Consider the following 144179-nt stretch of genomic DNA (forward strand, 5'->3'; position numbering starts at 1 on the left):
AACACCCGGACGCGGAGCAGCCCGGCGGCGTGGAGCCGGGTCTCCCCAGCTGCCAACCGGCTCATCCTCACGCTGCTCCAGCACCGCGGGCACGGCTCGTTTATACACTTTTTAAAAAAAATCTTTTTTTAATCACTCCATTAGCAAGGCGCCCCCACCCCCTTGAAGCCCCTCAGGGCAGCCTCACCCCTCCCGCCGCCTCAGCGGGCCGGGGTCAGCGCGGCTCCCCACCGCCTCAGCCCCGCCGGACCCCGCCGCCCCCTCCACGGCTCCCCCAGCCCTTCTCCCCGGTCAGAGATGGCCCCAGTTACCTCATCCCGCCCGGCAGCCGCTGCTCCCCGCTTGTCTGAGGCGAAGGGAGGTGGCAGGGAAAGGCAGCTCCGTCCCGCCGCCGTCGGGGCCAATGGCGGCGCCGCCTCCCTCAGAGCGGGGCGGCTCCCCGCGCCCCGGGCCCGCCCGCCGCCCCCGCCCCGCTCCGGTTTGTGTCACCTGTGGCACCGGGAGGGCGTCCCGGAGGAGCGGGGGGACCGGCCGGAGCCTTCGGGAGCGGCTTAGAGGGGACACTCCTGAGGCAGAAGCTCCCGGAGGCGGGACGGCTCCGCAGCGGAAAACGGCTCTTTCACATAAAAGTCCAGGCAGGGGATATCAGCTTGGCTTGACCAGCCACCTTGAGGTAAAAGAATCAGTATTTCACTTCAGCTGGTGATAGGCAGCCGCCTTGAGGTAAAATGGTCAGTATTTCACTTTATCTGCTGACAGGTAACCCAAGAGGTGTGACCACACGCCCCTGTTTGCAGTAAAGATACAGGCAGCCATAGCGGAGGTTTCAGTCATCTATTTGTCCAGGAAACCACTGTAAGTGCTTTTCTGTTGAATTAGTGGCACAAAACACACATTCCAGCATTTCATAGGATGTTTTAGCAGGACCTTCCCCTTGAAACACTGAGGTGATCTCTGAAGCTGGAGTCCCTCCAGGAGTGGGGTGACAGCACCGCCCCCCTGTCAGGGAGAGCTGGAGTGGTGGTATTTTCCCGTTATGCCTGTTCTTCTCACAGCACTTGCTTTATATTTTAATTCTGTTTTGGGGCAGCTGGAGGATTTCAGTCCCTGGGGTGCCCGGGAGTGGGGCCTGCCCATGAGGTGATTGCTCCGGTCCCATTTGCAGGAGCAAGCCTGGTTTTAAATGACTCCCCCATTGCCTTCCCAGCCTGACTCCATTCGCTCCCCAAATCCTCGATCCTCAGCATTGGCTTCCTGCCAATCGTAAATCCTTATGTTTCACCTCCTACTCAAACTTGGATACGGTGAAACAATTTAATGCTTTTTAGAAAAAAAAATAGTATACATGGCGTTGGTATAAAGCTTTGGTAAATTATGTGTCGTTTCAATTTCATGTATTTTATCTGTGGCTCTTCTTTCCCGCTGACAAAATAAGGGATTAAAGCATGCTTTTATGCACTATCCAGTAAAATTCTGGCTTAATAAGCTTTTAATAAGGCTTCCATTCAGTTTACAAGGATCAAAGTGAATTAGAGACCTTGTAAAAGCTTAAAACTCGCTTTCTCCCTGCAATAATTTTCATTCAAGCATCTCTCATCTGCATATCCTGTTTATTCATCCTAATACAGCATACTAAAATGCACCTGTTCAAACCCACACTGAACTCCAGTGCAGATCAAGAAACAAAGAAGTAAAATTACTAAACATAAAGTTGGTTCTGTTCTACCCCAAACCACGACAGGTATGTTACTTAGAAGTGGGGGCCCCTTTGACACTCTTGGTACATGGAATGTATTTTTCTGTTGTGTTACATATCTCTTTTTTCCCCCCTCTCACAGAAGTCCCAAAAAGAAAGAAGGGTAAAACTGAGCCTTTTTTAGACCAGACAGGCTGTATCTGCTGGCAGCTGTAGGTACGCCTGGCCTCTGCCGGATGGAGCTGGAACTGATGGGTCTGGTGCACTCATTGCCCAAACCAATTACCCCTTTAATCAAGGACTTTGGACCCAAGCTTAGGGAAAAGCGGCTCCTTGCTGCAAGGAAGCTCCAGGTGGCAGAGGCCTCGTGACAAGCGACAGCTGTGAAACTGTGTATGGGGTGTGTGCTGTGTCTGTTAAAATATATATATATCTTCTCTCCTACTCACATTTAGTTTAATGTTTTGTTCTTGAAATGGATTCAGGTGAAATCTGTGGGATTATGTGTGCAGGGGCTCAGTGTCCCAGCTCAGACCAGTTGCCAGTTCATAGCTTGAGTGTTTACAATACTGAAAATAACTGAACAACATGCGTGACAAAGACCCTCAGACTGATTCTTCAGGAACTTCAGGTGGAAAGAGTCTGAAACTAGTACACAGCCTGTCCCCACAGTTGCTCTACACTGGTGTAGTAGATCTGAAGAATCTGGGGTTTTGTGTAAGAAAGCGGCGTCTGTTTTTCATGTGGATTAAGCCTGAGCACTCTCAAGGTGGCACCAAGAGGGCCAAAGCTACTGATGGAAGGAAGGGCCCTACCAACCCTCCTCTTAGTGTTCCCCATACGTAGTCACAGAGTTGTTAAGCTCTCGGAGCAATCAAAAGATATAAGCATGTTTTTGATTGCAGGACAGCACAAAGTGTTATGACACCTTTAAGATAAAAACCTGCAAGTATCTTTCGTAGTGATATTCCTATCAGTTTCAGAATGTGGATCGCCTTTTGTCTTTCACCGCCTCATTCAACATGTCTTTCTAGCCATTATGCAAAGCAGAAAGGAAGTCATCCCGTCTTCTCCCTGCCTGGCTGCTCTCAAGCCCACCGAAGGAGCTATCACTCATCAAAGGTCCGTCTTCACACACAAGAAGGAGCACAAGGGCAGGTGAGGGAGCCCCAGTAACCCCTTCAGAGACATGGTCCCTCCCAGGGCTGTGCCAGGGGAGCCTCAGCACCTTACAGACTGGGGGATCACTGCCTGTGGGGGTGGGACACGTTGTGGGATGCAAGGGAAGAGGATTGTCAGATTGACAAGAGCTACTAAGCAATATGCAGGGGACGGGCATACCCCCACAGGTGGGGAGAAAGGAGGGATAAAGGTGGTTTGGAGAGGAACAAGCACGGGGAAACAGGGATAAGGGGATAAGAAAAGCCAGTCATATGTAAATGGTGCTGGTCAGTGTGCTTGTCTGCCCATAGAATCACAGAATCACAGAATGATATGGGGTTGGAAGGGACTTCTGGAGATCACCTAGTCCAACCCCCCTGCCAAAGCAGGTCCACCTAGAGCAGGTTGCACAGGAACATGTCCAGGTGGGTTTTGAATGTCCCCAGAGAAGGAGACTCCACCACCTCTCTGGGCAGCCTGTTCCAGTGCTCTGCCTCCCTCAAAGTAAAGAGGTTCCTCCTCATGTTTAGATGGAACTTCTTATGTTCAAGTTTGTGCCCATTTCCTCTTGTCCTATCACTGGGCACCACTGGAAAAAGACTGGCCCCTTCCTCTTGACACCCTCCCTTGAAGTATTTATAAGCACTGATCAGATCCCCCCTCAGTCTTCTCTTCTCCAGACTAAAAAGACCCAAGTCCCTCAGCCTTTCCTCATAAGACAGATGTTCTAGGCCCCATGCCCTTAGCCTGCTGAGCATCCTCTGTCCTGTCTTCTATTAAACCCCATTTCTACTTTTCTTTTTTTTTTTTTTTTGGGGGGGGTGTGTGTGTGTTAAAAACTAAGCCCTCAAAAATCTTTTAAAAAGAATTTTAAAAATTATTTTAAAACCTAACAAGAAAATGTATACTGAAGGTGTAAACTGTGAAAGGAAACAGTGTGAACAGTGTGGGTAATTTAGCTGTGTGTGGTGCTCTCTGTGGTAAGAAAGAGATTGGCTTGATAATAATGATCGTGAAAGAGATGGCTTTAAAGAGCAAATGTGCACGAATAGGGCCTTACAAATATAAGTCCTGCTACCACCAACCAGGGCATCTTTAAATTTGAGCTATTATTCAGCATTGCTAGAGATTGCTCTCAAATGCCCAGTTGAGGAAAAGACCTGACGCCCTAATTTGCTGTTTGATGATTTCTAGGAGGGGAGAAGGAGTCTATGAATAACTGCAGTTTTCCTTCAGGACTGATCAAGATAGTTTTTGCTTTGCAGTTGATGAGAAATGCTGTCTCATGTTTAATTAGATAGTCTTTTGTCATTAAACCAAGTGCTTTCTGATCCTTTCCATATGCAGTTTTAGTCTGTCACAGTTGTCCTGTATGTGCACATATCTGTAAAAAGGTGAATTTGCCATTTTAAGCTTGATTGAAACAAGGAGCCAAAAAAAGCTCCATGTACTAGTGATATATAAAAAATGGTTCTGGCACTTTGCATGGAAATTTCTAATCTCACCATGGCTTTACCCTCTCTTATCAGATTTCCAAAGTTAAAAAAAAAAAAAATAAGGGAGAAAAACGAAAGTTTAAAGAAACATGAGAACTTTTCTTCCAGTTGTCAAGTCAGTGGGACAGTTCAGTGGGAAACTCAGCATTAGGGATGGGGTCAGAATAGGAACCAGCCCTCTGGAGTGAACTTTGCTGTAAGACTTTTCTTTCAGCAGCACCTTCCGCAGCCCACCTTTGAAGGTCACTGAGAAGGAAATCATGTTCTCTGCATTGCCTCTTTTTGGCACAATCTGTGTTTTCTGGCTTGCTTTCTTGCAGGGTGCAAGGCTGAAAATTCTGGAAGGAAATACCCCAAAACAGTGAAGGCTTCTTCTGCAGTCCTAGAGAGTGTTTGTAAAAGGTTTAATTTAATTTCTCTAGTTACTTAAATATGCAATCGCTCAAATGTCCCATACTGCCCCTGCCTTTTTATCAGTATTGATATTTATTGAATACAGCAAGACTTGCCAGTTCAAAACCAGAGCTAGCAATACTCTGCTGCCTTGCATCCTTTCTTGTGGTGGACATTTTGTTGGTGGAATACAGGACCTCTAGACATATATCTTCTGTTTCTGCCTTGCTCCCAAGTCCCATATCTTTCAGAGCCTTTCCCAGCTCATACATCTGCCTCCTCAGACTCTCACTGGGCTTTCTGCATGGCTCAGGAGAAGGTCTTTCTGGTCCGTCCTTTCTTCAGTATAGCCAGAGCTGTTTGTTTCTTCACCAGGAACAGCCCATCACCTTCACCCCATCTCAGGCTTCACAGAGGAGCAGGACTCCCAATGTTTATGCAGTATTCGGACACCTCTTTGGTATTTTGCAATAGAAGGAACAGGGATTCTCATTCTTTCCTCAGATCTTCCCCAGGATTTTCCTGGGCAAGCCCCCACTGACGGTTAGGCAACATAAAAACCAGAGTTGAAACTCTCAGAAGTGGCCCTTGGCTGCACCTCCAGACAAGGTCTTGCCAAGAGACCCTGGGTCCCAGAGAAGGACCCCTGGGTTCTGTTCAATGTGCAATACTTCATCCTTCTCTGCTGGTTGCACTGGCTCCCTGGTAACACAGCCAACTCTCTGTGGCCTGGCTGCTATTTCCTTGCCTGTGTTGTCTTCCTAGTCCTCACTTTTCTGTGGGAGGTGCTCTTTGATGACTTCTTCCTTGCTCTGAAGGTTTTGCAGGTCTGCCCAGTTGTCCCTCAGGACCTGAGCTGCTTCCTGCTGCACAGCAGGATGCTCGTATTCCTGCGGTCCGTGGAGGGCTGAAATGACAAAGGAAGATGCATTGATGACTGTGAAATCCCAGGTCAGAATGGTCACGCCTTCCCTGGCTTCCCAAGCAGAGCAACACTTGAGAAAGCTTGAAAGCCTTCCCTGTCTCATAACCAGGCTGAGGTTTGGGGCAGGGCATCAGAGAGAAGAGGCAGCACAGGACAGCAGAAGGTGGTGACATCTTTCCCCAGCCACGGAGACAATGTAAAGGAGGTGGGGCAATTTTAACCTACATGTCCTCAGAAGAGTCATACTCTGTTCTGTTAGCCAGGACATCTGGCCATATACATGCCCTCAATACTCTTCTTTAGAATCATAGAATCATAGAATGGTTTGGGTTGGAAGGGACCTTAATGATCATCGAGTTCCAACACCTCCCACTAGACCAGGTTGGTCAAAGCCCCATCCAGCCTGGCTTTTGTGAAGAAGGATGCCCATCAAAGCCACCACAGCCCTGATGATGGCCTGGTTGAGCTGAAGTTTGCTCCAACTGAACTTTGCTGAACTCAGCATCCCCCCCAGACACGAACTGCCACTTCCCTAAGAGAAGGATTTCCCTTCTTCCACTGGAGAAAAAGAGCTTGCTTGAGAGGAGAGGGAATAATTATCTTCTTTTCTACCCACAACCCTTCTGACCGAAAGACTACTGGGATTCAGCTGGTTCTCAGCAGGAGTTCTCTATGCCCAGCTCATGGGAGAGGTGGGAAGCTGGAATTCACACACAGCATTTCCATCCTCTTTAGCAGCACCAACCTTCCAGCTCCAGACATTTTCATAGACGAGCTGCTTCTTCCCAAAGCGCTTCTGACATGCCATCCTCACACAGAAAGGCAGGTGAGCTCCAGCACCGCTGCTACTGCTGAAGGGCCAACAGAAGCAGCACCACTCACTGCTTCTTCCAGTCCCGCCAGTTTCTGACCACGTTTCTGACCACGTAGCAGAAGAAAGGGCAAATCTTGTCACAAAACTCGGCTTCCCCCATTTGAGGGAAGGAGCATTTTTGCCCAGTCTTGGGAGTCAAGATTTATACCTTTTGACTACCTTTCCAGAACCGCATCAAAAGAAGGGGGGGAAAGGTCCCAATGCAAAGTGCGTACCAGTGAGAATATATTGTATTGTCACCCATTTTATGGAGCAGATCTTCCTGGCACCTGCGTTCAAGCTTTTTAACAGAGGGTCAAGGAAGAGCTGAAAGCACTGCCTGATCCTGGCAAAATACTTGTTAAACCGGCAAAATAGGGACTCAAACTTATTGTCGTATTTTCTTTTTTCTGGATGTAAGGCAAGACTTTCTAAAAGATACAATATTGTCTGCCCATGCAAATAAAAAAAGGCAAAGGCAAGTTTAAGCACTGTTACTTTTTGGCTTAGTGGGATTTAAATATGTCCAAGTTAAAGATCTTGAGCTACAAAGTACGAAGGTCAAGACTGTGTTTATCTTTGCCAGCTGGCTTAAGATGCTGGTCTTTCTTTTTCCCTGCCTTCTGTTCAATGCCTGGCTTATGTGTCAGCTGGCTGCTGTGTCCTGAGAGCATCAGTCAATCCTTAATATAGGAGAAGGAAATTAAAAGTCACTAGGTTTTTTTTTTTTTATGATTTTGGGTTTTTTTTTGTTTTGTTTCTTTTTTTTGCTTTCTCAACTGAACAGTTACGTGGGGCCACTGATGAACATAAACAGCGTCTCTCTGCTGTCTTCAACATAGGTGCATTGCAAATAATGATCTCTGCCTATAGGACAAGAAGTGTCTTGTCCTTGCTTTAATGAATATGCCTTAATTACAGAGACTGCAGTACTATGTCAAACAGGACTTGTTATGGAATAACATAAGCTCCCACAGGACTGGCCAAAAACCTCTGAACAAAGTAGGTAAATGTGAATTTCACCCAAGAATGAAGAAAGGCATTTATTATAGTGATGCCCTATTTATTTCTGTGGTAGACTATGGCTTCCAGGCTTACATGGCTCAGGTGCTGATGTCCTATGAAGGAGGACAACATACAGAGCCCAACCAAATGAATGGCCAGCAAGAGAGAAGCAGGAGTAGTTCGTGATCAGCCTCCAGACCTCCTTTCCATCTTCTTATGCCCTGTCCCACCGGCTTTTTTGCACAACACCCATATATGGGGCAGAGGGGGCTACAGGCACTAGTGTATGGCTGCCTCTTGCTAGGGTGGGGGACCTTGCTCCATCTCAGTGCCTTGACGGCTTAAGGTGCTTGTTCCTGAGAAAGTTTGGTTGACCCAGCTCACATTCAATGTGGAAATGCAGCTACCACTAAGGGGCCTGGCAGTGCTCTTTTTCTTGAAGATAGCTGCCATTTTACTGCAAGCTCTTAAGCTTGCTGCTGTAGGTGTCAATAAGGTTAAACTCTGGCCAGCCCATGGCTTTGCCACACAGAAATTCCTCTCAGGACTTAAATTACCCTTATGCTGCTGTTAACATTTGCTTTTCTCATTTCATAGGATCATAGAATGGTGTGGGTTGGAAGGGATCTTTAAAGGTCATCTAGTCCAACCCCCCTGCCATGAGCAGGGACATCTTCAACCAGATCAGGTTGCTCAGAGCCCCGTCCAGCCTGACCTGGAATGTTTCCAGGGATGGGGCATCTACCACCTCTCTGGGCAACCTGGGCCAGTGTCTCACCACCCTCATTGTGAAAAATTTATTCCTTATATCTAGTCTGAACATAGCCTCCTTTAGTTTGAAGCCATTACCCCTTGTCCTATCGCTACAGGCCTTACTAAAAAGTCTGTCCCCGTCTTTCTTATAAGCTCCCTTTAAGTACTAGAAGGCTGCAATAAGGTCTCCCCGGAGCCTTCTCCTCTCCAGGCTGGACACCCCCAACTCTCTCAGCCTGTCCTCACAGCAGAGGGGCTCCAGCCCTCGTAGCATCCCCGTGGCCTCCTCTAGTCCTGCTCCAAGAGGTCCATGTCTCTCCTGTGCTGAGGGCCCCAGAGCTGGACGCAGAACTGCAGGGGGGTCTCCCGGAGCGGAGGGGCAGAATCCCTCCCCCCCGCCCCGCTGGCCACGCTACTGGGGATGCAGCCCAGGGTGCGGGGCGTTTTTCGCGGGCTTTTCCCCCGGCGGTAGGTCCCGCCCGCCGCCGCCAGGGGGCGCCGCCGCCCCGCGGAACGCGCCGAGGGGCGGTGGCTCCCGTTGCCTTGGCGACCGGCGGCCTTCGGCGCGGTGCGGCGGGCGGTAGGCCCTGACTGACCGCCGGCCGCAGCCGGGGTCGGGAGCTGTGGGGCCTGCGGAAGGGCCGGGGAGGCTGTCCGGAGCAGGAACAGTGCGTGGGTGCAGCAAGAACCCGGGTGGTGACTGGGTGCCGGGGCGTTGTGGTGACCGTTTAGGCCTTGGGGGCACAGGTGGCAAGGGCCATGAGGGGGACTTGGGTGTGGATGGTGGCAGAGTGAGGGGAGATACCTCAAAGCTTGGCTGTATAGGGAACTTTTTGGTGCTCAGAGGTGGTGGGGGGCAGTACGGATGGGGGCTTAGGCACAGAGTGACAGTACCAGTGGGGTCTGGTGGCTGTGGACACTCTGTGAGGAGTGGCCCAGCTTCGTCCACTGAGATGCCTGGTGATGAAGGGGGTAGCAGGGAATACGTGCAAGGGATATGTGGGAAGGGTTAGGCAGGAGGGCGGGGGGAATTGTTAGCCTGCCTTGGAGATCGGGAAGGGGTTATGGTGAGGCTGCAGAGTGCTAAGGTAATTACTGATGGGGTCTGAAGGAGCAGAGGCTACTGGTAATGCAGTGTTTGAGATACAGGGGTAATATTGTGGGTGCAAATGCTGGTGTGGATGGCAGTGATGGTAGTGACTGAGCTCACGTGAATGGTGAGCTGCCATAGAGGCAGGCCCTGCGATGAGTGTCTGGAAAGTCACAGTACTTGGGTCACAGTGTATGGGATCTGCTTGCTTCTTCTAAGGATATAGTGGCAGTATATTTATTGATTGAGAAAGTTCTGTTAGGGATAATGGGGGTCCGTCAAGAGTTATGCCTTGTGATTTATTTGTTTGGGAGAAGAAATCAATCTTGCCCTCTGTAAATGTTTTCCTGTTGGTTTAAAATATGCAGTCAATTCTCAGTCCCCCTAAATATGTTTCCGTCTCTCTCACGTGAGCATATCTTCTATGGTTTGCAAAATCCAGCAAATCTGTTATAGTATATTTTTTTACCTTGTTGTATACCTTGGAGGCTTTCTTGTTGCTCTCTGCACAGGAAGGATTTCATAAATATATCACTGGAGCTCACCTGGGGCTGTAGTTCGCAAAAAAAACCCCAAAACCTTTTCAAAGTTCTGCTGCTCAGAGTGTTTCAGTCTGTATCCGGTTTTAACCAGGGGATTTGATTTTCCATTTAGTGCAAGGGACAGAGATCATTAAAAAAAAAAAAAAGTTAGGGATCTCTGCAATGATCTTCCATTTCTGAAGAAAATCAGTAAAATAAATGCTCAAATGAAAGTGGAATCAATGCCACCACAGTTCATTCTGCACTGAAGAAGGATGACAGATTCTTTTGTATACCTAAAAAATGTATCCTGCACTTGTTCATTTGGGCTGGAAATGTCAAAGGGGTCTAGGGGAGCTAAGTACCTGACTTCCTCTCAGTGAGATTTTTTCTTAATTCACTTGGTCTTTTTTTTAAAATCTTAATCTTAGAACAGTCATGTGGTTTGGACTTTTAAAAGTTTGATGAAAAATATTGTATTCGGTAAACTGAAGCTTAACTGGAATTGGTATCTGCAAAGGTTGTTTGTGAATATTAAGGACTTAATATGGCTTCAGACTCAAGTGGGTGCTTAGGTACAAAGGGGTATTTTCTTGGATGGTAAATGTCAGTAAGGGTTACTGAAGTCATGTGGTGATACTGTGCCACAGGCATGAACTGTGAAGTTCCACAGAAAAAATATTTAACTAATGCGTAGCAACCCTTAAAACTTGGATCTGGGACACTTCAGAAGTTCAAGACATTGCTGGTAGGAGTCCGAATTTTGCAGATTTCTGTGAATGAAATTAGCTTTTTCTGCAACATAAATAATCAGGTGGTGCAAAGACAGTGATTGACAGCTCTAGATGATTGACCTTATGAGTGTGAACTTTTCTTCAGCAGCAGAACAGACAAAATCTGCACAAGCAGGTTTCCAGCAGAGTGGGAGTAAAATTCTTCTGGATAAAACATTATGAAAAAGATGTTCCAAGGTGTAAGGAGCTGCAAGGGGACATAGACTCCAAGGTACGTTTACCCTTTCTTTCACTTACCTTGTAGAGCTGCCCTACAGTGAGCATTCCTTTTTCATGCCTTTCTGCAGTATACAGCACACTGCCTGCCCTCAGCACCCTCAGCTGTTTCATCAGCAGGCATCAACTACTCATTTAGGGTAGAAAGTTATTTTGTATATAGAAAGCTGTCATTGTCTTGCTTCGGGGTATGGTGAGTGCAGAGAGAGGGCATGCACCAGCATATGGATTAGAGTGCATCTGTCGATAGGTTTAACTTCATTCCCTTGATTTTACATAGATTTGGCAGGCCTGCTATGTAGCTTTCCACTGTTTTTTTTTCTGTTTCCTTGTGCTCGTTTTAACAGGAAAAGTGTCCAGCCTGCTGTATTTAGTCACAGAACAGGTTGGTACCGATTATAGCTATTAGAGTGATAATTGTGAGAATTCAGAAAAGCAATTTATTGTGAAAACAAGTTATGAACAATGTTTCTACTCATTCAGTAATAAAACCTCCTATGTTACATGAACTAATCTGGTTTTGGCATTTGATTACGTGACCGCTGAAAGTGAGGAATCTTCGTAAGTGCCCTTTTCTTGTGACTTTTTTATTTTCTATAATATATGCTGCCAGTGCCATTACAAAACTATTCATTGTCCGTTGAATTCTGAGGTTGGTAGTTGTGACAACACACCCAGGGAATACTGCTGACATGCATATCCCTTCAGAGAGTGGTTTTGTTCCAGCTCTGACAATGAAAACTGATATCAGAGTTGCAGTGAAAGGCAAATATTCATAGCACTAGAAGAACAGAAGGAGAGGGATAGGGATGCATATTAACAAGTGGACTCGATAAAACAAGCCTGATAAACAGAGACAAAGGACTGGAAAAGGAACAACTGCTTGTTTCATTTGCAAGAATGTAAAACACAGCCCACAACAAGGGATGCAATAAATAACTAGTGATAGAGGCCACTGTTCACGAACGTATCTTTACTCAGGACAACACTTCAGGTTGTCCCAAAATCATGGGCCTGAGTGCTACCCTGGGCAGGATTATTGTTGTCAACAAAGCACATTGTTTTGTTTATTTCAGAACTGTTAAGAACTTGTCACGAGTGACAAAGTCTGGTGAACATATGAGATTTTGTAAGTCATTCATAGAATCATAGAATCATAGGATGGTTAGAGTTGGAAGGGACCTTAAAGATCATGAAGTTCCAACCCCCCTGCCATGGGCAGGGACACCTCCCACTAGAGCTGGTTGCTCAAAGCCCCATCCAGCCTGGCCTTGAACACTTCCAGGGATGGGGCATCCACAACTTCCCTGGGCAACCTGTTCCAGTGCTTCACCACCCTCACAGGAATTTCCTCCTAATATCTAATCTAAATCTCCCCTCTTCCAATTTAAAACCATTACCCTTTGTCCTGTCACTACATTTCCTGACAAAGAGTCCCTCGCCATTCATTTCTCAGGTTTTTTTTTCTTTTCTGCTTGCCCTTTCCTCCCTTCAGGTCTAACTTCTAGCTCAAGTATAACAAAAAGCATGGAAGAGAAGAAGAAAGAAGAGAAACCAGAAGAGCAACTTACTGAACCTGAATCAACTTTCCCAGAACCCTTACTAGAATTTCAGTAGGTTTAGTATATTTAACTTTTCAATCATAGAATATGTGAATTGGTAAAGCAGATGACAAGTTATCCAACTCAGAGGCTGAGCTGATTGACTGTGGCAGTTGTGTACTGTTCTTTTGTGTTCTTGTTTTAGGTTTTCAAGGCTATTTCAGAAATACACACTTTTTAAACTACACCTATAAGAAAGCATGGAAGTGGGTCAGAAATAATTTTGTGCTATTAAGTTATAACTTGGGGAAAAAAGTTTTATTAAAAACAGAAAAAAAACCCATATTTTTGTCTGTTAGTGGCAAATTTTTAATCAGCACAATATGAAGTTCCAAGATCCCATTTGGCTGTGTTTTAGGATTCCTTGGTGTTCACAGATGTATGTAGTCACTAGCCAGAACTTCAAGACTTACTTTGGTGCAGCTGAGAGTGGAGCACAAAGGAAAGTGTTTTATTTTGAAAATAATGGAGGGATAACTTAAAGGTCTCTTAAAACCAAGCAGACAAAAATAAGAGCTAAGAGGGGAATGTCAGAAGTAGTTACAAAATAGTCCAATTTACTTGATCTCTAGTCCCTTGAGTAGATGATTGAAAGGATTAAAATTAAGCTCTGTGACTTTTATCAAAGAGATGGAATTCGAAAGGGAAAAACCTCAACAGCATCCAATATTCAACAATTTCTAGCATTTAGGGAGCAAGATGCCTTGATGCAGAAATGAAAAGCAGGGTAAGCAAACCAAAGAGTGCCACGTATAGTTCTAGTGACATCTATAGGATGTTTACAGGGCTTATGTGGGATTTTCTATTTTATTTTACAGAGCACAAGTTTCCATAGGGAAAAAGACCAGATTTAGCCGAATCATATCACAAATAAATACCATCCAAAAAGTCAACAAATCAACCCATCTATTTTGCTAAGAAACAAGAAAACTGTATTACTAGGCTGAGAAAAAAAAAAAACCACACTACTTTCTGTTAGAGTTACTGTTATCGATACTCAAATATCCAAGCGAACAACTCATTTGTCTGAAGTCTTCCACTGAAATGTGTGCTGTACTGACAGAAGATATTTAGTTTCTCCAGCAACAGTAGGGGAAAAAGGAAAGAAAAGTATTTTTGCTCCCTCTTGCTCTCTCTTTCCCTCTGTCTTTTCGCCTCTGTAATCTGTAACTTCTCTGTACCACATCATTGAACAAAACAAGCGCATATCTTTCACATTCCTCTTCAGGATTTATCAAACGTGTAGTATTTATTTAACTTCCATTCCTGCTTTTTCTTCTGTACTTTGAAAAACGGTTGCTGTTCATAGTAAGGTTTTTTTGCATTTCAGAACAGTTTTCTTTTTCTGGGTTGGTTCGTTGGTAACAACAACCCCATGAATGACTCGCCCGAGTAACATCCTGTAGATGACAACAAAACTGTCATGGTACTGGAGGGGAGTGTTTTTTCTAGATGATAGAATCATCTAGATGAAACCTATTATACAGAGTTGAGAAAAATAGTATTGAAGGAATCATCAATTTAGCTGTTTTGTAGCTCTTTGAATCTGACAAATACCGTAGAAAAATAATCTAAATGGGAAATTTCCAATACGTAGCAGACAAAACAGCAAATTCTATTCATAAATTTTTGACATCAACAAAGAGATGGATATGGATGACCACTTCATGGAAAATCTTAAAGTAGCAGAAATGAAGATCAGCATCAGTATTCAAAATACCAAAATAGTTTAAAATGGCAGGTAATTTTGGAGTGCACAGTATGTGGCCAAGCTGTCACCTCTGTCTAATAATTGAAATATTTTTGCTGTAGCCATCACCACCCGTACCACTGTATCTCTGTTCTAGACTCTCTGACTAATATCCTTGAACTTTATGGAAAATCTGAGGAATACGTTGGAGCACACTGACACCAGAGAATGCAAGTCTAGTAACCTGCAATTTGCATGACTGAGTGATCTAAACTTAACCCAGAAAAAATGTTCTTTCTTTTAAAACCACAATACAATAGGGATGGGCAAAAAAACACCAAAACAAAAAACCCAAGGAACAATAGCTGTTGAAACAGTAAAAGATACTGTGATAATTGTAGTACTTGCCTCTATTGTGCTGTATGGTGAATGAATTCCAGGAAGAGAGAGAAAGATTACAGAGAATTTTGCAAATAGACACCATTTGCAACCCGGCGTTTCACATTCTAGAAGAGAGAACACCAGAAAAAAATGCCTATTTTACAGCTGTGGCGAAGAGGATGATGAGTAGTCTATGAAAATTCTGAAAGTGGTGAGCTAGTTTTTTTGACAAAAATGTCTAAACATACTTAAAGGAAACTACTCAGGCTGCAGTCCCTTTTCCCTTAGTGCTTCTTAAAAGCTAACAAGTTCTCAGTGTACAAATGCAGTTTATGAAGCTCATCAAACCAAATTTTCAGAACAAGTGAATTCCATTTAATTCTCCAATTTGGGATTCCTCTGCCCTATGTCTGAGAGAGTTGCCTAGGCTTCCTCTGCAGTGAGTGGTGAGTAATAAATATTTTTGGAGCACAAATAATCTTGTTCTAAAAAAGACCTGTGCAGTAGATCAGCTAAACCACATCCAGAAAGAATAAATCAACTTAATCCTCTCTACTGGTTAAAAAGCAACAGTATAATCAGGGAGTCTGTTTCTCAGCAGGAGCACGAGATACAAACTAACATGAAGGTCCAGATGTATATAGGAAATTTCTTTATGTGTACTAAGACAATGGTATCTACCCAAATGAGTCAAGGAATATGATACAAAAATAAATGTTTCAATAGTATTTACATCTAATCTAGATGTTAAATAACATACATCTAATGTTAAATAACATACATCTAATGTTAAATAACATTCCTCTCTCTTCTATTATTATAAGAACTTCCCTTTCTTTACTCTTTCTCCACAGAATTGAGACAAAAGAAGCAGTAATTGATCGGGTTTTGCTTGGTCTGAAACAAGTGGAAAAAAAGAACAAAGAATATCACAAGAGAGTAAGTGACCATGCGTCCTTCTCCCAACACATTTTATATGTGATATTTTAACTCGCAGATTCAATTTTATTCTTTTAATCCTAATACTACATTTACTATAATTAGTGTTTACAGTGAATGTCTTACAGTCAATGAAACTAGAGTTAGTGAGTCACTTTTTGTGCTTGAAAGTTAAAGTGTTATATGAATTAAGTGTGACATAAAGCATAAATGTCTGAATATAACCATGCAAAAAAGGAGCTGCAGGAGTAGAATATTGCAGAATTGGACACAGCAGTGAGTAAAAGTGACTTCACTGAAAGTGTTTTTCAAGGCACATGAGATCCTCAGTAACTACCGAAGTATTTCATCTTACTCTGCAGCAAACATAGGACAGCGAGCCCACCTTTCAGGAGGTAACTTTACTGCGGTACATTCAGATGTGTCTTTTTAAACAATCCTGCAAATACTCCTTAAGGAATTCAAGAATACGCTTTCAGCGCACAGAAAACAGTATTAACTTCAGTTTTGTCAGTAGTATTGGCAGATCCAACCGAGTATTGAGGTTTGCTGACTTTCTTTGATTCACTGCTGAGGTAACGGAATTGCAGAGGCATCTATGAGATTTTAGTTATTCTTAGAAACTTAGTTACAAGAATCAAGCAGAAAGAGCATCACATGATTGTCTAGGTGCAATTTTTAGCACTGGTTGATGAAGAGTCGCTTTCTTGAGGATTAAGAGTTGTGTTGAGTGATAAAAGAAACAAGGTTATGTAGCTACTGATCACACCTGAGTGACACTTTAAAGAACTGTATATAAAGAACCATATATAAAGAACCGTAATATGGCATCTGATGACTGAGAGCAGTGAACTCTGAAAGTGGGTATATAAACAGTTACCTAATGAAATTAATCCAAAATGCTCAAAAATCCTTAAACTGAATTAAACAAGTTGCAGTCTGCTCTTCCGATAGCAGTGAAACATGGAAACAATGTCTCTCTGTCCTTCCCATGCCCGATAATTGCCCTGCTTTTGTAAGTATCCATCTGTTTAGCTTTCGTTGGTGTTCCTTTTGGTCTTGAAGCCTGGATTGTGATTGATTTGTGGCCTTAACTATCAGTGGAAGTGGCATTTGGCTCTTCTCTCTGCAGACATCTGAAGTCTCTTATGGTTATTCCCCCAATTTGCTGCTAGTTCATATCTCACAAGGACTCCTTCATATTTTAGACTGTGCAAGGTACTTCAGGGCATGCTTTAAGTGCTATTTGTTCGATTTAACCATGTTTTGACAGTTCTTTGGGCTCCCTTCTTTGTTTCCTGCTTAATATTTCTGAGTGGTTTAGACATAATCCTTTTAGAAGTGGGGAATGTTTGAGAGTCTGGACTGCATAGTTACTGTTAGTTTGGCTGGTATGGTTATTTGTTCCTTTATGGTGTCCTTTGGGAGCAAACGTACATGATCAGTAATTTCAAATAATTTGAGTGTCACTTGAGAGGGTCAGGGCAAGGGGATATAATCACGGTTGTGGAATCAGTAGGTGTAACTAATTCCAACTCTGACAAGACTCTCTACTATGGTTCCATGGAAATGACCTGATTGTCTGATATTTCTACGTGAAGGTGGTAAATTGTCATGAGGAATGTTGAAGCGAAGTAAATAACTCCTACAAATAAATATTGTTATTAAATCGACCAACAAGGAAATTCCCAGGCAACAGAGGACTGTTCATGTGCTGCACCAAGTACAGCAGTCGTTTGTCTCTCATTTTCTTGTAATGGTCTTGGAGTTACTGAGAAAGTTCTGAGACTTGCAAATTCTCTCTTCCGCTCCATCCCTTTCAAATATGAAGAATAGCTGTTTAGCCGAGTGTTTTTGCAGTGCATCCTTTTACTTTTCTTCATTACCTAAGTTTGTAACTTCGAAAACTAATTTGAAAACATTTTAATACGTGCTTTTTCTTCTGTTGTTCTTTCGCAGAATGACCTTATGAAGAAAGAGCAGCAGGCACGCCTCAGGCGTACTTTAAGACAAATAGAAGAACAGGAGGAAAAACGAGATGAAAAGGAGGTTGTAACTAGGGATGATGTGGAAGAGTCACTGAAAGAAGTATGGCAGTACGTTAAGGATGAAGAACAACTTCTGAAAGGTATGTTGTGATTCATGGAAGTGTGGTTTGCAGTTTACACAGTTGGGATTGAGTACTTTTTTTTTTTTTTGCATTTTAAATAGAAATTAAACTTCCTTTGTTCCATAAAAAGCATAAAGCTTTTTTTCCCCAAAATTAAGCTCCCTAAGCTTAGTACGAGATTGCAGAAGGCTTATAAGTAAATCTGTTAATTAAGTTGAGTTAAAATTCAATGGAAGTGGGTCTTTTCTAGGCACTGACTTCATAAATTAGACTCTGTTTTGTTCCTTTCAAGTGATGTATATTACTGTGCAAGTACAGAGGCTTTGTATTTTCCATTAAGCTGAACTTTATGAAAGCCCCGTACACTGGCTCCACGGGAAGATTAAAAAAAAAATAATAATTATTGATAGCAGCAAAAATGACCAGTTTTGATTGTTGAAAGTCTTGGCTGCCATTCTTGAGATTCTCCATGGGAGACAAATGTATCTTTGGTTCCAACATTTCAGTGAGAAATGTTGTCTCTCGATGATCTCAGAGGTCCCTTCCAACCATGAAGATTCTGTGATTCTGTGAATAAGATCAAGCTGTTTTCAGCAGTGGCGGTGGCCCTTGGCACTATGTGAGGTCATCATGGTATGATGTATGGTAGAGTGGAAGAATCGCCCTTCTTTCTCCAATCCCAATGAAAGAACCTTTATTAAATAATTTGATGAAGTCATAAGAATTATGAACTATCAGTTCAAGATATTGGTAAGGACTTTGTCTTTTGATGTTCTTACTTTAATAGATCTGCACTCCCAGATTGAAGAAGCTGACCAAAGATTTTTGGTAAAGCAGGCTGAGAGGGATTATTGGTTGGAATACAAAAATGTAGGAAGTAAAATAGATGCCGAAAAGATTATGAATCTGGAAAAAGACATCAAGCAAGTAAAAGATGACCATCACAGGACTGCAGGTCAGTTTACAGCTAGTGTAATGCAAGTGTTACAAGGTCTTTATGTATTACTTCTGGGAATTAATGAAATTATAAATTTAGTTTGATTTCAAGTTATAGTAATTTATATCAGCTTTTCCAAGACAGTGCACCTAAACTAGGCTGCATAATCCTATAAAATGGAAGAACTCACTCTTTCTGTGAAAGTCCCTTTATTAAAGAAGTTGAGAAAGTTACAGAAATTATGAACACTTAAAGAAAGTTATATGCTTGTCTTCTGACTATTTTCTTGTAAAATACAGGCAACCCATTTTTAAAAAATATTATTATGAAGGACAGCAGTTTTCTAAAAAATCTTTATAAGTCTACATGTATTTAGGTCGCCTACATACAGGACTCCCTTAGCGGTCACACTCAAGAATGTTGACAATGCTCTTGTTGCTTCTCGTCATGCTACAAGCACTTCACATGTTGAAAACTCCTTTGACAGGAAAGTAGTATGAGCTCATTCTTGGAACAGAGTCTTTTGAATTTGAGCAGCCTGGTTTAAATGAAGAACTAGAGGGAGCTGTTTAGCCAGTGGTCTGAACTTTGCCTCCTCATTGCATAGTCTTGTATGAGACCCTTCGAAACTGCCAGTACAGACATATATACAAATACTGGGAACCATTTCAATACTGACACAACAGTGGAATTAATTTGAGAGCTTATGTATTCTGATGCCGAGTGCTTTACAACGATTTCTTTACTACTGCATTATTTTAAAATCATTTAAATATTTTACTGTTACATAACCCATGCTTCTAATGGGAGAAGGATGTCCTGGTTTTCTTCCTTTATGTCCCTCTCAGTATGCATGTCCACAGCCAAGCAGCTGGTAGTAACAGGCAGTGACACTGCTCTAAGGGTCTCTGTATATTCTGTGCCAACCATTACCAGGCATCAACTACTGTGGATAAGAGCCAGCTAGCTATCTTTTTGTCTCTTGAAACATATTTTATCACAATTAAGATCTGCACTGTGTTTTCTACATTGCCAGATTGCTGGTCAGATATCTGTCCCTTTATTCAGGAGCGGTTGATATTTTTCATTATGCTTTTTCCATGTTCTTAATCAATTTAGAACTTTGCTATACAGCTGCTGAAATATGAAATGAAAAAGAGAATGGGCTTTTATATAGAATGCCAGAATGAGCCAGTGGGAACATTCAGTCTGACCTCCTGCATGTCACAGGGTACAGAGCCAAAAATTTGTGGTTGAACGGAAGTGTATTTATAGAAAGACTATTACAGAGGTACATATATATACATATACTATACAGAGGTACAGTTGCCTAATTAATATACTGCAAAATGGTGCTGCCAGTACTGGATGTTAGCATACTATTTTACTTAACTTCCCAAAATCGAACTTATAATGTAGCTGGGAAGTACAGTCTTCTAGCCTACAAAACTAAAAAACCACAAAAAAAACCCCCAACCAGCCAAATCTAACAAAGCTTCTGGAGTGATGTGGCAGCAAACAGGGCTTGACCACTCCTCAAATATGTATCAGGCTTAGGGAATAAATGTAGTTGAAGAGGTTTCTGTCTCTGTAGGTACCACTAAAGGGCTTGATGTCCACACAGGTCACTGGTCTGAAATGACATTTTAAACAAAATTGCTGGAGGGGAGAGGAAGCAAAAGAGAGCCATAAACTAACATGAGGTCTGAGGAAAACAGTGTTGCAGTGAGAGAGTTAGGGAAAATAGCCTCCTTAGAAACAGTAAGTATGTCTTGAACAGTTTCTCCTTTTTTTCATTCTCCCAGTACAACTCAGGTTGTTTAGCTGTCTGAAAGAATGAAAAGATGAATTAATTATAGCATGTAAGTACTTCCATTTCATTCTGCCCAGTCTATAGATGGTGGATTGACTAAGGCAGGCCAGCTTGCACAGTGTTAAATTAAGAACTAATGCACAATTAATGTACCTTTCATATCTGACTGCCTTTGACTCCACAGTGGGTCCACGACCAGATACTTGTTTACAACCAGATCAGCAATAGGCTGTCTGCAGCACAAGTGCAGAGCTAGGCTGAATTTCAGGCCTCTGGAACAAATATGAAGTGCTTTCCTTAAAAGAAAATTACTACAATATCTCATTCATTCCTTCAAAAGGAGAAAATACCAGGCAGCAGGTGGGCTATTTAGAATAACACAAAACCAGTTGAAGGGAAGGATAGAATAATTGAATAGCAAGTGACTAGAACCTGAAGCCAAACAAATTGAGTTAGGCGAAGATATACTTTCTAAACAATGACCACAAAAATGATGAAAGCAAATCATTGAGGTAATTGTCACATTTTCCATTTCATCCTGTTGTCAAATTAGAACCCCCTGGAAGGCTTAGATAAGTCAGAAAATTTATTAGGCTCTGTATAATAACTGTCTAAAAAATGCCATGTGCATAAGATGATCCAATATGCTTCTATACCTAAAAAATAAATTTTCTAAGCAAATCTCTTGCATGACTCCAGGAGCTCTGCTATTGAGAGAGACAATATTTAGTGTTAAGATGCCAATATTTTAGCAGAGAATTGCTCAGTTTTTTAGCCGTTGTAGTTGCCAACAGAAATGTGTAAGCCACTTCAGATTTCTAATTTTGTAGTTAATACTACTGTCTTTTGGGTTTAGGAACACAATTTCTATGGACAAGGATGTCTGAATCCTTTTCTGTGGAGCATCTATGCATGTGATGCTGGCTGATAAGTTGCAGTTTAGGAACAACATGCCAATCATCTGTTTGTTGTCAGGAGAAATGGATGTCAGATAATGATTTCTGATTTTCTTTTTTGTTTTGAAGAATATTATAGAAATGCTTTGAAAGCAATAAAAGAAGAAAAGGACAGACTGGTCGAGAGGCATATGAAGTTATGCAAGGAACAAGCCCCAGAGGTATTAATTTCTTCTGCCTTTTTTAAGAGTGCTAACGGCATCATAATTAGGATTCATGTACTCTGCATTAATAATTATTTTAATTTGATTTAAGACTTGGAACGTTTCTGATAAATTGAGAGTAAAATAAACTGCATCTTCTTACTAAACATGGCAATGGTTATTGTTATACACGCATGTACTTTTTTTTTACATCAGACTAACAATGAATAGATGCGAGGACATTTTACGAACAAAGTGTGGGAAACTGGGGCACTTGTCTTATTCAAGAGCACGTAACTTGCTGAGACCTTGATTTTGATGTTTGCGTAGACTTCAAAAAACAAGAACACACTAAGAGATTGTCTGCATGGGAATATACATCAATTTGAAAAAAAAAAAAGTTGTTTTGTACTTGTAAAGTACAACATTTTAAACATGCCAAAAAAAGTGCAGTCTACAGTAAAATTTAGCCTTATTGATATACAGATTCTTCTCACATCTCTGCCAGCTCTGATTTGCAAACATGATTTAGAAAGTGTTTATGGCGATGACTTTTTACGCTCACAAAATGCAAAGCGTGCTTCGGTACAAAACTCTGGTTGGGCCCATTAGGTATTTAAATTCCCTGACTTCAATGCTGGAATTTTCAATCACATGAGAACATAATCCAAAGGACTGCATTTATGGTGATCTACAGGGGCATCTTCCCTCCCAGTTGTTCCTTTTCCTCTTACTGACATCAATAATTAAATTATAGTCTTGGCTCATTAGCATGGACCACTACATGTTTAAGCCACTTGTCAGTATTTGATGAGTACTGCCTCATTTGTGATTTTGCTTGGGTTTTTTAATAGCTAAAGGTTTACTTTCCTGAAAACAGGAAGATTTGAGCAGTAGTGGGAACATAGCAGAACTTGTTAGGCAAAAAGAAAATGTCCTATTTTAATATGGGAAGTTATAAAATATTGGGGAATTGCTTGACATATAAACCACACTGGGCAGGATGATAGAGTAGAAACAGCTGGCCTTGTGGACTAAATCCCCTTGTAATCCTTCAGGGGCTGCTACAGTCTGTTGTGTGGATTTTTCTTAATTATTTCCTGCTAAACAGCAGAAGGTTCTTCTTTAAAGTGTGCAGCACTGTCAAATTCCTGCTTTCAGATGAGATGATCTGAAATTGTGTTTTCTCAGAAAGCTGTAAGATACTTGGACAAAACCAGTCGCAGAGAAATCAAAGAGAATGAATGGCTAAAAGAAGAGGTAAGAGGATCACTTGCGTACAGATTATCATGGTGGTTCGGGTTTGAAATGCAGTGCCCCACAGTCAGAACTGTTTCCGGTGATGGGCCTCTGAAGACTTTCCTAGAAAAAGGAGGGCAATTGTCCTGTAATTAATCTGTAATCCTGAGCAGCAAACAGTGTATATGGTGAATAAAGGTAAAAGGTGAACAGCCTCTTTCACCAATGAAGGACCCATTTTCCTGCCCAAGCAGTCATAGGAAGGACCACAACATTCCATACAATTAAATATTTACATCTGTGGAGATTGGGAAACTAAATAGTGTAAAGGCTCAACCATGTAAGTAACTGAAGAGTGTAGTTTTGAATTGCATTAAAGTTCTAGTGCTGCTGTATTGAAAGAAAATGTATATGGATGTTGGAAACGTTTTTGGAGAAAGGGTTTGAGACAGCTTTAAATGGGAAATAATAAAGAAAGATTAGTACACTGAAGAGAGGAAAATCAAAATCATATATAGTTGTAATTGATTACTTGGTAGCTCTTGTACTGTCCGTTAATTGCAATTTAGAGCTATATATTAGATAGTTTTTTGTGAGCCAAATTTAGAAAACTGATTTTTTCATGATGAAAGTCTGATTGTGCTTGTTCCAATCAACACAGATTCTTTGTTGCAATCCAACCTAAGCAAGAGATTGGAGGGAGGAAATACCTTTCCCCACCTTTACAACCTCACAGTTTAGAACTGAGCAAAACTTTTTGGGAAATTAAAAAATGAACTTATTTTTCAGTATCACATCAACAAACCTGGCAGAGTTTTCTCCTTTACCTACTAGTTTAAGATACTTGCCAGTACGCAGGGATACGGCTTTCCTTCTTCCCCTTAATTAGCTGTGAGCCTGCATTTTTAACTTTCCAGGGAAGGTGTCCAAACCACAAATTCTGAGGCAATGAGGTAGGGGTCAACAGGAGAGAATTAATGTTTTAATATGTATAAACAAACAGGACCTTGAATCTACATATCCTACCAATGAATGAGTATGAATTCCCTTCCCATCTCCCTGTCTCACTGAACACTTACAAATCTTACACGTATTAGGCAGTGTCAACGTACCCTTATGTCCTGACAGGCCCTCTCCTGAGAGTTGAGGGATGTGGGTTTCTTTCCTCTCTATGTTATGAATTAGTGCTTTGAATTATTGTGGAAAACAAAACTATTATCACTAATTTCTCCAGTTGTCTGAATTCACCCATTCATTTTCTGTGCTTTTCTTATACAGATGAAATATTTTCTTTCAGGCTAATGTTTATATGTAGCTGACAGACTCTTCCAGTGTTTTCTTCTGGGGAGATAAACCAAACATTTCAGTTTTGTCCCAGTTCAAAATTTATCATTTTTTTCAGTTTGGCCACTGAACTGAAACCAAAACAGCCCTAAACTAGTTACCTCCAAATTTGAACAGATTTGGAGACTTCGGTCACATTTTTCCATGGTTAGTGCGTCACTGTTACGGGTTAATGGCCTGTCATTTTCACCTTTTTTAATCCCTGGGAGAAATGGGAACTAGTTTTTAACTGCAAAGTTGGATGATTATAGCTGGGTTAATTGGCCTTTGGTGAGAACAGATGTATTCAGATCACTAGGTATTATTTTAAAACGTGCATATGGCTAAGATTTCTTCCCATCGTACATTCCACTTCCCAGTGAAGGGGTAAGAACTTGCTTGTACTTCAGGAAAAGTAAGAGGAATTGTGGAGAGGTTGTGGAGTCTCTGTCTCTGGAGACATTCAAAACCCGCCTGGACACGTTCCTGTGCAACCTGCTCTAGGTGGACCTGCTCTGGCATGGGGGTTGGACTAGGTGATCTCCAGAGGTCCCTTCCAACCCCATATCGCATATTGTTCTGTGATTCTGTGGGAACTGGATAACTGGTATCCTTTGGTTGACGTAACTTCATGGCAATATGGGGTGATTATCAATCCAAAAGAAAGTAGAACCTGGTGTTTAGCCAACATCGTGGCTAACTTGGACTGAAAGCTTCGCTAATTCTGGGGAAGAAGGTTTTGTGTGTAGGCAGGAATTAGAATCACACAGAATCACAGAATCGCCTAGGTTGGAAGGGACCTTTAAGATCATCTAGTCCAACCTTAAAACAAACAAACAAAAACCACCACCAACACTAAACCATATTCCTGAGCACCATGTCAACTCGTCTTTTGAATATCTCCAGGGCAACACTTGCTGAGCAAGAGCCTGAAGAACTCTACAAAGAAGGGTTTTCTCTCTCAAAGCTCTGATGTGAAAGCAAAAAAGAAAAATCCAGAGCTTCTGTCTCCCAAACCTGTATGGCTACATGAAAAGGTTCTGCTCTCAGGGTTGCATAGCCCAAAGGTCTGGCTGTGATTGACAGAGTTGTGCCAGTAAAGGGTTCTAAAAAAGGTGTGGAAAAAGCAGGGAGGCCTTTCTCTTCACCTGAAAATGTGTCACTACTATGTTTCTCCACCAAATGCACAGTCTTGCTGATACAGCTGCATTCTTCTTAGGTATGTGTTATTAAGGCAGTTACTATGAAAGCTTTCCAAAATGGGTATAATCTTTCTGACATGATCCTCTTTTTTTTTTTTTTTTAAATTGTCAAAAGGTTAAGGTCTACCAAAAGGAAGTAAGTGATTTGAAAGCTTCTATACAGCTCCTGGAAGAAGAAAATATCAGTTTAGTGACAAAACTGATTGACAGCAGACTTCAGAATCTGAGAGTACCCAGGTAAAATGATGCCTTTGCAGACTCAAAAGTGATTAATTTGTTCTTAAAAGGTAATTCCTCCTTCTGCCTCTAAAGCTATTTGGGCTTTACCACAAGAAAGCCAAGGTAGATTCCTACTTGAGGAGGGGCAGGATTTGACTGAGTATGTGTGGAACTTGTGTGTCTGAAGGATGACAGTGACATTGTAGCCTCTTAAATACGAAAATTCAGGGAAGAAAATGGTTCTTTAACAATCTATTATGAACTAGTAACACTCGCTTTTTTTTAGTGGGGATACCATTGGGGCTTGGAAATAGTTTCTTTCTGTTGTAATTGCCTCAGACCCAGCTTCTCAGATCAAGTGCTGACTAACAGATTTTTGTCTTTACTGTTGGATACGTGTTTAAGGATGTGAAGATTAATATGCAAATATATGGGGTTTTGCAATCTCAAGTGAAACAGACGACCTGGTACTGAGTAAGGAGGAGGCCTTGGGATAGGTCTGTCTGTAGACGTATCTTTGTATTGAGTCTCTTTTATATTGAAATTATTTAACTTGCTCCCTAGAGAAAGAGAAATTTAGCTGCAAAATGTCAACACTAATGGTATCAAAAGCACAATGTAACAATGGGAATGATCCATCTTCATTTTCCAGTCCCAGATCAGTGATTTCAGCCATGTTGCATAAAAACCTTCCAAGTCTTAAGAAGTGACCATTCTTCTCTCCTCTTCAAACTTTGGACTGCTTTTAAGTGAGAACTGCCAGCTGTGGTTTGAATCTTGGACTGACTGGAGACTATAACATTTGTTTTCTTTTAGTCTCATGGACATAGTTGAACTTAGGCACTAAAAATAAAAAAAAGAGCAACATATTAGCCACTAAGCTACCTGGCTGCCTCCATTGCATTTTTAAACCATTGCGCTATTCTGCATTTGTGGTTAAGCAGCAAATGGCTTTCAGAAAGGGTATCCACCCCCACACACTCCAAGAGATTGCACGGGACAATTCAGAGAGAAAATTCAGACCCCTAATATGAATTTAACTTTATTTTTTTAATTTTGTAGGCATTTGTTTCTTACCCAGGCAGCTGGCTTGAAAGATGAATGTCGTAAGGATGAAATGCAAGAAGTAGAGTATAGAGGGTATGCAGGTAATACACATGCTTATAAGAGCTGATAAGTTATGAAACATTTACAAACTTTTCATTTCTTGAGTTTTTTACCAAACTGCCTGTTTTACATGGTGAACACTTAATTTCCCACTTAATTGCAGCCACCACAGCAATGCTAGACTGTAGTTTCCGTTAAGAAGACAAAATCACAATCTACCTGTAGTACAGTGTTAAAAATTAAATTGGTGTTTAGAATATTGGATGTAATTACTCATATAAAGCTGGCCTGGAATGTGGTTCATAGGATCGGCCATCATTTATGAAGATATGTTTCACATACTTAATCAGTTGTTTACTCATCTGTATCAAAAAGACTTCATTGTTATCTTGTCACTGAGAGGACAACTCTTAAACTCTACATTGCCTTTCACTTGAAGTATAGGTGCGCTTTACAGTCATTCTGCTCCTAGAGATACACCGGAGTTAAATTCTAAATAAATCTCTAGAAAGACCAGATGAAGCTACACGGAGTTCAGCCTGAACTGAAAATCTTGGTAAGCAGTACTGAATTTTGGGCTGAATCTCCATCTACTCTGGTAGGTGTGCCCAGGAAAAGGATATACCATTAGGCAAGAGGGGCTATGTGAATGTACTTATATATGCAGGATGGTTTCTATGGATTCCTTAGAATCGCATGTTTTATTTTACATCTTTGTGTGAGTAGAAGACCAGAAGGGGGGAAAAGAACAAAATTAAATCAAAGAGGTAAATTGCAAAAATTGAAGCTATACAGTTATGGATACGTGAACAAGTCTGTTGAAGTTCTGATCAGTTCCAGCCATAGATGGGCCTTGCTGGAACCATCAGGCGCCAACAAATACGTTGACCAAGACTTCGGAATTAGACCTGTGTTTACTTTGAACAGCTCAGCTCTATTGCCTTTGCTAGACCTTTATGATAGTTACTGGGAAGAGCAGGTTTTGTTCCCAAGTCACAGTCCCAGGCAAACGTATAACTTGGTAGTCCACGTCCAGAATTTTCTGTCACCCTGAGAATTAGTCAAATGCAAACGTGAGCTCTTCAGGGGAGTTATAAGTAGACTAGCTGTGTTTCAGTAATTTGCATATATGTACATATAGAGATACCTACGTGGATATAGAAAAAGTTTATACTTGTTTTTGCTGCCTTTTCTATTTTTTTAACTGTTCAGGACTATATAGGATTTAAGTTGAACTGATAAAAGCTCATTTTTTTCCCCCTGCCTCATCCCACAGAGCCACCACTACTAACTTTCCATCAATTTCAGCCCCTGATCTTGATCAGAAATTGTGAACAGAAATAAAATCAGTGAGCAAAATTACCATATGGCTTGGATTGACAGTTAAAAATCTTACCAAGCTGTTCTTTACATCACACTGGTAATTGCAGGCAATGCTCATACCAAGTACTAATTCTGATCTTCATAAAGCTTAACAATTACATACATATCATTGTTCTTCTCTTTAAAAAGCAAAGACAGATGGAGATGAAAGCGTCAGAAGTGCCACAGTCCCCTGTCAGAAAAGAAAAGCCTTTCCAAAGACTCAATCTGAAACAGAGCATGAGAAGCCTCAAGACAGTGATGAGGAGCTGTGGGAAAAGTCACTTACCCCAACTGTTGATGGCTTGTTGTATGAAGATGAAAAAGATTTCCAGGTATGAGTTAAAGTAATCGGGTCTTTCACTGACACAAACATCTTTCAGTATGGGGCATGAGCTACTGCCAGGGACGTTCTATTCCCAGTGGTATTACAGCAGAAGAACCTCCAATGTCTTTTACCTTAATAGTGTACAATTCAGATGCTTAATCGTAGGCGTCTGGTGCTATTTGAGATGGTTACGACACTCCTTGTCCTTCAGAGGCTGGGCCAAAAGGGTACAGGTTCTGTGTCATACAGGCCAGCCTCATGTTGATGTTTTGGGTGCCTTAGGGCATTTCTGGTAGCACGACATACATTGAACAGCATCCTAGGAATCAGCATATGTGGGTTTGAGGATGAAATTCCCCCTAGAAAGAATTCTGAATGTCACCTAGTGACAGTTTTCTGTGGTACTGCACAGTCTTGGGTGCTTGGATGCAGGTCCTTTAGAATGGGTGCTGCATAGTAGCATTAAGGGATCAACAAGTAAATTATTCCTTCAGCAGCAAGCCAAGATGAAGGTGTTCCTCGGTGCAAAATACAGGGGTTTAGAAAACAGAAAGATACAGCTTATATGTAAATAAGCAGATTTTCTGTGGTTTTTGAAAGAAGTGGTGGCACCTGCTTCAGGAGATCCTCGATCCTCAGTTGCAAAAAGGGGTTTCCTAGGTGCTTTCCATACTACACTCGAGTTACAAAAACTTGAATGTATTTCTAAATAAACTAATTACTCTCAGAAAATACATTACTCTACATCTTCGATTTCTACTGCAAATTAAAGATATGGTGCAGACTGCAGGGTTTGCCATGTAAAGACGCTTCTCCATGTTTCTTTACTCTTGAATATTCTATGCAAACATACTCAATAATGAATTTAAAAAAAAACAACAAGCCCACAAACAACAACTCTTTTTCTAGAAATTTGGCATTAGCTTGATTAATACCCTGCAACTTGTGTTCAGCAAAATCATCCTGTTGCCTTCAGGAGAGACTAAATTAAGGAGAGGCTCCGACGAGTCATTACATTGAAAACCTGAGCATTTAACAAAAAAAAAAGACCTGTCCAGGCATTTGTTTCCTTGCAGTTGTTGTCTTGGGAGAGGAATATGAGCTTTGCTTCTTTCTTCCTGCTGCTAGCACTGCAGAGGGGCGTAGGTGCTGCTGAGATTCTCATACTTTATAGCAACGAAGGTGTAATTGCAAACAGTGACATTGCATTGACAGCTATTTTGAAAGCAATTATTAAATAGAGGTGATTCAAGAGCCTGCACTGTAGGTTCCTTCTTCCCTCTCCTGCCCCTGGCTGTATGGTCCTGCTCCTGCCCTTAGGGAACCCGTAACGCACCTGCGTGTGGCCTTTTCTGTAGCTGATTCACTCACTATCCCTGCAGAAAAGCTCGCTTTTTTTTCTCCTCCTGAATTAGTTTGCTGTTGGGTTAGACAACCAGATGAACTCAGAGGTTTGGAGAAGACCAGAGCCAGCACAGACGAGGTGGAAGCACATGGCTGGACTTGGACCTCTCTTTCTTGGCAGTAGTGAGCTGTTGGATTAGTTTAATTCTTCTCACAGAACTGAATTTGGGAGCAGGATTTGGTTTGCGGAGAAAGTGTTATTGGTGAAAACACACAGGGAAAGCAGAGGGGAGCAGGGCTGCAGCCTCCTGAGATGAGCTGGCTTGTAAACCAGGCCCGTTAACGCTGACATTACCAAACATAGCAACCCCAGGGCAGCATCTTTACAGTCGCTTTTAAAAGCAAAGTTGCTGGGTTTTTTTTGAAGAACGACTGCTTTTTTATGTAATTGCAGAAGAATAATATTCTTTCTTCTTAAGGAATACTTAAAACTGGGTCCTCTGGAGACAAAGCTGATGTGTGTGGTTGGAAAAGCCATGCCTATTCATAAAGATCCAAAAGAAATGCCAAGCAGGAGCCACATAGAAGATGACATTTGTGGTAAATCAGACCAGCACATCACAGCTAAGATGATCAAGGCCTTATCTGAAGAAGAGGTTGGTTAAAAATAGGCAAAGTGTGCTGTTAACATAGAAATGTAACATTCTCAATTCATTAAATATTTGTTCTGTTCTTCAATAAGTGTGCGGCACCGGGCTTTGTGGAAACTATTTTTGAGTGCCTGGATCATGATTTACATGTAGAAGTTTAATGAGAGGGATGTCTGTGCGCAGATGGCTAATTGAAAGGTTGCTTTCCTTACCATTGTGACAATGCTTGTGCGCTTTTTGGGCTTCTCAGTGCACAGAGCAGCACCTGTACTAATAAAGGATCCAAGTTAACATTTAGTTTTTGTGGTTCCCACTTGCAGTCTCTCAAATGTGGAATTCCCTCTTGGTCAGACACGCAATGGGAAAATGCGGGCTGCCATAAAATATAGATCTGTTACAAAATACTTAATAACTTGCTAAAGCAGAATCTAATTTATCCAAGCATAATTCAACGATTGGTAGAAATTGAACATTTTGAATGCATTTTATTTGTCTCCATTTTATTCCTACTTAAATTTATTGAAATAACCAAAAATTAATTGAAAAAAAAATAAGAAAAAGAGCATAAAAATAATCAGTCTTAAATATATATTTTTTTTTTTTTTTTTTTTTAAATTGGCCAAATATGTTGTGTAACCCTGTATCTTTGGTTTGTGGGTAGTTTCTGTGAACAGATATCTTAGTGCACTGAGTCAGTGGGGGTTTTTCCACTCATTGCACATCCCGGACACTCCATGAGGAGTGCACAATGCAGTTACTTCCCACGGGCACAAGGAAGTCTCTGACATATGCATTTCCTACTTAGAAACTGAAAGCATTGAATAATCTGATTTAAATCCTTGACAGGTGAATCAGCTGTTTGGAATAAAGCTTTGTGAAAAACTTAAACCATTTTAAACAACCTGTATCTGTGCAGTGTCGTGGCTTATCCTGTGCTTCAGCGCAAACATTGTTTCACTTTCCAAGCAAGGTCAGATGTTCCTGCCCAGCAGCTGTTTCCTTGACTTGCAGGTAAGGGACGAAGGGATGGAATGTACCATCATGTAGCAAATTTGCTAATGATGCAAAACTGGGAGGGGTGGCTGACACACCAGAAGGCTGTGCTGCCATACACCGAGACCTGGACAGGCTGGAGAGTTGGGCAGAGAGGAACCTGATGAAATTCAACAAGGGCAAGCATAGGGTGCTGCAACTGAGAAGGAATAACCCCATGCACCAGGACAGGTTGGGGGCTGACCTGGGAGTCCTGGTGGACAACAGGATGACCATGAGCCAGCGATGTGCCCTTGTGGCCAGGAAGGCCAATGGCATACTGGGGCACATCAAGAAGAGTGTGGCCAGCAGGTTGAGGGAGGTTATCCTCCCCCTCTGCTCTGCACTGGTGAGGCCCCATCTGGACCACTGTGTCCAGTTCTGGGCTCCCCAGTTCAGGAAGGACAAGGAACTGCTGGAGAGGGTGCAGCAGAGGACTACAAAGATGATTAGGGGCCTGGAGCATCTCTCTTACGAAGAGATGCTGAGGGACTTGGGTCTTTTGAGTCTGGAGAAGAGAAGGCTGAGAGGGGATCTGATCAACACCTATAAATACTTAAAGGGTGGGTGTCAAGAGGACGGAGCCAATCTTTTTTCAGTGGTGCCCAGTGATAGGACAAGAGATAGCAGACACAAACTTGAACATAAGAAGTTCCACCTAAACATGAGGAGGAACTTCTTTCCTTTGAGGGTGGCAGAGCACTGGAACAGGCTGCCCAGGGAGGTGGTGGAGTCTCCTTCTCTGGAGACATTCAAAACCCATCTGGACATGTTCCTGTGCAACCTGCTCTAGGTGGACCTGCTTTGGCAGGGGGGATGGACTAGATGGTCTCCAGAGGTCCCTTCCAACCCCATATCGTTCTGTGATTCTGTCATGTACTAAACAGTTAAATATTTCAGTTTGGATGTGTCCCTGCTCTAACCCAGCTGAGTTACCACAAAGACTGAGGTGACTCTCAGTGCTCAAGTGTTGAGAGAACAGGGGTCCGTACCTGCGAGCTGGTTGTGTTTTCAGCACAACAGAAGCCTCCCCTCCACTACACCGGCTTTCGCTGAGTGAAGGGCAAGCCCCATGATATGGCTTACTTGAAAGAGAGATTAGTTCTGCTCAGTGATTAGTTTAGCTTTTCGTTTAGTCACGGAATTAAAATATGGCTTACGCTGAACGGCTTTTCAGTTAAAGAAAGGCCTCTCCTTCTTCCCACCGCTCCCCAAAGGGCATTTACGTTTCCCAGGGATGTAGATGTAGGGCCCATCTCCAGGCTTCTCCTTGCTTATGCCCATAACACACACCACCTTGTGTAGGACGTGTGGCAGCACAACGTAAATGTGCATCTTGGAAAAAAGAAACTTCACCTCTTCAAGTCACTGGTCAGCCTTTTACCATAAATGCATGTGTGGATGAGAGGGAGTTAAAAAGAAATCTGAACCATGCTAATTAGGGTAGGAGCCACAGGCAGCCTGCGCAAGCCAGAAGCAACAGCCTGTAGCAAAACATATTTAGTCAAGTGTCCCAAATCCCCTTGATTTCTATAGGATTAGCATTAAAGCCAGCATGAGGCTTTTATATGGAGAAAGCAAGGTCTTCAGCAAACGCGGCATCTGGATTTGATAATTCTGTTACTGGCAAAATCTCTCAGAAATGAGCAACGTGTTGTAAAACAGAGGGCTGATCAGTCCGCTCTCTGGCAGCACGGCCAATGCTTCCAACTCCTACTTAAACAATGGGAGCCGGGGTTCACAGCTCCAGTTAGACTAAAACTTAACAAGAATCATAGACTGGTTCGGGTTGGAAGGGACCTTAAAGATCGTGGAGTTCCAACCCCCCCGCCATGGCCAGGGACACCTCCCGCTAGAGCAGGTTGCTCAGGAGTCACCCTTAAATTCCCAGCATTAGGAAATACCTTTTCGTTACTGTGTTTCTGCTGCAGAAGACAATTACAGGGCACTAGTTAGGCTACAAGAGGCAGAAAAGTGTCCACGTGTCTCCACAACTTCAATCCAAGCAAAGCCTCCGTTGAGCTGGAGTTATGTATTTAACTGGAACACAATATAAGAAACCTCACAAGTGTTCCCTGGAAGTTCGAAGTTACAGAAATACGAGCATCACCCAAGTTGCGTGGAAGTGTGCGGCAATAAAAGCCATTTTAATAGAGCTGAAGCCCATGGGCTGGAACCGAGAAAGATCAATCCATCAGGTGCCTAAAAAGCGGGGTGGGGTGGGCTGGTAGCCTGCATCCCCTGGAGAGATGAAAGCAGCTGCTTACCTCAGCACATGCTGGTTTGAACCCTCTCTGAGCAATCGCCCTCTGGAGTCAAGCAATGGGATTATATTGCTTTATAGTCCGGCTGTGCAAGTACGATCTCTCCCCAGCCCGACCTGCGGGGAACGTGGGTTACTTAACTTTCGGGCTGGATTTCGAGAGGTTTGCAGGCTCCGATGCAGGTTTTATAACAAGGCTAATCTTTCCACAGGTTCGGACCTGTGTGTTTTGGGAAATGAGGGTAGGAGGCTTGTTCCGCAGCATTTGTTCTTGTTTGGCTGCTTTCTGAGAGATGTTATTAAACGCGCCGCTTCTGTGGGCTAAAGGGAGTTTGCCAGAATAAGGTCAAGGCAGAAGCTAATGGACTGAAAAGTTACAGTGTAGTGACAGGCAAGGAACGGAGAATCTAATGGTATTAGAGTCTTAAGCCACTGATGTTTTGCAGCTGGATGTTCCTCTGAAAAAGACTTTCCCTTGGATTTTGAGTCCAGAGTAGGAGTAAGGCTGTTTCTCTGTAACACTACACTGCAGAGTCCCGCAGACACCGTGTTGTTTTAGGACACGATGCGGTAACAAGATGCCAACGACCGTTCCCATTTGCGGCCCATCAAACATCTCCACTGAGCCACGGAAAGCTGGGATTTGACATGGTGCTGGATCTTTTCCTCACTTTTAGCCATCGAAGTGCAGAGAGAGGCTAAAATTATATCAAATAACGCTTTTATAGGAAAAGGATACTTGGGCAATCGCTGTGGCTGGTAGGGGGAAGTTGAGCAGTTACGGCTGTGAACAAAGCAGAGATCTATGCTCTGAAAATCAACCCCAGACCTCAGCTCTCCTCGTGCCCTGCAGCTGCCGGATATCCAGAGCAACGCGCTTCCATCCAACACTTCTTCAGTGCCATTATGGGCTGGAACAACAGAACTCTTAAGGAAGTCGGCCGTTTGTTCCAAGGCTTTTTGATCTTCGCCTCAAGAAATTTAATTGGCAGAGAAGCAAGAAATGAAATGAAAGAAAAGACCTGGACAGGCTGGAGAGTTGGGCAGAGAGGAACCTGATGAACTTCAACAAGGGCAAGCATAGGGTGCTGCAACTGAGAAGGAATAACCCCATGCACCAGGACAGGTTGGGGGCTGACCTGCTGGAGAGCACCTGAGGAGAAAGACCTGGGAGTCCTAGTGGACAACAGGATGACCATGAGCCAGCAATGTGCCCTTGTGGCCAAGAAGGCCAATGGCATCCTGGGGTGCATCAAGAAGAGTGTGGCCAGCAGGTCGAGGGAGGTTATCCTGCCCCTCTGCTCTGCACTGGTGAGGCCCCATCTGGACCACTGTGTCCAGTTCTGGGCTCCCCAGTTCAAGAAGGACAGGCAACTGCTGGAGAGGGTACAGCAGAGGACTACAAAGATGATCAAGGGCCTGGAACATCTGTCTTATGAGGAGAGTCTGAGGGACTTGGGTCTTTTTAGTCTGGAGAAGAGAAGACTGAGGGGGGATCTGATTAACACCTATAAATACTTAAAGGGTGGGTGTCAAGAGGATGGGGCCGGTCTTTTTTCAGTGGTGCCCAGGGATAGGACAAGAGGAAATGGGCACAAACTTGAACATAAGAAGTCCTATCTAAACATGAGGAGGAACTTCTTTACTTTGAGGGTGGCAGAGCCCTGGAACAGGCTGCCCAGAGAGGTGGTGGAGTCTCTGTCTCTGGAGACATTCAAAACCCATGTGGACATGTTCCTGTGCAACCTGCCCTAGGTGGACCTGCTTTGGCATGGGGGTTGGACTAGATGATCTCCAGAGGTCCCTTCCAACCCCGTATCATTCTGTGATTCTGTGAAAAGTGAAAAACGTTTCTCTCAACTCACAGACTGATTCGTTACCTTGGGGGAAGTCCTCTCCCACAAGTGAAATGGATACAGCATTTACTCAGCCTTCACATACAAGAGGTTGCCAAGTGGGCGGCAGCAACGTTACACCTTCAGGGGAACCTCTTCAGGGTTCTCTCCTCCTCACTCATTCTCCTGGTCTGGTTGGCCAAGAACCTTCATTCTTCAGTTTGAACACGGAAAACACCAGTAACTCACAGATTTTTCTTGCTGGGCAAATTCAGCTAAAGATGTAAAGACTCCTTCTGCTCTCTCCCTGCAGCGTGAGCGCAGCAAAGGTCAATGGGCCAAGGAGAAAGCTCATATTGAGTTTACATACGCTCCCATTAACAGGGATTTTTCTTCTGCATTCAGCACATTTCCTCGCTACCCTTACATTATCTTGTCAATCTCCTGCTCCCATCAGCATTTCCTATCTCTCCCAGTGCTTTTGGCACCCGATTCTCATTTTTTCTGCCACAATCTTGATCTCAATTATGCCACGGCTTTCAGGTTGCAATTCATTTGTATCGCTACAACATTCACACCAGGCTCTGAAAACAGGCGCTTTTTCCCTAATAAAAGATGCGAGGTTTCACCTTGTCCCTTCTTCTTGCTGAAAGGCTGTTTGGCGGCTGAGAGAGTCTGTGACTTCTTCCCGGAGCTGCTTGAACGGACCATCTGATGTCACGTAAAAGCGGTTTTTAAAACATTTCCTGAGGTACCGTCCATTTACCGCAGGGAACAGCTCAATCTGTGACTTTGAAACAAAGGACGGAAGCAGCCAAAGAAGTTAGAATTGTCTTCAGATGAAGATTCTACATTTGGGCTTTTAGAAAACGCCCGAGGGTACCCGCTGCTCAGGTTCTGGTTCTGGCAACGGTAATTGCCTCAAGAGGTAAATCCGGTTGGTTTAATTATATAATTCTCTGATTAAAAAGAAAAATTAAAAATATTCTGACGCATCGGTTTCCTTCACAAAGCTCTAAAAGGAACCGCAACCCTCTAGAAGCACTGTGTCCCCCACTGCTCGCTTGGAGCAGGCGGCTCTCTCCTCTACGGTTCGCTCTTCTAGATTAAACAGCCTTTGAAAGCGATTTTGAGGAGAATCAGGCTTTCACAAGCCCCCCCCGATTGAAAACAGCCAGTAATTCAGAAGAAACAGATCGAGGAGCTACGCTTTTTAGATTAAGCTACAACTGAGCGTTATTCTGGCAATACTGAAAGCAAACAGACTTGTTCGGAACAAAGCAAATAGGAAAATAATCCTCAGGAAAATTCTCAAGCAGGTTTGTCTCCGAAGAGTAAACCAAAAGCAAGGTTTACGAGCAAGGCCTCCAGCAAGGAAGCTTAACCTGTGCAGCAGCTGGGACAAAGAACAGCACAACTGTGAGAAGGATGAGAGATGGATTCCTCATCCCTCACAAAGATGATGAGGGGCCCGGAGCATCTCTCTTACGAGGAGAGGCTGAGGGACTTGGGTCTTTTTAGTCTGGAGAAGAGAAGGCTGAGGGGGGACCTGATCAACACCTATAAATACTTAAAGGGTGGGTGTCAAAAGGAAGGGGCCAGTCTTTTTCCAGTGGTGCCCAGTGACAGGACAAGAGGAAATGGGCACAAACTTGAACATAAGAAGTTCCATCTAAACATGAGGAGGAACTTCTTTCCTTTGAGGGTGGCAGAGCACTGGAACAGGCTGCCCAGGGAGGTGGTGGAGTCTCCTTCTCTGGAGACATTCAAAACCCCCCTGGACAAGTTCCTGTGCAACCTGCTCTAGGTGGACCTGCTTTGGCAGGGGGGTTGGACTAGATGATCTCCAGAGATCCCTGCCAACCCCATATCATTGTGATGATTCTGTGGTCCCTGCAGAAGAGGTGTTTGCGTGTGTTTGGGGATTTTTGGCACCTGCCTGATTTGCAGCCTTAAGTCCACAGCCCCACAGAGGGGGCGCGAGGGATCAAAGAGATGTAAGAACTAAGGCGGCAGCTTTGTGTTCCGTCAATAGCCTCAAAGCAGAGACTGAAACTGCTGTGCAGCATCACACAGATGACAAGGCTGGTGTCTGGTTTTATCATAACCCAATGCACCGGGCTACAGGGGAGGTGGAAGAAGAGGAAGGCCTACCTTAACTTTTCTCTTGAGTTCCGGACTGTGTTTCAGAACAATATGTACCCTGGTAGTCACCGATTTAGCTAATGGGACACCAACGTGCACCATTTTTCTGGCTGAGCCCCGATTCAGACAATTCACATTTTTTGATATTCTGAGTGAAATCAAGAACTAGAAAGAAGTTGTTCTCTGGTGGTACAGTCCCACGCCGAAAGCCTCATTTGGAGGAAAGTAAAGATTTAAGTAAACTATATATGAGATTCCCCAGATCTGGGCACGCGCATTATATGCTCTAAAAGTAATAGTTTCAGGCTTTTTTTAATTTATGCTCCTAGAAAGAAATTGTCAGTCTCCTGCTCTGTACTGATCGGTTTATGATGCACATCCTGCAGGACAAGGCTCAGGTCACTGAGAAGAGGGGAGTTCCATTTCTATCGCAGCTCCCTGTCCTCAAAACTAGCACCCAATGCAGCCAATGGGTCCGAGCCAGCTCTTCAAAGCTCCCCCAGCATTACCTTCTGCTGGAACATGAGGGAAGGTACCTAAATAATTATTTTCATAGAACAGAAACGTAGAATGGTTAGAATTGGAAGGGACCTTAAAGATCATCGAGTTCCAACCCCCCTGCCATGGGCAGGGACACCTCCACTAGAGCAGGTTGCTCAAAGCCCCATCCAGCCTGGCCTTGAACACTTTCCAGGGATGGGGCAGCCACAGCTTCTCCGGGCAACCTGTTCCAGTGCCTCACCACCCTCACGGTAAAGAGTTTCTTCCTGATATCTAATCCAAATCTCCCCTCTTTCAGTGTAAAACCGTTACCCCTCATCCTATCACTCCACTCCCTGATAAAGTGTCCCTCCTCATCTCTCCTGTAATTTTCATAGAATCGTCTAGGTTGGAAGAGACCCTTGGGATCATCGAGTCCAACCATCTACCCTACTCTACAAAGTTCTCCCCTATATCATATCCCCCAACACCACATCTAAACAGCTCTTAAACACTTCCAGGGATGGTGACTCAACCCCCTCCCTGGGCAGCCTGTTCCAATGCCCGACCACTCTTTCTGTGAAAAATTCTTTCCTAATGTTCAGTCTAAACCTACCCTGCTGGAGCTTGAAGCCATTCCCTCTTGTTCTGTCATTAATTACCTGTGAGAAGAGACCAGCACCAACCTCTCTACAGTGGCCTTTCAAGTAGTTGTAGAGAGTGATGAGGTCTCCCCTCAGCCTCCTCTTCCTCATACTAAACAGTCCCAGCTCCTTCAACCGCTCTTCATATGATTTGTTTTCCAGGCCCTTCACCAGCTTCGTTGCCCTCCTCTGCACTCGCTCCAGCACCTCGATATCTCTCTTGGATTGAGGTGCCCAAAACTGGACACAATCCTCCAGGTGTGCCCTCACCAGTGCCGAGTGCTGAGTTTTGGCGCATTAATGCTTCTTGCTCAGTTATAAACAGTACAAGTTTATTGCCATGAATATTCTGAAAAACTAGAAGATGGTGAAATACCAGATTAAGTAGGGAATCCAGCTCTTAATGAGATAACTCGTTATTGCGGGACTAAGGCCGTCTCTACCACAGCACCACCGGGAAGGTGTTCTCTAGGTCACGTCCCTCACGGCTTCACGGTGCTGCGCTTCCTGCAATACAATATGCACGTATGAAATACATTTGGTATTTTATTAAGTAAACAAAGCAATTCTCAGTGCACATTTTAAGCAGCAAAAAAAAAAAAAAAGAAAAGAAGCACCTCAGACTTTCATACCGTAACAAAAGTTCTGTGGAAGCTGCATTTTATTTGAAAATCCACCCATTTTTGCTAACGTACATTTTAATATTTTAAACAAAAATAGAATCTGCAGAGACAATGCAGCAAGTATGCTCAACTCATGTCCAGAATTGCTTTCATATCAACGACTATCCTTCTGAAGGCCCCACTCCACCCAAAAAGTTAGGATGTATTTACACAAAGCACCGATCAACAGTGCTACTTTAATTCTTCGTTAACTAAATACCCACTAGACACATGTAAGGAAGCTACTTCCCCCTTATTTTCATTTTTTTTTTTTTGATTTTAAAAGATACGTGACCAGAAACATGGCACAAGCCAAATGAAAAGGCTTCTCCCCCCACCCCCAAACACACACCGCCTCAATTAATTTTATTTTATTTTTTTTTTTTTTTTTACAGAAAAGAAGGAAAGTCTTAAAGTGAAAGCAATTCCTCACATTCATTTTGGAAAGGCCTTATAATGTCAAATGTAAAAATAATGACATGCCAAGCACAAAGCAATAAAGTTCCTTCCCAACGCACTAATGCTGAATTAAAAATGTAGTGCTTCTTCTAGTCAGTTAACTGTTCCCTTGCAAAATCCTAGGCACAGAATTGACTATAAGGATTAATGCGTTTTACAGCTCTTCCCTAATTCCCATATATACTGAGAATTCATTAGATTCAGACCTTTAAAATATTTAGTGCTCTGTATGTCAGCTGAAAAGCATTCTGAATCAGATTCATTCTTTGTGGATAAAAATCAGACATACTGTATACATCCATACTCGTTTTCATAAGGAGGTTTTTTTTTTTTTTTGATACAATATTAATGTTAAATTGATAATCATAAATAAATACAAACAATAATACATAAGGAATGTCTACTGCAAACTGAATATATAATTTTTAAAAAAAGTTAATTTCCATTACTGCTGTGCCTACGTTTGTGAGGACTGAAGAAAAGGTAACTGCAGAATTAAGAGTTAGGATTTGACACCCGGCCCCGGCCCAAAGTCTTCTTTCGAGTTACGGTAAAGGACACAGCTCCGTTCCAGACAGCGTTTCCAAACACCCATCTCAATTTCCAGAATAAAGGCTTCTCTTCTTACGTTACCGATTATGGATATTAGAAGATGAAAGTATTGACGTGTTAGTCACCAGGACAGAAGAGAGATCTGAGTCTTAATTCACGGCAATTCTTGGCTTTGTATCGCGTATCGATGTTTTCTGATGGAGTTGTCCCAGGTTCCTTCATTGCTCTTCATCGTTTCACTGCGTCCGTTTCATGGAAGAGGAGGGTTTGAGAGACTGAAGTCCATTATTTTTTTTTCCCGGAGGTGGGGGGGTTTAACTGGTGAGCACATCTTTTTGGAGACGTTCCTTTCTCTTCCCTCTAACACAGTTACATAAATTGAATCTGGAAAGATTAAGAAAAGCCTCGTGTTAACATCCAACAGAAGGAGGACTTCACTCTGTTTTCTTCAAACATTTCCAGTCTTCAAACGCCCAAGCTACCCCAAGAACTGAAAGTCTCAAACAGAAATAAAAATCTTACAAAATCAGGGCCAGGAAACCACCAAAAGCCATCAGGATGTTCTTCCAGCTACACCAGCCTTTGGAACAACCCTTTGCATTCAGATGATTTGTCCAACAAGAAAACAAGCCCCCCCCCCCCCCCCCCCTCCTATTTACCCCTGCAATATTGTCACCAGCGGCTGCGGAACACGGATCAACATCGTTGTGAAGAGAACTCCACGTCCCCGTTCACGCTGAACCACAGAAACCGCACCAAGAGAAGCAGGTGCTGTGTGCGATGAAGCCTCCTCTTTCTTTACACTACGTTCTTGAATTTTTTCGTGTTTTCACTCATTTTAGTACGTAATTTCCACCCGCCTCCGCTTGCTAAAGAAGAACAGAACTCCAGTGCACATCGGTACCAAGATTTAACCCTCACGTGAGTGAAACCAAATGCCACCTTCTGCATAAAGTGAACTCTTTGGTGAAGGAACCTGGTGACGGGCAGGAGCAGACGCCAGCAGCAGTCAGGGGGCTGCCAAAAGCCACGAACCCTAAATGTTTTCCCGATGGAATGGTAAATATACCAGGAAGTACCAGTTCCTTCTCCCCAGCTGCAGCCAAGGACCACGGTGTGGCGGCTCTCGCAGTTCAGGAAGGAACCAGAAAACTTGATTTCCAAAGGACTGAAGCAAAATGACTTGATCAGGCCTTTAAACTGCCTCAGTTACACAGACAGAGTTCCCAAGTCACTTCCACAGTGCTTCCAACTCAACGTGACTTATTTTCCATCAGAAACAGTTCTAATCATGTTAATAAAACTCCAATTAGAACTTCGATTTCGTTCTATATTACAAAAACCAGCATCTCCCCAGAATAACGGACAATACCTAAGTTGTTCTACAAGAAATCCTGGAGAGAGAGCTCTGCAAAGGGATCCTTTCCTGAGGCTCTGTGAGGACTCTGACTGGAAGGGCTGGATGCTGCAGACAGCTAGCAGGAAAGACGACAGAGAAAGGGAAAGAAAAAGAAAAAAAGGTCTCAGAATGACAGAATATGAAAGCGGAACGTGTAATGAAAGGACAAGGGGGAGGTTAAGAGGCAAACTTGGCAGAAATCAACTATTAAAACGAGGTGTTTGATCATATGGAGAACAGAAAGTCTCTTCAATGGTCGGTGTAATGCAGAAACAAGCCGGACATGACTCTCCAGAAAGGAAACTCCAATTGGAATTTGCCAAATAAGCAGATAACCTCGCACTTTCACAGCAGTTTTCTTCAAAAGAATTTATGAAACCTTAAGCCTGACACTCCTGGGGAACAGGTTCCCACTCTCCCCGCTTTACTGGCAACGCTACAGACTGGCAGGGAGAGGTGAGGCTGGGTGTCCAGCCAGAGCACGGCAGCTTCCCAGGTGCCTTCTCCAGGAGAAACAGCTCCCAGCATCTTCTCCCTTCAAAATAGGATGCGTATAAAAAGAAGCTGGAGAGCAGACAACAGATAGTTGTCAATTTGGGGCTTAGGAGAACATGGGATATATTCCGGGAGTAGGCAAAAAATAAATGGATGAGAGTTTAATCAACTGCTGCGGTTTTAGGCGAGAACTGGAGACTGAGAGCGATGCTCTATACTATCCATACTACCAAAAATCACATCCTGTAGCCATCCGTTTAAAGCACCACACTACAAACTCAGCCCTATAAAGCACATCATTCACAAGCAGGTAATACTGGCTTTCCCAGCTGCTGCTGCTGGAAAGGACCGATAATCTGCAGGCTGCAGTTGTAGCAGTATCTGCTATTTGTCAATTTATTATTATTTTTTTTTTTAGCCCTTTTTTTTCTTTGGTAGTGCTTTCCCAGTTATAAACGGTGCTTTATTAAATTCTACTTGCCCTCCTCCCTCGTAGAGCTTGCACGCTTTTGAAGTTACAAATAAACCAGACAACTTTCTCCATTTCGGATTCCGTCGCTTTAACAGTTTGCTCGTACCGGAGTCCCTGAGCACCAGCGCACGCTCGCGCTTCATGCCCATTGCAAGAAAAAGAAAAAAAAAAAACATCGCCCGGAGACGTTATTTCTTTTGGAAGTGCTGACCGCCTGCCAACCTCCGCCTGACGGGGAACATCCTTAGGGGAACTGCTCGCAGAAGTGCCCAGAGTGCAAATACTGCCACTGCGAATTTAAATTTCTCACGTTAAAGTCCATCTCAGAAACCACGTGGGGAGGAGTTTCCTTCGGGATCAGCACACTCTACCTGGGCTGGAATCTCTACCTCCCTCCCGAAACCCCACTCCCAGTGGGGCACTGGGATCCAGTCCCCACAGACAGACTATGGAAGAGTCATGAGACAGAATGGGAAGTGCTTGAGAAGCGGTTTCAGGATGTCGGAAGTTCCCCTTTTAAACTGGGTTTTTCCCTTTGGAAAGCTGTAGCTCACACCCCCACACACACACTCTCCAGGATTTGAGCCGGACTAAGGAGAAATCCCAACGGAGTCATCACTTCAGCCAGGCCTCTCTGCTGAGACTCCATGGCAGGAGACTCTCCTCCTCTTTGTGGTCAAACACTCGGACTCACACGTTAAAAGTCCCGTTAAATTGAGTTGGCAAATCTCCAACTGGTATCAAGTCCAAAGTACCGTCCCGGTTTGAAAGCAGTGCGGAAGACTGGTAGGTTTGGAGCTCTCTCGTTTGTGTCACATCAACACGTAACCAGGAACGGGTGACGCTTCGTGAACCCTGTTCAGGTTAAATACTGGGAAAAAAACCTGACAGTGCTAGTTCCTAAATGCCCCAGCCAAATCCAGACAAAACACAGTACCTTACGGTAACTACCTGTTTTAATGAAATTCCTCTAATTATTACAAAGGAGGCCTAAAAAAACCCCCAAAACATGGAAAGTATAATTAAAGTTTCCTACATCACATCTATCCCGAACACCACTTATAAATATACCTGAAAACCAGAACCCACCTTAGAGGTTTCTAAGGAGAAGTATTTAAGACAGGAGCACTGGCCACCACTCTCTCTAGCGCTAACCCCCCCCGAGCTGTGGATTTCGTGTCTCCTTTACTGCCCAGCGCTCGTGGGATCTGAAACACGATGTTCTGCGCTGGATCAGACCCAAAGCTTGGTCTCGCCTCCACCGGTCGTCACTTCGCGCTGCTTCCAACAAAGACAAAACCTCCCCAAAGTCACAGTAACGCAGAAGAACCCATCCACAAGTGAGTGTTTTGCCCATTCCCATCATTAACGAGATACTGGTTTCTCATTTAATGAGTCTGTCAGGCTGCTTTAGCATATATTTTAGGATTCCTGTGCCAGAAGGAGGACCTGTAAAGTCTGCTTTCTGCCGTGTGTCCTGAACTTCATAGCCTCCTCTTCCCCAGTTTCAAATAAAAACACCCGAACAAACCAAAACAACAAAGACAACCCCAAACCAAACAAACACCCCGTAAAACCATCGAACTTATTTGCACATTTACCTGTTCATCCCCCTCCCCAGGCGATCACTGCTATCGCTTTTTCGGTACAATCCAGTGCCGTTAACAACCGCAGCGTTACAGCTCACACACAGGCTGGCAAGAGGCTGAGTAATTTCCTTATTCTATTTTACACCTTCAAATTTTCACGACCCAGCTGCTTCCCCTCCCAGAGCTCTCTCCTTTTGGGGTTCATCAGACCATTCGCTGCCCATTCTCGCTGCTCTGGCTATCACGATATAATATTTTGCAGTGAGAAAAACCCGCGATTTTATCGTGATGAAAACCATAATTGCCTTTCTCAAGAGGGAAACACTGACCTTAACGCAAGAGAAACAATTTCAAAGAAAAAAAAGGTACACACCAGTTTCTTTTAAAACCATGAATAACTCCCGCACCTTTCAAAGCAGCAGCTGTTCTAGGCTCACTCTCAATTGTTTCAAATTATTTTGCCCTTAAAATAAACCAAACCACCCTTGCTTTTGATAGCAACAATTAGAAATACAGTTGCAAGCACGTAAACAGAACACTTGAAAGAGGCAAAATAGGTATGTCTAGAGATTAGAAAAGTGTATTTATTAAGACAAATCCTTAAGAGTATCAAGTCAGGAACAGCAGTTTAAATTCTCAAGAAACTGGACAACATCGGGATGCCTCTTTTTCCAGTCTGTGTACAAAGCAGAGGAGGAGTTCCCAACACACTACAGCTTGGCAATATAATATTTTGGCAACAACTTCGTATCTGTCATTATGCTTTTAAGTGCCTTCAAGTTTCTTTACTGTAGACAGAAACCAAGATCTATCAGCAGACTGGAGGTAAGTGATAGAATCTGGTGCTTTAGATGTAAATACGAAAAACAATTTTTTTTTTTGGCAGTGATGACACCACGGACAAAACCTGAATTACAATTCTGGTGTCCCGGGATCCATGTGGGATGCAGGCAGTTTGAATCCTGTGCCTTAACCATAAGTCATAGAATCATAGAATTGTCTAGGTTGGAAAGGACCTTTAAGATCATCTAGTCATTACGATTTGTCTACTTAGACCAAGAGCACACATTTTTATTTCTTTATTTTCCTATTTCTAGCACAACAGGGATATTAACTAAACCTAAACAGACAAATATGCTCTCAGAAGACCCTCAAGACTGAACATACAGTAAGTTTAGTGTAATAACGTAATTCCCCTCTGTGGCCATAGGTTAGTGCGTGCCATCCCCGCTGCGTCTGGGGAACAGCTCGCAGCAGCCTGTGTTTCATTTCGGTTGCTTTATTGGTATCAGGCTTCTGAAATCCCAACACCTGCCAACGACGACAACTCTGAGTCTCGGGGAAACCCTTCCTGGTCACACAGCAACTGCTGATTCAATGGGTGTGTTTTCTATCCGATTTAACTCTCACAGGAGCCAAACGCGTTGTCAGATCAGCACAATAAACAGAGCTCTGCACACCTCACTTGTGACTAATTCCTCTTTCTCCTGTTGTGACAGCGTCTGGGATTCAACCCAGACCAAGCCCTGCAGCATCAAATGAAGCAGAAAGGCTCACCCAGCTCCTCAGACCTACCTGGCTATAACCGAATTAGGCAGGTAGGCAGATTATTTAATTTTTTTTTTTTTAAAGGGACATTTCAAAACTGATGTTTTGGGAATCGCAGAAACGCTCTTATCCTTGAGAATCCTTTAACGTGTTCTCTATTTAAAGTCTTGTAAACACATTTTTTTCCCCTTGAAATAGTATAAAACCCACATGAAAGATACCAGATCACTTGTCTGAAGTGACAGTGGAAATGCAAAGCAGCTCTCAGAAGCCCAAGAGAACATCAGTTGAAAGCTGCACTTCTAGCTAAAGAAAGCTAACAGCGTCCCTTTCAGATAAAGCACAAAAATAATGAAAAAATAGATCTGTTTTAGCAAAGAAAATGGACATTCTGCCCACTGGCAGCACACAGCAAAGCCTCCCCAGTTAAAGGATCAGATTCGGGCACTGGAGTGAGCTTTGAGGCTCTTTTCCTTTCCAACCCACTGCTGAATTATTTTCCCTCCACACTCCAGTCCCAAAATCACACTTAAACCAACATGTACTTTAGTGAAGTTTACATACGTGTTTTTGAACAGGCACCTCTACAGACAGAGCTCTTCACAGTAAGATCAAAATACAGTCCCAATACATTACACATTTCTAACAGAGACACAACGTACAGTGTGAACTCTGCCACAGAAACATACGCCTGGTAATTAAAACCACACTGTTAATACCGCAGTTCCAATCTGCCACTAAACTTGGCTCTGCCTCCAACTCCAGTTCACAAACACAACAAAGCCTTAACGATCTCAATATTTTCTGAAATTAGCATGAAGATGTCCAAGGTCGTCCATCCTCCCTCGCCTTTTTTTTTAAATGTTTCTCCTACTGCAAAAATCTGTCTTCAGAAACAGAGATCTCTGTGCCTGTGTAGCTGTTGAGCACCTTCATTCTGCTCTAAACACCGCCTTCTGCAAGACCACGGAGGATACGTAATTACGGAATTGTCAGAGTTGGAAGGGACCTCTAGAGATCATCTAGTCCAACTTCCCTGCTAAAGCAGGGTTGCCCAGAGCACATTACTCAGGACTGCATCCAGGCGGGGCTTGAAAATCTCCAGAGAAGGGGACTCCACACCCTCCCTGGGCAGCCTGTTCCAGGGCTCTGGCACCCTCACCATAAAGAAGTTTCTCCTCATATTTAAATGGAACTTCCTATGTTCCAGCTTGTGCGCGTTGCCCCTCGTCCTGTCACTGGGAACCACTGAAAAGAGTCTGGCTCCATCATCCTTCAGCCCACCCTTTAGGTACTTGTAAACATAGATAAGGTCTCCCCTCAGCCTTCTCTTCTCCAGGCTAAAGAGTCCCAGCTCTCTCAGCCTTTCCTCATAAGGGAGATGCTCCAATCCCTTAATCATCTTCGTTGCCCTGTGCTGGACTCTCTCCAGTAGTTCCCTGTCTCTCTTGAACTGGGGAGCCCAGAACTGGACACACTATTCCAGTTGTGGCCTCACCAGTGCAGAGTAGAGGGGAAGAATGACCTCCCTCGACCTACTGGCCACACTCTTCCCTATGCAGCCCAGGATCCCATTGGCCCTCTTGGCAACAAGGGCACATTGGTGGCTCGTGGACAGTTTGCTATCCACCAGAACTCCCAGATCCTTCTCCTCAGTAGTGCTTTCCCGAAGATCCACCCCTAACCTATATTGGTGCCTGGGGTTCTTCCTCCCCAGGTGCAGGACCCTACACTTGCCCTTGTTGAACCTCATTAGGTTCTTCTCTGCCCAGCTCTCCAGCCTGTCCAGGTCATGCTGGATGGCGGCACAGCCCTCTGGAGTGTACAGCTCTACAGAGAGCTTTGGAGAAGACAATGGTTAAAACAAGCTGAACGTGGCACGCGGCTCCCAGAGAGCAACCAGAACCAATGACCCCACGCATGGCTGGAGCTTCACCAGGTTTGATACCGTGTTCTTAAACCCATCTGTAACAGCCACAGACTTAAAAGGCTGCACACACCCCGTTTGTCCCCCGCAAAACGCTGTCACATAAGCACACAGCTTCCACTTAATGTTTTTAAAGAAACTGACCCAGCTGTAATCCATTCCCAGCTCCAGTTATCGGGAATATACGCACCTGTGCTCCCGGTACAGGGCCAAAAGGGTTTGGTGGTCTCATGACTGGCTGACTGTATATTAAGGTTGGCTGTGTCATTACTGGAATGCCTCCCATCTGCGACGGCTACAAAAAAAAAAATCCAGACAACATCAAATCACACACAGCATGATACATTGTGAGTATTTAAAGAAAGGGAAATGGTAAATGGGTGAAAAGAGGGCTGGAGCACCTCTGCTGTGAGGACAGGCTGAGAGAGTTGGGGTTGTTCAGCCTGGAGAAGAGAAGGCTCCAGGGAGACCTTATAATGGCCTTCCAGTACCTAAAAGGGGCTACAGGAGAGATGGGGAGGGACTCTATCAGGGAGTGGAGCGATAGGACAAGGGGTAATGGTTTTAAACTGAAAGAGGGGGGATTTATTAGATACTAGGAAGAAATTCTTTACTGTGAGGGTGGTGAGACACTGGCACGGTTTGCCCAGGGAAGTTGTGGATGCCCCATCCCTGGAAGTGTTCAAGGCCAGGCTGGATGGGGCTTTGAGCAACCTGCTCTAGTGGGAGGTGTCCCTGCCCATGGCAGGGGGGTTGGAACTCGATGATCTTTAAGGTCCCTTCCAACTCTAACCATTCTGTGATACATGCAATCATGTTAGATCTTTCTACAACATTCCGCAAATAAAGGTTACTAGAAAGGAACATTAGAGCCTTTTTAAAAGAAATACTCTCAACAACCACTGAGCCAGTTTAATCTCTTGCTGCAAAGATGTGAAACACTAAAATACTTGTTTTAGCGCAAGCATTTGTGCTGTTTCTCTTGCTCCCCAAACGCAGCTCTGACAGCGCTCCCCTCTCTGCTGCCGAAAGCACGAGAACAGCTTTACAGATACCAGCGCAGAGCTCACAGGGCTCAAGAGAAACTGAAAACTGAGAACTCTGTGTACAGTTAAGGTTAAGCCATTATGCAATCAGTGTCTGAAGTGTTACTGACACTCTGCCTGAGCCAAATTAAGGTTTAACATATATTAATGGTCTTAAAAGTCACGTTTTATTTATTTTAGGTAGATGCCCAACCCTGGTGCTGCTGTTGGCACTCCCTTCGGGCTTGGGTTGACACCTGGCAGCAGCCCTACTGAACCCATCCCCGTTCCAAACAGCTTTTCCTGCACTAATCCTGGTTGTCCTCCCAGCCTGGCAAGCAGCTGTTTGGGCAATCACATGATGAACCCGTTCAAGAAACACTGATGAAAACACCCTACAAAAAAAGTAACTGCTGGCAAAATGAAGCCAAAGGAAGCAGCAGGCAGGGAACCACAGAATCATAGGATGGTTAGAGTTGGAAGGGACCTTAAAGATCATCAAGTTCCAGCCCCCTGCCACGGGCAGGGACACCTCCCACTAGTGCAGGTTGCTCAAAGGAAATTGCCTGTCCCTGTGTGCCCTCCCCAAGGGAAAACCCTGCCACTTCAAAATGGCTGGGCTCAGAGCTATGGTACCTACTACTGCTCTTAGGAAAGTTAAATGCAAGGGTTGTAAAATGGGTCAATATTTCAGAGATTCCTAGCAGGAAATGTCCCGAGAGAGGCTGAACAAGCCAGCTAGGTTTTCAGCTGACTGGTGCTTCTGAGACAGCCCATCCCACCCCTCTGCTCAGACACCACACGCTTCTGAACGCAGAACAGCAACCCAGGATAACAGAGCTATAGCTCCCAGTAATTCCAGTTTCTATTGCACGTTGGCATTTAACCCCCACTTTACAAAGCCACTTTACAAAAAAAGCAAGATTACTTTCTATACACTACATACGTTACCTTCCCCAGCTGCTGAATCAAAATAATTAAGAAAATGCTTCCAGTACCACCAGTGCAAAATTGTGCAGATCCAGTTTGAATCAACGCTGATGGTAATTTAACCAGAACGACTTTGCACAGAACTTACTATGGGAGTTCATGGGTGGGTAATGGGGAAGACTATTTTCTCCCAGAAGACCCTCAAGAACACAGTTGGCCACTCTGCAGTTCATTCACTGAGCATATATGAACTATAAATCATTAACCTCATGTGATTATATGATGAAACATTTAGCTTATTTTTATTATACTAATCTGCAAGCCATTAAACAGAATAATTGTTCTAAGAGAGTTCTCTCTCCTTTTATTCACCCAGCAAAGCTGTGCTCCATAAACCCCACACTAACAAAGAAGAGTCAAGGCATAGAATTTCAGAAACATTTTAAAATTTGAGGCAAGAACAAAAATTTGGACAACTTTTCAGAGCAACAAGCAGCAAGTTTATGTCAAAAGCCTTGCGGTACCAGTGTGTCTCTAAAGAGATACGGTCCTCAACAACACCACAGCACCCAGCAGAGTCACAAACCTGCAGTTTTGCGGCATCGATCATTGCTGGTACCTTTCGCTGAGGTTGGGAGCGAGTGTTTAAGGAAGGTTTCGCTTCACCCATAAAACATTCCTGTTGTGTATGTATCTCTCTGCACTCACACGATACACTTACTTCTAGGACACACTTCTTTCTACACCAATAAAGCCCACCCAGAATAGACACCGCCTTAATTTTAAAAAGTTTTTGAAAAACTAAGTGAGGCGAGAAAGAGCAGAGTTAAGTTCCAGACAAAATCCGCTCAAGTAGTTGTGAAACCCGGGACTTAACGAATTGGTGAAGAATAAACCAATAGGAGGTAAAATTCAGTCTTCAGCAAAATAGTTCAGAAAAACAACCGCTACCAAACTATAAGCAGTGAAATGACGCCCTGCACCGACGTCTCCGAGTGCCAGGACTGCACTTACCATGCCGTAGCCCATCATCCCCGTGGGCGTGGTGGCGGGATAAGCCATTACTGGTGGTGCCTGGGGTGAGAAACAGGGGTGAACTGAGAGGAGACGAGACCAGCCCCGCGCGCGTGGGGAAGACTTTGCTTTCTAAAGGGCCAACTGCAGCGCTCAGCTCATTATGGACACAGCAAAGAATAAATAGGATTTGCAGCCTTGTTTAAGAGCGTATCCGAATCAATTCGGACGGCACACAACACCTAAGCAAAGCTTTTTAGGCAAATCTGTAATTATGAATTTGCTTTTAACCTGTCAGGATTCTGGTTGACTTAACGGAACAACCACTCTCTCAGCAACCCCTTCAGAGGACACAGTCCGAGACAGAAGTTTGAGAGGAAAATATTCAAGAAGCAGAAGCATTTTTTAAATCCTGTGAAATATCTACTTATATTCCAAAATCAGAAGTAATGGTGCACAAGGAGCCTTAAGAGAGAATTTTGAAGACTGAAAGACCAATCTACCACTGGTTCTGCTGACGTTACAGGATTTCTTTTTAGCCAGAACGTACACACGATGGGGATTCTCCTGCCGTGCTTCCATATAAACTCGGCTCTAAGGTGACTATCCAGCTTGTGTTCCCTCTCACTCACCCCCTTACTGCAGCCAATTTGAACAGGTTAAAAGTCCTCTTAGTACTTTGCAGATAGGTTTCTGTTACCCTTAACCTAAGCTAGCTTTTGTGAAGTGACAGTAAGATTGCTGTCAACAGACAAAGCCTGGGGTGAAGCTACGTTTTGTAAACAACTTGGCAACACAGAAGTAGAAAAAAAAACAAAACACAGCTGATAACTTAGAAAGAAAAATACATTAAAGACAGTTCTTTGTATCCTAAGCATGTTCTCTGTTCTGTTTCATTGTCCACTTTATAAATTGGTATTAACTCTTACAAAGATAAACAACATTGGGTTTTTTTTTCCCCGACTATAAATTGGTGCTTATAAATATAATATTCTGGTAACTTGCTGTCCATCCGCTCCACCTCCTGTCAGCCTCCCCTTTCAGAAAACACAGGCTAATTTTCATACTGTTGCTGTGGGGACTACTATTCCTGACAAGACAAAGACTGTATGCATTTCTTGATACACAGATTATTGATACAGAAAAAAGGGAAGTGACAAAATATTAACTATACTGGATTAATTAAAGCAGAGAAATTGTAACATCAAGAACAGGACGTCAGCAAAGCTGCTGCTGAATTCAGTTCTAAGGTATCAGCTGCCTTTTCATAGATAGCACCCAGTGCCACTGGCATTTCAGTTGCCGTCGGAACAGATTTCCCCGATGGAGAATTACCTGGACTGTACTGTCCATGTATCCCTCACAGCTGGCAAAGCTAAACTCAAAATTCCTTTTTTTTTTTTTTTTGTTTGTTTTGCTTTGTGTATCCCCACCTACACACACACAAACACAGGCTGACTACACTCATTTTTTGAGTACTCAAGTATGGACCTACCGTCCTTTAGTTACAGGGTTACCCTGCGACAAGAACAGGCTACAGGGAAAGACCAATATCGCTGTTGACATAAAGCAAAAAAAAAAACAACCAAACAACAAAATCCTTTGAAAGGAAAGGCTGCATTCCTCAGAGAGCCAGCACAGGTTACCGCTTGCCCTTTGCAAACTGTCAGCATGGATTGGCTTTTTTAATGAGCATTAATGACATATTGGTCTCTCCCCACTAAAATAAAACAATAATAATTAAAAGAAAAAAAAAAATAAAAATCAAGATCTATCATAAATGTGGATAAAGTGCCAAGTGTGACAGAAGCCCGTGAGGTTTCATGCAGTTATTCAAACACAAACATTTTTCACCTTCATTCAAAATTCACCAAGTGCATTAAAGGCAGCCCAGACACACACCCCAGCTCTCCGGCAGCAAATGGTACAGTTTAAAAGCGAAGGAAAAAAAATAATCTCGGTATTTCCCATGCCATCATTCGAGTCAAGAGCCTGCAGACCACCTATGGAGTTTTGTGGATGCTTGGAAAAAAAAGCTTGATTTTTTGGCACACCAAAAGATATTTTTTTTTTTTTTTTTTTTAAATGAGAAATGTGTAAATAGCAAGAAGGTTATGAGATTCTGCAAGAGCAGTGGTTAATATCAGCATGCCCAGTCGATTGCAAAGAGGCTGCGGGTCGTTTCACTTACGTATTGTGGGAAGTGCATGCCATTCTGTATTCCCCAGGGAGAACAATTACATAATGCAATAACACTGGATTAGAAGCAAATACTTACACAACGGAATATACACAGAGAGCATTTTAGTTCACAAATACATTAAATGTTTTACCCCAACACGTTCTTGTAATTCAAGTCATTGACTGAGACAACAGACACCTGCGATACTGTCGCTGTTATTAGGTTTGTAATTGTTTTGCATAGTCCATTTATTTGGTATATGCCTTTTTTCCAAAGACAAGAAAGCCTTATTTTAAAAGCATATTTATTTAGCAAGCAGCAGCAACTCCACAATAAATAGACCAGCAGACGAAAACTAAATATTTTTTTTTCCCCATAGATTATTTCCTTTTCAAGGTTTTTATGTCAATAGAACAGTTTCACAGGAAGAGCAGTGTCTCAACAGCATCTCTAAATGATAAGAGCTCAAGTGTAATGACTTATCACAAGAAGATGTACGTACAAGACATGAGTTATTAAACAGATTCAAGCACATGAGGAAACTCCAACCACCAGTCAATAAAGCAGGTGAGTAGTTACGGTTTCTTCAACACCTACACACCCTCCGGTAAGGTCCAAACCCTTCTCCCTACGCGAGTGCAGCGAGACCCACGGGGGAAGAGGCGGTGGATCCAGGGAGAAAAACCTCTCTTTCCAAATCCCCACTGCTCTGTTACTGCGCTGTGGATCCAGCCTCCCCCGGCCGGTTGCAGAGTCAGATGCAATCAATCCTCAGGGGGAATGTGTTACCCGTTCTGTCCATGTGCAGTTCTGCGAGGCCTCGGGGAAAGGGCGAGTAGGATTCACATGCAGAAATGTCCTGTTACATTGTGAAAACTACTCGCACAGACTCTGAACCTCTTTGGGTTGTTGATTTTTTTTTTTTTTTTTTTTGGCTTGTAATTACGAACCCTCACTCTAAACCCTCGCCAGTGCTAGGATGAATACTATGAAGTCGATCACCAAAACTGACACACATTAAAAACAAGTGCACAGGTGGGGGCAGGAAAGCAGTAGTTACATACATTAGGAAAGCTACAGCCCACATCACTGCACGGACGCCTCTACGAGGAAATGAGAAGATTCATCTCTCGGCCCGTTGTAGGCTGAGCAGTAACATTATACGGACTTGACCTATCACTGCACCTGAAGAACATACTTTTCACTCTCTTGTAGGTTGCAAAGTGCCCCCTGGAATTCCCACTTTCACATCGGTTGACTGAAACTCAAAGGCTGCTGTCTTGCCATGAGAGAGGTTGGTCAAACACTACTAAGTTAACGCTAAACCTGCACGTGTTGTGTCACATCCCAAACTATTTACTGGAACCGCTCAGCTAAGGAAACCAAACCCATCCAGTGCCCATCCCAAACTGACTGCTTCTTCAGTTTTCTACCACCCTATTACTGCAGCTATCGGTCGCTTCCAAATTTCTCCATTCTACATCAGCCCGCGCATCTAAGTTGTGGGGAACTCATTATTTTAAAACGAGTATTTGCTTACCAACGTTGGAGCGTTCCATGCGGTTGTAGGTGCAATCTTGGGCTGCCAGTTGGAACCACCCGTTAGTTTCTTTTCACCTGGCTGAGTCCAGTTTACATCACTTCAAATAAATTTTTTTTTAAGAATCGTTAGAAAACAACAGATTTTCTTACAGAACTCCCTCAGATAAACAATATACCTCTTGGAAACGTGGGTTCATTTGTTAATGAAGCAGCTCATTTAGCACAGATGACAGAAGGTCTCACGACAGCTTGTTTTGGCCAGGAAAAGTAATGCAAGATGATCAACATGAGCCACCTCAGCGTTATCTAATCCCAGTCAAGCTCCCCAGTAGAGGTACGTTAGTCCAGTTGACTTTCCTTGGGGCGAGATAGTTTAGCTAAAAGCAACTGCATACTCCATTTCTGAGTGATTCTGGAGTTAGTGTAGATGGTCTCCATAAGCCTGAAATTCGTCAATCACATTCTCAGCTTTGCTGCCAGAGCAGATGTTGACCCTGCTTCAAAATCCACTTCCCTAAAGGTCAACCACAAGTCAGAGGCTGTAGTCTCATGATCTTTAGCATAGCCCTGCGCACTCCCAGCTCACACAAAGTATTTAAGGTGTGCTGAGATTACCTACAGCTACAACGAAACATTGTGATGATCTCATTTCTTAAATATATACAAAGCCTGGAAGGAATCGGAGACAAGAGGAGACCTTGCCCGCTGTTACCAGTGTCACCACCACTCAGCCTACAGTCACCTTCCCACAGCTCTCAACAATTCACTGTACCTTGTATGAAAAAAAACCCAAAGTACAACCACAAGTGTGCCCTGAAGGTTACCATTACAGTGTTACGCACAGGTTTCAAACTGTACTTGTACAAAATTCTATTATCAAGAAAATCAAAATGCTCAACTTATGATTACGGGTACTCACTTTTTAGTAGTTCCATTTCCAATGCCCAAATCTGTCACAAAGTAGAAAAAGATACTATTGAAACTCTATTCACGTCAAATAATTAAATAAGTATTTACACATTAGTGGTTCGATACTTACTGCCTACAAGGTTGGCTAAAGACGAATCCAGATCATCTGACACTAGTTTGTTGGGCGGTACTTTGGCAACTGGAAGACTCTGGTTTTGAGAGGCAACTGTTGGTTTTAGGAGACCACCAAGTTCATCAAAGCCTGGGAATGATAAATAGAAGATAAGTGATTTGAATGACTGGCCTCCCGTGAACGTCATGACATTCAATTAAATACACAAGTTCTAGACAATGGCTAAAATACAAATAATTTAACTTGGTAGTAATACACTAGACAAGAAGGATAAAACTTATTATGCCTCTTGATAAAGTAGGTATTTACTACAGAAAGGAGATTGCACTTTCCTAGTTTAACCTACGTGACACCAATTTTACATGGAATGGATTTGCAACGCAATCAAAACGTAAATCAAAATAAAGATTAAATATCTACATTATTTCAATCTTATAAAAATGCATATTTATTTCTCTTTAGCGGATCACTGGTTTGCCCAAAAAGAATCCGACGTCAAGAGTCCAATGTCAAAAGACCAGAAAATATTTCCTTTCCAGATGCTCAGAAAGAGTCCTAACTATGACTACAATCCAAATTAATTGTGTATCTTTTGATAATTTATCATTTTCCAAAATAATCAAAAGAGTAACGTGTAGGCAAAGGGCCAAAAATGTGTTGCACACAAATATAAAATTAAGATGTGACTTTAGCTCTACGTCTTCTGACCACGCTCTACAAATACAGGCTTCATTTCACTTGACAGCATGTAAAAACAAAGGCTCCTCGCTGTGTGAAGGTCGAATGCAAAAAAATATTTAAGTGAAGGAAATCAATGTAAACATTTCAGCAGGGTGCACGTTGAAATAGCGTAAAGGAGAATTATTTGATTACCAAAGAAAAACAGGATGAAAAAATTCTGCTACTGGCCTTTTAAAGTCATCTTTCTCCCCTTCAGCTGGAACACTGTCCCAGCGGTGTCAGTAAATACAGATTAAGAGATTTATACCTCGAAAATAAAAAAAAAAGTTGCAGGACATAAATCATCTACTTTAGTAAGTGTCTTACCACCAGAATCTAGGACAACATTAGAAGATTTGTTTCCAAACACAGACTCAAAGTCAACATTAAGGCCAGCTGATGGCTGCGGTTGAGCAACAGGAGATGGAGTGAACCCTGTGGGGGAAAAAAAAAAAAGAAAGAAGTTGAATGTTTTATAAAGCATTTCCCATGAATCCACTTTCTTTATGCAAGACAAGCCAAATAAATATGTAGATTATTTAAGTACTGCAGAAAGACTAAGGAATACCTCAAAAAAACAGGTTACACCCTGACCGAGAAGCACGTAAGAGAAAGAGCTGGAAGCAGTTTATTTGAAGCTTATTTGCAGTTCTTCCTCCAAAGAAAGGTTTTGTCTCAAAAACTGGGCAGATGGGCCATAAAAGACACTCCTCTGCCCCCCAGTTGCTAAATCTCTGGACTATTATTCACATCATCCTTAGCCTTTTACCAAATAACTACAACAAATTCACTGAGAAAGCAATCGCCTGCTTCCCCAGGAAAAGCAGCTGGCTGGGTACAGACTCTGTTTCAAGATGACCTGCCTGAAGGTTATTCCCTCCACGGTTCGTATCAGTTGAGCAGCTCCCATGTACAACTGGAGCAAGATCCGTATGGTCCCAAGACAAGCACTAATGCCTCTGATTAGACGCTTGTACTCCTAATAGGTTTTATAATGTTTGCTTTGTTATTTTTGGACACACATATTGCGGGAGACCACGCTTTGCAGTTAAGTTTCTAATAATTATGGCAAGATACGGGGAGTTAAAGCCAAGTTTTAATTCCCACTCTTGTCTGACCTTACTCCATTTGTCTCCTCCCACGTATCTGTAAAGCAGATGTAATCTGCTTATACACATTCCCCAAATACACAATTTTTTTCAATGCTTCAAAAATTTATGGCAGCATAAAGCATTGCTTATGATTTTAGGCAGTATTAAGTTGATGGTTCAGTAATGTGGAAGTGAATATCGATTTATTTCCAAAAGAGTTTTTTTTTAATGTTACATACAATCACGCACACCAGTCATGCATATGTGTGCGCGTGTACAACACCGTGATAGTCGGGCAATTACACAAGTCATCATTCCTTTATACGAAAAGCACCCCAAAAAAATAATGCCATCTTGAGAACTAGCTCTTCTGCTTTCTAACAGAAATGTTGATGCTGCGGAGAAATAAAAGCAACACAAATACTTCAAGCGGTAAAACACTGCAGCGAGCAGAAATAACTGACCGAGGAGACTTCTTGGGTTTCGTTTAGCTTGCTGTGACAGCACCTCCTTTCAACCCTAATGTTTACCTGAAATAAGTCACACTTTACCTGGAAAATTAATAACCATAGGATGTTATCCTTGAATGCAAACTTCACAGAAAAAATAAATTTGGATTACCTGTTCCTTCCTATTTGTCTTAAAGGAACATATAACTCAAAGCAGCCATCTCTTAAGAATTTAAACAACGTACGTTTCATTAAAAACAAAGGAAAGGAAAGAGCATACAGCAAGACATGGGAAGCAGTTAATGCGGGGAAAGGTAAGGAGTAACTAAACGAGGGAACAAAATGAGTATCTTTATGACAAATACACCATCAGGTTGTACCAAGCCATTTCAGAGACTGCACTGCGGATGGGAGCTCCTGTGATGGGATGTCCTGCAACTCTTAAAACCGTGCCTGTACCAACAGAAAACTTGACTTTCGATAGCTCATCTTTTCCTTTAGAAAATGGCCTAAACTGAAACAAGCTGAGTTTCCTGCTCTGAAGTTTTAGGAAGTTTCAAGCGTTAAGAAGCTAATGAGATAAGATGAGCCAGAAGACAAAATAACAGACAGGGCTCCTTTGGGTCAGCCTCCGGAAAAGATCAAATCCTACGGCTGGTATCAGCCACCAGCCCAGAGCACTGCGTCTCACAGGGGTGTTTTGAAAGGTGCAAAGGTCATTTTTAATAGAGTTCTTTCAAGAGAATAAACCAACAAGACTTGATAGAAACTAAACATCTTGCTTTTGGACACGGAGTCATACGTAACATTTAACCTTTTGTTAGATAACTCTAGCTTATTTCTATGCTAAGACACTAAGCCACAATGTGACTTTATGGTGCTTTTGAGAACTAACTCTTTTACAAACCATTTATCATAGAATGGTTTGGGTTGGAAGGGACCTTAAAGATCACAGAGTTCCAACCACCCTTGCCACAGGCAGGGACACCTCCCACTAGACCAGGTTGCTCAAAGCCCCATCCAGCCTGGCCTTGAACACTTCCAGGGATGGGGCATCCACAACTTCTCTGGGCAACCTGTTCCAGTGCCTCACCACCCTCACAGGGAAGAATTTCTTTCTAGTATCTCATCTAAATCTCCCCTCTTTCAGTTTAAAACCATTACCCTTCATCCTATCGCTCCACTCCCTTATAAAGACTCCCTCCCCATCTCTCCTGTAGGCCACCTTCAAGTACTGGAAGGCCGTTATAGGGTCTCCCCGGAGCCTTCTCTTCTCCAGGCTGAACAATCCCAACTCTCTCAGCCCATCTTCACAGGCAAGGTGCTCCAGCCCCCTAATCATCTTTGTGGCCCTCCGCAGAATTCATTCCAACAGGACCATGTCCTTCTTGTGCTGAGGACTCCAAAGCTGGACACTTCATTGAAAGTATTCCTAAACCTTGCACAGGAACAACACACTCTGTTCAACCTGGCTTAGACAGATTATCATCTGTCATGGCCTGGAGCCCATCTAGCAACTGTCAGGGTGGGATACCAGCACCGGTACGGGTTTACTAGACAGATGTTACAGCTGCACGAATGATTACCCAGCAATTTAATGCAGGGGATAGCTCTTTCTCACGTTCTGTCGCAATGTACTAGTTTAGTGCACTGTTTAAGAGTAATATATCAACAAAAATGCCATAAGCAGCAAGAACATCCCAATCCCTTTATTTTAAAAGCAATGGAGGAGAGTAAGATGTGAAGATACTCATAACATGCAAGTCTTTTGCGTGGTATGTAGCAGCATGTAAACCACAAGAGATCCTGAAATGGGGAGATACTCATTTCACATTTAGGTTAAATAAGCCTTAGGTTAGCACAAACTGAAAAAATATATACCGTTTGTGACAACACACCTAGCACAAGCACATGAATAAGAGTTGGAGCCGCTATAATAATGCGTTTCTGTAGCCAATAACACACCTACTGGTTCTAGGCACACGAGACATTGTATTTCTGTGTTTGTGGTAAGGCTGATTCCCGTTACCTACCTCCAAATAGACCAGCTACAGAAGAAGGCTCATTGCGGAAATGAGAAGCATTAGGGTAAGCTTGAGGACCACAAAAAGAATCTGATCAGGCATATCACACGAGAGAGAAAGCCAGGAAAGGAGAAGAGGGAGAGTTACAGAAAGAGAACCAAGATACACTGTTTATCCACTATTCAAAAATTTAATTTCAGGTCACTCTACATCCACATACATTCTAATAACACAGAACCAATGGAATGAAGTCAATACACATCAGACATACAGTAAGAAACAAGTTTACATTATTACTAACACAAAAGGGGAAAGCACAGTTTCAAGCTTACAGCTACACTAGGAAAAATATTTTTTTTTTTTTTTTTTTAAACCAAATGCCATGTTTTACACTCTTGAAGAAATGAGTGTAAAAGCTTCAGGGCATTTTTCTTATACCTGAAGCATAAGGATACAGCCCAATAGTGGATTCATATTTGATTGCCACAAAGGGATTTAGTTCAGTAAATGGATTGTAACGATCTAAAGAACCAGAAAGAGTTATTTAAAGCCCACATTCACGTAATCGTAGCATCTTGTTTGTACTACAGCTACAGCTGCATTTACACGTCACATATCAACCTGTCGGGAGGTCACACTTTAGTTCTAGCTGTATCTTTAGAGAATGAGACACTGGAAGGGAAGGCAATACATCGATGCCATCCATGTGCAGTGCCTTTGAGGCTGTTGTGGGATGGCACTACACAAATCAGCGAGAGCCACAAAACCCCACCAGGCTCCTTGTTCCCAGCCCTGCACTGCCACAACTTTTTGTATGACTGCAGAACAAATTACACAGAGCAATCTGATTGCACAACAACCCAACTAAAAAAAAGCTGTACCTCAAATGATCATTGTACATTCACATGCAGCCATACAAATGTTATTGGAAGCGTGGGAAAGACTGATTGGAAGCATTGGCCAGATTATTACGCAGCTTGAAGGAGTTGTCTACTACTGCCTCAACCAGCTCATCGTCCCTGGGAATTGTGGAGAGAAGTTCACAGCAAGAGTTCTTGGGCTTGAAGATCTTGCCTTGCTTTCCTTCTCTGCTAACGAAAAGCAAACTAATAAACCAGTTCGCTAAGGTGATGTGATGGATGGGGCTTTGAGCAACCTGGTCTAGTGGAAGGTGTCCCCGCCCATGGCAGGGGGTTGGAACTCGGTGATCTTTAAGGTCCCTTCCAACCCAACTCATTCTATGATTCTATGACAAAGTGCAGGTGGCATGAATATCTCTAAAGAGACCTCTTTATCTCTGTTAATAAGTATCAGAGAGATCAAATATCTCTTTGATATGAGAGTCTGGATTCATTCGTGATCAGTTCTAGTGCGGTTCAACCAGCAAAAAGGCTGGCCTGTTGTCTTTAAGCCTAGCTTTGCTTAAGAACAGAACTGACACATAATTCATTGATTTTTAGTTTATGAAAGCTAACTTAATTCTTCATACTGAAAAGTAATCAAATTACTACGTAGCTGCGCCAACAGAAATGTTAGAAGGACTTCTAACGTGACAGTCATGCTGAATCAATCTTCAAAAGGAAGATTTCAACAGTTTTAAAAAGGCAAGTCATTAGTTAATTGCCCAGTAGGTAAACAGTTTGAGCAGACCATGCACCAGAAAGCACATGGCTTCACCGGTTTTGTTAGTGTCGACATGACTGGGGGAAAAACACCCACTAACAAAAAAATTAGATTAACCTCCTATATTTGAAAAGAACATTTCAACCTGAGGTACAAAGAAGTAGCATTTTCTTTTCATTCTCAGGTATACATAGTATTTTACCTTAAAATTCCTAAGCACAGGAGACTTGGTGTAAAATTACACTCAAACAACTGCTTTAATTATAACTAAGGTCCTGGTAGGATCCCAACCAGTAGCCAAGCAAGGATTTTAACACCATTTTCACTGCACAATTACTAAATCAAGTTCTAACATAGCACTAAATGAGCCCCAAATGACCAGCTTTTAGTTTCTGAAAGGCCCCACAAATATACTTTAGAAACTAGAATAACGTTAAAATTTTTAGGAAACAGGAAATTAGTTTAAAATGGTACTTTACCAACAAACATTTCATGTGTGGGTGTCCTACTGGTGAAAGTAGATACATCAGAAGACACAGACAGATGAGCAGCATCGTTAGTTTTTGTAAGGAAAGGATTTAGGTTTGGAATGGCATCATCAACACTATCAACAGTAGCAGAAAAAGGATCTGTTCAGTTCCAGAGAGCAAGAGAAAGAAGAAAAGGGAGATGGATTTAGTTACACGCTGCTTCCTAGGTATAGGAGAGTTAGAGTTAAGAGGAGTCCAGGAAGTATAGTTTTCTCCTGACATCTCTAAACTTGGGATGACCTAGCTTATTGTTAAATTCTCAAATTCTCCAGAATTATCCATTCTCCGGTCAAGAAAAATACTACAGATATAACTAAACATTTACTTTTATTTTTTAAAAAAATTAATACCATCTTGGTAAAGTGTGCTTCTGCCATAGTGTGCTTTATACCGAAAGTTAGTACGTTATTCCTCTTTAAACACAATCCCTTTTTGCTTCACTCAGTCCTGTCCTGACGCTTGCAACAAATTCTCTGGAGCAGAGAGGGCCTCTTGGCGTAACAGAACCCCTGGTGCCACCAGGGATTCGATGCAGAACCACCTGGAGGACAGCTTTAAAAACCCGAACAAACAAAACCAATGGAGCTGTGCTGTTCCTTCTTCAAACTGTGTTTATGGATATTTTTTTTTCTGTTACTGGGCATCATGAAATTTTCAAGAGCTGCGAGTACACCAAGGTAACACACGGGATAAAAGCACTTCCCTTAACACCTGGGGCATCAGGAGCAACAAGCTTGTTATGGATATGCCGTTAGCTGCAAGCCAGCAAAAACCTCCTCTGCTTTGAGGGACAACAAGAAAATGTTCCTTATTCAAAAACCTGTCAGATCACAATGACCAATGAAGGAAACCTGGATCTACGTGGGTCGCTTCCCAAGGCACATAGGAGATTTCGAGGTTTCCTGAGGATGGATACAATTGCCAAGCTGAAATATTCCTGCACTCCAGGATCCAATAGCTGAAGAGGAGAGGAAAGGCAGCTACGCTAACTTGTTGACAGAAGGAGCTGTGGTTTAGCTGCCTGGCTTCAAAGCATATGAATCTTTGATGGAAAACTCAAGAACTCACTAGCGAGATCAGCAAGAGTCGCATCTAGCCCTATCTGATTTAGCACAGTGCCTAGAACTGCAACGTACTCTTCCAGGCAAACCCACTACAGAGAAATGTCTGAATAACAATTCTAGGAGAGATTTCTTGACTATTTCAGTTTCTGGTCTTTTTTTTTTTTTTTGAACTTGGTTACATTATAGATTTATCTACAGCTCTTGAGGAGGGTTGGAACTCGATGATCTTTAAGGCCCCTTCCAACTCTAACCATTCTATGCTTCTGATGTGTGCAGCACCTTCAAACTGTAAGTTACTTTCTCTCCCCGAATCTGACCTCCTGATTCTTAGCTATAAATCCCACACAGCTTGATAATGTGTAGATTTCAATCATACACAAGTTCTAAAGAAAATGAAATTTTAAAACTGTAACTGCATTATTCTTTGCAGGCTTAATAAATCCTTTCATTTTCTGCAAGCTCAAGGTATCTTATTTAGCGAGACTCGACTTCTCTCCCAAATTGCTTGGCTGAGTTGCAAGAATGAGTGAAGTACCTTAAAAAGCCTTTTTTCTAAATCATTCAGTCAGCAAAATGACAGTGTCAAGCCCTGAATAAAGGATAAGCAGAATAAGCTGATATATTAACAAAACTTTGTATTGTCTCTTGTCTGTTTTAGATAATATTACCACCTAATGCACTCGTGGACACCAATCAGCCAGTCACCTGAAACAGAGTCCCTGCTTTCAGGTACTTCTTAGAACTGTTGTCTGCTTTGAATTCTGCCCTAGGAGCTACAGAACAAACATCTGACAATAACACAGGTCAGATCACCCTTTAAGCAGCTCCTGTTTGCGTTTTCTATTGCTGCTTCACGTTCTTCTGACTCCAGTGGTTCTGCTTGCAATTAGAAAAAAATCCAAACAGTTAACTAACTGATTACTTCCACACTGATCCACTTGTTTTGCTTCTGAAGTGTAGGTACAAATTGAAAGCCGGCAAATCCACCAAACACGGCCGGGATGGTCTCCAGACAATCCCAATAAACAGGTCAGATAAAACGACATGAAAAGCTAAAAAGGACAGGAAGTTTTTAAACCGTATTTGTTTGGAACTAATATCCACTGGAATTATCTTACACACGTACTCAGCAGGAAAACTACTACATACAACTTTCTGGTTCCAAATCCCAAGCTCGGATATGGAGTTTAATGTGGTTTGACCAGTAAAACAATGCAACACAATTTATATTATCAAGATTTTCTCAGAAACGTAATCTTGTCTCAGACTCTTTGCTCTTCTGCCTCTTTCTGATTCTCTCCAGTGTGTTCAATCTTGTCCGAGTCTCAAAACTTGCCAAAAGCTAGTGACAAAGGTAACTACAAATTAATTGTGTTTGGGTAATTTATACCCTTGCATATCCAGATTTTAAAAATTGCTGTCTCTCCTGACAGCAACACCTCAACGTTTCTAAAGCCCAGTTTCATTCTTGCATACACATGGCATCTGTTTGTGTCAACGGAATCACTCTGCACCTTCAGGCTATCATTAGGAATTAATGATTCAGCTGCATTTAAGAGAGTAATTTGAATTTTGCAAACTTCTACCTTTAAGTTATCCAGTTAGAAGTATTTCACCTGAGAGAACAGCAACAAAGGATTTTTTGTTGCCATCTCTGACGGTTTGAAAAAGTCAACTGAAAACGTGCAATTACAGAACCCACCCTCCAGGAGTTTTTAACCTTGTTAGCTTTAACATTTTTTTGGAAGTGCAAGACAGAAGGCAGGAACCCAAATATAATGCCTTGGTAACTAATTATCCTTTTTATTACGTACTTAAGAGTTGTTGCGTAATATTTTGAACAGCAACTGGTTTTAGTCCATTGCCACTTGCAGCTGGTTCCAGACCCTTCTCAAAGTCACCGTATACACCAAATAGAGACATCAACAGGTCAGAAAATTACCTACGGGAGGGATGCTGTGCAGTGATTAGAGCACAGGACTGGAAATAGCTCAGGTGCCACTCTTGGCTCTGCCGCTGACTTGCCGTATGACTTGGGACAAGTCAGTTAATTGCTCAGATTTCCCCATCTGTAAAACGTGGAAAGCACTTCTTATCTACCTCACCTATGGGAAGTGAGCGTTCATGTCCGTAAAGCTGAAGAGGGTTGTTTTTTTATTTTGGATAAAAGGTAACATGAAAAATGGTGATCCCAGAATTTTAGCCTAAACTTTTAGCAGACAATCCGAAATCTTCACAGTTAATTAAATCGTAGAAGTGTTTAGTAAGCAGATGTATCAATGACTATCACTGAAGGCTCTTACCATGAGTAACACAACACTGAACAAACACAAACAGACTTTCAGGCTCAATTTCCAGATTAATAAAGCAATGCTAGATTGTGAAGTGACCTTCGAGAGGAATATAATTTCCCCTTCTATCTCTCACCCATGAAACAAACAGGGCAAGATGAAACAGAAGACATTTTCCAGAAAGCAAACAAGATGAGCCAAAACATTTTTCTCCATTTCTAAACTCTAAGCCTATTAAACATTGACATTTGTATGCATGACTCCATCTGCTCCTTGCTGCATCTTTCTCAAAAGATGCTCTGCTCAGCAGAACTACAGGACAAGTAAACTACTTTTATTTGGTTTTGAAGCTACCACATTTATCAGTAATGCCTTTTGTCACTCAAAACCGTGTGCTATTTCCCTACAAACAAGAGTGAGAAGGTACACAACACAGAAAGCACACAGCAAAAAGTAAAAAAAGAGAAGTAGAATACATACACTGCTTACTACGAAGACATGTTAGATAACTGGAAAGATGTTTAGGAAAAACTACAGCTCATAAAAAGAAATAGTGAAGTAAAATTTCAGAACAGGGTTACTCTGATGCCTACAAAACTTTCTGAAGCAGCAAGTCCCAAATCTTCACATCATAAGAGAAAGCATTTTTGCAAGCATCTGATTTATAAAAAAATAATAATAATCTGGAAATAGCCACATAGTTCAGGGGTTTACTATTTTATTAAGCATCATTTATTTAGAAAAATAAAAAGGAAACATCTTTATAAGAGATTTTTAATCCTCCACTAGCATAACCAACAGTGCAAGCAGGCAATATGTTACCTATTATGAGAAGTATTCCGGAACACTGCAAAGCAGCATAAAGGCAAAAAAGCTTTGAGTAAATGACTAAATGCTCTAACACTCACACTAATCCTGAATCACAACATTCATGACTTTATAGAATGCTCTCGCTCACCTCCTGGGTTTAAGGACTCACCTGGTATCAATAAGATAATCTAACACCTCACTCTGTCCATCCTAGCAGCTGGGCAGAATGATAATTTGGATGTTCTGAAGTAACTCTCAGAGGGAAAAGTTCCTTATAAATTTTGTCTCCTCACTTAAAGAGATGCAACCACAGCTTTTTTCTAATGTGCCTCTGTAGGCAAGTGAAATACAGCAGAGAATTTGTAGAGAGGTGCCTTATTTTGTTTCCAGTAACTAATTCTGGATTTTCTTGCTTCCTATGCATCGTTGTCACAACTGCCTCCTTTCAGGCCTCATCCAAGCTCTGCTCTATTATCACCTGCAAATTTGATTTAACATTAGTCGAAGTTTAAAAGGTGTTTTAAAAAAAATTCTGCATCCAAGTTCCCGTCTACACAACACGGGCTGTCTGGCAGACACCCTCACAGAACTGACCTCTCACAGCTGACTTTATGTCACTTGCTCTGGGACTCTTGAAGACAGCAGCTGAGACTGACAGAGCTGGACAACAATTAAAGTAACTTTACAAAGAAATTGGATATTTTGATAATCACCACATGCTGCTACATTATTTTAATCCATACCCAGATTTGACTTTTCCTGCTCCCTTCATTCACTTGTAACTTGTCTTTGCAAGATCTCTGGTTTTAAGGAAGAGAAACCCCACAGACTGGGGGAAACATTTCCAGGACCGTGGCCACAGCAATTAGAACCTTAATCCGATTCCGAATTCTTACCTCCCCAGGTACTTCCTACTTGTGGAGGAGCCGATATAGGATGTACAGATGGATGGAAAGTTGGCTGCAAATCAAGCAGATCATTTGGCAGCTTTGAAGTGCTACAAAGACAAATTAATACAACTGTTTGAACCACATCGCAGTTTTCAATACAAGGCAAACGTTAGCGACTGTCAACCGTAAGGAAAGCTTTGTTATAAAATGTATAGAACCAAGTCAAAAATGAGCCTGCTGAACTTCTCATTTTCAGTTCTGCAGAAAAGTGTTAATTTAGCGAGTTAAGTTCTGTGTTATGCCAAGTGACTTTTGTCAGAGCTGTCTAAGACAGAAAGACAGCCAGCTGTCTCATCTTCCTCACGGTCCAACACCGGGGCTAGAGCATGTTAAGCTCTGCAATCTTCAGCAGCTTTTAAAATAACCCCACGAAAGCCCTACAGAATGACAAAAGGAGACCGACAGAATGAATTCTAATGGGTTGCACCACCAAAATGTTACATCTATATCCCACAACTCCTATATTTCCACTGTCAACCACCGCTGAGAAACCGGCTAACAGCTATGAGCTACAGAAGGACTCTGGAGAAAGCAAAATACAAGAAGCCTTGAAACACTTTATCACATATCAGTCATGTGAAAACTCATTTAAATGCACATTTTAGACTATTCAAAGTCAAATTGAGACCTAAGAACATCACATGGAAATGAAGAGTGAAGTCTTGAATACAGTCGCTGCAATAATTTCAGAGTCAAACAGGAACAGGAAAATTCATCCTCCTGCAGAGAGTTCATTTTGTACTTTAAATTAGTCCTGAAAAAAATATGGAGTGCTGGTGTTCACCCAGAATGTTTTAGCACATGAGATGAACCAAAATTTGCATGTAGAGCCACTACTATGGACAGAAGCTAAGTCACTGTGCCATCCAAGCACCTTTCAAAATGAGAATGGCACAGAACTTTAAATGCTACTAGCCATATCCTAGATCCCCGTGGATTCTGTTGCCGACCCAATCACTTGTATCATTCAGTTTTTACCATTTCATTTCAGCAGTGACTGAAATCACATTCTGCCACCACTGCTTCTATAAAAAAGCAGCGTGGTCTGGCACAGCCCTGTAATGTGAGCAGCAGAACCAAGATCATTTTCAAGATAAAGCTTGTTCACGTTAACGACAGGGCGTAATCAGACATATTGCATCTAATAGCAAGGAACTGAACTTACGACCCAACATCAAAAGGCTGAGGGACTTGGTTCTTTTTAGTCTGGAGGAGAGAAGGCTGAGAGGGGATCTGATCAACACCTATAAATACTTAAGGGGTGGGTGTCATGAGGAAGGGGCCAGTCTTTTTTCAGTGGTGCCCAGTGACAGGACAAGAGGAAATGGGCACAAACTTGAACATAAGAAGTTCCACCTAAACATGAGGAGGAACTTCTTTCCTTTGAGGGTGGCAGAGCCCTGGAACAGGCTGCCCAGAGAGGTGGTGGAGTCTCCATCTCTGGAGATGTTCAAAACCCCCCTGGACGAGTTCCTGTGCAACCTGCTCTAGGTGGAACTGCTTTGGTCTAGATGATCTCCAGAGGTCCCTTCCAACCCCATATCATTCTGTGATCCCCTTCACAGCAGCTCCTGCTGTAAAATCTGTTGTTTGCTCACAGCATTCACACTGCCAGCAACTGAACTGAAACATGAAGACAAATCAGCATTTGTTTTTTTAGAAGAAAATGCTCTTGTCTTCAATGTGTAGCGTTTGTGGCTGTTTGAAGAAGCTTTATCAGATGTTTATGTTTCAGACCTCTTAAGAAGCGATATCATATATTCAGAGTTACTACCTCAAAGCATACGCCCATTTCAAATATTCCAGCCTCTAAAAAGCAATTTGAAAAAAAAAAAAAAAATCTTTTTTCAAGGAAGTCTTTCAGTTACTAACACTGACAGATTCTCTAGCTCCTCGTATGTGATTCAGCTATTCTCCACGTATTCGGTGCCAAGTAATTTCCTACAATAGCTTTCTAATGGGGAAAGGCGGCTCTCAAAGCGCTGATGACTGCTTTTAAAGAACAGCAAAAAGCTAAAGGAGACAAGTAGATTCTCCTGTGAGCTCTCACAGAACTACTAAGCAATCCTTCAGGTCTGGGGTCACACCCAAAGCAAAACCAAGCCTTTTGAGAGCTATTTCCTTCTGTACTGACAAAAGCGCTGTACCTTCCTCTACTGCTTGATTTGACAGGTATTTTACAGACTGGAGATCACACACTTACTCATAGCAACAGCTCCTGCTAGTCAGAGACCGGGATTAGCGTGCAGGGAGGGCTCTTGCGCTACCTTTGCAAGTCCTTGCAGACAGATACGACTCAAGACAGCAAAATCTGCCTCTCTTCTTTCAAACCCCGTTTCGGGCTTTTCCCCTTCCTGAAAAATCTACCGAGAATATTTGCTACCCCTAGACTTTTAAAGATCTAGAAATGCGACATTAAATTTGGTATTATCTTTATGACCTCCCAAACGGAATTTTTATCTAACTTTTCCCAAATTAGTTTGTGAGGTTCTTTGGGGACAAAGCATGTGTGTTTCATAGTTCCAACCGTCTCGCTCACTGACTAAGAACAGCTACAAGGGCTGTCAGCACTTGGTTCTTATCAGAAAGTATTCTGCAAATGGGTAACAAAACCACACTTTTTATGTTATTTATGGCAATAGGTTATTTTTTCCATCAACTTTACCCAAAATATCATTTCTTATGCCATCATTAGTGTACTCCACACCCAACCAACTTTGCGCAGCAGAAGTTTAGAGGAAACTCTACCTGCAGCACATCTGGCAGTGCAGCAACACCACGAACCGTACCTGTTTGAAGAGCTAGGGGTAGAAAAAATATCAATGGCTGGTGTAGTCATTATGCTTCCCGCTGCAGTCGACACAGGAGAAGCTGCAGTTGTTAAAGAGGTATGAGGTTTCTTTGCAAGTTCTTTTAGACGTTGCTCCTGTTGGGAAAGTGAGCTGGCATAAGAAATCCAGAAACAACAGTTGTGTACGCGACTTTGGAGGTAAGTAAAGCAGAACTTCAAGAATTCGTTTTATTTATTGCACACACTAGTGTCAGCTACTTATAGTTCACAAGAGTCAGTGGCACCACAAATCCTTCAGAAACTATTTTAACAAACCCTCCACAAGTTGTATGGCACATGTACATAAGATTTTACTTCCAGCACTTTACCAACAGTACACGTTCAGTGTTAATAACTGTTTTTTCCCTTTGCTGCATTAAGACTCCTAAGAAGCTATCAATAAAAACGTAGGAAAAGCGTTTTCGATTAAAAATTCTGTATGCCTACCTTTAAAGCTTTTAAGCGAGCCTGTTCTTCCTCTAACGCAGCTTGTTTTTCCCTTTCATCAACTTTTGTGAGGGACAGGCCAGTGCTTGCAAGGGAAGAGACTGCATTGGAAAGGGTGGTAGCCCTAAAGCAATTGGACAGGAGAAAAGCTGGCTGTTAATAGGTGACACGTGCTAGGGAGATCTAAAGAACTCCTTACTTGTATCCACCCAGTCTCCTTCTGAACTTTTTATAACATTACTTATATCTTACACCGTGCAACACAAAGGGATGCATTTAAATAAGATTACACCGTATGAACCGCAAAATGAAAATGCCTACAAATCATGTTATCTACTCTTATATGCTGGATTTTCCCCCTTAAACGTTTCCCCTCCAAATTGCATTGCAGAATTCATATTTGAAGCCTTTGCTATTTTCTGTTTGCCTAAAATGGCATTATTTGTAGATACATGGGAATCTTTGATCACCTGGGCTCCAATTCAAATTGTTGCTAATTTAACAGGTTTCGTTAAGAAACTATGCAACTAGTAATCCCACAGGAAAATTTTATGATTTATCACCATATTTATCATGAGCGTGCAAAAAGATTTAAAACAAATACTTCAAAAAAAAATGAACCTGAAGTAACCTTACAAAAGAAAGCAAATATTCTAAAGAGTAGTTAACAAAATGGTGCTAAGCCCTAATATTGTCGCTACCATAAAAAAAACACATAAAATATTACTGCCTTTTTTTGAACACGTATTAGAGAAATGGTATTCAATTTTGAGGTATTAAGCTTTTTTAAATTTAAACAATGAAGTTAGTTGCCTACAGGACTTCTCTTGATTGCCCTTTGTGTTTTACCAAGTGCTTAAAACCAGCAACTGCCTTTCACCACATACAGTACAGTTTTAATCCCCAATTACTTTAAAAAAATCCATTCTTAATTTAAGAATTTCTGGAAGCATTTTCTTGCTTTTGACAAAAAAGGGATTAGAGTTGAGAGCTAAGAGTCTACGAATGTTATTAAATGTTGCATACCTTATAGAAGTCTAATTAATAACATACTGCCTCCAAAAGTTCATTTTAAGTGGAAAAACCCCTTAGTTTCTCTTCAGAAGTTCAAGATCAAATGCTAAAAGTGTAACTACTACATGAGGGATTCTGCAGCAACTGCTCACAGCTCCTCAGATTCCAGTTCTGTTGCCCTGGAAGAAGCTGCCTTAAGTACTCAGCAAACAATTTAACAACTTGCTATTCTATCAATGCTAATAGAATACAGTCTTGTTTTCAACAAAGCCTACACAAACCTTAATTTATAATGAAATGGAATATAATGGATTTAACATTTGATTCAACAATTGTGTAAAAGGACAAGGGCATAAGCACCTGCTTGCAGCTGTGGAATCTTTGATTTTCTTCCCTTCTAGAGAAGCTAAATGTTGTTCCAAAGCATCAAGAAGGCTACTTGGTGCCTACAAAAAGAGATTGAAGAATCTAAGGTGAAGCAAATCATTAGTTAAAAGACTTTCAGAGAACACAACTGTAGGGGAACTGGTATAACAGCTCAGAATATTTATACCGCATCTTCGCATCCTGTGCATATTTAATTACTTAAAATATCAGGTGATGTACATTACTCTGTCATAATGACTCACCAGTAAGTACCGAAATATGTCAAGAGATGTTAAAATTAACAGCTAGGAAACAGCAAGCAGACAGTCGGAAGCAGTCGGTATTTCAGGAGACACTAAGAAGGAAATTGTACCTAAAGTCATTTCTATGTGCACGCTCTGCAAACCTTCACAATGATTTAAACGGGCAGAGAGCCAAAAGCACGCTTGCTAAAAACCACAGCTTCATAATATCATTTAGAAGTTTTGTATGTGAATTCACAGATACAAGCTTTGTCTTCTAGCATGATGGAAATCAGATTGTCTTAAAACTCAATTAGAGTATGACAGAAACGTGCTATAATATTTTACAATAGGATCACTGCATATAAAAGCCAGGCTCTGACAGAGGTTGGATTTAATCATAAAACTTGTTAATAACGTGGTGACAATGTACACAAGAAAGCACAAGTGCGTGCCATAATGCCAAGTTTTTCTAATTATGCAACCCCAAACCAGGCGTGTACCGGCAAACGCAGAATAGGTTTATCTACCTGTGAGAGATCTGGAATGTCTCCTCTGTCAATTCCAACTTGCTGTAATAAAACAAACGAGCTTTAGAACCTGTTTGCATTTGTTCAAGGCAGAGATGCTCAAAAAGCAAACAACGTTAAGATGAAGTCATGTATAAAGCAAACCTGTCCATGTACATTTAAATCTCCACAATATGAATTCTGTAATGGTTGGTTATAATAAATTCTTCTGTTAAAGGGGAGCTGGGGTTGTTCAGCCTGGAGAAAAGGAGGCTGAGAGGAGACCTTATCCCTCTCTATAACCTGAAAGGAGGGTGTAGAGAGGTGGGGGTCGGTCTCTTCTCCCAAGTCACAGATGATAGGACAGGAGGAAATGGCCTCAAGTTACGCCTGGGGAGATTCAGATTGGATATTAGGAAAAATTTTTACACGGAAAGGGTTATTAAGCATTGGAATGGGCTGCCCAGGGAAGTGGTTGAGGCACCATCCCTGGAGGTATTCAAAAGACGGGTTGACATAGTGCTTAGAGACATGGTTTAGTGATGGTTTTTATCAGAGTTAGGTTGCTGGTTGGACTAGATGATCTTAAAGGTCCCTTCCAACCTAGACGATTCGATGATTCGATGATTCTAAATGTACACACATTTGAAGTACGTGTGTTAGAGTTATTTTAACAGATACAACCTTAAAAATAAAACAGAGTAAGAACCAAGTGTTTCAGAACATTAACGCTAGAGAAGTTTGTCCCACAATTTGTCATAAGTTGTCATACCTACTGATATAGAATATATATTTGCTAAAACAAAGCACCTTCAAAATTCTGTACAGAAACCATTTCCGAAACGCAGATCAGACTTAAGATGCTCTGCAGCAGGATATACATTGTTGCGATAGGAAGCTTAATTCTCAGTATCTGTTGATAGTGCCATCAACTGAAGACAGCTGAAGGCAGTACCTCTGACAGATTTCTGTCAGGACAGACAGCGAGCCAAGCTTTACTGCTTAATTTTTTTGTTAAGAGTTATGAATAACAAAGGAAGGCAAAACAAGAACAGGAGAGCATCTCAACTGAAGAATTCCGTAATACTGCGACACCAATTCAGCAATGCTTCAGAAACAACAATGCAACAGATTAAATAAGTTTTAAAAAACCACACCAACAAAACATTTTGCAAGGTAACTGCTTTTTCCTTTCACCTATAGCCAAGACATCTTTAAGAATTATCACATATTCATCTACTTGTCTCAATTTCTTGTTTGTGAAGTTGTCATTTTATTTAACACTTCTGGCAGAACTGTGGGTTTCAAACCAGAATCCAGGTAGAATCATAGAAAGCAGCAGATCACCTTGCAGTTACTTTATTTGTTTAAAGCAAGGCTCTTCAAACAAAGCTCACAATTATTATGTAAACAAAGAAATTTTAAAATGCAGTTACACACCCTCCCTAAGTAAAAGATAAACCAATAAATATTTTGTAGCCAGGTTTTTCAATACAGTCCTCAAATGAGCCAATCACCAGGGTAGAGACTGACAATATGACCCTTGAACTGCAATTAGGCTGGAAGGAAGAAGTACCTGCTTTGTGAGAAAATAAGCATTTTATAAGCTGCTTCAAATAAAGGGCATAGTTTGGCTGACTGAAGTTTACCTCTGCAACTTTAAGGAACTCTGAGATCCGCGTCATTCTAGTGAGGAACTTCTTGTATATATCAAGGCCTTCTTTGCACTGGTTCTTTTTCATATCAAAGTATTTTTCTATAAACAGTAAGAATATTTGCATTAAATAAGGTGGCAAGCATTCTGCAAAGGATACGCAAAGTAAAAGCGTATAGAACAAGACAAACAGAAAATGCCTGCAGATGTGTTTTATCATGTTAAGTGCAGAAGTCACTACGCCTAACTTCCACCAAGTGACAAAAGCCCCATCTGAACATGAGCTCATAATCACTAACACGCAATTACACCTCATCTTGCAGGTGCCACATCTCACAAAAGCATAAGCACCCTGAAGAGGACAATCAGGTTTAAGAATAGGTCACCCAAAGAAATCTAAATCTACGCTCTTGGGGGGACAAAAAAAAAAAGAGCAATTTTACAATCTGGCAGTCAATCATTACTCTATTCCAGCAGCTACAAATCAGGCAAGATTTTGATACTCTCTGCCAGACTGATGCCTCTTGCTACAGTGTGGTCTACAACGAGGTCCAACTGATTGCAAAACACCGGTGCTGGAAGTGAGAGGGTGCCAACTCCCTTCTTGAAATAGCACTTTCAAGCCCTGTTCCTGTACTAAGCTTCTCTCAAAACACACGTGAAAGCGACTGTGCGCTTGATCTTCTGGCTGAGGCAAAAGAAGTAGATGGGGACTTCAAGACTGGAAGCGTGACTGTCCCTCCAATTCTGCTTTCTGCTTTCCATTTTGCAAGCACTGGGTAATAACAGCAATCAGGCAGCTTGATCCAATCACAGAATACAACTAAACCAAGCATATGCTATGCATATGGCTCCTTTCAACTTATCTTCCAGATTTAGGCTCCTATGCATCTCCAGCGTGTGCGAGTGAAAGGGCTTGAAGCCTGAATTTATAACTCCCTTAAAAAAGCCAACCAATCATCAAAACCAACCGACATTAAAATTTTGATAGTCAAACAACCACAAATGTTGTGATTGCAAATTTTTAACTGACCATAACTTATTCCACTTACAAAGAAACAAAACCTGATCTTGTTTCTTATTTAAGAAACATCAATATCATGGTTTGGGTTTGCCATGCAGCTCAATGAGAGAAAAAAATTAAAAAAAAACAAAAACAAAAACAAAACCAGCATAACAAGAAAACCCCAAAACAGCAAGAGAACAAAATGAAGTGAAAAAATCTTGAATTAGTTTCTCTTTCAGAAATTTACCAATCTCTGTATATAATGCAATGGAAAATGCAATTGGACAGAAAAACCTTGGAAATAATAATATTTTGCTGTTTACAGTATGACTATTTCGATTTCTCAGAAAAGAGCAGCTCTTTGCGATTGTTTCCTCCCAGCAGTTTAGCATTGCAGAAAGCAGTTATATTTACCCAAGAGGTTAATAATCCCTTCGTTATACGCAGCGAACAGTCTAATGGCATCTTTGAAGAGGAGCATGAAGGCAGCATTAATGACACCATTTGTAAGTTCATTGCTATTGACCTAGGAAGATCAGAAAAAAGTTAATTTAACTGAATCGATCCCTTATTGAAAAAACTTCTAGTTGAACCCGGGTACTCTATCCCAAGGCACCTTTTCCAGTCATCTCACTGGTTATTAGTGGAAAGTAGCAGCACAGAAATCAACACAGGATCTCTCAGCACAGAATTAAATCAAATCATTTTGGCAGACATTTTTATTAACTAATGTCCATGTTAACAAATGTAACTAAAAGACAGAGGGTAGAAATAATCGATTAAATGAACAACCAAATCTTACACAATGTACACAATAAACAACACTAACTTAGCACAAAGCATCCTCTCCAGTGGTTATCATATTTCCTTTTTCTGGTTTCTTGGGAGCGTATCAATGACCAAAAAGATTTGTGCTCTAAGCTGTGCAGATAACATGGACACAAAAGGACAAACATGGAACTAAGTTTAAGACCTTTCATCTTGCCCTATTTTACAAGCCTCTGCAGGTTTGTACAAAGTTAACAGTACATTAGACGTGTACGTGCAGCTAAACTTACGTTGAAGTCAAGAAGTGCATCCATTTGATTTTGTATAATCGGTACAGTTTTTAGGAGTTTTTCTGTGCTCATTGTTCTCATCACTCCATCAGCCCTATTGTGCAAAACAAAAGAGAATCCTTCACCTGAATTTTTGAAGGCAATTGTTAGTGAGAAATAAAACCTAGAAAATTAAAACAGGTCAGAGAAAACATTTAAATCATGGCCATTCAAAGCAGGTGTTTCGATGTCGAGGAACACTGTCCAGCCAATACAACTGTAGTAACTGCAATACACAAAAGCAACAACTTTCATATGGCCAAAATATGATTCCAAGACAAATTTTTATCCTGAGGAGATGAAACTGATAGTGCTCAGAAACATAGTAGAGCTACAATGCATCAAGGTCATCAAAAAATACTCTGAAGGTTATTTCTGAAGCAAATTTTTACCTACGCTTTTTCCAATCAAGTGATTATTGTTTCGTGTCAGTTTGGATGATTTTCTTTTCAACTAAAAGCAGTAAGAAAGAATAAATAAATGTGGCAATGTGTTTTTCAAGCTTTTCCAGAAAGATTATAGAGACTACATGACACTTCCTTTTAACAGCTGACTACCAACATTTGGCCATTTATTAATTGTCCAGATTAAATGGACAAAGACCAAAAATATTCAAGAAAAGCAACAACCAAGGAAGATATTGAGTCACCTCAGTGACAAGAAACATCTCTTTTGTGAGACATGTCTCCCTCCTTCCAGGAACAGTGGCTGACCCAAAGCTAACGTGGCAGGGCACGGCTCACAGCCCCCGAGAAACGCTGAGGGGTGGAAAAGGGAGATCGCTGCCACCAAAACAGTTATTCCTGCTGGCTCACAAATGCTCTGGGCTAAATAATTCACCTCATTTTGCCTAAAACATCTGGTTATGAAGCAATTGTGTAACTCTCTGGTGTATCTGCAGCCACCTGACCATGCGCATATCCTGTAGGAGGAAAAGGCTGAGTGTTTTCTGCTGTTGGGACTCCAGCCATCTCTAAAGGCAGAAACAGTGAAAAGAGCCCCAAAAGCTCCCCTTTTACTTCATCATCACATTTTTCAAAACAAAGTGAACTGTACAGTATTAGCAAAGAGGCATACGGGATTTGGACAGTCTTCTCGGGCCAATTTCAGCTTTTTAACACTAATGTGAGATACCATTAGGCAGCCCACTACTGCGGTTAACTCCTTCAGCAGTTTTAGGTTGAGATTTTTGTGAGTTCATTAAGACAAAGTAAGTTGGTGATGTATCGTGGAAGATTTGTCCAAATATCTACTTTTTTGATATATATTATGATACATACTATTTTTCATTTCTTTAAATGTTAAGTTTAATATAAAGAAGCAAAATTACAACAACTGAAGCAAAAAAAAAATTTTGCAATATGCATAACTGGGGAGTTGAGGCTTTGTGAATGATGAGATATTCAACTGAGAAAAGCAGACGCTACTGTCTACTTAGTCTGCTAAGGAGCCAACATTGGTATCTTCCACTTGAATTACAGGACATAAGACAAAACCTCAAGATAAGCAAAACAAAAATACAGTCCTTACCCTCTTTTTACTTTTGTGAAGTCAAAAGCCACTTGTCTATAGGAAACTGCCTTTTCATTCAGGTATCTGCTATACCGTCTGATAAACGTTGACATGTCATAGCCTAAAAAACAAGTTTCAGAAGGTTATTACTTACCCAGTCAGTTAAAGAACAAGACCCTTACTCTAAATAAAATGCAAGATATTTACACAAGACAGTTTCATTGTATTTTTGCCTGATTTCGTATAGTTAATCTGTGTTATGAAGAACTAAGTACGTCATTGTATTCACCACGTAAATCAAACAGGCACAAATATCTAGAAAACCTAAACTACATAGAAGTTTACATTTCACTTCCTAAGGTAATTACTTCCAAAAGCAAACCAAAGTATTTTTATGCAACTTCTTTCACACTATGATTACCACAAAAAAAAAAATTTACGATGCATTCACAAAGATGTTTTTATCAACTCTACAACACACTCTCTAATTTACAACTGAATAGAAAAAAATAAAGGCATTGAAGGAAACATTAAGACATGACAGAAATTTTTCTTTGTAAATACAGTGGCGATAGGAAATATTTTGATAACTGTCAGTCTACAGAAGATCAAGAAAAAGATCTGTCCATAATCTATACTGAGCCATGGAAGTTAAGACTGAGTAAAATGAGGCAATTTGGTAGACCCTTGGTTATCACTGGGAAGGTTTCTGTGCCCAGGCAAACACTCTGCGTGCCTGTTTTACTGCACTTGTGGCAAAAATTAGAAGCAGCAATATACAAATTAAAGTAGAAAATAGGAAGCCACCTCGGGAGGAAAAAAAAAATACAAAACCACAAAACCAACAGCTACACGTATGATCAGAACTGCACTGAACTGCAGGGTAACAGCTGGGAAGGGTATTTCAGTTAAAAAGTCTGAACCACAGAGAAACCTATTTGCCCACGGAATTAGTCTCACAGATGGATGGAATGGTCCTCAAACAATCTCACAAAAAGTTATTTTTATTTTTAGACACAGATCTTGCCTCACTGACATGCTGTATCTGATGTACCTATGATGCATTTTTTGAAGTTTAACTTAGTAATCAAAATATACCTCTCCAAATAGAGAAATCTCTTCAGAAATAGGAGGAATACGAAGTCAGATCTGCTCAGCTAAGAAAGTTAGAAGCACTTATAAGCCTGTCCTAAAAGATACAACAAATTCCTCCAGCTTCTGCCATGCCACAGCAGCATTTTAAACTAGGAAATGCAGTCTGGGGTAAAACACACAGAAAAATTACTTATTAAATGACACAGTCCATTAGAGTTACCAAGTTGTATTTAGTGTCCCCCAGCACACTACTAACTTTGAATGAAAAAGACGCCTTACCTTGCAATCCACTTTTGTCTAGGAAATTGCTCAAATTAAACAATGTGTTTCTGGACGCCAGATACTGGATAAAACGCTAGATGAAAGGAAAAATTTGAATGCTTTTACTATATTACCAATGAGCTAGAACTGAGGTAACAGTACTAGAAACTCTTCGTATCCAACTTATGAAATTCAGCTTTTATTCTTTAAGACTGGTTTCAAATCTGGACACTATTACAAAAACTCAGATAAAAAATAACTAGCTTTGTTTGAAAATTTATGTAAAAATCTGTGAACAAATCAGTCCCGCAGATATTGCGGGACGGTCTCTGTCTGGAAGACTTTGTTTCTTTTGAGACAGAATATGGAACCGGAAACTTATGAAAAAATCCCCCCAAATACGTTCTCATTTTACACGTCCACAATTGTTTTACCAACTTCAATTTTATAGCAGTTGATTTCATTTTACTAACTAGCCAAGGCATCTTTGTTCAGCATACAAGTGCAATAGTACTTGAAGTAAATATGAAAATAAGTTGATATAAAGGTTAGTTTGCTTATAAATCAAAACGTTAAGTAACCGTAAGAATCCATGTAAAACATGAAGGATCACACCCAGTACATCTCATTAGTTACATCAGAAATCCAACTTATGTTTCACAAAATGAATGATGCTATTTTCATCTTGTAAAGGCACAGTTCAGATCACTGGCACCACACCTTAATCTAGTAGGAAAAATAATTTTGTCTTATGAACCATTGTATCGAGAGCTGCTACAAAAAAAACCCCAATCATTCACTTGCAATAACATTTTGACAGAGGAAAAAATAGTTCTGATTATTATAACACATCCTACTGAATTATTTTCATTAGCATAAATACGCAGGTTACATAGAAAAAGACTGGAGAAGAGTAAAAGCACTCTGCGCTTAGCCATAAATTAAGAAAAAGCTGGAGGACCAAACAACTTTCAGGTTTGTTTAGGGACTTACAGATTCTCTACAAACGTCTAGACATTGTCATAAGCACTTAGTTTCCATGTTCATCGTTCAAGCACTATTTCTAGCTGTGAAAAGTTTCATCTTGAACAGCAATCTTACCCTCATTACTTCTGTAATGCATTTGGTAAGTAAAATTTCTTTGGCAGTTTCAGTCTTAAAAAGGAAAGCATTTCAGACAGTGGTCCCATGAAATACCTTTCATTATTATGAAGTGTATTGACATCAGTTTAAAATGTATATGACTGAGAAAGCGCAAGCACAGCAAAAGTGTATAGACTCTCTTTTGGGAAGTGTCAATTATCCCAGTGATAATGCTTAAAGTCAACATGAGAAGTTTGCCCTCTTGTGGCTTACTTGGCTTCAAGGAATAGATTTTCACCAAGACCAGAAATACTCTGCAGCTAACCCGCATGAGAAACCAGTGTATGTATATTTAAAAAAAAAAAAAAGAAAACCCACACAAAAACAAACAACCCCCCAAAAACCCCAAACCACACAACAACTCAACCCCCCGCCACAACCCAGCCAGAGGAAACAGTTACACAACCCGTAAGAACTCTGAATGCAATCTGAAATGAAAAATTTTGGTCCTCTTTACAAAAATCTACTTGTAATTTTCTCAAGCTATACTCTTAATTCCAAAATTCAGATAGCTTACATTACACTGTTTGCAGTAAAAATGAATGTTTACAAACACTTTCTAAGAAACCCTTAGAAGTATAGTTTTGGCTTTTTAAATACTGAAAATTCAAGCTGCTGCTATGCTTGGCTTGGTATTTTGAAGAGTAAGTCCCCATAGGAATTAAAGTTGTGGAACAAAACAAGCTTATTCCTTTTTCTGTAAACTGGGGTTTTGTTTGTTTCATTTTTCTATAGTATTTGGTGTTAAATAGATGCTCACAAGCACATATTTGTCTTCATTGCAAAAGGTTAGGGGGTGATAGGGACAAGAGGAAATGGGCATAAACTTGAATATAAGAAGTTCCATCTAAACATAAGGAGGAACTTCTTCACTTTGAGGGTGGCAAAGCACCGGAATAGGCTGGCTGCCCAGAGGTGGTGGAGTCTCTGTCTCTGGAGACATTCAAAACCCACCTGGACATGTTCCTGTGCAACCTGCTCTAGGTGGACCTGCTTTGGCAGGAGGTTGGACTAGATGATCTCCAGCGTTCCCTTCCAACCCCATATCATTCTGTGATTCTGCGATAAGGGAGCCATTTCAGAATCCAAGTTATTTGGGAAAAGAGACCATGTGGATTAACTAGAACATGAACCTAAAAACGCTTCCGTTTTCAGCATTAAGAATCCCATTGCAGATAATTTCTGTTGGTTTTGTTTGGTTTTTTATTGTTAGAATAACACCACAGAAAAAGGTACCTCCAGCATTTAAGACACTTACTTTTGATTCTAGAATTACAAACTTTAAAGTAGAAACAAACTAAGTAGACAAACATATAATGAGACCATGAAGTTAGACACAAAAAGGTAAAAATAAAGATTTTGTTACAAAGATAATTAGTGGAAGCATTTAGCCGACATTTATAGGAATGAAGTGCTGTAACTGTTCTCAGACATAGCATTTTTTGTATTACCTCATTTCCATACACCATTAGATGATGGGTTGTGATGAGAGATTTGAAGACCACTACCCAGCTACTGTTGGTTGTTCTTTCAAACAAACTGTCCGCCAGTTGTGGGATGTTCACATTCATCTCATTTGTGCACTGGATTAAATCTGCAAGACAGAAATTTTTGTTGTTATTATGCTGAGCTCCCTGAAGGAAGATCAATAACATAAAAAAAATATATCATTCATTTTACTTAGTAACTACACTCATCTTACATAGCAATATTTTCTGTTAAAACCAAGGGGCTTCCCAGTAAAATAAATAATTTATTGAAAAGCACCAGAATCCTGTAATACAAACTCCACTCTGCTCACTGCCAAGATTCCAGGTCCTCAATTGCTTTCACAGTTGCCTTAGAAGGTCCTGGAATAGAAGTACCATAATGACTTACACTATCTCTGACTAACAACTCCCAGCTTTCAAACATCTAAAGCATTAAATAGCAAAATAATTCTTACATGCTGCTATTTAATCAAGCTTTACTGGAAGATTATGACTAGAATTAACTGTAACCTCAGATTTCTGGCCTCTTAATGGACCAGTAAGCCCTTCTAGACATTGGCTCAGTGTGAGTAATAAAAAATTCAAACACTGCTTAGTCTTAATACAAAGCAATCAACATTCTCAAAAGGGCAGAGGAAATGTTAAGTAAAAAACTTAGCTACAATGCCAGAAGTTGCCAGGTGAATTTTGTTACAACAAAGTGGGTTGGTAACTGAAAAGACAGGTAGGAGCACAGCAAAACCCGAGGGTGGCTACCTAACACAAAGCTATCCAACTCTTGTTCAACCTGGACTTCTAGTAGACAAGATCTAGAGACTCTTCAAATAGTTGTTTGAGAAGTTACCCTGTCTTTCTTCTAGATTTGCTACTGTCACAACTGTATAACCACAAGGAGCCATACTTACAATGCAACTGATATAATAATATATAATAGTCCAGTAATTTCCAAATGCCACTGAAGGAAGCGATGACTTAAGATCATGATGTTATAGTGACAAATACAGCAGAGGCAACTATATCAACATCCAAACGTGATATAATGCAGCTCGCTACCATTGCATGTGAACCTTCACTTAATGGAATATAGTACTGATGACATAGAATCATCGAATCGTCTAGGTTGGAAGGGACCTTTAAGATCATCTAGTCCAACCAGCAACCTAACTCTGATAAAAACCATCACTAAACCATGTCACTAAGCACTATGTCAACCTGTCTTTTAAATACCTCCAGGGATGGTGCCTCAACCACTTCCCTGGGCAGCGCATTCCAATGCTTAATAACCCTTTCCGTGTAAACATTTTTCCTAATATCTAATCTGAACCTCCCCTGGCGCAACTTGAAGCCATTTCCTCTTGTCCTGTTGCCTCTGACTTGGAAGGAGAGACCAACCCCTGCCCCTCTACACCCTCCTTTCAGGGAGTTATAGAGAGCAGTACTGTCCCCCCTCAGCCTCCTTTTCTCCAGGCTGAACAACCCCAGCTCCCTCAGCCTCTCCTCATAAGACTTGTGCTCCAGACCCCTCACCAGCTTCTTTGCCCTTCTCTGGAAGGTACTACTATTACCACCCTGAAAATAAAATAGTAATTTTCACTGAATCTGCCAGCCCTGCCAAAAGCCATAGCTCAAGAAGGATCAAGACTTGAGTAAGCCCGGTGCCTGCCTGCCTATGGGCTACTAAGGCTAACCAGAAACATCCATTTAATCTGAAGGCAAACATTTAACCTGTGCAGACAGTTTTATATCCTGCTATGAACAATCATTCATCACAATGAACTCCTGAAAGAGAGGACCCTCCTTCAGCCAGAGAAGCAGGTGAACACGGCTGTCACAAACTCAGAACTAGTATGGTCAGAACTGAAAAAGATGCTCTTTATAAGTAAGCATTAAAGGAAGCAAGCAGGAAATGTTTTCCACATTCAAAATGTAATGAGATGGGGAGATTAGCCATTCCTTTATCTACAAGTAAAACTATGATGACTACAGGCATTCATGACCTCATTTTTAAGTCACGGTTATCTATTATTGGATGATGATTTGGGGCTGTTAAGACAATGGTAGGATATTACTCAGCAAGAGACATGCTCTGAACTGGATCATTAAAACCAAGCCCTGCAGCTTCTTGATCATCAGGTCTTCCCACCTCAGTAATAACAGAAGCAGTTTCGTGCAGGGCTATGTGGCAGGAACGCACATTAAATATAAAGGCACATGCATCACTGGATGTCAAGTCACACATTTTAGCATAAGATGTGCAAGCGCATATTAGAAAGTGAGAACTTTGATTCTTAAATGCAACATTTGCTAACCAGTCAACAGTAACTAAGAAATAAGTGTCACTTGAAAACCCACTATCTGAAATTACTAAAAAAGTTATATCCATTCTAGATGATGCTTTGTGCTGGAAGAAATACTTTCTGAAATGCCACTGGACTTTCAAATCCTGTTTTGGTATCTGTTGCAGTGTATAGAAGAAAACAGGCTCTGTAACCCAGCAGAAAGTCATCCCTCACAGAACTGATGATTGTTTACGTGAAAAGCATATGAATGAAGTTTGGGGGTGGGGGGAGAGAGGGCAGGCACATCAGGAGGAGAACTAGTAGCCAACTGGGAGAGAACACAGGCAAGAACAGAGAGCACAGGCGAGTCTATCCTGGAATGGAAGGAAAACAAATTGGCAAATAAAAACAAGGGAAAGAGTGACCGCAATACCACAGTTACTACAGACTAAGTTTAGCAAAACATGAAGTTTCTTTCTCTACCAAGTGCAGGTTGCAAAACACAGACGCTTAATTATCTGGTATATCCCAATACCCCAAAGTGCCTACATCACATACAGTTCAGAAAAGTTACATCTACCTAAAAGCTTTGGGCGAATTAGGTAGAAAAAGATTTGTACAGTCAAACTCAAATGAGATCAGCAATTTTTGTGCTAACCATAGTGTGAGCAGCAGAGTACAGACACAGCAAAAGAGAAGACAGTACCCTGCATCCCACACTGCCTGTTTGGGAAGACTTGTCACAAACAGCGTTCTCGCTTATTTATCCTATTCCTACAGACACCCTCCATTAAGGGAGAGGAACAAATATATAATTTTCACATCCTACACCTTACACAACTCGTCTCACACCCACCTATGAAAATACTAGCAACGTATTTTGAAACTTAAGCGCCCAAAGCAACAATATCTCAAGACTGCTAGTTATGGGGTATGGGATGAGCAATACAGCAGGCAGGTATATAACCAAAGGGCAAGGCACTAAGGGGAATAGGTTTAACCTTAGAAAAGAAAAAAAATAATATAAACAAAAATATCAAGGAAAAAAAGAGGATAACCCTTGGCGAAACTGACGACTGTTTCATCTTTTAATTTCTTGTCATAGGACAGAAGGAGGAGGATTGAATGCATATCCCTGTCAATACTACAGAAAGTCACTCTCTCTATTGACCATCTGCATTAATGCCCACAACACCTCACGGCTGAAAGAAACCCTCCTGGGAAGTACAAACCACCTTCCCACCTCTGAAGGCTACTAAAACTTCCAAAGCATAAGACACAGAGCATAAAGATATTAAATAATAAACATTGATGACTGTTTCAAAGAAGGTAGCAACTAGCAACAAGAATTTTAAGTTGAGCTTGCAGCTGGCTGGGAGAGCTGTATCAGGGAAGCTTAGAGAGCAACGAATGGAGTCACATCCATGGATGTAGCTGGAGACAGCCCCAAGAAAGGCCACCAGGATGGGCACGGTTTAGAGTGCATGATGCACAAGAAGCAGTTGGAGCAGGTGGGTTTATTCCATCTGCAGAACAAAAGGGTAAAGGCAGGGAGGGGGAATATAAACACTATCTTCACAGCCAGATGTTTCTTAGAAGTTCACAGCGAAAGGAGGAGAGGCAGCAGACGTGCTGCAACAAGGGAAATTCTTATCAGATGAAGAAATTAAAAATCTTCACAATGAAAGTGGTCAGGCACTAGAGCCTGTAAGCAACAACATCTTTTAACGCTTGACATGGTTTAAGCAGGAGGTTGATTTGAGGAACTTTTGAGGTCCCTTCCAATATAAAGTAATCTACAATTTTATGTACTGTCTGTGGAAAGAGAACGAGAAAATGGAGGCAGGCAAAGCCAGAGAACTGACTTACAAAGTAAGTTAAAGTCTAAAAGAGTAGTCCAACAGGAGTACATTTCTAAATAATGGGTCTAAGATTTTGAAATATTATCTATATAATAATAATAGTTATTATTATCAATCAAGTGATTGAGAAGACTTATGTTTTGAAAAACTCTACCTACCTACACTAAATCATACACCACATTTCGGCAGAGATGTCAAAACTCGATCTTCCTAGAAAAGAGTTGTTTGTTTTTAAATAAACTTTTTTTTTTTATAACAGTTAATTTTTTTACTACCAAATGACTTTCACATAATTCATTTCTGTTTGGGATTATGGTTTTTTCCAACAAAGGAAAGATTTTGCAAGGAATTGTAACAAAGGTCTGGTCTGCAGACATTTCAGTAACATTGAAGATTTGCAATTGCACCTGTACAAAGGCGTTCTATTGCCTAACCCTGCTGAAGTTAACTAGTACAAAACCTGCAGTAAAATACTGTGTAATACTCTGGCTCAGAAAAAGAATATATTTGTACTCCCAACATCTACAGTCTTTACAGCTGTTCAGGCTTCATTATGGGAAAGAACCAAACGATTTGTTGCTTCACACAACTGATAGTTATTAGGTCAGAGAAGTATAAAGGCGAAAAGTACAGTAAAACTACAGCAAGACTGAAGATTCATAACTGAGAAACAAGAAGCAAATCACATACACAAAGCAGCTACGACGAGGCTGAGATGTTGATTTGAAGTACAGCATCTACCCCCACACCAGGCGTGCAGATGGGGATCAGCCAGCCCATGGCAAGTGATGATATGATTCTTGACCCATGGCAAACAGGAGATAGTCAGGCCACATGGTGACACATCACAGGCATCAGCCACAAGTTGTCCCAGACAACATCTGTGCTTTCAACACGTGCCCGGGACCTAACTCCTTGGGTAGAACCTCCTTCTGCACTGAGCAGCCTCCTAAGACAAAGCCATGGAAGACTAGTTTACTCCCCCACAAAAAGAACCATCAGGTTCAGCTGAACACATTTTTATTAATTTCTTTCCAGAATCTCACCCATATTAATTTTCTGTAAGATTATAAAAATTTGGCATGAAAATAGGGTTCACTAACTCAGACTGTATAATTTGCAGTAAACTGAATAGTAAACTGAACATAAGCCAGAATGACGTACTTCACATACTGATTATTTCCAATGGTTTAGCGCTCTCTCTCTCTCTCTATTCTGAGCAACGTTTCTATTCATAAGTATCAAGCTGAAAATATTTACAAGAACCAGACCTTCCAGGCCAGAAATCGTGCCTCACATCTCAAGTTGCTCCGAAACAGTTCAAGCAACTGTGAGATCCCCATCTTGCTAACTGTTGCTTTTTCATCTATTATACTGCAGATACTAGATCTACATAGATGCTGTCTAGAGTGAATACATAATTGGTTAAATTCTCCAACATGCAGACATGCATTTTGTTTTTTATCATGCGAGAAAATGCATCAGTAAGCAGGTAATTGAAATATTGATCATTCAACATTAGCAGGCACACACAGTGCCAAGAGTTAAACATATTGATTAGGGGCCTGGAGCATCTCTCTCAGGAGGAAAGGCTGAGGGACTTGGGTCTTTTTAGTCCAGAAAAGACTGAGGGGATATCTGATCAATGTCTATAAATACTTAAAGGGTAGGTGTCAAGAAGAAGGGACAGTCTTTTTTCAGTGGTGCCCAGTGACAGGACGGGAGGTAACGGGCACAAACTTGAATATAAGAAGTTCCATCTAAACATGAGGAGGAACTTCTTTCCTTTGAGGGTGGCAGAGCACTGGAACAGGCTGCCCAGAGAGGCGGTGGAGTCTCCTTCTCTGGGGACATTCAAAACCCACCCGGACAAGTTCCTGTGCAACCTGCTCTAGGTGGACCTGCTTTGGCAGGGGGGTTGGACTAGATGATCTCCAGCGTTTCCTTCCAACCCATATCATTCTGTGATATTACATTTTTCAGTAAAAAAAAAAAAAAAAAAAAAACCACACAAAAAACCCAACAAACAATAATCCACCAAAATCCTAAAGGGAGAGTAAGGTAAATGACATTGCAGTTAGTTAATTCCTTCAGACACAGATGAAATTCAGATGATGCTGATACACAATCCCTTACATATTCCCTCAGAGATAGATGAAATTCAGATGAAATCAGCCCCTCATATAATAAGTTTTGGCTAAACAAAAGCTTGAAAGTCCTGAGCTGCTTTCCCCAGGAAGTCACCTGCTCATTCCCTGCATCTTGTTGAATGCGAATTCATGTTTGCTATAACAACTAAGAACATAAGATGATTCCAGTGCAAGATTCAGCAGCTGAGCTTGCCCAGGACAAACTGCTGCAAAATAAGTTTTTTTTAAACACTTATGTGGAAATTACTTGGGAATAGAAATTATTCTAGACTACATACTGCCTTCTTAAGTTGGGAAGCTACAGCAAAATGAGTGATCTCTGGAACAGCACCTCCAAGTGCCAGTTGCAATGAAGGAGCTCATTGCCCCTGTGTTGATGAAAAAAAGTGAAGCAAAAACATGGTGATCCATAGTTCTTCCAAACTGGCTAAATTTAGTCTAAAACAGGATCAAAAAATCTTCAGAATAAGAGCACTTGACTCTTCACTCACAGACATATGTGGATTGACTGGTTGAGGAACCATCCCTGGAGGTGTTCAAAAGACGGGTTGACATGGTGCTGGGGGACATGGTTTAGTGATGGTTTTTGTCAGAGTTAGGTTTATGGTTGGACTAGATGATCTTGAAGGTCTGTTCCAACCGAGATGATTCTATGATTCTATGATATTGCAGTTTATGAAGTTGACTGGAAAATTATTAGGAAACAAATAGTACAATCCCGGGAAGCAGCTCATATACAATATTTAGACTAACTACAACAAGAAAATAAAACAAGTCACAGGTCCTGCCAGAAACTCAAGAAGTTTGCATTGTAAGGATTAGCCCAATTTATTTAAAAAAAAAAACACTATTAAAAAACAGAGCTCAAAGAAAGCTCCAGAAGACAAGCAGATCAGTTTAAAGGACCCATTTCACACTGGACCTATCCAGTGCGTGAGTGGCTTTGCTTGGATGGCATCTTTTCTTTTGCTCTGTGCTAGAGGTCCTACTGTTATAAAAACTTCCGTGTTCCCCAAAACAGCTCCTCAAAGGAGTCAAGCCTGTGTTTGACATCCACCCACCATCCCAGAATTTGTGTCACCAACGCAGCATTGCAACTTAGTGCCAGATTCAATATGGAAATGGCCACTGGAATAACGAAAGGGGTGAAATGTGCCTTAAAGTATATTCTAACTTCAGAAACTAACAAACCCTAGAAGGACGAGGCATGATTAAAGACAGGCACATACTCCTTCACCACATTAAGCAACTATTTGATTTCTCCCAAGCCAACATAAAATCAACATACAAAAGAGACTATGGATGATTAATCAAGTAAACCACGTGTTAACAGCCTGAGCTTATATATTCAGAATAGGCACATTCTCAGCTCCAGGTCCAGCAGGAAACTCCAATCTATTCTGTGATCTTCCACAAATACATTTACAAAGCTACGCCCAATAACAAGTCCTGTATATGAAAAGGTGATACAGGTGTCCACTCTGCTAAGACTAAAGTTCGGTTCCCTTCTCTAGCTGTCTACATGTCAATTCATGTCATTATACCACATTCCAACTATGTCAGGGTCTCATTTTCTTATGTTAATTTTTCTTGCTCTACACAAATATTAGATCACTGGAACAGAGCAATAAATGCGATGTGTTCCCTCATTTGGTCAGCAATCTTAACTGAAATGCAAATGTTGAATATAAACATCTGTTACACAGGTCCACAGGTAAGGCATCACCCAGGGGTGGATGAGAACATCCGCAGAGACGGGACAGTTTCCCACAATGTCACACAGTGTAGCAGCAGCTCACGATGGCAGCTTTCGTTAAGAATTTGGTGACAAATTTCAAAAATCAGAAGCCAGCGAATTTGCACCAAACTGGTTAATGATCTGAAGCAACAGTACCGATAGGAAGTCTGCCACTAGACCAAAAGAATTCTCTCCTTATGATTTTGTGTAAGGAATAGTTACAGCAAGCACTAGTGGTGGGGTAAAGTTTAATTTACTATTTCTAAAGAAATTTTATGGGTTAAACTTTCCAATTAACCCCTCAAAACAGCTAAGATGATCCATGTACCCACATTGACTTTAAATAGTCCCATCATGGGTTCCGGCAAGGCACACACACAGGCCACATCCTTCCTCTCCAGTAGGACAGGAAAATTGTTTTGCAATAGGGAAAATAGGTGTTATTGACAAAAAGAAAAAACCCAACCAACCAGACACTCTGGTTAAGTTAATGGAACATTTGACAGAAGATCTTGAATGAAGCAGAAACTGAATTTAGGCACAAGTTGCAGCAACTGCAGGGTTTTCCATAGTCAGTTCTTATTCTGTCATCCGCTGAACTAAAAATTTCATTGTAGCCTGGGTGGTTTGTGTGAAGTTTAACATGAAAGATTAGAATTACCTCATCTCTCTATTATAGATTTTTTTCCTAGTTGCATTGTTTTTTTTCAAATTCCCATAACAGATAATCTTCCCACCTTGAATAGAAGGCAAGTCAAGATAGCTCCTTGTTTTCACATCCAGTATGAAGTATCAACTGGCTGCTGATGACAATTATTTTGGATTACAGTGGTTATTTTTTCCCCACTCACCTTGACAAGCTGATTATGAAGGTAACAACCACTAAAGATATTTCTTATTCTAATTTTATCCAGTTTCAAAAAAACATTTAGAAAAACCCCAAAACTTGAAGTTACTTCACAAATACACACCAGGTTTATTTGTAGCAAACCCCTTGAAAACATTTATAGAACATTTAACATATACTATTCTTCTTCATTTAAACACTGGAGGACCTAGCTGTGCCATGAAAGGATTTTGGACACTTATGAGAACCAAAAGAAATAAGAAACACTAATGTAAGAACAAAATACAGAGGTTGGCTGTAAAATCTGTTATTAAAATCTGCTTCTACAGATTAGCAGTTCTGATGACTGTGAGCCCTGACACATTCAAATCTGATCATACGTATTCCAACTGACATTTTAAACCCAGATAACTTAATGCATATGGTAAATTTCTAAATAATTTCCCACCTCTTCCATAGGTTATATCCTTATTTAAATATGGAAAATAGGATTAGAAAGTTCCTGATGTTAATAGATAATTTTCATTAGAGAACCAAAGAAGCTGTCTAAAAACAATAACCAAAGTAGTTTTGAACATGAATTCAAGCATTAAAAATTGACTTTTTTTAAAATTGATTTCTTCCCCGGAGATACACTTGGTAACTGCAAACAAAGCCTGTGCCAAAACAAAGAAACCCCAAATGGCAGAGTTAAGTGATCATGCTAGAAAAAGAGAATGATGTTAAATTTCTGTCTGAGCCAACAAATGACATTTAATCTGAAGAAAGAATATCATAACCAGCATGTATTTGTAAACTGAGTGATACTTCAATGTTTTCACAAGTATCAGAAAATACCTACATTTGAAGTTTAAAACAAAATATGCTATAAACAATATTTGTTCTAAATCTAGTTTTGTTTCTCTTCTGAATAAGCCCCTTTGTATCCAACTGCTTTACTAGAAGGAGTTTTCTACAGTGGACTTCCCAGCGGCTTCACTCAAGTCACCTCGAGAGGGGGGACAAGGAAATCTGCACCACACACTTCTTATAATTAACAACAAAAATTCCAGTTGAAAACTCTTCCCCTGCATGTAACTTTATTCTAAGAGCTAGATACACTGACTCAGGAAATAACTCATGGAAGAGTTAAATCCGAGAAGACCCACTCTGTTCAGGGTTTTCCGTGTTTAAAAAGGAATGTGATTTAATCTTATTTATATTAGATAAGCAGGATAAAAAAGGCAGAAGGCAGCTTTAATATAATGCAGAATAACTTGTTGTACAGCCAACAATTTATATTTTCATTTCAGCAAGTTGCATCTTGTCTTTTTCTTCCGATTCAAATAAGACTATCATGTTCTCTCTCTTTCCTAAAACTGCAATTTCTAGTTGCTCTTCTTACAAACTCCTTTAAATCTCTACCAGTAACCCTGTGAACTCAGCATTATTGGCTCAGATATCTCTAACTGCACGGCAACTCTTTGACTAACCTTTACTTCTTATGTTTGTGAACTGTAAAAATTATTAAGATACTTTCTGTGCAAAATAGAGTAAAAACAGGTTCAGCTGGACAACTGCTTCAATGAAGACTTCTCTAAGTAACATCAGGATCGTCTACCGAAACTCATCAGCAAACAAAGCATCAATACATGAAAAAAATAGAAAAAGTTTAAAATACGGGAAGCACAACTCAAAACCCAACAGGTAAAGGAAGTCAGACTGGTATTTTTTTAATTATTTTTCATCTTCATTCCCACATAGGTGCCAAATTACCATTTTGATCCACCATTCATAACGATTATTCAAAGTTCTCCACAGTTACAAATACTGTGGAAACAAGAAGTCTGGCTAAGTTACCTCTACAGAATCAATTTCTCAAGACATAGCAGAACATTTGCTTCCCAAAACATTTCTTACCTTTCAACTTGCTGAGTAACCCCATCACACTTCAAACAATAACATTAAAATACCGCTAAATGTTGTCTCAACAGCTCCAGCCACATACTGTAAATACAATACTCTAATTTCAGCTACATTTGTCTCATTAATCCAGAAACAGTTACAGGCACAATGACACAAGCGTAAGCGTACCATGACGGCATATAAACAAGTTAGAGGAGTTTAGAAACTGAATATAAGAACACCACCATCCTTCCTCTTATCTGCTTATCTAATGAGATACATTTCTCCTTGGAAAAAGTGACAGTTTTATGCTGTTCCCTTCATCCTGCAAACATCATCACGTTACACTGTCAGACAAGAAAAGTTGATGGTATTCTGTTAAGCTCAATTTAAGAAAAGAACCTGAATTGCCAGATCATCATAGCAGAATAAAGTTATACATACTCAGGATCACAAAGCTATAAAATAATTCAAGATGGCCAGAACCTCTGGAGATCATCTCCTCTGATCCCACATCTGAAACGGGCCCATTTTGACCAGCTAGGTTTGCTAAGCTCCGCTCAGCTAATGCAGAGTCTTGACTAAACTTACAGGTCGTCAAGAGTCTGGACCCCTCTGAGGAAGGAGTTCTCAAAGACATCCGATTGTGGAACCAGTATCAGTGACAACTTGTTTTGTTCAGTTTTATGACTCAGAAAAGAAAAAAACAAAAAACTTAAATTGAGTGGTGGTGGGAAGGGAGATCCTCTCCCTTTTTACATAAGGTAAAGGCTATCAAGCTCACAACTGAACAGACTTGGAGGTAATGGACCTGGCTTATGTGGCTACTGCTACAATCTAACTCATTCCTTCATTCTCCCAACATTTCTACTCTACCATAGCTGAATTCACCTAGATCTTGATGCAAGTTTAAAGACATCATGCGAGTTAGTTGTTTAGACCAACACAAATTCATAAGAACAGGTCAGGATGGTTACACAAACAGTTAGTCTAGGAGAACATCAATGGGGAAATAAGACTGAGCCTCAAATTACACTTTCCGAGTTCCTCAACTAACTACCTTTTATATTATTTCAAACATCAGATACTTTATTTTCAAAGCCCTTCATAACTTAGGTTCAGCCTATCTCGACCACTATCCCACCACAGAAATCAATAAAGTTTGGAAAGGACCTGTTAACATGTAATTCCTTCACTTCATGTTAGACATAATTACCCATAGGATGTGTTTCCATGACAGTTCACTGACACCAAACAGGATGGCCTCATTCCTGCCTTTACCTGCTAACAGCCACACACTTCGCACTGGTGTACTTCTCTCCAAACCATATTGATTTCTCAGAAAAGAAAAAAAACCAACAACTTAACTTGAGTGGTGGTGGGAAGATGGGGGACGACATGCAGGGGGACACAACCCTGCGTAGTTTTTGTTTTTTCTTTTTTTCAACAGTCCCACAAGATAACAAATGGCTTACAGAAGACCAAAACTGGCAAAAGCCACTACAGAAGAGGAGATGATGACATGCAAAAGTAAGAAGAATATGAAGAAAAAGGGAAGTGGAAAAGTCCCACCTCTTTCAGCAACAATGAGCTATTATGTTATGCCACTATCCAACTACAGTCATCTGCTGTTCTCCAAAGATGTCTGCTGTGGCCTTCAGTGGTTACTCCACATCTCCATAATTCTAAGTTTCCTTAGACCTATCTTATATCCCAGAAGCCCGATGTTCTAGTACAAACTAAAAAAAGGAACTTCTTGTCCTTGTCAGTGCAGACTGAATATCCGCCCTCTGCATAAGTCATCAACACAATGGAAAAAGCAGTGTTATCTGCTTTCTTAATAAAATAACTATTTTCTTTCAACGTTTCCTAACTTCCCAGTCTTCTTCATGCAGCTGATCTTCTCTGAATTCTCTATAGTTTCATTATTTTATTTTATAATATAGTGCCCCAAGCTGGATACTGAAGCTCCCCAGCATCAAATATAACGGAAACAACTTTCCTTTTCGTAATATATTCTTCTTTAGACATACAGAAGGATGCCCATCTTTCCTGCAGCCTCACATTAGTGGTTTACAATGTAAACGAAACAAGCCAAAGCCTCTTCTAGTGCTCCCGCACTTTCAGATAATTCTTTTATACTCAACTTTGACACCTCCCTTACCCATTCAGAACTTCGCACTTGCAAGCATTCACAGCGTATTACTCCAATTTACCAGCCTAACTTTGTCTTCTAATCTTGGTCTGAAGAGCAGCTGCAAACATTCCCAGTACAATGCTACTCTCTGCTGACACGTGGTGTATTCCAACATACCAGTTATTAATAAAAAGCACCATTAGAATCAGATACGTTCTTCACTTTAAATAACCTCCAATTTGATGGCAAAGTGATGTAAGCAGCCTGTATTGGAGTAGTTCTACCAGGCACTACTTAGTTTAGGAGTCAGCAGAAAAAAACCACACCAAAACCCATACTTGTTACCTGCACCCATCAAGATCAGCTGTTGTAACAAGACAGAATTATCTTTGTTCAAATCTTAAAATGTTAATCAATACGAAAGTATCTAAAAGATACTAGTTATCTTTCTAAAGATTAATTTTCCAGGCCCTCTCTTCTCCCTACGATTCCCTTCTGTCTGCTGTTCTTCAGTATTCAGGTTTTCTTAGAGACGGCCACCAAAAATTTAAGAGATTATTTAAGCCAGAATCAGAAATTTCATTTCAGATGTTTACCAGGTCCTGCCAATTTGACTTCAACTAATGTAAATAAATGTTCCTTGGCATAGCTTTCTGGGGGAAAAAAAAACCAAACCCCAAACAAAAACAAACCACATTCCTTTTCTCCTGTAAAGAATAAGTGTACTAAATATCTGGTTGCAGCTATCTCTCTTGTGAAGCTTAAAGAGGCCTGTTAATATTTGAGCCATCTCAGCATCATGTTTTTAAGTTAATTATTATGAAATCAACTAATGGCTCTCTGGAGTAGATGCAGCACTCTGGCAAAAAATTCTTTAAATGAATAACCATCAGTGATTCCATATCTTTCTGCAGAACTATTCTGACACAATGAACTACATCTCCACTAGGGATTTTTACTGATATTGTTTTTTCATCTCAGCTTTCTTAATACATCATTTTAAAGAGTGAGGTATAAGCTCTTCTCAGTACAAAAATACACATTTTTATTACAAATCCAACACGCAGAGACAGTTTTTCAAGCATACATATACAGTGATGTTGTTTATATATGGCGAAGTCATGCTTAATGAGTGCAAGCTAAGAAGTCCGAAGTAGAGGAGTCCACAGCTACACTGGGAACAAGATATGAACAGCAATTCCCAGCTAATGTTCACACCAACAGAAGTTTCTGTCAGCTCAGGCTCACTGGAACTGTCTTGTCCGAGGATGTGAAAGCCCGATCATACTTCAAAGTGGTAACATCGCTCTCCTACATACCACAGTAGCAGTTTGAAAGACCTCAAAAATCCAGTCTCCCACACACAATACTATTATTTAACTGAAACATCTATACCAAGTTTAACACATTTAAACGTGTGTGTTAAGCACAAAAAAAATTTCTCCCAAATACTGTTGTCAAACTTTCCTTCCTGCACACCACTTATACGTTGTTTGTAATTTTCAAAAAGTTTCTGAACTTCTAACTGCCTGTATTTCATATAAAGAGATGGATGCATAAGATTATTTGTACAGGCAAGATTTTTCTCCCCCTCTAGATTTAAGTAACATGACAGCTTTTCAGATATCCAAGTATTTTTCTTCTGCTAAAGCATTATCCTTGCAAAGTTCCAAGTTTTATCAATATTGCATTACTCTTAAGACTTTAAGTTCTTCCTCTAAACAAGACATCAGCTACTGCTTCAGCACCTTAAGGCTGAAAAATATGCAAGACACGCTAAAACCACTGAGCACTTTTGCTCTACATTCAATTCCTACAGCACCTCTCTAAAGCATTTTATCAGGAAATCTAGTCCAAAATAAGTATTAGCTCCCACACATAAGCTAGCACATTATTCCCACTGAAAAAAATATCTGTAAACTTAGAGCCTTGATCCTATCTTTACAAACACACTTAATAATGAGCCTATGAATCATGTTCTTAAGGTGATTCTTGATTACAAGATGAAAAATGCCTGTATCGGCCAACTAACATGACAATTCTTGCATAAGCAGTATATTCAACCTGAGTATTAAACAGGGAGGAGAAACAAATACTCTTTTTCACTGATTATATGCTAGTTTCAATGCATTCACAAATAAAAGTACGAATAGTTATTTGTTCAAAATTAAGTCAGTATTTCCAGAGCACATAACCGCAAATACTTGAGGATGCATCCACTTCTTTAGGTTCTGATGAGCTAGAAAGCAGGTACATACCTTAAGGGTTCTGTATGAGCAGCGCTGTTTGAGAATACATTAGGACAGGTATCTGGGCAGGCTTTGATTTTGAATGACAGCCATTTGATTCAATATTGAAATAAATATTTATGTTTAGTATATTAGAGTGTATTATTAGATTACTATATTAAATATTATAATAAATATTTAAATATCAGTATTTATAGTGTGGATGGATGGAAGCACGATGAATTACATTAGGTGGAACATTTCTATTTTGATGAAGATTCATTACTTTGAAAATTCTACAGCTTTAACTCTACTTTTATCTCGTACTGCAAACAGGAAGTTATTTCAAGCCAATAGACTGCATACATGTGAGTTTACCCTACGATTTTACCTTAAGGTACATGAAGAAGGCACATGACATGGTTTACAGATAGTTGAGAGAGATCAGTACGTGACGCTAAAGATATTAACCCTCAGGTCTCTTCATCACCAAGTACACGTTGAATACGTTATCATGCTGTTCTCTGTATCTTTCTCCCTGACAAGAACAGCAGCCAAGCCATCTGCCTTTGCATACTGTAAATTTTTGGTTATAGTATGCACTTATAGCCCTTCCCTTCTGTTCCCAAGGAACTTATTCTGTAAGTACTCCATAGCTATTAAACCTCCAAACAATAAAAAGAAGTTGTGCTAATGGAAGAGTGTTAAAAATAAGACTTGTGAAACACATGGACAAGCTGCTGTTGTACTGTCAATAGTAAGCAACTAATCCTTGCAGACTGCTCTCAGATACCTCCTAGACTCACGCAAAGTACTTGCTCCTACCTGGCACCGTCCTAGCAGTGGTGCAGTAACGTTATTGTAGCCCAGCCTACTGAAACAGAGAAACCATTTTGTCAACAGCAGACAATGCAGAACAAAAAAACCTCAATAAGCACAAGTCTACAGTTGTTCTGCAGCAAGAAGACGTATTTTTTCCAAGATGGTGGGCTTTTAACGTAACTAGGGTTTACTTCAGTATCAAACCCTCCTCAATCCTGCAAACAACTCCCGGTATCAATTTGTGGGAGTAAGTCCCACAGGCGTTGATGCCACCATTCGTGATCAAGCTCAATGGCCTCTCTTCAAAGCTTCCAGTAACAGAGCTCACCTGGTCCATATGGGATTCAGATCAATCCTATTAAAAAGGATACCCAAAGGCAGCCAAAGTGCCTCGGCCACCTTCCAACATCTGCGACTTCCTCAATCCTGCATTACAGAAAAACAAGCAGAGAAAATGCCCAACTTCATGCACAGCACATTTTGTCAGTTAACACCTCTAGCACAGTTTCTAAATCTAAATATACGTATCTTCTAAATATACAAAGTATTCACAAAAGCGTAATTTAGGTGTTTTAGATGTTATACTTCCACATCACTTTATTCTAAAAGATGCAGAGAGTAATATTGTACTAGTGGTGTACCATCACTCTATAGCATAGTGAAACCAAAACCACCACCAGCCTGACTCCCTGCCACATCTCACTGAACAGATTTTCCAGCCACAAAATTCTCCTGATCTTTTGTTATTTTAGAACTAATCACACACGTGTAATTCACATTTTTGTGAATAGCCCCTTTGAATAGCAGTGCTGCATCTTTAATTTGACAGTTTAGTAGACAAAGATAAGACAACCCAAACCCATCTAATCGGAGTTTTTCCTACTTTAATACTTGTCTCATTACACTAGCTCAAAAGTCCTACTCGCTCTAGCAAAGTTGTTTGGGGTATCTGTTATTCTCTCCCATTTTAAAAAAGACTTTGAAAATTAAGTTTCCTTCTAAATAGAATCTATTTCAGAGCAAGAATAGCACATTTCACCTGGATGCCTTTGGGAGCTATCAGGAAACATGTATTTGAGTCAAAGGAGTTATGCCTCTGTATTTGCCTTCCTCCATCAGCGCTGAAGCCGCAGATGAAGATGTGTATATCCACCTCACAGAATCACAGAATGATATGGGGTTGGAAGGGACCTCTGGAGATCATCTAGTCCAACCCCCCTGCCAAAGCAGGTCCACCTAGAGCAGGTTGCACAGGAACTTGTCCAGGTAGGATTTTAATGTCTCCAGAGAAGGAGACTCCACAACCTCTCCGGGCAGCCTGTTCCAGCGCTCTGCCACCCTCAAAGGAAAGAAGTTCCTCCTCATGTTTAGATGGAACTTCTTATGTTCAAGTTTGTGCCCATTTCCTCTTGTCCTGTCACCTCCATGCAGCAAAGATTTTGGTCAGACTATGGCCTTCACTAATCAAAAAGGTTTCCCATTTTCTGGAAAGCACTCATGCCAAAACACGTCTTCTATGTGCAGCCTCCCAGACGGTGTAACGCCTGCAGCACACTAAGTGCACCGGTGTCCTCAGCAAACCGGAAATTATACAGTACAATAAATTCAATGTAATTAAATCTGTGCATTGTAAAAGTATTTAAATGCATGGCAGGACATACTTCTTGGCAGATACAATCCTCTACAGCTTCACCTAGAATAAAAGGGTTGTCCGGGTAATTACTGGCAAAAAAAAAAAAAACCAACCCAGACATACCATTTTGTGGAAATACACCTTCTTTGGTCAGGAGTTCATGCCAGTTCGTTATACAAAATAAGCTGTTACTGTCAAAAGATTCTAACGGTGCAACAGCATCTATTATAGGTCCTTTTGCCCCCTGCAGTATATTGGTTAAAAAAACCCAACATCCCACATTTAAGTGCTTTTTATATACTTAAACAGAGTAGCAAAATCAAGAGTTTAACCTGATAAAGGGTAAAATCTGGGAAACTTTCACATCTAACACCAAAGAATTTTAAGCCATATCCTAAAATGGTGTGACTATTAAAACATAGAATCATAAAGATGCAAATACAACTTTAAGTAATTTGGGTTCATTTTAATATAGGAAGTACCGAGAGCCCAGTACATAAACTTACTAGAAGTGGTGCATTTTCTGGCATGTAAGAGAAGTCCCAATGATTTAGATATTTTTAAAATTAATACTATTTATTACAAGACAGTGCTACGTGCTTTTCCTTATAAATAGCACAATCAATGCTCACCTACTGGAGCAGCACGCCTCAGATAGCGGGCTTCAGCCCAGATTTTCACTATGAATAAACTTTACGCACATCACGCTACAGTCCAGCTAAGAAATGTTTCCTATTTTGTGTGGAAAATCTGTGTATCTTACTTTTCTGCTATCTCTCAGGAAATACCTACAGCGGTGCCCTGTCAGATGATCGCTTACTGTTTTAGCTGACTAAATGGAGCTTAACAGTTCTTAAATGAGAACTGTAGCTCTGATTTAAGAGCTTATAAACCATGACAGAAGTAGCAACCTAACAAAAGCGGAAAAAGGGGAAAATAAGGCAAAGTCAAGAAGATCACACTGCAGTAAGCAACAAAATAAAACACAGATTTCATGAGGGAGTTTTGCTGAGGAAAACTTGTTTTTTCCTGTAGTTTCTATAAAAGCAGCTGGTCAACCCCAAACTAGTAACCCTCAAGATTTTACTGTAAGAGTTCTCTCTCCACTGACAATAAGGGGCAACAAAAACACTTGCCCAAAGCTTTCTGCAAAGCTTTCCTTACCAAATCTCAGTTAACATACCAAGGCGGAAAACAATTTAAATTATTTGCCTATTACATCATGCAATGCTTTTTCTTAAAGAAAAAAAGAAAAACGAATGTGCAAAGCAGCAAATCCTCAAACTTCAAATATTTATCATTCAACGAAAACCAAACCCTAACCTTCTCCTAGAAGTCACTGGCACAAAATCACAGAAGACAGCACAGGTTTACACAGTTGGGTATTTGGGCTCATATCTCCGAGATCAAACGGGCTACGTTTTGTACTCTCTGATGTTATACAAAACAGTCTGAATACAGTTTTGCAGAAAGTGTCTGAGATTTTTCTTTCTCTATGCTGAAAAATTGAAACAAAAATAGTCAGCTTTGGAACAAAGCACAGTGACTGAGATGATGGTATAAAGTCTGAAATGAATTCTAGACATGAAATTGTGAAATTGCGTTCCTTTTCTTTTATTCCTTGCTCCTTCCCCTAGATCTCACAAGTGATTTCTTCATGTGAAAGGCCATCTACACACTGGCCATCTATGCAGGATTTCTGTCTACTCCTCAGTGGGACTAATCTTCATTTTTCCCCAGGAGAAAGAGGCATAACAAAAAGCATGAAGCTCCTCCTTCCATGCTAACATATTTGCTTATGTGCAAAATTCTAGTAATTTTGGTTTAAAAAGTGTCACTACTTTCTAAGTTACCATTTTTTAAAGCAACTAAAATTCAAGCTACATGGATCTAGAGTACTCTTTCAGCCATTTTAATGAAAGCTCCATCAACTCCATACTTCGTATTTTGCATTTAAAGTAGGTGATCTCATTAAAGGATATTTGTCACTGATGGCCACTTTCATACCTTTTCTTTTGGCCAATGAAGGATCAGATTTTGACATGAACTGTTAGCAAACTGGAGAAAACAGAGCAGCAGCACTCAAAGAAAAAAAAAAAAGAGATTAAAAAAATCACCTCTCCCCCATCAAAACACAGGTATCTTCGCAGAACTGTTTCAGCTGACACTCATGTGCGCAGCTCTTCCATGAAGGGAGGCAGTCAAAGTAAAGGCACAGCTAAAATCCTCCATGCTATTAATAGAAATGTTGGAAATGCCTGCCCAATTTAGCTTTTACTTCCTTCTTCAATTTAGACTAACATCTCCCATGAGATATTTGGAGCTCCCTGAGCAAACAAAACTCGTCCTGGCTCATCCCAAGTACAGCTTCAATGCACATTTGGCCAGCACCCTTTTATAAGGGGCACAACAGCTGAAGGATCAAAACCATCCTTTACAGCCCACGTCAAAGCTGCTCAGAATTAAAGTTTTAAAATATACCGTGATACTGGTCAGGGTGGAGCAGGAATGGTCTTCATTGAACATGGAGAGTGAAAATGATGTTTTATTTTTTCAGCATCATAGATTGAGCTTTACTCACTTTCAGTAGATAAAGCAAAAGACCTTACAAGGGGGAACCCACCTTCTTACAGCTACATCTGAGTTCCATAAATCCACATCAGCTCTTCAGCTCATCCCCCAGTTTTAAGGGCCTTTCGTGAGCACTTTCTTAGTGACCATGCGGTTACTGAGTTTCACAAAGTTTTAGAACAAACATAGAGCTTCAAACCCTTAAGTTTGAAACTAGACAAGTAAGGGAAGTCGTACACAGAAAGAACTTCTCCGTATCCCACAGCTTTCAGACAGGAATTTCTCTATTTACCATGCACAAAGACACATTCCTATCACAAACAGCCTCTAAGATAAACTAAAGCCAAGAGCAGAAGTAAATATCATCTGCCTTTTGGTCCTCAGTAAAAGAAAGATTACTTCAGCCAGATTTTGTCTTTAAAATGGAATTGTTTCATAAAGAAAAGCTCTAACGATGCAAAATACAGTGATTCCATTTGCTTCAAAGTAAGATTTGTTCACTGGTTAAAACCTCAGAGAGCTAAAAAGAATATGAAACTGGAGCAAAACTAGGTGTTATAACATCCTGTGTCAGCCCCGCTACATACCAAGAGGCTGACCACATTCCTGTCTACAAAGGCTCCTCATTAACAGTTTAAAATAAGGACAAAATAATCTCCTCTAATGCACTGTATTTTACTTACAGATAATTAAATCTGAAGAAATTCTCCTCATAAAATAACTGTGTGTAAACAAAAAGCAAAAAACCAACAAAAGAGAAAATCAGCCCCTGGAAATGTAAGAGCTTCAAATTGGTAACAACGCAATTCCAAACATCAGAGGTTGAACTCACTGTGCTGTTCCCTGGTATCTGAGAACTAACACAAAAGCTTCTCTGGATTTCCATTCACTCACATGCCAAATTCAGCACTGAAACAAACTTCACAGATATTTTTAATGCAAAGTAATCCGCTAGGAAATGTACTTAGTTTTATGTTTTAGCTTTAATTACATTTGATAGGCTTAACAATGCTACTGTTGTGGCAAAGCATTCCAACTGAACAGATCTGGAAGAAAGTTTGAGCTAGCTCCCTATTAACTATCAAAAACTTAAAAATACAAGTCTGGATCCAGACCATCATCTTCCCCCAAAGCACAACACAGCGTGCTAGTCCCTGCGTTTCCCACAGCTCACAGCTAAGAGTTGTGCATCCTGAGCTTTTCCATCAAACACCTAATCAAATACAGCAACTTAATATGCATTTCATATCCTGATTATAAATAACTACAGCCCAGGAATGCAAAAGCGTTCATATTTGGTTTCCGTTGACTTTTCTTTCATTCCTATGATTAAAATCCACTTCACGTGGATTTTTGATACTTAAATTTTATTCTGCAATGCTGTACTGTGACACTTATGACTGAAACGCAAGTACTCCAGGGAGACATAACTCCTATTAAATTTAACACGGGTTATTAATGTATTACAGAAAATTTTATTAAAAGGATAATAAATCTAGATTCAGTAATTTGAATAAAACGCAGCTAATTAGATCACGTCTACATCAATGAAAGCAAAGTGACATGGACTGTCACCCTGAGAATTAATTCAAAATTCAAATCTACCTAAGGATTACAGTATAGTTCTAAATAGTAAATCAACTTAGTTTGTCAAGAGGAAAAAAGAACACAGGCATATTGTTCAGAAAGTCATTTTTTTTTCCCTATTTAACTGCAACTATGGTTTGAACAGCATTAGTTGTGGCTCACAATGAATAATAAGTAATTGCAAGTAAAACACCTGAATTTCACCCCTAAAACTTACCAACTGACATAATCTCTTCTGTAAATATTAAACTTAAGTATTTCTTGTAAGATAGAAGAAAAGGATGAAGGCATTCCGTAAGATAGACTCTATGAGGCCAGCTTTACATCAATATAGAAATGAAGAATTGCTTTGTGAACTACAGCTGTATGTAGCTGCTATACGTAATGAAGTAAATATTCCTAACAGACTGATTTTTAAGTGAAAGTTATTTTTAATCTCTGCCTACCAGTGTATTTGCTGAATTATGAACACCAATGGTTTCTGGCAAATAGAGAAAAGGACCGACAAGTGAACCCAATCAAATTACGCCACCATTCTCAGTATGGCAGCCAAAACATCACCATAGTTTAAACAACTTTTAACATTTCACATCAAAAAAGGGGTAAAGTCAAGAATACACAAAGTTGGAGATCAGGAAAATTTATGAAGTTTGAAGTAGGCCGCAGTGATGGCTGCAACTACGATGGCAATGCTGAGGGGCAGGGAAGGGAAGAGGATAAAACAAATTCAAGTAGTGTGACCCAATTTGCAATTAAATATCGACCCATTTGTCAGCAAGAGTGGAGATACCAGACAAATAAATCAAGTGCGATCGCAAACAACTGTAGGTAAAACACTGATGTGATTTCTGAACATATTGGGAGAAGGGGGGGAAGAGGGACACAGTGCTACATAACAAAACTAAACCCAAAACAAAAAGGACACACCTGAAAAGCAAGGGACAGGTACAGAAACAACACCGTATCACATTACAGCTCATTACCCACCCCAGAGGAATCCAAACATCGCCAACAGCAAAACAAGTTACAAGCGGCCCATCAGAACGCCAAAGAACATGAAGTCACCCACTTCTACCTTTTGATAACCAAGACACCCAACCTTCTGATCGGGTAGATAGAGCAACAAAGGACAGAGCTGCTCTCAGTGGATTCACTGCCAGTTAAAGGCAGAGAGAAATCTAAAAAAAATTAAAAATAAATGTTTAAAACATGTTTATTTCTGTTTGTAAACTGAGTTTAGCTTAAAACTGAATGTTATCCATTCTGGGTCTTCAAATCCAGTTTATTATTGTAACTTTAGATACTTATGTCATGCTGCTGAATACCAGTGGCTTGGGTTTGGGTTGGGGGGCGGGAGGGGGGCAGGAGGGAGAAGGCCTGAACAAAACTGATTGAAGAATGATATGAATTTCATTGTCACCTTTTTTAACAGGCTAAAAAAAAAAAAAAAAAAAAAAAAAAAGAGTTTTTACAAGCTGTTAACACGGACAAACTTTTTGATACACTAAATATTTGACTAGGAAACAATGTTATTAAGGATTCAGAATGTGTGCTTCAAATTAAATTAACTGTTAAAAACAGACAAAGGTTATACACAATAGAGATACTTTGTTGATGTCATCGCACAAAGTTGGCAATCCAGCTCTGTGCTACTGCAAGTCCCATGTTTAAGAGTAAGTGAAATGCCAGAGCAGTTTCAACCCGTGCAAACTTATCACCTCCTGCATAAGCAAAAGAATCGGTGCTGCTGGAGCGTACGGATGTTGTGACTGAAGGACTGCTTGCTTGGGAGGAAGCAATAAAGAACATTAAGTGAAAATTTCAAAAGTGTCTTTTCAAAAGAAAGGGAAAAAAGAAGGGGTTGATGTGGAGAGCTCTTCCTCAGTAAATCAACATAGGTCTGAAAGAGATTACGTAGGAAAGCTCAGAATGAATATAGAACACACCCTTTGTATTTTTTATTTTATAGGGCATGTATATGTCATGACATGAATTAAAATAAAACCACAGGATTTCCCTTTATGCCACCACTGATAACTTCAGTAAATTTTCTTATGCTTCAATGCTAGGAATTGGCACTCCGAAGTTAAATTTTGGTGTAGATCTTGTTACTGTACACCCTCTGTTTTGAAATAAAACTTATAAAAACCTAATTTACTCATGTTTAATATTGCAAATGATCCAGATAAGCATTATTTTAACAAAGCTCCTTTAATAAAATAGCATAGATGTTTAGTCACAATTGGAAAATCCAGCGTATTTGTTAAGTCTTTATGAAACGCTTAACTTCATTAAGTTATTTTCACACTGTTAAATACAGCTTAGTTCCCTAATTTCTCAAATCTCAATACCTGATTTGTCACATATTACTCGTAACTTGAATTTTCCATTAGTAGACTTGAGTACCACAAAATAACACTGAATTCACTAACATTATTTTGAGGTTTAGAAGCTACTGGCTAATTGATAAAACTCTGATGTAAAGCCAAGGGTGAAATACAAAGTACAACAGTATTTCTACTTCCTTTAAGGATACATAGTTCATAGAAGTTCATACCCTGCCTGCTCACCATCACATTTCACAACAGAGAAAACTACTAGAACAGCAAGAAAAATATCAAAACCAAGAATTTTGTATCAACATCAGCTTCTTTCCTTTCCACTTGGTTGCAGCTTTTTGGCCATTTATTTCTTTGTTTGCTGCTAATCCGGTGCAGATGTAATCAGTAATAAAATCTCTCCTACCTAAGCCTTTGCAAGATAACATTCAGCTCCAAATTACAACTACTTCTAGCATTAATACTTCAACAAGAAGGAAATCTCAATGGTTAAACTCACAGAGTGATGTACAAAAATCCCAGTTCTCTGACACAAATCAAAGTTTTCATTGCTGCGGCAGAAGAGTTTGCTAAAATACCCAGAAGTAAGAACACATACTTGAGATTATTGCTTTAAATTTGTATTATAAACTATTTGGAAATGTTTAATAACTGTCCCACTACAGGACTTCAAGATTTCATAAACAAGTCATTTACAGTACTTACCTGATTTCTTCTAACACACTTGAGGAACAGCTTCTGCACAGCTTACAGAAAATATGAGTGTGCATACCCGACCACTAGTAGACCAGTGGGCTATTTTTAAAGCAGTAATTGATGTTTGAGAATTAATGAGTGACAAGATTTTAAACATTTTGAGAAATTGAAATTTAAAAAGGCTGGTAAAAAGATTAAGCTTTCAAATATAAAAGGTGTCTCTGCTTCAGAAAACGTGTTGCATTTTCCAGGGAAAGGAAGATGTCAGTAACATTTTATAAGTGAACTTTCCCAGCATTCTACCATCATAAGTGGTTTACGGATCATGTCCTTTAAATCATGTACTTTCCATAAGGCAAGATACACAAAGCAAAAAAGGGAAGCTTTAAAGTCCATGTTGGATAAGTCATCTCTTTTGTATTATTATGCAAACTAGTGTTACTTTGTGAGCCAAGTCACTGCGAACAGCTTAAAACTTTCACATCTACAGATCAAAAACTGATTTTAAGATTAGGAACTGAAGACTGAAATAGATCATTAGGTCACAGGCTGAACTGCAAAAGAATGCCTCTTCCAAGTATCACTTTTATAAGAGATGACTGCACCATTAAAAAAAAAAATTTAAAAAGATCACAACTAGAGTTATAGCCCAATTTGCATGACACCTGAATAACCACAGCTGATGGGAAACAATGGCAGTATGAAGATTCCCAGTAAGCTGACTCCATGTGTCCTACAGCTTCTCCTCCTTAGATCCTGCCTCTTACTTCATCCAAAGTAGAATACTGCTTCGGGCTAAGTAAAATAAAACAACAGCTGCAGAACTAAATGGCTATTCTTTCTGCAAATGAGCAGCTGTGGTAGAAAATTGGCCCTCTGGCAGTTTAGAGGAGTATGATAGTTCTCGTACTCTAAAAGACACAAATATTCCAAGGGAATTCCAGTAAAAAGTTAGGAAAAGTTGGCTAGGGAAGAAATTATAAAGGAATCATGGAAGAACTCAGAGAGAAAAACGAATACTTCAAAAGAAAGTTGTAATAATGCAATTATCTCTATTTAAAATAATTACTGTTACACAGAACAGTTCTAAGCAAAAATAACAAAGGGCTACCTCCAGAAACCCAAGTCAACTATAAAATGGGATGCAAAGCCATGAGAAACTTCAGGTAATCCAAAACCAGAAAGAAAATATGAATTTGGTGAAGGACTACAATACCATAAAGAGAACACAGATAATCTAGTTCTACTGGAGAACACGGTAGTATCCACAGACAGCAGGAGTTAAGTCACCACATCACTCAAATAACCCGGTTACACTTTAGTATGTAAAAGCAGGTGAGCACTTAAAAGACCGTTTTTTCCCAGCTTTACTACAAATCTCATGAGATACAGGGAAAAGCAATGATCCTTGCCCCTCAGTTCTACAATATACTCTCTGCATGTATTGTACCATCTCATTTGGAAACACAAGCTGTCCCCAGCACACACATAGAGCAAGTCTTTAGCTGGACTTTTATTTGTATTAGTAGTAGCCTCTAGACAAAACCAAAATAGCTGACACTAGGGACTTGGGAAATAAGTTCCCAACAAGCTTAATTAAGTTTACTTTCACTTACGTAGCTGCTCACAAACATCTACACAACACAGGGCAGGGTACTGGTTTACCGTCTTCCTTTAAAATACAGATTTTTCTTCATAATAAGAAGTCAAGGAAGTTATGCTCTGGCATAACTATAGAGAGATTTCCTGTTAAGAATGGATAATCACAGCATTGCAACTTCCTTCCAAGCCATCCATCCACATTCTCCTTTAAAAAGCATTACTCCATTAGCTACAAGCAGATAGGGTTACTATGCCATACTCCAGAACCCAACCCTAAATGTGTTTCACATCAGAGGTGCTTTAACTGCACCCCACAACAGGTACACGAAGGTTTTTATACTGCTGAGGTATGACTGCTACAGCAGTTTCACTGAACCGACCCAGTGAAACCTCATACTTGGCATTAACTATGTATCTTCCTGGGCTCCCTCCCTTAGAATCAGGTAAAAATAAAAAAAAAGGTGAAAGCTGGCAGCATTTACATTCAACCAACCTAAAGCACTAGTTCTTTGCATCACTATCCAGCACTGAACACAACAACCAAAAGCTAAAAAGAAAGGACTTCATAAATCACAGCGGACAAGTTAAACCCACAAACCAATTTTGAGCTATCACTGCTCAGAGAGGTGTGAAAACTAGGACAAAGTCTTAGTGAAACTGGGTTTTCTGTAAAAGAAATTTCATGAACTATGCTTTGAGGGCTTCAAGGCTATTAAACCTGTCTGATGACTGTAAAACAAGTAATCCATCATTACAAAAGCAGCACCTAGATTACAAAACAGAGAATCTTTATCCCAACTATAAAAGCGGACCTCCAGAAAAGGAGAAAAAGCATATCCCAAGTGCAAGTATATGACCACAAGATGATTGTTGCTACCTAGCATAAGGCAAGTCCACTTGTGAATTAGAATTCTAATTCTTTCTCCCTCAAACCAAACAAGTAACTAAGCTTTGTAATGGGAGAGAAAGAACGTTCTTTGGAGTAGATTAGATTTTTATCATTATGGGATAAGAACGCCTTTTTACGTTCTTTGATTATTAAGGTAATGGTCACTGAGGGAAATACAGAGGGAATACCTAAACGTAGGACGGGGAGCACTTCAGTTTTGGAACTCCATAGACAGTCAAGAGCAAGATAAATAAGGGTAGGAATAATCACATGCACCGGTACCTATGTTGGATTTCCTCCATTTGTATGAGTTAATGTGAGGCTGATCTACTTAAATGTGTTCATGATGGCTCAAGCTTCATAAAGAAAGAATTTCAGAAACAGGACAGTCAAAAATCTGTACAAGCAATACAAATACCAGAGTAACACAAATGTGTGTCATGGTCACAGAAAATGCTACAAAACCAAGACTTCATTCGAGAAGTGTATTAGAAAACTCAGTTTATCAACTCGTCCAGGACACAACCTTTAACAAAGTAATTTTTAACTGTCATTATCACAATCAACACTAATTAGAAAAATATTTAAGAAGCATGCCACCTATGAAGACTGGTATCTTAATTGTCATTCACAGCGAGATGTCCGTTCATAGGCCTTATCCAGTAGTTAAACCGTTTGTTGTAAAAGGAAGATAAGTGCAAATAATTCAGAGGTGGGGCTTGAGTCACAGCTGGTGCAAAAAGCATTCATTTTTAAACATACCACCATAAACGGTATCAACAAAGAAAAATGTTCAAAATACAAAACTGTGTGTCATTTCCTGATGCCAGGAACAGAGACTCCCAACAAACTTACTAGGGGCAGCATACAAAGCTTATCTACCCATGATCTATTTTAAACACTAGGGGAAAAAAAAAGTGACTAGTAGTAAAACTAATAAAAAAACATGATTGCTTTGCTCTGATAAAGAATTCTCTGAGAAAGAGGCAGGAACTGGGACCTCTGACAGTCTAGAGTAGACAAGGGCAAGACAGAAGTGGGCTTCTCATGCGTTAACTACCAGACAGCTTTCTAAGGAAGTTCAAGCACCCTCCTACAGCAGCATCCTACAGGTATCAATTGGAATGTCCCCTAACAGCCATGTTCAGAACACCACCCCTTATACACACACCAGTCTGAAGAGCAGTTTTCTGGTCAGTCTGATGTTCTTTTTCATAAAGCTTATACCATGAAATAATTCAGCTGCCAAATGCCCTATTACTGAAACTGTGCTTTTAGCACTATTCCAGGCTAAACCTGACAAAGTTTTTTTCCAGAAAGCCTCGCTTCTGTTGTGTGAAATCCAGTAACACCACAACTTCATACACAAGCCATATGTCAAGGTGTTTTCTCTACCTGAGACTAAGTTACTTAAAGCCCAAAGATTTCCTCAGCCTTCTGACACCCTGGGCTGACTGAAAATTACAAAGCTACTCAGTTACTACTCAGTCTTCAGGCAAGAGATGAAATAGAAGAGGGAATACCACAGAGAAACTAAGGCAGCTGTTTGGAGCTACCCTAAAAAAATTGATCACAACCCTCTCAGGTACTTGCAAAACAAGAATTTATTAAACCTTTAGTGTCAGACACATTGTGGTGGAAAGAAGAAATAACTAAATTTAATGCTGGTACAATTATCTCATAAATAGAGCGACTCAGAAGGCAAAAATTCAAGACACAGCAAGTCCCAACCTTCTCCTCACAGATGTGGGTGAGAGAAAAGGAGAATGCACACATACAGAAGGCATAGCCACACATCTCTCTCCAGTAGCTTTTGTTACATATTGGGGGAAGGAAGGGAGGGGAGAAGCGTCCTTAAAAGGCCTAAAATATATAGATGCAAGATAATCAGGTATTCAAGCCAAGAACATCCTCAGCCCTGTGACCTTACAGCTTAGTGGAAGACACACTAATATGAACTTCGGTGCTCATCATTCTCTTCATAATCACCTGGATGGAACAGAGTTGATAGAAAACCTTTTAAGCCTTCCCATCTTGGATCTATTTTTAATAGAAGCTGAAAAATGGCCAGTCCCTGTATGGGATGTTAAGCTCAGGTACTGAAGGTATAAAGAAGTCCTCTTAGGCCCATCTTTCCAAGTGAAGGAGAAAGACTAGAAAGGATAAGACTAAGAAAGCGCCCTTTCTGACAGAGATTAGCTCCTCAGGCACTCATTTCACATATTCTTCTACATAGAATAGTTACAAGAATAACAGAGAAACAATAAATTTATTTTGTCCAATAGACTACCTGGGAAAGAATTAAGATTAACTGATCAGCTATTCCTTCTTGAAACTCCTGCACCTCCTCTACAGAATGGGGGAGTGCTGCCGTAGCAAAACAGAAATGAGATCAATTACTAAGGAAATTACAGCCCATTCCTCCGCTTGGTTCCCTCTCTCCAAGGAAGGGGTATGGGGCAAGTTCTGTCCTTAAGGTGCTCACATTGGCCAGGGCCCTGGGCACAGGGAAGAGCTAATAAGGCCTCTTTTGGAAAGCAGATACGCTGAACAGCCTCTCCCGAGCTCTCCATCGCCACGTCCCCGATCCTACCCCCCCACCCCCGCCTCCCTCCACGCCATGAGAACCTCCTATGCTGAAACACACAGAGCTCCCCCGCCTGAGGAGGCTTCACGTCCCCGCGAGGGCGGTGGGAAAGGCGGCAGCTCCACGGCGGCTACTCCCCTCCACAGGGCCCCGGGACAGGCCGGGCGATCCTCCCCCTCCTCCGCGCAGCCCGGCGGGACGGCGCGGAGAAAGCCCCTCGGCCGCCATCCCTCCCCCGGTACTCACAGTCCAGGTGCTTCTTCTTGGGCCCCATGACCTCGTGGGTGGTGGCCTTGCAGACGGTTTTCGAGACCGCCGAGCCGGTCACGCTGTGCTGCGCCGCCGTGATGCGGTCGGTGAGGCTTTGGCCGGACATGGCGGGGTTTGCTTGGCGGCGCTGGAAGCGAGAGCGGCTCCACTCCCTACTCAGGGGCCGGGGACGGGAGGACTAGCCGGGGGATGGAGCTTGCACCGACTCCTCACCCCGCCGTGCCGCAGGCGGCCCCCGCTCCGCCCTCAGGGACGGACCTGTCACCCGAGCAGGGACCCCTCCTCCTCCCACCCCCCTCCCCCAGCCGCCGTCCCCTCCCCCCTGCGCGCCTTCCGCTCGGCCGGGGACAGGGGGACACACACTGGGCGCCGCAGGAAAATGGCGCCCGGCGGAGCTCCTCCTCGGATCTTTCCGGGGCCGCCCGCATCACGTGATTCCCCCACACCCGGCGCCCCGCCCACGTGACACCGGCCCGCCGCGAAGCTCCTCGGTGTAACAAAGCCGGGAGAGGAGTGGGGAGGGTGTCACGTGGGGCCGCGCGCACCCAGCGGGTGGCCGTTGGGGCGGGGGGTGGCGGCAGCTCCGTCCCCTCAGCACTGGGGGGGGGGGGGGCGGGGACGGACATGGGGGGACAGGGACAGCCCCCTAAAGCTGGGCCGTGCCTGAGTGGGGGACGGTATCCCCTCCCCTTGGCGGGTGTGTGGGAGCGGTGGTGGGCCGCGGCTGAGGTTAAGGGCTGTGTGAAATCGGGTGGAACAAGTGTGTCTCCGGCCTTGAAGGAAGTTTGGGGGGGGGGGGGTTGGGGTATTTTTTTTTTTATTTCTCAGCTTGGAAAGTTTTGTAGAAACTCCTTCCGAGACACTCCTTCCGAGTGTCACCTCAGACGATGGAAGGGTGAAGGGAAAAGCTGCTCGCAGGCAGCGGGGAGTTTGGAGCTGTGCAGTTGCCGCCATCCTGCTTCTCCTCAGAGTTAGAACCACAGAACGGTTTAGTTTGGGAGGGACCTTTCATCTTTCATCTAGTTCCAACCCCCTCTTCCAACCCCACCTCCCACTCGACCAGGAGTTATTTCTATTTGAAAGCTTACCAAAAATTTCACTGAATTTCACTGAATTTCACTGAATTTTTTTAGAGTTGGAAGGGACCATATAGATCATCTAGTCCAACTCCCCTGCTGAAGCAGGATTGCTTAGAGAATGATTGCTTTCCCGAATGTACATCACGGCAAGCATTAAAAAAAAACAATGGGTGGGTTTCAGGTGTTTCATTTTGCTACTCAGTGAACGCTTCTCAGGGCTCTTGGGCTTAGTTGGTGGCTCTGTCCTTGGCTTTTTAGGATTTTGAACAAAGTTACTTAATGCTTCTGTTCATAAATGTTAGCTATCTGTTCCTTAACATTCCTTCTGTACGCCTGGTGCCTGTATGACCCAGACGCAGTGGTGGACAATGAGGAACAGCAACTGGAGTCATTACCTCCTCCTGTGCCTTGCCAAACTGCAGGCACTGCAGAGAGTCCCAGCTCTCTACAACTTTCATTACTTGTTACAGCAGGGCTCTTCGCCTTCTTGCCGAACACACAGCAACGAATAATACAGCGAAACCACAGGATTCCAGCAGACAAATGTTATTCCTCTCCCAGAAGTGCCTCCTGATGAGTCGTCTTGGAATTGTCCCTCATCCATGAAGCCACTGAAATATTTATTAGGCAACTTAAACAGAAGCTGTATACAAATGATACTCGGCTCTGTCTGCTTGACAGGATATATAAGTAGGATTATCTGTTTATAATGCGTAAGGAAAATTGGTGTCAGAGGAAGGACATCTGGCGAAAGCTGAACCCAAATAATGTCATTGCTGTGCGTGTGGAAGGAGCCTTCCACATGTAGAACTTGCTTCCTTCATAACGCCAGGCTCTTTGAAGATACTGTTGTGTTTGTATTTCTTGGCTCCTTCTGAACTGCTTCTGGAGTCCCAAATATCCATGCCGGAGAAATAAATCACTGACATATATAGCGGTGGACTCTGAGATAAGACAGCTTTAGCATAAAGCTTTGCACCATGAAAACACTGAGACTGCTATAGGCTGTTGATACAGCAACACGTATTGCTGTGAATACATCATCTTTTTGTATTGTTTCCAAATTATACTGGAAATCAGAGATACAAATCATTTTGACTCTGCTGGTATTTTTTATGCTAACTTCAGCTGGGACCAGGATTTTAACACCCCACTTCAAGTTGCTCTTTGGAGAAGTTCCATGGAATTGGCCTAAGTAATTTAGGCTCCATCAGTTCTTCTCTGATTGTACCCATTGCTTTCCCCAGGAACAGTGAAACTGTCCAAACAGAGGAAGCCTGTGACTCTAGGAGTTACTGAGACCAGATTTGGACAAAATATCTCATTCCTAAGGGGACAAAAAGTGACCTCGGTCTTAGAGGTCCAAAACCAAAAATAACTTTAGCCTTTTTACAGCTCTTTGTATGCACAGAAACCTCATAGTTTTGCCCACTCGGTTAAAAATTCTGCTTGTTATTTTTGTTCATAAGCAGAAATGGGAGAAAGAAGTGATGGGAGAACTTATTTTTATAATTGTTCGTTGCTTTTTAATTACTTGGGAGCCACTTGACACCATTGCAGTGAGGAGCTTGAAGCACTGTGATAGATAATATCTGAGCACCTCCCAAAGATTTAGAAATTGAAATCAAAATATTATCTCTTTTCCTTTCCAACCTGAAGAAAACAAGTTTGATTAGTTTACAACTCATTTGTTTTTGTTTGTGTGCCTGGGTGTGCTTGAGAATGAAAGGAGAAAGGAGTACGTATCTGAAGAGAAACTAAGGCAAAGATAGGAGTCCTATATTTAGCAAAGTCACAAACCTAAACGACATTCTTTTCTCTTGTGAAAAGTTCTTCCTGAGTCTGGATCCAGCTCCGGCGAAAATGCTGTATCTTGTATTTACAAGCTCCCCAAAGTGTCAGTGTTTCACTGGCATCCAGCTATCCTGGAAGGACAGACAAGCTGACAGGGCTCTTTCTCCCCCTGTGTATTGTATAGTGCTGAAACCCTCGCCTCAGCACGACCTCTGTAATTTATTATGTATATCACTTTCTTGCAACAGTGTCGTTTCTGCTCTGTGTGGTGCCTGCCAGGCTGTAATGCCTGCAATCCGACTGGGTGCTGTGGTGTTCACAGTGCTGCTGGCACCCCTTGCCTTCCTCCACGCTTCATACTGTTGCAAACGATTAGGAAAGCTGTGGGTTGAGGCGGGGCGGGGGGGGGGGGGGGGGGCACTGTTAATTGGATGTAGCTTCAGATTTAAAACAGGTGTTTTGGCTGAATTTCAGGTCTATTCGAAACCAGCCCTTCTTGAGTACAAAAGTTGTGAGGCACAAAGCAGAGTGCAGGCTAATAAATTGGAGCAGGCTTATTAGCAAGAATTTGCTGGTATATCTGAAAACAGCAACAAAAAAACCCAGCAGGTATAATCTGGGAAGTGAAGGGGGCTGATGAAGAAAAGTTGCGGAGGGACAAAAAATTTTAAATGACGCTGGGCCAATGCAACTGCTGAAGGGAATGGTAAGATGGACGTGGACCTGTTGGAGCGGGTCTGGCGGAGGGCCACAAAAATGATCAGAGAGCTGGAGCCCCCTCTGCTGTGAGGACAGGCTGCGAGAGTTGGGGTTGTTCAGCCTGGAGAAGAGAAGGCTCCAGGGAGACCTTAGAGCCCTTTCCAGTACCTAAAGGGTACAGGAGAGATGGGGAGGGACACTTGATCAGGGAGTGGAGCAGTAGGATTAGGGGTAATGGTTTTAAACTGAAAGAAGGGAGATATAGATTGGATATCAGCAAGAAATCCTTTACTGTAAGGGTGGCAAGGCACTGGAACAGGTTGCCCAGAGAAGCTGTGGATGCCCCATCCCTGGAAGTGTTCAAAGCCAGGCTGATGGGGCTTTGAGCAACCTGCTCTAGTGGGAGGTGTCCCTGCCCATGGCAGGGAGGTTGAAACTTGATGATCTTTAAGGTCCCTTCCAACTCTAACCGTTCTAAGATGGGGCAAGAAGTCAATGAGGAGGGAAGCCAGAGGCAGTGAAGCCACCTGAATAAGGTTGGGAAACACTTTCAGTGTTGTATAAATGATTTGGAAACATGCTACAACCCAGATGTTTCCCATGAGCCATTTCAGGGATCCCCATAGTTTCATTTGGTGTTAAGGGTTATAGTATTTTCCCCAGCTTTTAAGGAAGGGTGAATTTGCTGTTAGCCCCAGGGATTTAGCATCTGAGTTAGAGACATAAGATATAGAAAAGAATAGACTGTAGGATACAAAAAACACTAGCTCTTTGGATTCTCGAATGTAGCCAGCTGTGACATACGCCCATGTCCGTGGCATATATATAAAATATAATAAGAATAATAAGAAAGAACCATATATTTTAGGACTACATATATGGTTCATTTCTTGTGTACCTTGGGCGATGTAGAACTCCAGAGCAGCTGCACGGCTAGAACCAGGCCACTCACCGACTGTATACAGCAATCTAAGGGTATCGATGCACTTCTGAGCAGCCTGATTTTGCCCAGCCTAGTAGAACTCTACCCATTTAATAATTTCAAAGCCATTTTCAAAGAGTTTGGCAAAGATTTACCCAATGTTGCTTTTCTGTGAAAGACATTTAGTCAGACTCCAGCTTGACTATAATAAGAATTCAATATAATTTGTGTCACCATAGCAACTTCATCAAAGATTTTTATGGACAGTAATTAATTTGTTCTTGTAACACCTCTAAGAAGATAAACATAAAGAAACTGGCACATAGAAAAATTACAGTCAGAGTGACACTTATTAGTGGCACAGTGAAATAGAGTAGCCCAGGTGTGTGCTTCTCATTACTCGCTCATCCCGCTGACGCCATCAGGCAGTGGAGGTCTGCAAAATGGGAACATTCCACATGGGGAGAGGAAGAGGAGGAGGCTTGGCCATCAAGGATGTCTGGAGTATCACAAAATAGCCACATCACAGAAAGGAGCTGGGATACTTTTTTAATTGATACCTCTTTCCCCGATTCCAGATGTGCTTGTGTACACCTCCAACATTCCTCTTGCCCACGTAACATGATGACCCGCCAGATTTTACTTTTGCTTCTCTCATATCCAGTTTGTATGAAGTGATATTTCTGATTCCTCAGACTTTAAGTACTCAGCCTCTTCTTTTCCTAATGATCATTATTCCATGCTCAGTTCATTCCTGCTCCAAATACATCACCCTCTCCCATCTAAACGCCCACTTTGAACCTCCCCAAAATGTTCCTGCTGAAGTCACCTATTGCTCTGCATTTCTCTTACAGCACCTGCTTTTCTTCTAGTTCCTCGCTGTCCTCACATCTTGTCCAAATCCTGTCCTTGCAGACAAAGCCAACTTCCTCAAGTTCGTATTGAATCCAAAATCTCTTTTGGAATTCTCTTCCCTCTTTCTGGAAATGGTGACAGCTTTGATGTTTCTTTTGTTCCTCTCACACTTCCTCTTTTGCCCCTCTCTATGTATGATCAGTATCCACCGTCCTTCCTCATCCTCTGCAGCTTGTGTAGCCTTCTCATGCAGTTCCAGTAGTTGATGTCCCTTGCTGTTCTGTTCCCCAAAAGGAAGCTGACTTTGTCAAGGAAGAAAGCAGCTGCCCAAGACTTAATGTACCTCTGACATGAGAAATTTGGGTAAGAAGGGAGAAAAGTGAGTCAGTAGCGTTTCACAGGAGGGGAGCAATCAGAACTCATTTTACTGCCTTCACTTAGGAGCAGGATATCCGAGTAGGAGCTCCCAGGCCATAGGAGAAGATCTAAGTAGAGGTGGAAAACAAACATGATGCTTCTGAACTCTGTTGGGTGTTATAACACCTTTCTCTCCTTGCCTTGACATGAAACTCGCATGTTGCAAAATCGATCGTGTCATTAGTGCTGTAAGCAAATGCCTTCAAACCCAGGATTGCTACCTGGCAGCCAAATGCGCCTAACAAATGCCTCTTTGAGTGTGAGAGAGAAAGGAAACAAGCTCCCCTACATTTTGTTCACACTTTCCAGTGGATGTGTCAAACGCTGACACCTCTGAAGAGCGAGAGGCACACGGTCCCCTGTGTCTGCCGTGCATTGCCCATCAGCACCCGTTCCTGATGCACCCCCACTGATCTTTCCTCAGGACTTCTTGCTACACATCCTTTCTCGGCAGCGGATGCTCTCACAGTAACTCGCTCAGACGCTCCAAGGGGAAAAACAAGCCTTGTAACACAGCCTTACCAGCATGGTAAGTGCACCAATATACTTCCCCCAGATTTCCAGATACCATCTTTCATACAGGAAAAACCAGTGGCCCGCTCCCAGCTGGTGACACTGTCTCCATCCCTTACCCCTAATTTCATCTCGAAAACCTCAGGCCTTGCTGCCAAATACTTCTCCCCATCGTTGCAGGCTGGCAGCGTTCGTGAGAGCTGGCAAGAGATAGCGTTTGATAAGAATCCTTCTCTGGGCACTTCTGAGAGGACACTGTCATTCATTTTCACTCCCCTGCCAGTTCACAAGCACTGAGCCAGCAGGGCGAGTGCAGCAGGAACCGCATTCCTTTCGGGCTCCTGTAACTCCGAAGCAGCTCCTATCATTTCCTTCAGTCACCTTTGAGCCAAGAGCAAGGATAACACACTCCAGCCCTAAAGGAATATTTTTTAAGGAAAGTTATAAGCAAACGAAAATGGAGGGTATGAATGGAAGAGCCACTTCAGCCTGCTGCCAAGCTATAATTGGTACTTTTGCTCACACTCTTGCACACACATACGTGCAGCAGAGCTTAATAGATTCCCTCATTAATGGTGAGGCTCATGTGCTCGTGCTCTATGTCTGGGAAAGCTTTACACCCACATGAATTTTGATGCGGAGCTGAAACAAAAATGTTGATGCTGGCAATGCCAACTATAGAGAGTAAATAGCTGGGTCCAGTCCTGCCAATGCTGGCTTGAATGGGGCTTCTCACCCAGAAGAAAACCTATGTGTGAAAAGTATTCTCACGACCGGGTCCGTGCGGCAAAAGTAAATCCTGGTTCCCTTCCTCAAATGAATAAATCCGTTTACGGCAATGAGTTGGTTTCAAGCCTTGTATCGGTAGGTCCCGCTCCCTGGTCTTTATGAGAGCTCTGAATCTTGCCCGCTGGAGTGAGTCAGGCTATCAGTGTTTGGCTCCGTGCTTCAGGGGTCGCTGACTGCATTTACATGTGGGCAGACTTCATGCTGATTAAATCAAACTGCTGCACTGGAAAGGACATTAACTAAATGCCTCCCAACATTCTGATGGTGCATAAGCTATTCTGAATCTTAAAATCAATAGAGGATTTGTCCTAATTCATTCCAGTACACACAAGTCCATAAATGAAAGTGCAGTCCATTCAGTGAAATGGAGGAAATGCATAAAAAAAGGAACGAACTAGATATTTAAAATTGCTCTGTTTTTCAGGATCTGGGAAGCAAAGAATTACAAGTAATATTGTAGTGACTGTTCTCACCTTCTCTATCATCCCTCTGTTTCCTTGTTCTGTTTCTTAGAGCTCAAAAAGCAATACTTTCTGACTAGCAGTGGTGCAGGCTTGTCTTGATAATGTGCTTCAGCCACGACCCCTGTCTCGAAGTGATTGGATTAGATGTTCTGCTTGTTTCCTCTGCTGAGGCCAGGGATGGATGCAGGCCAGATGTGAATGGCAGGGACATGGCGCTGCCTTCACAGCCATATGTCAGGCAACGCACCTTTCTGCCAGCTCATCGGCCTCGGGGAGATCCCCCAGTGGAGGGCCAAATACAGGAGAATATGTACTCACAGTTCTGTCCCAAGTCATGCCTTCTCTCTGGCTCCCCACCGCTTGTAGATGGGGTTGAGGTACCAGAAAGAGGACGAGGTGATATGCTGGGAACAAGGGAATTGCCAGCACTGCAGAGGTGGAGCGGGAGAGGGGCTACAAAAAGGCTAAAATACCCTCGGTGGCCTCCTGGTAAATCCATACCGGTTTAAAGCTACAAGTGAATCTGGCAATAAACTTCTATGACACTGGATCAGAAGACGCCTACTGTGTTGGAAGCTGTGGGATGTGGACCTTTCAACTGGGAACTGGCTGCAGGCCAACACATTCACTTTCCATGGATGACAAAATCACCCAAATTTTTACTGGTCACTTTTATCGGAATGCAGGAGCAAAGAGTGGTAGAGGATCTGTATCTCGTTTCTAATGCCTCCACCTATCCAATTCTTCTCTTTGGACTTCTTCTGTGTGCTTTTGCTAATCAATTAAGCCCTCCCTTGCCTTTTCATCCTGTTCCTTTTCATTGGAAAGCCAGACATGTTGGCAGTGCTTGCTACCAGAGGAATAAAGGAGGAAGAAAGATCCAAAAGAAAGGATTATAGTCTCTCAAATTGCACTGGGGTATTCTCAAGTCAGACACTAACCCTACATGTGTTGCTATTCGCTTTTAACATTCTCCAAGAATGCTAAAGACCTCATTGCTAAAGACTGTGCATTGTAACAGCAGCTGAAACATGGGGAGAACTACAAAAGCAAGATGCTGATGAACATTCTGCACACCTGTGTTTTTCAGCCCTCCCAACCCAGAAAACAGCGAAGGATAAAGAGTAAAAAATTATTATCAGCTGCATTGAACTGATTCAGATCACAGAACCCAGTTGGAGGAAATGGGAGAAGGTAAGTAGTTTGCGCAACAGCTTGTTGACCTGAAAGATCAGATGCCTAAAAGAACATTTAACTAAGAACAGCTGTAGAGAAAGCAGTAAGATAGGCAGGTAAAACCACAGATCAAATACTCTGCAGGTCTATATTTCATCACAGGCAGTGAGCTTTCAGATGCCAAATCCTGGTCCTATTGAATCTATGGCAAAATGCCCACCAACTTCAAACAGAGTAGGTTTTGCCCCTGTAAGCTGAGAGTAGGGCCAGCAACACCAATACCGGAGAGAAATAAATTGTGTAGGTGAGGAGGAGGGAGCTGGTCCTGCAATCTTAGTGCCTGCCTGATCTTAACACTTTTATTTTCAAATCAATAAAACTCTTTTGCTTTTGGGATATTATATTAATAATTCAATTTTTTTAAGTTGCATACTTAAAGTCGGATGGGGTGCTTAATGCTAATAAACATTATTTAGTAAATATTTTTAAACTGTTAAGCAAAGTGTTCAGAAACATTCTTTTCAAAACAGAACCTATTCGGTACAGTAGCAAGTTTTGTTTAGTACAGGTCTTTAAACCCTGGCATTGCTATTCTCTTTCTTTTACCTTCTCTTCTGTTGCATGACATTCTGTTTACTGAAGTTTATCCAAATATATATTCTTAAGCCTCATCCTGAAAGTGGATTTGATAAATCTTTGTAATTGTTTGACATCTCTTAGCATTATGGCATATATCTGTGCATGGACATGAAAATGAATAGCAGAAAACAAACTACTGAAGTTTTTGTGCAATTAACTAATTTTGCATCAAAACAAGTAAAATTGCCAGCAGTGTATCTGTAGTATTTTTAAATCAGATAAAAATAGGATTGCTGTATTCTTTAATTAGCATAGCTGAAAGTTTGCCAAATCAGCTTCGGACACAGCAGGAGACGTACAGTATGTCCTGATTTTGTGGGGAATGAAAAAATGTAATACTTGGCACGTGAACTAACTATGCTAACCCAAAATGTTATTAAAACATAGTCAACTAAATCAAATATGGTGGTTTACCAGAGACTAGTCTACATACTTTAACAGAACAGAAGAGCAGTTTTAAAGCTGTGGACTGCTGAAAGAAACAAAATCTACAGAAAGTGATTATCAGTGACATGAAAATTTTGAGGAAAACTACTTACATATGGAAATCAGTATGCTCCTTTTGCCAAACCCTGGCATTCTCACTGACACACAGTAACACCATCCCCTAGGAATAGTTTTGTTTATTTGGGAACCCAGTCTTTTATCGCAAATGAAATTGCAAGGTGTTTCAACTTGAGCGAACATTTTCAAATGTTAAGATGTTGAAAGGCACCACTTTTTAATTTCTAGGTGCCCAGTTGCATAAGATGGGTTGTGATGAGGTTAGAGGTATAATATTAACATGGGATAAATTGTTTATTAAACAGGAACAAACATCAACTGAGTAAACATCTTATTAGTGCTTACAATGTCTAACCTAGACGTATTCCCTGCCTGTGCTTGATGGAACTGAAGTGTCTTACTATGCAGATACTTTCTTGTGCAAATTTAAGGGCAGAATTCTGTCATTCTCAAATGCAGATCCTTAAACAAAGATACTCTCAAGAGTCATGAAAAATTTAGGAAAAGTCCAATAAGAAAGCCACTGATGAAATCAGATGTGGGCTTCAAACCGGTCCTGATTCAAAAAGGTAAAAGCGATTCTTCCTGAAGTAGTGAGGACTGAACCCAGAGAAAATCCTTGAGGAGGGACGTTACTACCCTCCCTGCAAAGTTTTTCTGCTTTAAATTGCAATTTGAATTCCTGCCAGTAAGGTTGTGAAGGATATGAAATAAATCAGTGCATGTGGCAGCTGCTGTCACTGTTCACTTCTCCGTAGGCAGCCCAGCTCAGTTCGAGAGCAACGCTGGCCCCTATATTAGAGGGCGATGTGCAGACAGCTGACAAATTTACATTCACTGGCCTTTTCTGTCTTTAGAAATGCTTACTTTTTTTTTTCCTTTCAGGAACTTAATTATGAAGATTGCCTCATTCACAGATGTGACATTTCACAGCTTCGGAAGAAACAGTTACCTGAAGAACTTTTCCAAATTGCATCACGGAACATATCTCCTGGTGTTTCTCTGATCCAGATCATTTTGTTTCCTAGAAAGGACAGATCATCGTTTCATAGGACTGACTTTCCCCTGCACAGATGGTTTGCCTGTTAAAATAGAATCCGTCAGAAACCACAGTAGAACATGAGCACTCTTGGGCAATATTTCCCAAATTCGGCTTTCTGACCCTTTTGAGGTCAGAGCAGCCATGAGTGAGGTTGTGATTGTAGCCAGAATTAAATAATTGAGGTAATTCTGGGCCTATGAGCCAGATTGAAGGGGAACTTGCAATCAGGAGAGGAGTTACTCAAGAGCCAACCGGACCCTATCTTACTCTTGGTACCAGCTTCCACCTTCTGAGATTTTGATGATTATACACATAAGACTGTCTATAAAATGTATCTGATAGTCACAGTGGGTGAAGATTATTGTAGCCCATCCATTTTACAGCCAATAAACACCTAGACAGGAGGCACGAAGACAAGAAAGGCCCCAAAGACTTGAGGGTGAGGCAGAAATCTTGCCTTTCCTGAAGTTGGAGCCACTGATTCCCTTTGGAGGACACTCTGCAAAGCTGTGACCTCTTTAGGTGAGAGACATTTGTTGGGCATCCTTCCTCAAAGCTCCTCAGATCTCTTTTCTACCCCAACCCCATATGCCATTGGTGGGGGGAGGTGGGATGGCTCAGTCACCCCACAGTGTCTCTGTCACTGCTCCGTGATACGTACTCTCAACAAAAGCAGAATGCATCCAGGTTCTTTGGTAAACAAAGGGATGTGTGGGGGCATTTGTGCCCTTAGAGACTTGCTAAACATCTCATGGGTAGATGGAGCATAGCTAAAAACAAAGACCTGATTCCAGTGCTCTTGCAAAAACTTCTGGCCAGAACTGTCTCCTAAAAAAACAGACTGGAGGAATGTAAACATGTGTTTGGCCAGTAAAGGAGTCCTTATATAAATGTTAATTATGAAGAGGATTTCCCATGAGTACATGGCTTTTGACACAACTTTGATCCCATGCACGACACAAGTCTCAGGAGTCACATGCTCTGCCTTGGAACTGTGGTGACACTTCTCCGAGCCCCAAGAAGCTGCAAAGGCATTTGCTGTAGCACAGGAACAGAAGAAGCTTTGATGATTGAAACTGAAGCTTGCACAGCATCATGCTGAAGCAACCCTTTGTTTAATTAAAAAGTTCCATTGGTCAGAACATGTGAGTATCCAGCTATGACGGATTGAGAGCAGCTCTGAGGAGAAGGACTTGGGGGTGTTGGTGGATGAGAAGCTCAACAAGAGCTGGCAAAGTGCACTGGCAACCCAGAAAGCCAACCACACCCTGAGCTGCATCAAAAGACACGTGGCCAGCAGGTCAAGGGAGGTGATTCTACCCCTCTACTCTGCGCTTGTGAGACCCTGGGGTACTGTGTCCAGCTCTGGGGTCTTCAACGCAGGAAGGACATGGACCTGTTGGAACGGGTCTAGAGGAGGGCCACAAAGATGGTCAGAGGGCTGGAGCACCTCTGCTATGAGGACAGGCTGAGAGAGCTGGGATTGTTCAGCCTGGAGAAGAGAAGGCTCTGGGGAGACCCTATAATGGCCTTCCAGTACCTGAAGGAGGCCTACAGGAGAGATGGGGAGGGACTCTATCAGGGAGTGATAAGATGAGGGGTAATGGTTTTAAACTGAAGCTGGGGAGATTTACATTAGATATCAGGAAGAAATTCTTTACTGTGAGGATGGTGAGACACTGGAACAGGTTGCCCAGGGAAGTTGTGGATGCCCCATCCCTGGAAGTGTTCAAGGCCAGGCTGGATGGGGTTTTGAGCAACCTGCTCTAGTGTGAGGTGTCCCTGCCCATGGCAGGGGGGTTGGAACTCGATGATCTTTAAGGTCCCTTCCAACCCAAACCATTCTATGATTCCAGTTCTATGATTCTATGATCTCTGGGTGGCCCATGCCTGACAAAATACAGGAAACAGTTTGGTCTCCCCTCCCCTTCTGCATCTTCCCAGAGGTCTTTATTTTTCTTTGCAAGGCCAATACAACTCAGGCTACACCTACAGAGCAGACAGTAGCAGCCTACTGAGCAGGTGGGTGTAGTAATGAGATGGATTGCTGAGCTGGAATACCTACAGTGTGTGCTGCAACCCAGCGAGTTCATTCATTGCATGGAGTAAACATACCCTTAGATCTTCTCTGTCTCCTTCCTGACATTTCTTCCATCTTGTCCTTGCTTCCCATTCCCTTCACTTCCTTCTCTCTCCCCCCTTCCCTTCCTCCCAAAACTGTTTGCCCCTCAGTCTTCTCGTGCCCCTAATCCTGATCTATGTTCTGCTGCTCTCCTCTTGGGACACACTTTTTAAAAGTAGGATGCATTGAAAGCTGCTTTTCCATTAGTGAACAGCAAACAAAATAGCTAATATTAAAGAATTAAATAAAAGCCATACACTTGGCATAGCACAGGCTATGGAGTCATTAAATTCTTTCTGTTATGGCTGTGAGGTTATTCTCTCAGCTTTTTGAGCTGTTAGGATATCACTTTCATGCTTTTTTCCTCCACAGCCAGGAGGGATTCAAGCTAAACTGACCTTTCCAAAGGGATGCTGAGATCCTCACATGGGTAACATGACTCCAGGCTCCCACAAAGATCACCAGAACTGGGGACAACCTTAAGCTTTCTTTGCGTGAATAGTGCCATTTAGTGAAGGGAATGACTCACCATGTCCAAAGTGAAGCCTTTCCACAGACCACGGGGGTGAAGGCACCAGAGGACTAGTTTAATATCAGCCTCTTGGTGTTGCTGGTGGCTTAAGCAGACACTGTGACACTCCTCCTCCCATGATGGCCATCCCTTCCTCGTGCCCTGCCCTTGTGCATGCAGCATTTGTGCTTCTGGGTGATGAATCTGACCAAGGAACTTATCTGACCGAAAAATATCAAAAATGGCCCTTTTTTGCAGGGTTACTTTTTCAGTTGGATCAGAGTTTCCTGATCCGATTTGTGGTGTGGCTCCAAAGTGTTTCAGCACAGAGGAAAGGCCACGAGAGGTGGGAATGTGCAGGCAAGGGTGGGAGTTTGGGAATGTGCAGGCAAGGGTGGGAGTTTGGGGAAAATTGTGCCAGTGGTCTTTGGCAGTCCCGTGGCTGAATATTGAACCATGCTTTGGGACTGAAACCTTCCGTCTGCCCTGCCTGTTAAACTCTTATTGCATGTGGTGCTCTATAAATAATGTCTTCTGAAACTATTGCAAAGCTATTTAAAAAGAGAAATACACTTTCTGAATTTCCACTGTGATTTATCTTCCAGCCATCCTCCCTTCCCAGTCCCCTGCGGCTGATCATCTCATTTATGTATTTAACAAACGCGAAACAGAATACTCCACTGCTTTTCTCCCCACTCTTAAATAAAATGGTGAGAATTCAGCCTTTCAAAATGACTAAGCAAGGCAACAGGACTTCTGTTGCTGAGGAAGAAAGACAGAGATCTTCATTTGAGGCTTTAGAGGGTTTCAAATAGCGAGAAAGAGTCGAAGCATTGCAAAACCAGAATTCTGAAGTGACCTTTTAATTGAAGGAGTGTTTTATATATCAGAATTTCTGCCCATATCCAAGGGGCTGTATAGGAGTCCCGTACTGGCATTGGAAAGAGTTTCTAGTCACAAGGTAAAGTGTTAGTTGAGATATTAATGTTGAAAATAGTATTTTTATTCCAAGCAGTAAAATGTGAGTTACAGTTCTGAAGACGACAGAATTTGAAGAATCTTTATTTGCGGTAAAAATCTGCCTCTGAAGGAGGAAATATGGTTTGTTGATAATACTGATTCTGAAATAAAGAAACTCAGCAGTGTCAAAGGGCCAGCTTTTCCAAGAAGACGATTCTGTGCGTGCCATCGGTACCCACAGAGCAGGCGATAAATTATGCATCCTTGATCTATGGCTTCTAACCACGTTACCTTTTCTTCCAGTGATGTAATAACAAGCTCCAAAAGGGAGCCAAAGCCTCAGCTGTATTTAATATTGTCTCACAAGCTTTTGTCAGAGGCGAGCATGATTTCCTGGTGTCTTTGACACCCGGGAAAGAAAAGTGACTGAGAGACCTATAAATCTCAAGGTCCTGTTTAAGACATAACATAACAAAGGAGAGAAAATTATGACAACGTAGCATTTACACGGTCAAAGTACTACAGTTGTAATAACAGCCCCAATACCCTCGTAAAGCTAAGGAGTAAACACTATTATCTCCATACAGAAGCTTGCCAAAGGTGATATGCCCTGGAATTTATTTTAAGTAAGATTGAACTCTTCAGTTGCTCTCTAGAAACTAATAAGCAGTCGCAAAGGGAGCCTGTACCAGAAGTAAGAATAGATCCTGGGACTTGCTGGGTTCCAAGGCCACACCACCTCACAACCATCAAAATTTCCTGTACAAGAGGTAGCTGGAAGCTATATTAAAACCTGGGGGTTTATTGTCTTCTTGCTGCAGAGTGGACCACTTGTCTGGAATTTGGCTCCTGCAAATAGTCCGTCATTTGGCATGCCCCTGAAAAGAAGTAATCCTTGTTTCCACTTCTAATGATAAACCACAAGTTTAAACAAGCAGGATTTGTTTTGTTTTGTTTTGTTTTTTTCTTGAATGCCAACCAGCTATTATTATATCATTTGTTATCAGATCAAAGCAAACATGACCTTAGCCCTCGGACAGTGCATCACAGCGCCATACCTTTCACACAGAGAGGAGGAGGAAGGGGGAGGAGAATATAGATCCTGCTTTGCTCTCCAGATGTGACTGCAGGTATTTTAAAACATAATTATGGAACCGGCTAAGCTCTTTGGCTTTCAGGCTGCTTGGGTGTCTCTCCTCCTCAGTCTATTTCTGGGTGCTGTAAATATTGCTGTTCTAGTAGCAGGCAAGCAACCAAGCCACAGCCTTGCCGGCTAATGACTCAAAAATGCGAGGACAGATAGAAGCCATACCTATTTCTGAAGTCGCTTGCTCAGCAAATCAGTACAAATCTCTGCAGCCTTTATACCTTAGCAATAGTCGTCGCTGGGTAGAGGTGATTTTACATGGGAGGGATCGTGTTGTGACAGGTGCCCTTCCCTCGACCTGCCCCTTTCTGTGCCTTACGAGAAGCAGACACAGCAGAGCCCAAACTTGCCACCTGTAGGAAGCCTTTGCCAAGAAGAGGGGATGCTTCTCCAAGCTGTTAGCTCCGCTGTCGACATTTCTAACACTTTGCGTTTCACATTAACCCCCAGCTTCTGGAATTAGTGGTTACGTGAGAAATACTTTTCTTTATTTCTTGGGAAGGTTTCTCGTGTTCAGAGTTGCAAAGAAAGGATTTACGGATTCAGGGCTCAGAAGTTAGAAGGAAGGGGGAGCCCTCTCCACAATTGGTACCTATAGGAAATGTAGAGATTTTAAGCAAATTTCATGGTAATGAAATCTGAGTCATGATGTTTTAAGATCTGGGCTGCTGATAGTGCCTCTTTTAATGTCCTTTGCATAGTCCCACAGACTCCCTCACATCTGGTTGCCGGCCAAGCGCAGTTTGTGCTGTGTAATAGCAGTACAACAGGTTTCCTGATACCTCCTTACCTCTCCAGTCACGTCAGGTAGGCACCGCTTGCAATTCCACAAGCTATTTTCCTTCTGAGAAAAGGAAGAGCTTTAGGCCAACGTGGATGGCTCTTCCCACAGGTGGTGGCTTTTCCCCGCTTTCCTCAATACAATGTTTTCATCGGCATTAAGAGTGAGCTCAGCACACAGCGCTGCTCTTCTTAGCGTGCCTCTTTCTGTAAGGCATCACTCGGGCTCTGAAGGTGATCCCTTTTTCCCATCCTGCTCACACTTTTCGTCACAACGTTTTGAGCAATGACAGGGCGCTTCCGAGGCATTAACTAATTTATCCTTCACGACGCTCCTCGGAGGTGTGCAAATGTGTTTTATTACCTTTCTTTTACCGATGGGGAAAGTAAGACGTGCAGATTAAAGGTGATATTCTCTCCTTTGTTTCCATTCTTGGAAAAGAGCCAAATTTATGAAATTCTGGCTGAAGGTAGGGGGGAAGAAAGTCGGGATGTAGGGGCTGCTCTGGGGCAAACTCCTGCCATTCCATGGAGCCTGTTAAAAGCAGCTCTGCCGTAGCCTTTGGAGGTCAGGTCTCTGTGAGGTCCTGGGGGTGACAAAAGGAGGTAAGAGGGAGTTTTGTGATGGCAGAAATTTTCCATCAGGCTGAGCTGAAGGTTGCAGTTTGTCACTGAGCAGACAGGAGGCAGCCAGTCAGTGACACGGCGTTTATAAGGAGGCTGTATTTACAGGGGCAGCGAGGTGGCTGCAAGAAGTGACAGGGCTTCTCGCGAAGTTCGTCGAGTTGAAGTGGACCTTGAGAGGAGGAGCTGCTCCTAAAGGATGGTGCACGGTTTGCTGTGACACCAGTGAGCCCTCCCTGCTCTCGCTGCAGCTGAAACCTTCCTGGCTCACAGAGGGAAAGGCCAATCCATTAGGGAAGAGAAAATTACGCTGATTAAATCAAGCAGAATTTGGCATGCACTTGCAAAGACTGTAGCTCCCAGTGAACACGATATGTAATCTAAGTACAGGGGCCGCAACAGGGCCTCTAACTTGATAGGAAGATTGTATCCCAGTGGGTAAATGTCATTGTGATAGATAAGCATCTTCCCCTCGCCCTTAGGACAAGGCATTCCTTGTGGGAGCTGTGTAGGATTCTCTGAGAAAATTATGCACTCTTTGTTAGATGAAGCAAATCCTATACTTAAAAATCATCTGAATGAGTCTCCAAAACAGCTGATACCTGGGAAAAAAATCTGTGTTTTTGCGCTAAAATTTATGCCACAAGCTGGTCTTCCTCCATCCAGCTGTCTGTCTCAGTAATGACTCCAGTTTCCGGAAAAAGAAGGAGATGCCTCTATCCGTCATCTGTTTAAGACTCAGTTCACCTACCACTGTCATTCCAGAGGAGCAGAGAGAAATATGTGGTTCCTCTGAACTCTAGGACATTCTATAATTTTGTTTGGCGTTTGGAAAACAAGGTGATAGATGTCTTCTGAATGTCACGGGTAAGACAGATAGGTGTTCCCTCCTTAAACCTACCATCTTCTTTTAAAGCCTCCCTGTCTGCTTATTGTCTCTTCTTGTTTCTTGCATTCATGGTGGACTTGAGAGCTAAGGCCTGCTGGCACATACAGCAGTGACAGCCCTGTGGCCAGGATCCCTGACTTCTCAGCGCTACCAAAACTGTACTGGTAACAGTGCCAAACTCTGCTGGAAACACATGCAAAGAGAATCCCATCATCATTCTTGTATCTCTGGGCCCTCATTTCCTATATTCAGGGGAATCACTAGCCAAGATGTTCTGTCCTGACAGTGAAATTTCTTCTCTTCTTCTTTTCTTGTTCACTGACCTTAGTTAGCCTGGTATCCAGTCTCCCAGTTTATATTTGGCTCTGATCCCTCTGATGTCCCTATGGACATAAAATGGAAAATTCCCACTCAAGCAGTGATTTTTTTTTTTTACGATGAGGATGGTGAGACACTGGACCGGGTTGCCCAGAGAAGCTGTGGCTGCCCCATCTCTGGACGTGTCCAAGGCCAAGTTCGATGGGGCTTTGAGCAACCTGGTCTAGTGGAAGTTGTCCCTGCCGATGGCAGGGGATGGACTATATGACTTTTAAAGGCCCCTTCAAACCCAAACTATTCTCTGATTCTATGGTTCTGTGACACAAATATGTTCATAGAGGAGCTCAAGATGTTTCTTGACTTACACCTTTTTTGCCAGGTGAGGCCTAATGTACATTTAGATCCAGTTTGCCAGGCTGCGTTTCCTCTTTCAGCTCCCCCAGAATCTCTTCCTGAGACTCCACTTTTTTCCTCATCTTTTTATTTATACCTGTCCCAACTAAACCTCCACCACCTTGTGGGACTTCTTTACCTACCTCCTTGGCCCCAAGCCATCCAGTTGTGCTAACAGGAGGATTAAACTTGGCCGATCCCCAAGACTTTGAGGCTTGTTTCTATTAGTCCTTTTGCTCCTGGACAGAATAGCATTGCTGTTTCAGCATCTTATCAGAGTGGTGGTGCTGTTGGGAGTCCTTTGCTCTTTGTCCCCTTCCACTTCCTTACTTTTAAATTTTTAAACGTTTGTTGCCATCTCTTTTCTTCTTTTCACTGTTCCCTGTAGTCATTTGGCTTCTACTTTTCTTTGGTTTCTCCTTTTTTCTGCCTTCTCTCTTTCTTCAGCCCTCCTTAGTTTCTAAGGGAGGGCTTCAAAGTTGTCTCAGAGTTGGGCTAATCCCTGTCTCTAAAACACAGAGACAAAAGGGACAGTGGCCAAACAGTTGAATGAAGAGCCCTCTCCTTTTGTTTGTTCCACACCTGGCCTCTCCGAGCTTCACCTGATGGCCCCGTGCTCTTGCACTGGAAGCAACAGTGGAGAGTGGCCTGAAGAGCTTGTCTGTTCAGTGTCACGTAGGAACTGTAGGAAGGCTTTGAGGAGTTCTCAGCCCTGCTATGATTTAGAAGAGTTCTCTTGCTGAGAGCGCATGATGTGAAGTTTTTGTGGGATGCAGGAAGGGGGATAAAGACAACACCCAAATAAAAGCCAGAGGCTGGGGGGTGACGTGAAGATATCTTCTTCATCCCTGCACTCCATTCTCAGCTGCTTCTTCTCTCTTTCGTCTCTTTCCCTGCCAAGCCCAGGTTGTCTGTCCAGTGCAGTGGGATGCTCCTGCTGACATGGGTGGAACTGCTGCTATGGAACAATAGCAGGTGTTCAAACCCCTTACACAACTCCATGTCAGAGGCTTTCTCTGCAGATTTAAATGCACAGCTCTTAAACCAAGATACGGTCTCTTCACATCCCTGGCACATGCTTGTGTACCCTCTTTTTCTGAGTTAGATTTACCAGCAGGTTCCTGTTACCTTGTGCTGTTTATATCACGCTGGGCATCCCAGTACATTTGCAGCTGCTGCGCGTCACTGGAGTAGGGCATCTGACATGCACTGGGGCATCCGTGCAGCTGAGGGGAAGATAACTTAGTTTTCTAGGTGTATTTTATGGTATTATTTGTATATGTAGTGCTCCATATGAAATAGCTATATATTTGCAATGGGCCAGCCTTGTCCCATTTAAACAGCTGTGTAAACACGCACACACACCCCCGTCTAAAACCACTTAATTCTGGCTGCTATTACATTCGATATCCACCTTCAGTCGCTGTTGGAAACCTACCGCTTTTACTGTGGCTGCTAATGACTGATGAGGTGCTCAAGATGAGCTATTCCCTGGGTCGTATAAACCCCGCGTTGCTACCAGTCTTGTTAACATAGGATACTGGTAAGTGCCGTTGAATACGCTGCCTCGAGATCTCCAAGAGGCGGCTTCTAACGGATGCTAATCCTGAGCTACCAAAAAACCCACAGGTACAGGAGAGGCAGATCGTGTTCTGCAAATCGTACGCTGGGATCTAGCCAAGTACAAAAGAAACTAAACAAAAGCCACAGCCAGGCCTTTGAAAGTAAAACTCTGTGAAATATTTGCTTCTGTTAAAAATACTCCAATCGCTTTTTTTTTTTTTTTTTTTTTGGTGTGTCAGTCTTCCCGCAAAATCATTTGCCTCTCTGGCCCTTTTTCCCCCCCAACTTTGGACACAAAATGCACGCTCTGGATGGCTGCCAAAATGGTGAGGTAGATCCTCTTAGGTCGCTTAGGGAGGACATCTGAGCACCATTGGTTGGATTTTGTCGCACAGCGAGAGGAATATAAAAGATTCTTCTGCTTCCCTAATGGTACAGCCTCTTGCAATACTTCAAGCAAACTGTGTTTTCATTGCTTTTCTCAGAAGGGGCTGCATTAGGAGCTGGCCAGAAAAGTAAAGCCAAGCTGGTTATCTCATACAGCTTGCAACATTATTAAGAAGCCAGTTCCCTTGTGGCTAAGATTTTCCAAAGATGCTGATGAGTTGAATGCACCAACATCTTTAATATCTGAGTGGCCTCCTTGAAATACCTCAGAAAGCCTCTTTTTGGAAAAACTCTGTCCCTTAGCTGTGAAATTGAGCCCTTTTCACAGTGTAAATGGATGGTACCAAAAATCATAGACACTTTTGAAAATCTTGGAAAAGTTAATCTTTGACTTTGTAGTTATCGTGCATTTTTTTAAAAGATCCTGAAAGCTTGTTTGTATTATTAGAATCCACCAGCATTAATCCTGAACCTGTCTTATTCAGATATGGATTTAAACAAGCAACTAAGAGCCCATTTATTATAGAATATGGGAGCACTTCAGCAGAATTATCAATGTCGGCTTTACCTTATTTTCTGAGGTATACATGAGTAGCATCTCCCCTCTCCCATTAACTTCCTAGCTCCTCAATAAAACACTACAGAGAGCTAGATTCTTCTCTGTTGCCAACTTGGACAGGAAACATTTAGTGCTGGTGAATAATAAGTATTTCCCATATGCAAATTTGCTTATTTGCTGCCCCTAACTTCTTGTTAAGGGAAGGGGTTGTTTATTTTGCTTAAAGCTTTCCCTGGGAGCTATTCAAATTAACAAGATGCTAAGTGCTTTACTGAGGAGGGTCTTTAATTTCCTCAGCTGGTACAGCTGGAAAATCCACGTTTATTTATTCTGTGCTCAGAAACTACTGGGACAGAGACATATATTTGCTGTGTAAAATATATTGGTAGTCTCTTAGCACGTAACATCATGCTGGGTCAGAGTTAAGAAGGTTAATGAAATGTTTAAAGTGAATTTCCGCAGAGCATTTTTTTAGTACTGTAATGGAGAAACCACAAAGCCAAGAGCATGTTTATGTAGGGTATCTAATCAGTTGTTTTCATTCTATATAATGCATAGAGGCTGTTATTGAGATGTTCTTACACCACCTGGACAAGCTTATGCTCTTTATAAATACTCTTTTACAAATTTGAAATTTGCTTGTAAGGTTATTTTGGTGGAGTAATGAGCAGTAGAGTTGATGTCACTCTGAGTTTGCTTTAATTCATGCTAGAGGCCAGACTGGCTGTAGTTACTCTTGGGGTTGAGATTTTTAGAGGAGATACACCTGCATCACCCCTGTTGGTCCAAAATCAGTGGAGCTCAAGTGTTCTGAGTCCATCACGTATAAGGATGGTATTTCTGGCCAGCTTCCCTGGTCCCAGACATCCAGACCAAGGCATTATGTAATGGTGATTTTGTCTCCTTGTATTTCATTGCAGAACTCCTCAAGCAATGGAATTTCCCAAATGTCGTCAAAAAAGTCAAACCTAGATGTGAGCTGTTCCTGGTCGAGATGTCAAAAGTGAAAACAGCTTTCTGTAGCTTCCCGTGTGGCAACGAGAGAGGATTAAAAACTAAACTATTTGAACACCATGAAATCACCCCCAAATGGAGCAGTGGATATGTTCATGAGGACTTTTTGCAAATAAACAAATAAAAATGTCACCACTTTCACACAGTGAAGCTTGAAAGGAACTTGCCAAGATCAAATAGCAGCAGTACCCACTGGAGCTGGAACTGAAACAATCTGATCCACTTCATTTGCTACTTAACAAACAAGAAAGAAGCTTGATTGACAAAAATGCTCATAAGCCTTTCTAACTCTGTGATAGATACAAGATCGCTCCAAAGTGGCTTTACAGGAGCAGGCTGTCCTGGCAGAGCATGGCGACTGTTTGACTTATTCTAAGCAGTGGGTTTGGCATCTACTGAACAGATCCTAGAATCATAGAGTCATAGAATCACAGAATCATAGAATGGTTTGGCTTGGGAGAGACCTTTAAGGTCATCTAGTCCAACCCCCCTGCCATGTGCAGGGACACCTTCACCTAGATCAGGTTGCTCAGAGCCCCGTCCAACCTGGCCTGGAATGTTTCCAGGGATGGGGCATCTACCACCTCTCTGGGCAACCTGGGCCAGTGTTTCACCATCCTCAGTGTAAAAAATGACTTCCGTTTACCTAATCTGAATCTTCTCTCTTTTAGTTTGAAGCCATTACCCCTTGTCTTATCGCAATAGACCCTACTAGAAAGATTGTCCCCATCTTTCCTGTAGGCCCCCTTCAGGTACTAAAAGGCCACAATAAGGTATCCCTGGAGCCTTCTCTTCTCCAGGCTGAACAACCCCAACACTCTCAGCCTGTCTTCATATCAGAGGTACTCCAGCCCTCTGATTATTTTTGTGGTCTCCTCTGGACCTGCTCCAACAGGTCCATGTCTTTCGTGTGCTGAGGGCTCCAGAGCTGAATGCAGTACTCCAGGTGGGGTGTCACCAGAGCAGAGTACAGACATCAGGACCAGCGCTACAAGCCGAACACATAGTCCAAAAAAACCTAAGCTAGATTTTGGTTTTATTTCCATCTTGCATTTAGAGGCAGAAGCTGCCATCTTCAGTGAGCTTGTCATTAGCATTGATGAGAATAGTACGGGGCAAGTCTCTGACCCCGTTTCTGCTACTGTAAAGCTAAAGCAATTCTGACTGTAGGGATGCTTTTCCGTGGGTGAGCACTTTTAGGCATTTAATTGTTTATTTAGTCCCTTCAGTAGAATCATTGATGTCAACAGCAGCCAAACATGGCCCCAGTTGGCCAGTTATTAGATAGAGAAGACAAGATTGCAGTTTCAGGAGAATTTGGCACGCACAGCATCACTGATCTTCTCCCATTGCTGCAGTGTAGAAAGATAAATTGCCCTGGTTTAACAATGTAAGAACCAGGCATCTGAGACAGAGAGAGTTTCACTTGCCCATTTTTAGAGGCATCACATCTATTTGTTTGATTGTTGTTTATCTTTTAAAAATTTGGAAATCAGCTTTCTCCTTTGCTTCAGCAGAGAATTTTTCAGCAGTTTCAGGTAAATAAATATAAGGCATGGGATCCTGGACAGATATGGTTTTTCTTCAGGGTATGTGCCAGAAACTGGAGTTAATTGGTAACAACAACAGAAATAAATGAAAATTCTACGCTTTAAACAGCAGACAAAATACTTTTTACTGTCAAGGCTCATTTTTTGGCTACTTTATATGAGACTTTTGCAAATTCTCCAATCTCTTTTCCAGGATAAATGCAAAACAGGCAGACACAAACTTCTGCAGTCATCATAAAGAAACAAAGAATGACACCAGCCTTAAAAATATCCAGGTGACCTAAATTATCAGCTGAGAAACATTTTGCTGGGACCAAAAATTTGGCCAGCAAGTTTGAAAATTCTTGGTAATTCATAATTGCAAATAATCCAGCCGCGATAGTCAGACATTTTTTAACATTATAACTGGCAATGCACAGTAAGTCAGTGTGTGCCTTAGTAAAATTGGATGGTGGGAATCCACCAGCTCAAAAGGAGGATTGCATCACGAGCAAAAGGGAAAAACCTGTTCAAGTAAACGGTTTCGTTTGTATCTCACAGCAAATTAGATTCCTTCAAAATCTCCTCAAGGGAGTGTGGTATCACGAAGCCTTTCATCAGGGGCCCCAGACTGGGCTCTGCTTCAAACTTCTTCAGAAGAACAGAACAAACATCCTCCTTCCACTGAGCCGGATGTTTTCTGAAGGTGGAACAAGGTATCCACTGTAACTCAAAGGGAGGAAGGATCACATAACACCAGGCGTAAATGTGGAGTTACCAGTTTTCACAGGCCTTTTTATTATTATTACTTTTTTAAACCAGGAAGCTTTTCCACATCCCTGTTAGAGCTATGAAGTTTTTTGGGTTTCCTCTGCTTTGGATCTACTGACATTCAAACCCCAGGCTCTCACACACAGTCATTGTGTGCCGGGCATCTCAGCAGAGAGAGCGGCTGGTAGAACATTTCACTCTCATAACAGCCCTATGGCAAGTACAGAAACAGTGTACCTGGAAAAATATTTATCAGGAAGCATTTGATATAGTTTTAGGTTCTCCTTTAAAGCAAGTTAGTGGCTGGAAAGCAAAGGAGAGGAGAGCAAGTTCCCTGCACACTGCCAGTTACTCCTCTGTAGACTTCAGCTTTGGAACCTGGTGTTGAGCAGCTACACCTGAACTTCTTGAGAGTTGCCAGCAATTCAGATCAGGGTTGAAGGACATTTCTGATGGCACCATGCAGGCAGTGGTTCCTGCTGTTTTCTTGCCTGGACTCAATGTCCTGGTGTTAGGCAACGGAATAAAAATTGTTTCTGTGAACTTCTTCCAAATTTGATCCCTCTCCAGAATTAATAGGTTTGTATTCCTGTTGTAGAGTTCTCCAGGATGATGGAACAAACCATGGAAAGAGTCTTTTTCTCTATCAAACTGCCTAAGTTTCAAGTAGGAGCCTCTGTGACGTTCTCTCAGTTTAAAATAGCTCACATTCCTCTGGACTCTTCTGTCGTTGCTTTAATGGGTTTGCGTGTTTTTGCCTGCATATGCAAAAATACTTAAGATGGAGATGTTGTTTTAAGCCTTCTGGAAAATTAATTTTTTCATTCATGCCCAAGAGAGGAAAGGTCCTGATCAGCTCAAGGGATTAGTAAAAAGGGATTTGAAGTTTTTCACCTCCTGGTGACTCACTTCTAGACTGGAAGTTGTAATGATTTCAAGACTGGCCAGAAGCACACTGAAAAATGTTTCACACTTGCAGTCCCATTTCCCTACATGGGAATGTCTGTCACAAACCTCATACTGCCTGGCATTTTCTGCGAGTTTGTGAGCATTTCCAAGCTAACACACTAAAAAACGAATGGTGAGGAGATGGCCTACCTCTTTACCCTTAGAAGGTGTGTCTCAAGGACAGAAGAAAGTCATTCTATAGTCCCTTGTGATGGATTTATTATACTGGTAATGAAAGTTGTTTTCTCTTTTACACTGTCAGGTTGCCTCTCTCATAAACTCATGTTAACAGAATAATGTGTCTTTTTGGACTTTATTAAAAAACAAGAACTGCATAAACAGCAGCAATGGAAGCTTTAACATCTCTTCCGTCTAACATGTTCCAGTCTTTTTCAGAGTGAGAAGCTAATTTCATTAATACACTGGTTGAATATTGGCTTCTCTGTTGAGATGCTAGTGCATCCTGGAACACTGATAATGGTATTATATGCTAGGAATGAGACCCAATTCTCTTTGTAGAAGCTAAAAAAGATATTTGTATTTTTTAAGTAAGTGCCTACTTAGCACTGTGAGTTACATTATGTCTTAAGCTATGAGGAGTATCGTAACTTGAAAATGTCTTTCTAGACCTAGACCATAACCCAGAAACACTGAAGTCAGTATGAACCTTTCCATTGACTTCAGGGAGTGTTAGACTAAAACAAAATTGTGAAGTTCAGCACTTTGACTTTGGAAGAGTAACCAGGAGGAGCAGTACATGGGTGAAAGGAAAGATGGGTGAAAGAATAATCAATAATAACTGAGATTACTAGTAGTCGGTTAAGAGCTTGAGTCATTTTTTCAGAAGACGGTGATCAAGGTTCCTACATGTTCCTACAAGACACAGACTGCAGCAACAAAATGAAGCTACAAAAAAATTAGAAGTGATGTCCTGAACTGAATTAGAGCAGTTTCCCAAGCAGTCCTAATCATGAGCTTGAAGTCCTGTGCAGAACTGGTACGAGAAGGAGAGAACAGACCAAGAAGCACTGATAAAGAACAGACTCTTGGCTCAGCCGGCTTCAGAAGATAATCACAAGCTTTCTGGAAGCCAATTTAAGTGCCATGCCAGAGCACAGCCTAATTTCTCTGTTAAGCCCTTTGCCAGGAAATAAACTATTTCATTCAAGAGGTTATTGCATTAAGCAGAAATGGCTAAGGCTGAGATTCAGAGATCCAGTTCAGCGCTGAATGTCACCTCACTTGACAAGCAGACCTTAAATAACAAGAAAGGCATTCAAAAAGTGAGCTTTTAATTCAGATATATTTTTACTTCGGCCTCCTGCTTACCTCTAGATATCTTGTTTCTTATCAGAATGAGTTAAAGCTTCATGGAGCATAAGATGGAGGAAAGCTGCGCTCCTGTGGTGCATGACTTTGTTTACTGAGTAGGATCAAATGGATCAAAAACTGATGATGCTGGATGCAGGGAAATGGGATTCCCTTCTCTGCACAGAGCAATGCCCAAGGGTGGCAGCAAGAAGAATCTACTGAAAAATACAAAATACCAAATGTATTCCCAAATACTTTAATGAGTTTGTTTTACTCTGGCTTCTGCAATCAGAATAATTTGCAAATAGTTGGATGACGACCAGATTTTTTTTTTTTTCAGAAGAATGCCATTTCATTGTTCTGCTTTAAAAATTTCCGTCATTCAATTAGGGAGCTGAAACAATGTCTTGGACAAAAATGACATGTTCGCTGCAAAGCAAACAAAAAACAAACACAAGCCCAGTGGTTTTTTCCATTAAAATAGCTGTCTTCCTCCAGCTGGCTATTCCAGTATAAGTCCTAATGGAAGCAAGGCACAGCGGTTTCCATCTCTGTAAACGCAAGGAAAAATGCAGCTGAGGGGAGGAAAGCTGATCTGGCTCAGGTATCTCCAAGTGAAGAACAGATCCTTTTTGCAGAGGAGACAAGCAATCGGCCACACGACATGAGTAATGGGTAGTAAAGTATGCAAACAAATGATTCACAAATAAGCCATAGGCTGAGAATTATTAATTGATTTACTCACTGGATTCTGACACACACCACATTTTTAAAGATTTCCTAACTGAAAAAGGTATCCTATTTGTTGCACATTTTACCCAGAACATCAGTGTGCCTAGAAAGAACTGCGTTGCTCTGAATTTTGATTTTTTTTTTAAATGGCAATTGAATTGAAAAACCTTCCTTTGAATGAAACATGAGGCCTGGACCACTTTTTTATCATTACGACTACGGCACTTTTCACAGAAGTAGGGTGTTAACCTCTGAGACGTGGCTACCTTCCAACTCAGATGTTTTTTCTTTCTTCCTGAATTTTCTCTGTAGTTTCAGTTGGATGACGTATTCCTCACTTCCCTTCCTTTGTGTAATCCTGGTGGCGCAGAATGGGAAAGGCTGCTGTGTTTCCCACCGCAGAGCTTGCCTGCTACTGAAATGCAATGGGAGAGGGGTATCTGTACAAAGAGAACCACATTCATCCTCTTCGATGCAGAGAAAAGCTGCATATCTAAGAGGTAGGCTTTGCCCACAGTTTATTAAGCGTCCTCCTTAGATAATAGCAGTGCAGAAACGGGGAGCAGTGTTATCCTGAGAGTTGTTTGTTGTCAGTTCTTCATCCAGAAAATGAGGGATCTTCTCATCAAGCCTAGAAAGGGACAGAGAGGACCACAATTAGCTGATGAGCTCTTAAACTCCAAATTAAAAAAAAAAAAAAAAGGCAATTCTTCAGCATAATAAAGCACAAAAACTCCAGAGGAGCAGAGAACTTCACAGAATCACGGAATGACATGGGGTTGGAAGGCACCTCTGGAGATCATCTAGTCCAACCCCCCTGCCAAAGCAGGTCCACCTAGAGCAGGTTGCACAGGAATGTGTCCAGGCGGGTTTTGCATGTCTCCAGAGATGGACCAACTTCAGATGGTCCATCTTTATGATTTATAAAAGAAACCTCAAAGAATTAAAAAGGAGTCCACTCTGGTGTTCACTCCTCTCTTTTACATTAAACCTTCTGCTTATGAAAATCTTTAATACAATTCTCTGCCCTGCTGCCTTGTCAGTAAGTGGTGCCTATTGCAAGAAAACACATATTTCTCACGTATTCCCACATTGCTGCTCTAAGGTGGAAGGCTACTGCTCTTTTTTTATAGGCAGGAATCTGAGACAGGCCTTTCCAAAAGGTCTCTGAAAGGTCTGGGCTGCATTTTTCCATTGCACTGTAATCTCCCTCTTAATGCAGCCACATATCTGCGCCTGGAATGGGCTTGGTTGATACTTTGGCAGCCCTCAACTTAGAAGATGCACTCAAGATACTTTCCAGAGCCTAAGAAGCCATTCAATAAAACCAGGGCAAAGTCAGTCTTGATATTGGTAATATTTCATAGAAAATCCACCTCATCCCAAGATCTTATTTTTATAACCTTTCAGGATTTCTGTGTATACTATTAAGGGAGACACAGCCATAATTCCTTGAGGATAACTTCTAAATCTGCTTCAAAGACGTACCGGGGCAATACCCCGGGATCTAAATGCTTCAAACTTTTGAACAACCCAGCTCTGACATTTGCGGCTTAGGCCCATCTCTGCTCCGAAGGTTAGAAAGCTCTTCCCATTCCACCGGTGTGATTTTAATTTTAAAAGCAGTTCTCCTGGCAGGCTGCTCTGCCCTCAGCCGATTACGTAAAGTAAACTATTGACATATGCAGACCAGTTGAGGCCATTTTCTCCGTTAAATTCAAACCTTGTTTTAAAAGTGCAGTTTTAACATGTTGTTCTTTCTGAAATATTCCACAATATGTGCTTTCACGTTTGGTTATATAACATTACATTCCTTTACAATAATAAAGGCGAGTGTATTTTGGAATTGTTCACAGACTGAAGCAGTTTAGCAAATGGGACACATCCAGATGTGAAAACGTTCTGTGGCTTGGCTAGACATGTTACTAAACCTTTGACTCAGACGTCCAAATGATGCTCAGGATGAATTCAGATTTCCATTCTGAAAGGGACCTCACGCTTTCTTAGCATGCACAGGGGGAACCAGGGGTTCCTGTTTCTCATGCTGGAGTTCTGCAGTTTAACACAATTTAGCATAAATTTAGAATCATAGAATCTTCTAGGTTGGAAGGGACCTCCAAGATCATCTAGTCCAACCATCAATGTAACTCTGACAAAAAAAAAAAAAACCAACAAAAAAACCCCATCACTAAACCATGTCCCCCAGCACCATGTCAACCGTCTTTTGAATACCTCCAGGGATGGTGCCTCAACCACTTCCAATGCTTGATAACCCTTTCTGTGTAAAAATTCTTCCTAATATCCAACCTGAACCTCCCCTGGCACAACTTGAGGCTGTTTCCTCTAGTCCTGTTGCCTGTGACTTGGGAGAAGAGACTGACCCCCACCTCTTTACACCCTCCTTTCAGGGAGTTGTAGAGAGCGATAAGGTCTCCCCTCAGCCTCATTTTCTCAGGCTGAAGAACCCCAGCTCCCTCAGCCTCTCCTCATAAGACTTGTTCTCCAGACCCCTCACCAGCTTCGTTGCCCTTCTCTGGACCCCCTCCAGCACCTCAATATCTTTCTTTTTAACCGAATGTTAATTGTTAAGATGTTAAAACTGCTCAGGAGCTTCCTTTAGGTACTTGTGTAGTCTGCTAATTACCTTGATACAGGAGAATACACCATCGAATAATAATGCTGTATTGAATCTGATGCCTTCAAGCTTCAGACCAGGGGCAGAGACGACTGGTAGTAACGTGGAAAGAAAACTCTGCTTGGTGGTTTTTCATGTATGGGCAAATTGCTGTGACTTTTCCAAATTCATTGATGGGTATTAGAACGGCTGCTATTCTAACAAAAGGAATAAAATCACTTGAAGTACATGGAGCTTTTCTGTTTCAAGAAGCTCATGAAGGGATGGGATGTAGGCAGGCCTACTGCTACGCGGCACCCTCTTGGGTGGGGATGGCAGGAGATTTTGCCAGGAGCCACCTCTTTCCTATGAAGGCATTTTCATCACCCTGTAGAACAGAAGGCAACTGAAGCCAAGGCTGTGGTCTACATCTCCAAACAGAGATTTCAGGGTAATTGCAAAGCTCTGCCAAGGGTGTGACTTCATCGCCATGAGTCTTGGCACAGGGCATCTCTCGCCCAGGTACCATCCATTGTCTCCTTTTGCGTTGTCATACAGTGCCATCCCTGGTGCAGCTACATGACCTGCACACTCCGTTGCTGTAGCATACTGCTTCACCCTGGCCCTGTATTGTCCTTGGCACAAATTTAGGCTTATGACCTTATGGGATAGATCGCGCAGGACTTACTTATATATATTGTCTCTGTATTGTCTCTGCACTAGGAGAAATATGATGGACTTCAGGAATTTCATTGCAGCTTCTGCGTGGTACTCACTGCTGGTCCTTCACTGTACCTGACACTTGATTTATCTATGGCCTGGCAAAGTTTGAGGACTAAAAGTTCTCCGCTAGGATCAAACAATCTGCCTCAGTTGGTTTATCCCAATCTCAGGTTCTGGTCTGAATCAGTCGGGACCTGTCCCGTTAACAGCATTTCCGCTGGTATGAAACAATGGGTCTGTGTCAACAGCGTGTTAGTCTGGCTTTACATCACATTGAAATCAAAGCAGTCATCATGTCATCGGCCTGTAGAAACACAGTGGTGAGTTCATCCACAATAGTTTTTTTTAAATCTGCCTTCTTTTTTTTTTTTTTCTTTTCTGAGTTGGCTTTGATGAAAAACTCTGGGCTGACTGCCTTTGAGTTTGCTATTTTATGTTGTTTGTTGTTCTACTTCCTGGTTATTATTGATATCCCATCATTACCCAAATACTTTCTAACCACAGGAATTAGTGCAGCAACAAATTCTCTCTCTTTTTTTTTTTCTTTCTCCCCTTTGCTTGCAGCTTATGAATTTTATTTATTTGTATAGGCCAAAAGTCACAAAGTGTTTTCATCCTTTCCCTGCATATAGGCATAATACAGTGATTTACCGTGCAACCAAAGACTTTAGATTTATTACCTAACAGCATTTATTGTTTTATTTATTCACATAGTTCTTATTTATCCATTCAGAGGGTTTGTCCTGGCACGACTCAGTTTATTGCAGTGGTGAGATTCTAATTCAAATGCTAAGCTTTGGCTTTCTTTATCGAAGTTACTATTTTAAAAGCATGCTTATCTCCAAATACCCTTCATCCACAGCTGTGAGATATCTGGGTGGGAAACGAGAGACAACTTCAAATTTCATGCCAGATCTGTTTTATTTACAGATGTGCCATGTGCACAGAACGGTCACCTGTCCTTGCCAGCAGTAAAAGAGATGTATATTGTCTGCACTCAGCTTTGCAACGACGAAAGCTTTCTTTGCAAGGAAAAAAATCTCTGGACATTTCATGCACTTATATGGTATTTTGTAGCCCTAGTACTTTAGAGCCAAAGGAAATGTACATGTCCAAGAGAGTTTGCTGGATACACAGACAGTATTCTTGGAACTGGGCTTAACTGTAATCATCAGGGAAATCGCTTTGTTGCTTTCGTTATGCTTGTATAGCCAACGTGCAATGCAGCGCGAGACTCCATCCACAGCAGGAACTTTTCCACTCCTCCTGAAAGCAACTATTTCATGCATGACAGGTTGATGAGCAGCACATATACACACAAACATACAGACCTTTGATCTCTTTGCACTTTATCTCTGGGAAGTCTCACACTCACATGTATATTAATCTACGGAGACTATTTTGGAGACTTCCAGTTCTGTTCCAGTTCTGTCTCTAGGGTTGAGAGTCATCCCACCTAACATTAGGCACCTGTAGCATAGATGTCTACAGCTAAATTAGGCATCTGAAGTGCCTTCTGTAGGCAGTGGAAAGAAATAGGCATTTTAGGGCCCAAGGTCACGGGCCTT

The 144179-nt window shown here is 41.7% G+C and overlaps 3 protein-coding genes across 6 annotated transcripts in view; 1 reads left to right on the top strand and 2 right to left on the bottom strand.

Moving 5' to 3' along the window:
- The window catches only part of SYTL2 (synaptotagmin like 2), a 64839-nt gene extending 64452 nt beyond the window's left edge, over positions 1 to 387 (bottom strand). The window contains exon 1 of the mRNA XM_074155001.1: positions 312 to 387. The gene's annotated coding sequence lies outside the window, so the exon portion shown is untranslated. The remainder of the gene's footprint in view (positions 1 to 311) is intronic.
- An 8457-nt stretch (positions 388 to 8844) lies between these two features.
- Positions 8845 to 30789, top strand: CCDC83 (coiled-coil domain containing 83). Its single transcript, XM_074154477.1, has 12 exons — positions 8845 to 8954; positions 10776 to 10898; positions 12399 to 12516; positions 15430 to 15514; positions 17474 to 17642; positions 18412 to 18579; positions 21400 to 21491; positions 22665 to 22733; positions 25353 to 25474; positions 26519 to 26604; positions 28076 to 28260; positions 30077 to 30789. The coding sequence occupies exons 3-12, from the start codon at positions 12431 to 12433 to the stop codon at positions 30260 to 30262; spliced, it is 1248 nt and encodes a 415-aa protein (XP_074010578.1). The 5' UTR covers positions 8845 to 8954; positions 10776 to 10898; positions 12399 to 12430; the 3' UTR covers positions 30263 to 30789.
- Positions 30790 to 39186: 8397 nt separating this feature from the next.
- On the bottom strand, positions 39187 to 112232 carry PICALM (phosphatidylinositol binding clathrin assembly protein). 4 transcript variants are annotated; one of them, XM_074152783.1, is made up of 24 exons: positions 111800 to 111929; positions 81664 to 81806; positions 79088 to 79163; positions 77732 to 77834; positions 76163 to 76256; positions 75519 to 75630; positions 74094 to 74200; positions 72466 to 72507; positions 71688 to 71773; positions 70314 to 70437; positions 69826 to 69962; positions 66983 to 67083; positions 61871 to 62020; positions 60207 to 60290; positions 59778 to 59858; positions 56532 to 56639; positions 55482 to 55613; positions 55362 to 55392; positions 54441 to 54540; positions 52910 to 52933; positions 50719 to 50778; positions 47940 to 48044; positions 41692 to 41794; positions 39187 to 40703 (listed from the first exon to the last, which is right to left on the bottom strand). In XM_074152783.1, exons 1-23 carry the CDS (start codon positions 111927 to 111929, stop codon positions 41702 to 41704), a joined length of 2223 nt encoding a protein of 740 aa, XP_074008884.1. In that variant the 3' UTR covers positions 39187 to 40703; positions 41692 to 41701. The 4 variants fall into 4 exon arrangements, with proteins under 4 accessions (XP_074008884.1, XP_074008904.1, XP_074008894.1 ...); XM_074152803.1 differs by lacking the exons at positions 41692 to 41794; positions 59778 to 59858; positions 60207 to 60290; positions 61871 to 62020 and having other exon boundaries at positions 111800 to 112118; XM_074152793.1 differs by lacking the exons at positions 52910 to 52933; positions 59778 to 59858; positions 60207 to 60290; positions 61871 to 62020 and having other exon boundaries at positions 111800 to 112049.
- Positions 112233 to 144179: the final 31947 nt, after the last annotated feature.

The sequence above is a fragment of the Numenius arquata genome, chromosome 1, assembly GCF_964106895.1.
Source record: "Numenius arquata chromosome 1, bNumArq3.hap1.1, whole genome shotgun sequence".
Taxonomy (NCBI): domain Eukaryota; kingdom Metazoa; phylum Chordata; class Aves; order Charadriiformes; family Scolopacidae; genus Numenius; species Numenius arquata.

Excerpts from the sequence above, each read along its gene's own strand:
- CCDC83 (XM_074154477.1), top strand. The coding sequence starts at position 12,431 with ATGGAAGAGAAGAAGAAAGAAGAGAAACCAGAAGAGCAACTTACTGAA. Across the intron at positions 12,517-15,429 it reads GAACCCTTACTAGAATTTCA|AATTGAGACAAAAGAAGCAG; the intron begins GTAGGTTTAGTA and ends CTTTCTCCACAG. Across the intron at positions 15,515-17,473 it reads ACAAAGAATATCACAAGAGA|AATGACCTTATGAAGAAAGA; the intron begins GTAAGTGACCAT and ends GTTCTTTCGCAG.
- PICALM (XM_074152783.1), bottom strand. The coding sequence starts at position 111,929 with ATGTCCGGCCAAAGCCTCACCGACCGCATCACGGCGGCGCAGCACAGC. Across the intron at positions 79,164-81,663 it reads TAATGGTGTATGGAAATGAG|CGTTTTATCCAGTATCTGGC; the intron begins GTAATACAAAAA and ends CCTTTCATCTAG. Across the intron at positions 71,774-72,465 it reads ACATTCCAGATCTCTCACAG|GCACCAAGTAGCCTTCTTGA; the intron begins GTAGATAAACCT and ends CTCTTTTTGTAG.